The sequence below is a fragment of the Eumetopias jubatus genome, unplaced genomic scaffold (genome assembly GCF_037043125.1).
Source record: "Eumetopias jubatus isolate StellerSeaLion01/CBP00866 unplaced genomic scaffold, mEumJub1_p1.0 scaffold_6, whole genome shotgun sequence".
NCBI classification, from domain to species: Eukaryota; Metazoa; Chordata; class Mammalia; order Carnivora; family Otariidae; genus Eumetopias; species Eumetopias jubatus.
This window is the reverse complement of record NW_028274812.1, coordinates 119,596,338-119,740,516: the sequence shown is the minus strand read 5'-3', so window position 1 is coordinate 119,740,516 and position 144,179 is coordinate 119,596,338. Positions and strand designations below refer to the sequence as shown.

The window sequence follows — 144,179 nt, the reverse complement described above, 5'->3', positions numbered from 1 at the left end:
AAAAAAAACAAAAAAAAACCCTGAGGTACCAGTTTTGTGTAGAAGCTCTCCTATGGGAGATGCTGTCACTGTTGTGTGGCAGAGGGAGCGTGTAAACATGGTGCCCATTGGCTGGAGTGAGGCCAAATGAGGGTCAAAAAAAGAGAAAAAAGATAAAAGAAAAAGAAAAGGAAAGGAAATAAAGGGGGCGAAGAAGATGGTAACCTTTGACTCTAGTAAGATGGAAGGAGAAGAGGAAGATGGTGGTCACCAGTCTCCATCTCCAGAGAGTATCTAGCAGGCCCATGCACCTCAGATCAACACTTTAAACCTAGGAAATGAGTCTCTTTCACATAATTTCTGGGCACATTTCAAAGGGCTGCTTCTGTCTTGGGTCCTGGTGGAGGAGCAGTGAGTCTGGGTGCCCTTTAAAGGCCATCTTCAGTTGGCCACATCTTTCTGGTTTTTGTGGGCATGAGCCCCATTGGTCTTCAAAGCCAGATATTTGGGGGGCTCATCTCTCAAGTGGTGGTCTTAAAGGTTGGGTGCATGGGGCTGGTGTGGGGTATGAATCCTTTGCCCCTCAAGGAGAAGCTCCAGGTTGTGAGTCCTTCCCCAATTATGGATTGCTGCTCAATGCATGGGAAATATTGCAGGATTGTGTCTTAACCTTTCCTAAGCACTTCAATGTGGTTTCCCTCTTGTTTACCCCATGTGAGGGAGTTACTTCACCAGTCCTTCCCCCCCCCCCCCCCCGCTGAGGAAATCATTCCACACACATATATATCGCCATAAATTTAGTGTGTCTGTCAGAGAAGGTGAGTTCAGAATCTTCCTATGTTGCCATCTTGAATGGGAACTAGTCAGATAAAGACCATCCCACCCTATATTTCTACCTTCAATTTGTGAGCCTTTCCTGAATTTTGAATTGACATTCTTCTTACCTTTCTCTATGCTTGTACTCAGGTTTCTTCTATCTCTTTGGTCAGTAATCTGCTTTCAAAAATTTCTCAACACTTACAAATTGATCTCATTTCCTTTCCTCATGTTCCTTGTGTTTTGTGTACATGCTTTTTCCTTCTTTATTTCATTCCAGTGGGATTTTAGGCAGGGAATTGAGGTAAATGCCTTGTTAAACTAAAACTCACCCCTCTCTGCACCCTGAACTCATTTTGGGGCTTATATTTAAACATGATAGACATGAAACTGGTAATATCCATAGGAGTCTAAGATCTTCTAGACCATTAATACTAAATCACAAATAGGAAATACACAAACAAAAAAGAAACTTACTGCAGGGTTCTGTTGTCTTTTCTGAAATATAAACACAAATAAATATATAAGTATCATTTGCCTAAGGGAAGGAAACTCTAGCTTTCTTTAATACTATTTTTATATATGACTAGTAGGATTGAAAATTATAGTAAGTAGAGAGATTAAAAGCTTTTCAAAGAAGTTATAAAGTCCAGCAGAGTTAAGGAAGAGTTCAGGGAATTGCTGAGTGTTCTGAATCTTCCACAGAATACAAATGTAAATATATGAGTGTGGTTTTCTTCAGAGAAGAAGCCCAATGTGACATTTTCCCTTGATACTTCTTTTGGGGAGATTCATTTTAAAGTTAGACCATTTTAGAGCCCTTTGTCATCTTTATCTGCTCTTCTTGGTCTTTATAGTAGATATATCATAGGTTTGGAATGTGTGCATCCATTCTGTCCTCTTTTTCATCTCTTTTTATTTTAGGGGCTATCAAGGTTTCTGTAAATTTGCTGAGAAATAGGGAAGTAACTTCTATTTTTATTCAGAATGTTTTACTACAAATTATCAAATATTTTGATTTTTTTGTTTTTAATTAAGAAAAAGGATTCTATTTTTATTTTTTAGTGGGGAACATGAGAAAATGAACCTATAGTATTGCATCACAAAAGTCAGCTTCAGTGGAATTAATCATCTTGTGCATTTTTGTTGTAATTTAAGAACAGTGCCAATCTGATGATTTTCAGATTTCCTGAGTTTGGAAGATTCAAGGCAACAACATCCACGAATATTTTTCTGTGCCTTTGTTTGAAACTTTTCATTATAAGTATAAGGCATTAGAATTTACACATCTTGCTTTATACACATTTTCATTATATTCTTACCTTTTCCCTATTTGTTAGGCAGCCCACATCAGAACATCTTGACTACATATGGATAGTAGAAAAATAGATTTTATTGATCCCTTTTCTTAAATGCTCCTCCCATTGTTAGCAAGCTAGGAGCCGTGGCGTGCTACTAGGGAACGAAATATAGGAACATAGAGATTTTTGTAATATCCATGGTTATTAATACTGCCTTCTGTATATATCATGGACAAAGAAAAGTATAAATGTTAAGTAGATAAGGAATTGCAATAATTTCTACATTTTTCCCTCTTAAAATGCCTATCAAAGTAAATAAATGACCATGATTTGCTTTGGGTATAAAGTTATTATTATTATTTTTTGCCTACAATCTTTTCAAGCCCACAATTCTCTTTATTTTTGTTTAAGATTTTATTTATTTGAGAGAGAGACAGAAAGCATGAGCAGGGAGGAGGGGCAGAGGGAGAGGGAGCCTCAGTCTCCCTGAAGAGCAGGGAAACTGGTTGCTGGGCTGGATCCCAGGACGCTAAGATCATGACCCAAGCTGAAGACAGAAGCTTAACCAACCGAGCCACCCAGGCACCTGCACAATTCTCTTTAAAAAGAAATTGGTATTTGAATCCAGCCTCGAAGATGTTCAAATTCTACATATATTATATTTCCACTTCTACCTCTTCTGTCTTAGAACTTGTTTAATAATCAAGTGTAGTCTAATTGTTCTCCACAGGTTATTTGCTTTAATGAAGCGATGTGATGAAGTTATTAGCTGGTTACACTGAGTTTGTGGTTACATGTGTGGTTTTCTTCAAATGACTTCTGAGTTCCTTAAACACAGACTGATGTTAACAATTTGGCATAGTAGATATAAATTAATATTTGTTGAATATATACTGGAAAATTATACTTTAAAATATGACTTGTTTCCAAAACAGAATCCTTTCTTTGTAGAAAATACAAAACTAGAGAACGTCCCAATCATCAGAATTATCACAAATCCCTAATTAGGAAAGTCCAAAGAAATCCAGATTCACCATAACTTTTGCAGAAACTAAAGAGTGCTAGTTTATCAAGGGACTATTAATTTTCTGGGTGTCTGATTACTGGGTCATCACTATTTAGAAGAAATGGTTATCATATCCCAGTGAAGAGTCAAATCAAGAAATTGTAGTGCTTGATTATAAATTTTGCTTGGTCTCTTTAGTAATACTGAGGGATAATCTCTTTTGTTTACCCAGGTTGTTTGTGCTCTGGTGAGGCCAATGGCTCAATTGTTCATTTTCCTATTGTATTTTTGTTGTTGTTGTTACTATTGTTTAGTCACCCATGTCAGGCCTGCTTGACAATGTGGAAGATCTTCATGGAAAGGGGAAGGGTAGAGACACATTTATTTGCATGGGCTCTGCCCGTCTTCCTCCTCTGTCATCACTCTAGCTGGTAAGTTGGCTCCAGGTTGCCACAATCCTACACAGTGTGGTAGCAGTTTCATTCTTTTCTTGCTTATAAAATGGACCAAAACATTCTCCCCTTTTTTCCAACCACAGATAATGACATCTTCTATTTACAAAGAAAATTCTGTTTTTTTTTAACCTTAGTTTCTGACAAAAGTAATAAAAGTATGAACAGAAAGTTTTAGAGTTTTGGTATCAATCATCTATTTTCTAATACAAGATACTTTAGATTTTACAGACTAGGCAATTAAGGCCCAGAGAAGTTAACTGACATTCCCAAATAATGAACCTAAAAAGGATCCAGAGTCAGACAAGAAACAAGTCTGTTGATTTTAAATTCAGTTCTTCCCACATGATCATGTCAGGTCCCCTGCTTATAGATATTTTGAGTGAGTCCTCAGACTGTCACAGAGCCTTTTCTTTCTGTCTCATTCTCTGGAGTGACCATTATTTAAAGCACAATTTTGTCCAAAAGCAAGTCTATTTCCTTTTACTTCATGGGTCTATCTGAGGGGAAGAATTCAGAAAAGGAACTCTGGAAATTCAAGAATTCAAGGAATTGAATTCATAGAATTCAAGACTGTCAATTATTTGTTTAGTTAGAAAAAAGAAATGTAAAATGTGTAGGGCATTCACTTTCAATTGCTTTATAGTCTTAGTATGGGTCATTGTTCCCTATGCATGATACCTATTTCATTCTAAAGGACTTGATGTGCTGGATTATAATCAGTGGGCTCTTTTCTGTTGCTCTTCAACAATATTTAGTAAATATTTATCTTATATAATATGTAGAATTGTGACATGTAGTGATATGAGTACATCGTGACCCCCTAATCCTTTCAGTTTACTCTCTAAGAAACAATATGACAGCCATAGGAAGGCCAGCTGATAGAACCCAGAGGATCTATTTGAAGCTGCTGGTTCTATAGAGATCTTCAGGGAGAAAGAGTAGGAAAAACTTTTCCTTGAGGCTATGGTAGAGCTGAGGTGTTAGTACTAGAATTGGGGACTTTTCTTGTGGCCTGGGGAAAATATCAAGATTTTCTGGTTCATTGAGAGAGGATAGCATATGAAAACCTATGAAGCCCATTGGGAAAGGCTGTTCTTTTCCACTCATTCATGTTCCTGGGAGAGTATCCTTGATCCTGTCCATTGTGCTGGGCCAAATTGCTCCCAGTTCTTGTCTTTAAGGAAGAGTTAGCTAAGGAGGGCCATGGAAATAAGAAATCTTCCTTTCTGTGTCTCAATATAAGAACAGGGATTTACCATTTTGTACACAGACAACCAATATAAGCACGTCCAGCCACGACTTCTATGGCATAGTGATTGTCAGTGAGTGAGAAATCCTAAGAGTTGTTTAGTTAATCTGATGGCTAAGAGCAAAGTGTCCTGAACAAGCAAATATATGTCACTCAAAAGCTGGAGGAGGGAAACTAAGTTGGGTGTCTAAAACATGTCTTCTAGTGAAGTAGAACTAATGAAAGTTCAAAAAAAGAACATTAAGATAAAATTTTTAAAGGGAATCAAAATCAACCTAACAAAAAGGTTATTTGAACTTAGCTTGGGTTTGGTGATGAGGTTTTGGATATAACACATAACATCCATGAAAGAAATAATTGATAAGCAGTACTTTATTAAAATTAAAAATTTGTTTTGTGAAAGACACTGTCAAAAAAATGATAGGTCACAGATTGGGAGAAAGTATTTGCAAAAGATATTTCTGATATATGCCTGTTATCCAAAATAAAGAACTCTTGAAACTTAATAATAAAAAAAGAACACCTTGGTTAAAAAATGCACAAAAAATCTGAACAGACACCTCACCAAGAAGATACATAGATGGCAAATAAGCATATGAATAGGTGCTCCACGTCCTGTGTCATCAGGGAAATGTAAATTAAAAAACAATGAGAAACCACTGCATACCTATTAGAACGGGCAAAAACTTACATCATCAAATGCTGGCAAGGAGGTGGAGCAACAGGAACTCTAATCCCTTGTTGGTGGGAATGCAGACAGTACAGTTACTTTGGTATAGACAAACTATACTTTGGTATAGTTTGATGATTTCATGCAAACCTTACCATATGATCAGGCAGTCCTGCCCTTTGGTATTCCCCAAGGAGCTGGAAACTTATATCCACACAGAAATCTGCACATGAATATGTGTAGCAGCTCTATTCATAATTGACAAAACTTGAAGCAACTAAGATGTCCTTCAGTAAGTGAATGGATAAATGAACTGTGGTACACACAGACATTAGAATATTATTCAGTGCTAAAAAGATATGAGCTATGACCTCAATTCTCTCATGAATAAAAAAAACCAAACTGAGCCCAAAATTAGCAGAAGGAAGGAAACAATAAAGATTAGATCAGAAATAAATGAAATGGAGAACAGGAAACAATAGAAGGTATTAACAAACTAAGAGTTGGTTCTTTGAAAATATAAAACTGACAAACTTTAAGCTAGGCTAACCTAGGAAAAAAGAAGGAGGACCAAAATCAACAAGATTGTAAACGAAAGAGGAGTCATTATATCTGGTACCACAGAAATACAAAGGGTTATAAGAAGCTATTATGAACAACTATATGCCAACAAACTGGACAGCCTAGAAGAAATGGGAAAATACTTAGAAACATGCAACCTACCAAGATTAAATTAAGGAGAAATAGAAAATCTGAACAGACTTATTACTAGTAAGGTGATTAAATCAAATAAAAAATCTCCCAGCAAAGAAAATCCTAGAACCAGATGACTTCACTGGTGAATTTTACCAAACACTTAAAGAAGAATTAATGCCAATACTTCTCAAACTCTTCCAAAAAAATGAAGGAACACTATCAAAATCATTTTATGAGTCCAGCATTATTCTGATAACAAGGCCAGAAAATGACACTATGAGATAAGAAACTACAGGCCCATGTCACTGATGAATATGGATGCAAAAATTGTCAATAAAATACTAGCAAACAAAATTCAGCAACACATTAAAAACAGCATTCACCATGGTTGGGTGGAATTTATTCCTGGGATGCAAGGATGATTCAATGTATTCAAATCAATAAATATGATATATCAAATTAATAGAATGAAAGAAAAATCATATGATCATTTCTATAGGTGCAGAAAAAATATTTGACAAAACTCAACATCAATTCATGAAAAACCTCAAAGTTAGGCATAGAGGGAATGTAACTCAGCCTCATTAAGGCCATGTATGATAAGACCACAGCTAACATTATACTCAATGGTGAAAGGTTAAAAGCTTTTCCTCTAAAATTAGGAACAAGACAAGTGTACCCATTGTCACCATTCTTACTCAACATAGTGCTGGTTGTCTTTGTCAGAGCAATCAGGCAAGAAAAAGAAAAGGCATCAGAAATGGAAAGGAAGAAATAAAATTATCTATATTTTTGCAGGTGACATGATTTTATATATATAAAATCCTGAATACTCAGCCAAAAAACTGTTAGATTTAATCAAGAAATTTAGTAAAGTTGCAGGATACAAAATTCACATACAAAAATCAGTAGTGTTCCTTTACACTAATAAATTATCTGAAAAAGAAATAAAGGAAACAATCTCATTTACAAGAGCATCAAAAACAATAAATTACTTAGGAATAAATTTAACCAAGGATGTGAAAGATCTGTACGCTGAAAACTATAAGACGTTAATGAAAGACATTAAAGAAGATGCAAATAAAGTGGAAAGTTATCTTGTGTTCATAGATCGGAAGAGTATTGTTAAAATGTACACACTGCCAAAGGCCATCTATAGATTCAGTGCAATCCCTATGACGATTCAATGGCAGTTTTTACAGAAGTAGAGAAAACAATCCTAAAATTCATATAGAACCACAAAAGACCCTAAATTGCCAAATCAAACCTGGGAAAGAAGAAAAAAGTGGGAGGCCTCATACTTCCTGATTTCAAGCTATATTATAAAGTTACAGAAATCAAAACAGTTTTATACTGGTATAAAAACAGACACATAAACTAATGGAACAAAATAAAGAGCTCAGAAATAAACTTATGCATATATAGTCAACTATTATTTGACAAAGAAGCCAAGAATACTCAATGGAGAAAAGACAGTCTCTACAATAAATGGTGCTGGGAAAATTGGATATTCCCATGTAAAAAAATGAAACAAGACCCTTATCATATGCCAGTCATAAAAATTAACTTGAAATGGATTAAAGATTTAAATGGAAGGTCAGAAACCATAAAACTTCTAGAAGAAAACATAGGGAAAAAAGTTCCTTGACATGGGCCTTGGCAATAATTTTTTGGCTATAAAAAATAAATTAATGGTATACATCAAACTAAAAATCTTGTGCACAGCAAAAGAAACAGTCACCAAGAAGAAAAGATAACTTACTGAATTGGAGAAAATATTTGCAAACCATATATCTGATAAGAGGATAATATAAAAAATATAAAAAGAATTCATACAATGCAATTCCAAATAATCAAATAATCCAATTAACAGGCAAAGAACCTGAATAGAAGTTCCAAAGAAGATATATGAATGGCCAATGGGTACATGAAAAGGTGTTCAGCATCATCAATCACTAGGAAAATGCAAATCAAACCCACAGTGAGTTCTCATGCCTGTTAGAGTAGCTATCATCAAAAAGACAAGATGTAATAAATGTTGGTGAAGATGTGGAGAAAAGGGAGCTCTTATGTACTGTTGGTGGGATTATAAATTGGTACAGCCGCTATGGAAAACAGTATGGAAATTCCTCAAAAAAAAAAAAAAAACAGAATGACCATAATATCTAGCAATTCTATTTCTGGGAATATATCCAAAGGAAATGAAAACACTATGTTGATGATATATCTGCATCTTGTGTTTCATAGCAGCATTTTCTACAGTAACTAAGATATGGAAACAGTTTAAATGTCCATTAATGGATGAACAGATAAAGAAGTTGTGGTAGGTATGGACAAATACAGACACACACAGACACTGGAATATTATTTAGTCATAGAATGAAATGTTGCCATTTTCAGCAATGTGGATGGCTCTTGAGGGCATTATGCTTAGTGAAGGAAGTCAGAGAGAGAAAGACAAATACTGTATGATCTCACTTATATGTGGAATCTTAAACAAAACAAAACAAATTCATAGAGAAATGACTAGATTTGTTGTTACTAGAGGTGGGAGGGGAGATTGGGGAAGATTGGATTGAAGGTGGTCAAAAGGTCCAAACTTCTAATTATAGGAGAACAAAATACTGGATGTATATGTAATGTACAACATGATTACTATAATTAACACCATTGTATGGTTTATTTGAAAGTTGTTTAGAAAGCAGATCCTAAGAGTTCTCATCACAAAGAAAAACACTTTCGTTTTGGGAGGTATGTATATGTGATGATGGATATTAACTAAACTTATTGTGCTAATCTTTTCACAATATATATAAGTCAAATCATTATGCTGTACACCTTAAAGGCATACAGTGCTGTATATAAATTATGTGTTAATAAAATGGGAAAAAATGAGCTACCCAGTGATAAAAAGACAGGGAGAAAACTTAAGTGCGTATTACTAAATAAAGGAAGCTAATCTGAAAAACCTACATACTATGTGATTCTAAGTATTTGATGTTCTTGGAAAAGCAAACCTGTAGTCATGGTAAAAATATCAGTGTTTGTCAGGGGTTGGTTGGTGGGTGGTAAGGATAAATAGGCAGAGCACAGAGGATTTCCAGGGCAACCAACTATTTTGTGTGATACTGTATTAATGAATACATGTCATACATTTGTCAAAGATTGTAATGCATCAAGAGTGAACTGTAATGTAAACTATGGACTTTTGTAATAATGATAATGCAGTGTAGGTTCATTGATTGTGACAGATGTACCACTCTGATGCAGGATATTGATAGTGGGGGAGGCTATGCATGTATGGGAGCTGAGGATATAGGAGAACTTGACACTTTACACTCAGTTTTGCTGTGAACCTAAAACTGGTATAAAAAATAAAATCTATTTAAAAAAAATCAATGAGAAAATTGGAAAAGAGAATGTTTCTTTTTTTAAAAATTTTTTGTTATGTTAATCACCATACATTACATCATTAGTTTTTGATATAGTGTTCCATGATTCATTGTTTGTGCATAACACCCAGTGCTTCATGCAGAACATGCCCTCTTTAATACCCATCACCAGGCTAACCCATCCCTCCACCCCCCTCCCCTCTAGAACCCTCAGTTTGTTTTTCAGAGTCCATCATCTCTCATGGTTCGTCTCCCCCTCCAATTTGCCCCACTTCATTCTTGCCCTCCTGCTATGTTCTTCTTCTTCTTTTTTTTCTTAACATGTATTGCATTATTTGTTTCAGAGGTACAGATCTGTGATTCAACAGTCTTGCACAATTCACAGCGCTCACCATAGCACATACCCTCCCCAATGTCTATCACCCAGCCACCCCATCCCTCCCATCCCACTCCTACTCCAGCAACCCTCAGTTTGTTTCCTGAGATTAAGAATTCCTCATATCAGTGAGGTCATATGATACATGTCTTTGAAAAGAGAATGTTTCTTACTGAGAAGTGAATTAGTGCTTTGGAAGATTGAATGGAAGAAGTACCTCCCGACAGAGAGATAAAACACTAAGAAATAGAAACACAAGGGAAAATAAGGTCAGATCCAATTCATCTAACAAGAGAATATTAGCAGACCCAGAAGGATGTGCTAGAACATATGAAGTAATAAATTAGCGTTTCCTGAGTTGAGGACAGCCACAAGATTATAAATGCCGAGTGACAGGCATAGCTTGGTAAAATTCTTGAAGGATAAAAGTACAATCTTTAAAGGCTTCCAGTCAAAACTAATAGGCTATGTATGATGGAAAGAGTCAAAGAAGCATGTGATTTCTCATCAGCAGTACTAGATGTAAGAATGTAATAAAATAACATCTATATTGGTAATTGAGAAAATAGGTTTACAATCCAGTTTATCTATACCCAGCCATGGTAAAAATTCATTTGTCAGATCAAAGAAAAACATGTTCCAACAGGCACTATTTCAAGAGTATGATTTTTTTATGTGCTCTCTGAGGTAAACTGACTACTGTAATAAAGTTTTCAGGATGGGAAAGAGGAAATAGTTTAATCAAGGAATTGGATACTCTCTTCATCAACCTTCATTTAATCAAATTCTCAAATTTTCATTCCTCAATGTAATATATTGAGCAGTGCTCATGTGACTAGTAGGCTGCTCTGTACTGTATCCATTAACTGCAACTCTTGCCACTTAAGTTATATGCTCACCATGAGAGTTGTGTTTGTACTCAAAGCATGTATGCACGGTCTTTTTTTTGTTTTTTAAATTTTATTTTATTTTATTATGTTATGTTAGTCCCCATACATTATGCAGTTTAAGCAAACCAATGCATTGTAATGCAAAAAAGGAGTTATTTCTTTTTTTAGTAGCTCCAAAATATTTTATTTTATTTCTTTATTTTTATTTTTTATTTATTTTTTTATTCAGTTAGCCACCGTATAGTACATTGTTAGTTTTTGATGTAGTGTTCAATGATTCATTAGTTGCATATAACACCCAGTGCTAGGTGTTATTTCTATAAAAATGATTTTGGAAAATAATTATCCATCAAGAATTCTGTGCCCAGTAACAATATTCTACAAAAATGGAGGTGAAATAAAGATATTTTCAGAGTGAGAAAAAAGGAGAGGGGGAACTTGTCACATATAGTTCACTAGGCAAAAACTGAAAGGTATTTTTCAGGCAGAAAGAAAACTATTACTCTGTATATATGCTAGCAGATACAGGGAAGACTGAAGTGAAATGGAAAGGTAAATATGTGGGTCTATCTAAATAAATATTGACTTATGAAACAATAAAAATTTGTGAGAGTTAAAGTTTATACAGAATTAAAATTCATAACAAAATTAAGATTTAAGTTGGAATTAATGAAGTTAAAAGTTCTAATGTCCTTGCATTATGTAGAAGAGGTAAATATTCTAATTTGTATAAAATCGGATCAAGTAAGGGACACACCATGTATCTTTTAAGGTGTTCATTAGAAGAATGGTAAAGTAATGCATAACCAGCTAATAGAGAAGTCAAAAAGGATGTGTAAAGCAAAAATAGAAATAGTAGAATATATTTAAATCCAGGTATATCTATGATTACATTGAGTTTAAATAGATTAAATGTTTCATTTAAAAGATGATTATTAGATTAGATTAGAAACACATCTGTGTTACAAGGGACACATCCAAAACATTAAAATACAGAAAAGTTGTAAGTAAAAGAATCAAAAAGAAACAATGCGAACACTATTCAAAAGGAAGCTGGAATAAATATATTAATTTCCTACAAAGTAAACTTTAAGTCAAAAAACATTACTAGATATAAAGATGATCCTTTCATAATGATAAAATAATCAGTTCATGGAGATTATACAAGTCTAAATTTGTATGCATGAAATTGCATTGCCTTAAAATAAAGCATAAATTGACTGACCTACAATCTGCAACAGAATGGATGATTACATCCCAGTAAAAGATGAAGCATGAAAAAAAATAGTTTGATATAGATGATGTGAACAATATAATTAACTTGTTACTTTATATGTACAAGGTACTATACCCAGCAAGAGAAAAACACACTTTTTTATCAAGTACATTAAAAGTAAAATTAAAGGTTTTATTTTCCCACAGTGGAATTAAACTGAAATTTAATAAAAAAGAAAGATAATTAGAGAATTCTTATATATTCAGAAATTAAGAATTACATCTTAAAAATAACTGATAGATTAAACAGAAACTAGAATGGAAATAGATGTTTTTAATGAGGGATATTGAAAATACTATATTTCAAAACTTGTGGGATCCAGTTAAAGCCTTAAAGTAAATTTAGAACTTTAAATGCAAATATTAGAAAATTGTTAAAAATCGACATTCAACTCAAGTAACTAAAAAAAAAAAAGCAAATGGAACCAAAGCAAGTAGGAGTAAAGGAGTAGTAAAGAGCAGAAATTAATTAAATGGAAAATGAAGTAGGGAAGATGAAAAAGGTAAAAAGAAATGCAAAATCTGAATAATCCTACAAGATTTAAAGCAATTGGCTCTTAATTGAAAATCTTGAGAACAGGAAGGAAAAGGTCAAGAATGGCAATCGTGTTTTTAACTTGAGAAACCCTAGATGGTAGGGCCTGTGGTTGAGGTCAGAATATAGAAGGTGGAGATCTATTTCTGTCATGTTGTGTTTAAGGTTCCCACATACCAACCAGGTAGAGGCCTCTGTTAGAAATTAGTAATAAGAGTTTTGGAGTTTGAGAAATAATAAAAATAATAGGGGCGGAGCAAGATGGCGGAGGAGTAGGAGACCTAGATTTCGTCTGGTCTCAGGAATTCAGCTGAATAGGGATCAAACCATTCTGAACACCTACGAACTCAACAGGAGATCAAACAGGAGAGTAGCAACAACTCTCTGAACAGAGAAGCGACCACTTACTGGAAGGTAGGACGTGCGGAGAAGTGAATCCGAGGCGATATTCGGGAGGATAGACGGCGGGGGAGGGGCCTCCGCCGGCCGCTTCTGGCAAGTGTTAGAGCCGCGGAGCACAAAATCGGACCTTTTAGAAGTTGGCTCGGCGGAGGGACGTCGCTGCAGTGGCTAAGCGGGGGGTGGAATCCTCCCGGGACAGTGTGGTCTCAGGACCCTCGGGGTCACAGAGAGACCGGGTGTGCCTGAGTGCGCCAGAGCTCCCAGATATCAGAGCAGGGAAGCCGGCTGCAGAGACGGAGCCGAGGCGCGGGCTCTCAGCTCGGGGTTGCCATAAACTGTGATCTGCGGCCCAATCGGGGCACGGCTCCCCCAGCAGGGACCCAACAAGCAGCAGATCCGGGGAGACTCCCCTTCCTTCCCGGGGAGGAGCGGTGCGGGAACGCACTGCAGGGATCTGCTGGGTTTGGAGACTCCGTGCGGGGTCGGGTGCCAGAGATAGCAACGCTCGGTCACAGGCCGGGTGAGCACGGAGTGTGGCCGGAGACCGGGGACACGGAAGTGACTGCTTTTCTCTGGGAGCACACTGAGGAGCGGGGCCCCGAGTTCTCAGCTCCTCCGGGCAGAGATTGGGAGGCCACCATTTCTGCCCTGGTCCTCCAAAGCTGTACCGAGAGCTTGCAGGGAACAAAAGCTCCTGAGAACAAACCTGAGCAGCTTGCTTAGCCCAGACCGACAAGGGCGGGGCAATTCCGCCTCCGGCAAAGACATTTGGAAACCACAGCAACAGGCCCCTCCCCCAGAAGATCAGCACGAACAGCCAGCAAGCCAAGACCAAGTTTACCGATCAAGGAGAACGGGAGAACTCCAGCGCTAGGGGAATACTGCACATAGAATTCATGGCTTTTTTTTTTTTTTTTACCATGATTCATTATTTCATCAAAGTTAATTTTTGTTGACTGTTTTTTTTTATTTTTCTTTTTCCCTTTTTCAACCAACATCTTATCAATCCCTTTTTTTTTAAAGAAAAAAAAAACATTTTTTATTTTTCATTTTTAGAGTCATATTTTATCCCTTCATAGTAGTTACCCTTATTTTTGGCATATATATATATAAGTTGTTCTCTCTTTAAAACTTTGAGGTACAGTTTCTTCTAACAGATCAAAATATACCCTAAATCACTAGTGTATGGCTTTGTTCTAGTCTCCTGCCTGATCACATTCTCTCCCTTTCTCCTTTTTTTTTTCTTTTTTTTCTTAAATCTTCTTTCTTTTTTCAAACAACTTATCTTACCAAGTCCTTTTATAAAATCTTTTATAACTTTCATCTTTACAGTCATCTTCCATCCCTTCATTGTATCAACCCTTATTTTGTACATATATGTCTTTCTTCCTTTAAAATTTTAGGAGGCACTTTTTTCTAACAGACCAAAATACGCCCAAAATCTAGTGTGTGGCACTGATCTATGCACTAGCCTGATCATATTTGATCATATTCTGCTTTTTTTTGTATTGTTTTGTTTTTGTTTTTATCTTTTATTTTCTTTTTTTTTTCTTCTTCTTTTTCTCTTTCTTTTTTCTTTCTTTCCCTTTCTTTTCCCCTGGTTTCAGGTCTTTTCTGATTTGTATACAGTATATTTCCAGGGGACGTTGTAAACCTGTTAGCATTTTGTTCTCTCATTCATCTATTCTCCTCTGGACAAAATGACAAGACGAAAGAAATCACCTCAGCAAAAAGAACAAGAGGTAGTACCGTCAGCCAGGGACCTACTCAATACAGACATTAGTACGATGTCGGACCTAGAGTTCAGAATCATGACTTTAAAGATACTAGCTGGGCTTGAAAAAAGCGTGGAAGTTATTAGAGAAACCCTTTCTGGAGAAATAAAAGAACTAAAATCTAACCAAATTGAAATCAAAAAGGCTATCGATGAGGTGCAATAAAAAATGGGGGCACTAAATGCTAGGATAAATGAAGCAGAAGAGAGAATCAGCGATATAGAAGACCAAATGATGGAAAATAAAGAAGCTGAGAAAAAGAGAGAGAAACAACTACAGGATCACGAGGGCAGAATTCGAGAGATAAGTGATACGATAAGACGAAACAACATTAGAATAATTGGGATCCCAGAAGAAGAAGAGAGAGAGAGAGGGGCAGAAGGTATATTGGAGCAAATAATAGCAGAGAACTTCCCTAATGTGAGGAAGGAAACAGGCATCAAAATCCAGGAGGCACAGAGAACCCCTCTCAAAATCAATAAAAATAGGTCAACACCCCGACATCTAATAGTAAAACTTACGAGTCTCAGAGACAAAGAGAAAATCCTGAAAGCAGCTCGGGAGAAGAGATATGTAACCTACAATGGTAGAAACATTAGATTGGCAACAGACCTATCCACAGAGACCTGGCAGGCCAGAAAGGACTGGCAAGATATCTTCAGAGCACTAAACGAGAAAAATATGCAGCCAAGAATACTATATCCAGCTAGGCTATCACTGAAAATAGAAGGAGAGATAAAAAGCTTCCAGAACAAACAAAAACTAAAGGAATTTGCAAACACGAAACCAGCCCTCCAAGAAATATTGAGAGGGGTCCTCTAAGCAAAGAGAGAACCTAAAAGCAGCAAAGAGCAGAAACGAACACAGACAACAGACAGTTAACAGTCACCTTACAGGTAATACAATGGCACTAAATTCATACCTTTCAATAGTTACCCTGAATGTAAATGGGCTCAATGCCCCAATCAAAAGACACAGGCTATCAGATTAGATAAAAAAAACAAGACCCATCCATATGCTGTCTGCAAGAGACTCATTTTAGACCCAAAGACACCCCCAGATTGAAAGTGAGGGGGTGGAAAACCATTTACCATGCTAATGGACACCAAAAGAAAGCTGGGGTGGCAATCCTTATATCAGACAAACTAGATTTTAAAACAAAGACTGTAATAAGAGATGAGGAAGGACACTATATCCTACTTAAAGGGTCTATCCAACAAGAAGATCTAACAATTGTAAATATCTATGCCCCGAACATGGGAGCAGCCAATTATATAAGGCAATTAATAACAAAAGCAAAGAAACACATTGACAACAATACAATAATAGTGGGGGACTTTAACACCCCCCTGACTGAAATGGACAGATCATCTAAGCAAAAGATCAACAAGGAAATAAAGACTTTAAATGACACACTGGACCAAATGGACTTCACAGACATATTCAGAACATTCCATCCCAAAGCAACGGAATACACATTCTTCTCTAGTGCCCATGGAACATTCTCCAGAATTGATCACATCCTAGGTCACAAATCAGGTCTCAATCGGTACCAAAAGATTGGGATCATTCCCTGCATATTTTCAGACCACAATGCTTTGAAACTAGAACTCAACCACAAGAGGAAAGTCGGAAAGAACTCAAATACATGGAGGCTAAAGAGCATCCTACTAAAGAATGAATGGGTCAACCAAGAAATTAAAGAAGAATTAAAAAAATTCATGGAAACCAATGAAAATGAAAACACAACTGTTCAAAATCTTTGGGATACAGCAAAGGCAGTCCTGAGAGGAAAGTATATAGCAATACAAGCCTTTCTCAAGAAACAAGAAAGGTCTCAAATACACAACCTAACCCTACACCTAAAGGAGCTGGAGAAAGAACAGCAAATAAAGCCTAAACCCAGCAGGAGAAGAGAAATCATAAAGATCAGAGCAGAAATCAATGAAATAGAAACCAAAAGAACAGTAGAACAGATCAACGAAACTAGGAGCTGGTTCTTTGAAAGAATTAACAAGATTGATAAACCCCTGGCCAGACTGATCAAAAAGAAAAGAGAAATGACCCAAATCAACAAAATCATGAATGAAAGAGGAGAGATCACAACCAACACCAAAGAAATCCAAACAATTATAAGAACATATTATGAACAACTCTATGCCAGCAAATTAGATAACCTGGAAGAAATGGGTGCATTCCTAGAGATGTATCAACTACCAAAATTGAACCAGGAAGAAATAGAAAACCTGAACAGACCTATAACCACTAAGGAAATTGAAACAGTCATCAAAAATCTCCCAAGAAACAAAAGCCCAGGGCCAGATGGCTTCCCAGGGGAATTCTATCAGACATTTCAAGCAGAATTAATACCTATTCTCCTGAAACTGTTCCAAAAAATAGAAATGGAAGGGAAACTTCCAAACTCATTTTATGAGGCCAGCATTACCTTGATCCCAAAACCAGACAAAGACCCCATCAAAAAGGAGAATTACAGACCAATATCCCTGATGAACATGGATGCAAAAATTCTCACCAAAATACTAGCCAATAGGATCCAACAGTACATTAAAAGGATTATTCACCATGACCAAGTGGGATTTATTCCTGGGCTGCAAGGCTGGTTCAACATCCGCAAATCAATCAACGTGATACAATACATTAACAAAAGAAAGAGCAAGAATCATATGATCCTCTCAATAGATGCAGAAAAAGCATTTGACAAAGTACAACATCCTTTCTTGATCAAAACTCTTCAGAGTATAGGGATAGAGGATACATACCTCAATATCATAAAAGCCATCTATGAAAAACCTACAGCGAATATCATTCTCAATGGGGAAAGGCTGAGAGCTTTTCCCCTAAGGTCAGGAATGCGGCAGGGATGTCCACTCTCACCACTGCTATTCAACATAGTATTAGAAGTCCTAGCCACAGCAATCAGACAACAAAAAGAAATCAAAGGCATCCAAATCGGCAAAGAGGAAGTCAAACTCTCACTCTTTGCAGATGATATGATACTGTATGTGGAAAACCCAAAAGACTCCACCCCAAAACTGCTAGAACTCATACAGGAATTCAGTAAAGTAGCAGGATATAAAATCAATGCACAGAAATCAGTGGCATTCCTATACACCAACAACAAGACAGAAGAGAGACAAATCAAGGAGTCTATCCCATTTACAATTGCACCCAAAACCATTAGATACCTAGGAATAAATCTAACCAAAGAGGCAAAGGATCTGTACTCAGAAAACTATAAAATACTCATGAAAGAAATTGAAGAAGACACAAAGAAATGGAAAAACGTTCCATGCTCATGGATTGGGAGAATCAACATTGTGAAGATGTCAATGCTACCTAGAGCAATCTACACATTCAATGCAATCCCCATCAAAATACCATCCACTTTTTTCAAAGAAATGGAACAAATAATCCTAAAATTTGTATGGAACCAGAAGAGACCCAGAATAGCCAGAGGAATACTGAAAAAGAAAAGCAAAGCTGGCGGCATCACAATTCCGGACTTCCAGCTCTATTACAAAGCTGTCATCATCAAGACAGTATGGTACTGGCACAAAAACAGACACATAGATCAATGGAACAGAATTGAGAGCCCAGAAACGGACCCTCAACTCTATGGTCAACTTATTTTTGACAAAGCAGGAAAGAATGTCCAATGGCAAAAAGACAGTCTCTTCAACAAATGGTGTTGGAAAATTGGACAGCCACATGCAGAAGAATGAAACTGGACCATTTCCTTACACCACACACAAAAATAGACTCCACATGGTTGAAAGACCTAAACGTGAGACAGGAGTCCATCCAAATCCTAAAGGAGAACACAGGTAGCAACCTTTTCGACCTTAGCCGCAGCAACTTCTTCCTAGAAACATCGCCAAAGGCACGGGAAGCCAGGGCAAAAATGAACTATTGGGATTTCATCAAGATAAAAAGCTTTTGCACAGCAAAAGAAACAGTCCACAAAACCAAAAGACAACCGACAGAATGGGAGAAAATATTTGCAAACGACATATCAGATAAAGGGCTAGTATCCAAAATCTATAAAGAACTTATCAAACTCAACACCCAAAGAACAAATAATCCAATCAAGAAATGGGCAGAAGACATGAACAGACATTTCTCCAAAGAAGACATCCAAATGGCCAACAGACACATGAAAAAGTGCTCAACATCGCTCGGCATCAGGGAAATCCAAATCAAAACCTCAATGAGATACCACCTCACACCCGTCAGAATGGCTAAAATTAACAAGTCAGGGAACGACAGATGTTGGCGGGGATGTGGAGAAAGGGGAACCCTCCTACACTGTTGGTGGGAATGCAAGCTGGTGCAACCCCTCTGGAAAACAGTATGGAGGTTCCTCAAACAGTTGAAATTAGAGCTACCGTTCGATTCAGCAATTGCACTACTGGGTATTTACCACAAAGATACAAATGTAGGGACCCGAAGGGGTACGTGTACCCCAATGTTTATAGCAGCAATGTCCACAATAGCCAAACTGTGGAAAGAGCCAAGATGCCCATCGACAGATGACTGGATAAAGAAGAGGTGGTATATATACACAATGGAATATTATGCAGCCATCAAAAGGAATGACATCTTGCCATTTGCAACGACGTGGATGGAACTGGAGGGTGTTATGCTGAGTGAAATAAGTCAATCAGAGAAAGACATGTATCACATGACCTCACTGATATGAGGAATTCTTAATCTCAGGAAACAAACTGAGTGTTACTGGAGTGGTTGGGGGTGGGAGGGAGGGGGTGGCTGGGTGACAGACATTGGGGAGGGTATGTGCTACGGTGAGCGCTGTGAATTGTGCAAGACTGTTGAATCACAGATCTGTACTTCTGAAACAAATAACGCAACATATTTTAAGAAAAAAAAAAAGAAGATAACAGGAGAGGAAGAAAAGGGGAGTATGTCAGAGGGGGAGACGAACCATGAGAGATGATGGACTCTGAAAAACAAACTGAGGGTTCTAGAGGGGAGGGGGTAGGGGGATGGGTTAGCCTGGTGATGGGTATTGAGGAGGGCACGTTCTGCATGGAGCACTGGGTGTTATGAACAAACAATGAATCATGGAACACTGCACCAAAAAACTAATGATGTAATATATGGTGATTAACATAACAATAAAAAATTAAAAAAAAATAAAATAAAAAAATAAAAAAAAAAGAAAATCTCATAGAAATTACTCCAAACCCAGGTGATCGCATTAGTGAATCTACCACATGTTTAAGATAGAGCTCTTCCGTGTAATAGAAAAGACATAATTCCCTACCCATTTTATGAAGCCAGCATATCCTTGATACCAAAACCCAATAAGGACATTTTTCAAAAGGAAAGTTACAGGTGAATATTTCTCATGAAAATGCAAAAAATCCTAAACAAATTATTAATAAACTAAATCCAGCCCTCTTCTTCACATATATATATATATCATGATCAAATTTGGTTTATTTCAGATATGCAAGATTAGTTTAACACTCAAAAGGCTCAATTGCAGTAGCTCATCATAATAATGGAATAAAGAATAATCATGTGATCATCTCAGTAGAGGTAGAAAAAGGCATTTGATAGGCATCACATTTATTCATAATAAAAACTCTTAGAAAACAAGAAGTAGGGGCGCCTGGGTGGCTCAGTTGTTTAAGCGACTGCCTTCGGCTCAGGTCATGATCCTGGAGTCCCGGGATCGAGTCCCACATCAGGCTCCCTGCTCAGTGGGGAGTCTGCTTCTCCCCCCGCCCCCCCTCTCATGTGCTCTCTCTCTCTCTCATTCTCGCTCTCTCAAATGAATAAGTAAATAAATAAAAAATCTTAAAAAAAAAGAAAACAAGAAGTAGAAGAGAAGCAAGGCTAGAATACCTACAGCAAATACAATAGTTCTGAAAATGTTGACAGTTTTTCCTCTGAAGTGACAGGAAAATGAAGCTTGCCATTGCAACTTCTATTCAAAATAGAGTTCCTAGCTATTGCAGGAAGACAATAAAAAGAAAAAAAATGCTAAACACTGACATTACAAAAAAAGAAATGAAACTTGGCATTTGCATATGACCTGGTTGTGAATATAGAACATCCATAATAATATAGACTACAAGAATAATAGATTAAATCATCAAAATTGCTGAATATAAAGTCAATATAAAACTTCAATTTTATTTTATCCATTAAAAACAAAAAAATAAATGGAATTTTAAAAAGATATCATTTACAATGATTTCAAAATTTATTAAATTTTATGATAAAGATATTGAAATATATGCAAGACTTCAACAACATAAAATATGAAATACAATAAAATATACTCAGAAAAGTTAAAGAAGACTATTACATGGAAATAAAAATCTTAATGGATTGGAAAACTCACAATTATAAAGATGTAAATTATCCCCAAATAAATTATAGATTCAATGCAATTCCAAACAAAATGCATGCAGGTTTTCCTTTCCTTTTCTTTTTTGGGGTGTGTGTGTGTGTGTGTGTGTGTGTGTGTGTGACTTAAAAAGTTTTCTAAAAAGATTCTAAAAAGGCACACCAAGAAACACTCTTAACTATAGAGAACAAACTGATGGTTACCAGAGGGGAGGTGGGTGTATGAGTAGGCTGATGGGGATTAACAAATGCACTTGTGATGAGCACAAAGTGTTGTACAGAATTGTTGAATGACTAAACTGTACATCTGAAACTAATATTACAATGTATGAAAACTAACTGGAATTTAAAAAGAACTTCAAAAAACAAAATTAGATGGAGAACTGAAAAATATATATAGTTTACATGGGAGAATATATGTCTAAAAGAACCAAGAAAACAATAAAAAAAAGTAGATCAGGACATGCCTCATAGACATTCAAACTTTCCTGCAGCTTGTGTAATGAAAGCAGTATGACATTGACACATTTTTTTATTATAGCCTCATAAGGAGACTTCTTAAGACATTTTTATTTTAATCATCCCCCTCATAAGATTTCCATATTACAAATATACTATATATTTGCTTATATACCTCATGAATATACTATACATCTGCCCATGTACTTTATGAATATCTGTGATTTATACATTAACAGAATACAATTTTTTGTCCCTCAAGAACCAATTTTTGCTTCCTGGAGGACAATATTACTGCCATTGAAAATGCATGATTTAGTAGGAAAAAGTTTATTTTACAAATGCTGCTGACAAATTTGATCTCCATCTGGAAGAGAAGAAAACTAAACACCAATTTCACACCATAAGCAAATGGATTTAATAAGTATGAAAGGGGAAATTTTTAGAAAAAAAATGAGTAACATGGACCACAAGTAGTAGGGGAAACACATTTGAAAGTCTAGAAACTCTAAAGGTTAAGGTAGACACATTTGACTAAATGCAATAAATTTTTGTATAGTAAAAGATACCTTCATTTATTTTATTTCATTTCATTTAACAAACATTTTTTTAGCATCTACTATGTGTGAGATACTTTTTAAGCAGCAGAGATTCAGCAGTGAACAAAACATAGTTCCTGTCTTGAGAGTTTACATCTATGGGAACAGAAAGTCATAAATATGTAATGTGAGGTAAGGATAAATGGTATGAAGAAAAATAAATCAGGACAAAGGGATAGAGAGTGGAGAAGTAGTGTTTTAGTTAGGGTAGTTCTATTTTAGCAGACATCTTAAAGAATTGAGGAAGTGAGTTGTGCAAATGTTTCAGGGAGAGTGTTCCAGACAGACCCTGAAGTGGGAACATACTTGGTGGGCATGAGGGACAATGTGGCCGCAGTGTGGATGCAGCAATGACTGTGGGAAATGAGGCTGGAGGAGAAGCCAGAGCTGCACACTATGAGGTCTTGAAGGTCCTGAGAGCTTTGGACTTTTACATTGAAATGATTGGAAGACCTTTGGAGGGTCTTGAGCAGAGAAGTAACATGATCTAAAAGTATGATTCTGGGTCACCTGGGTGGTTCAGTTGGTTAAGCGTCTGACTCTTGGTTTCAGCTTAGGTCGTGATCTCAGGGTGGTGAGATCAAGCCTGTATCAGGCTCTGCACTGGGCGTGGGGCCTGTTTGATATTCTCTCTCTCTCCCCTCTGCCCCAACCGCTATGCTTGTGTGCTCTCTAAAAATAAAATTAAAAAATAATTAGAGAGAACAAAAGTATGATCCTGACTTAGTGGGCTGACAGTGGGGAATGAGATCAAGAAGCTCTCTTTGGAGGCTATCACAGCCATACAGGTGAGCTATGGTGAATGCTTGGATTACCTGATGAAGTGAGAAGTGGTCAGATTCAGGATATAATTTTAGGGGACAGGATGAATGAATTGGGTGTTAGCAAGAACAAGTAGATTGAGAAAACATTTTTTTTCAACACAAATGGCAGGTGAAAAACATTAATAGACAAAAAGCACCTACTTGAATTGAAATTGAGTAAGAAAAGGACAAACTACCAGGATGGAAAATGAGTAATTCACAGAAGAGTAAGTCCAAAAGACCAAGAAACCTATAAGAAATGCTCAGTCTCACTAGGTGTTGGGGAAATGAAATCAAAGCCAGACTTAGATACTACTTTTCCCATTACACAGACCAAAAAGAGTTAGCTACTACTTTTCTCATTACTGTTTTTCTCAGTAGCTACTGTTTGTAGCACCAGTGAGAGTGTGGGGAAAATAGAACTCAGACATCCCTGGTCAGAATGTGACTGATTACAAATTTTGGGGAAAGAGATCACAATTTTTCATTAACATTAAAAATACATATTTTCTTTTTCTCTTGACTTGCCAGTTTCACTTTTGGAAATTTATCCTAGAGAAATAAAATCCTCATCATGTACAAAGATGTTTATTATAACACCATTCAGCTAATGGCAAAAAGCTGGAAACAAACCAAATATCCATTTTTAAGGAATTGGTTGAATATGCAGTAATTCATCCACTCTTCTGTGATAATGCATTAGAATGATGTCCTTTGACCTGGAGTGATGCGCATGATGTTAGGTGAAGAAATCAAGTTGCAGAATAATGTGTGTAAGTTGACTCCATTTGCATATATGTTTATATGAACATGAATTAAGATATGGAGAGATTCATAGGAAGTTAACACTGATATGAGTTTTTAATTTTTGCAGAGAAATTTAATAAAGATTTAAATAAAATATTTTTGAAACCTGGGTTACAATGTATATAATCTGTAGTGTGGTATCTCTTAGATTTTACTTCCCCACCTTGGCAGATGCTCAAGATTCTGGATGATGATGGATGAGAGTATCTTTAGTTTTCAAACACCAAAAAAACAGGCTATTTCTTCAAAACCTAATTGGGACCTCCCAGGTACAGAGTAGTGACATTGATTGTTTTTCCTATTCTTAAGTGTTTTAAAAGGGGGGTAATGAAATTTCATTAAATGTAAAACTGAGTGTTCTGATCAATTTTTCAGTTTAACTTTTTATCCCTTTGGATTCTGTTTTAAATTCTATGCTTTTTCTCTTTCATCAGCTCTCTGTATTAATTTCTTAGATATGCCAGTTATAACCTAGGGTGGGAGATATTTGTGGGCAATGGTAAATTGCATTTTTAATGAAGTTCTAACCCAGGAAATCTTTAATTGGGGTAGGAGCCACACTGTATGATTTTACATAAATTGTTACTTCCCAATATTTTGCACTTCTTATTCAGCTTTGTTATCTCTAAACTCAATTTCCTGCTTTTCTTATACTCTTTTCCTACACATAATATGACTAATGGTAAGACTTCTACTCGTTCTTTTTTCTGTCTTTGTTGAGGTAAAACTGACAAAAATTATACATATTTAAGGTATAAGACTTGATTCCCCCCCACCCAGTTTTGTTGAGATATAATTGACATGCAACATTGTGTAAGTTTAAGGTGTACAGCCTAATGATATATGTATATGTTATAAAATGATTACCACAATAAGTTTAGTTAACATCTGTCACCTCACATAGTTACAACTTTTTTTTTTTCCTTGTGATAAGAACTTTTAAGATCTAAACTGGGCATTTTTTTTAAAGATTTTATTTATTTATTCATGAGAGAGAGAGAGAGAGAGGCAGAGGGAGAAGCAGGATCCCCTCTGAGCAGGGAGCCCAATGTGGGACCTGATCCCAGGACCCTGGGATCATGACCTGAGCTGAAGGCAGACGCTTAACCATCTGAGCCACCCAGGCGTCCTAAACTGGGCATTTTTAAAAAATTTTATTATGTTATGTTAATCACCATACATTACATCATTAGTTTTTGATGTAGTGTTCCATGATTCATTGTTTGCATATAACACCGAGTGCTCCGTTCAATACGTGCCCTCTTTAATACCCATCACCAGGCTAACCCATCCTCCCACCCCTCTCCCCTCTAGAACCCTCAGTTTGTTTCTCAGAGTCCATCGTCTCTCATGGTTCGTCTCCCCCTCCGATTTACCCCCCTTCATTTTACCCTTCCTACTATCTTCTTTTTTTTAACATATAATGTATGATTTGTTTCAGAGGTACAGGTCTGTGAGTCAACAGTCTTACACAATTCACAGCACTCACCATAGCACATACCCTCCCCAATGTCTATCACCCAGCCACCCCATCCCTCCCACCCCCCACCACCCCAGCAACACTGTTTGTTTCCTGAGATTAAGAATTCCTCATATCAGTGAGATCATATGATACATGTCTTTCTCTAATTGACTTATTTCGCTCAGCATAATACCCTCCTGTTCCAACCATGTCATTGCAAATGGCAAGAGTTCATTCCTTTTGGTGGCTTCATAATATTCCATTGTGTGTATATATATATATACCACATCTTCTTTACACATTCATCTGTTGATGGACATCTTGGCTCTTTCCATATAAACTGGGCATTGTGAACAGGGCATTTGACATATGCATTAGCTTATTTGTGAAACAAAATTTACCACTGTTGATTTTTAAAGTCCCACTTTACTATCTTTATATCTAAATTATCTTGAAATTTCATGTACTTATTCATTTTCCTAGTATTTGCATCATTTTGCTAAACATGGTGTTATTTTGATAGCTCACTCCTTCCCCCTTCTTTTTCTGGGGTCCTTTAAAACTTCCATGCCTGTACCTTTAAGGGAAGATTAGCAATTGTTTTTAACTTGCCTGCTTTTTGGTGGCCTTTAGAGAATGGCACACATGGTTTTCATAGTTGTAGTTTCCTACTGTATGACTTATTTGCCTGCAGGACCTAGTGGGAATGAAAATGTTTTGACTTACATTCTGTGGAATGTACTCCTTCAGCCATCCTTTCTTTAAATTCTCATCTTCCTTCATTACCAGAACATTTGTTGTACAGGTTTTCCTTACATCTTCCCATACCTTAATTTTTTTCTTTGACCGATTACATCTAACAGGCTCAGTTCTTAGGCCTGTGCCTTTGCTAGGTCTGTACTTTGTTCTTTGGGGAACTCATTTACTTTACATCTTCAATTATCTCTACTTCAGACCCCTCTCAAATGACAAGTGTTAGTTTGTTTCCTTGAACTCAGCAATTTGTTATTCCCTCCCTGTCCCACAAACTCCCAGTTTGTTATGATTTTCTGTCACCCAGTTTCAAAAGTTATGGAGTCATCAATTTTTTTCTTTTCCTTACTCATATGTAGTCATCATGAAGTAGTGATTTTTCTTTGAAAAAATACTTTATATCTATCCCTTCTATTTATTCTCTTTCCATCACTTATACTCCAACTCCAACACCTCTTCACTAGATTTACTACTTACGATGTTTCTCTTCAGTCTATTTTGTACAATTACAAGATTAACACTTTGGTACTGCAAACTTATGCACCTAACTCTCCTTCCCAAATACCCTAGAAGACTTCCCAGTTGCCTGAATAAAATATAAATTCCTGGTTTGTTTTTCATATTCCTTCAGAATCTTCTTCTAACCCTCCTTTTCAAAATTATACTCCAGAGTGCAGTCATGAGCCTACTGCAACAGTAAAATTGCTTACTTCTCCTAGAGCACAGTGTGGCAGTCTTGAATTCCTTTGCCTTTTTTGTACTCTTGCTACCTCACTCAGTGTATCAATCTTATCCATCTTTTAAGACACATATACCACCATTCCCTTCCCCAGGAAGATATCCCCTTTATATTCTCATCCCAAGAGGTTGCTAACTCATACCATCCATCTAAACTACATTTTGACAGATTTTTCTTTTAAAAAATTGTTCTGTGTACACATATCACTATATGTGTTAAAAGCTATTTTATTGCAGGGAGTCAGATATATTTTTCTGTACCCCTTATTGCTAGAACAGTGCCTTATGAACATTTAGCCTACCATGAGGAGCTTTGATTGATTGATTGGTTAGGCTGTCACTGAGTTAAAAGTTATAGAAGGAAATTATACATTTTTTTAGTCAAAATGTTTTATTTCAGAAAGTATCCAGTTTCTTCACTAAGGCATAAAAGTATCAACTTAGAAAACAAAGAATTGGAAGCTGAGATTTGTGGCCAAGAGGACTAAAAATGGTGAAACGTTTATAGTAGACATTCTGTAGATGTATAAATTAAAGGGATTCTATAATTATGATCCATTTAAGCAATAACTGGGTTGTGACTTGTATCTGGAGGATGGGAATCATAATAATCAGTTGACTTATGAACTTTCATTTTATTTGCCCTTACTCTTTCCATCTTTTTGTTGTACTTTCTTCCCTTACTTGTCTTTGCTCCTTACTGAACTTTTTTTTTACTCTTAAGTTCTGATTTTTTCTTTCCTTTAACTTCGCGCTTTCCTTCATCACTTTTCTTCATAGCATCATTTTCTTCTGTATCTGTCTTCTTCCTTGCATCTCCCTGCTTTCCTTGATCCTCAGAATTCTCTCTCTTTACTCGAGTCCCTTGAACTTGTGGTAATTCAGACTCACTATTGTCTACTGGGGACTTCTGTCCTTGGGGTATTCCAGCTTCACTATTCTCTACCTGGGACTCCTGGCCTTCTGGTATTCTGGTGTCACTCTTTACTTGAGATCCCTGTCCTTGTCTTATTGCAGACTCACTCTTCTTTACTTGAGATCCCTGTCCTTGTCTTATTCCAGACTCACTCTTCTTTACTTGGGATCCCTGTCCCTGTGGTATTCCAGACTCACTCTTCTTTACTTGGTCCTCCTGTTCTTGTGGTATTCCAGTATCATTCATCTCTACTTGGGCCTCCTGTTCTTGTGGTATTCCCATGTCACTCACCTTTACTTGGTCTTCCTCTTTTAGTATCCTGGTGTCACTCTCCGTTTCCCTGACCTCCATTCCTATCTTGCTTTTCTCCAACTCAGTGCCTTTTGCTTTGCTTTTTGACTCTGGTTTGTGCCTTGATGTCAAGGATTCATCAGAATCTGTGATTTCTTTCTTTAATGTTTTCTTGTTTTCTTCTTGGCTGCTCTCAGACTTTATAGTGGCTCCATTTTTTAGAAACTTGGCCTTGAAATCTGATTTTTTTGCAAGTTCTGCATCCATGTAACCTGGAAATATAACTGAGCACACAACAAAAGTGCACAATTTAGATATCGAGTACTTTCTCTTTATTCCTACTTTTTCCCCTGATATTGGTTTATTTTTTGTCTTAAAACTGAAAAACTGGAGATAACTTGAGATTTCCTGAAAATATAAAATGATGGAACTCTACATTTAAAATTATATGAGTATTGATAATATTCCAGACTCTCTTCAATAAATTGGAAGATTATTGAAAGAAGAGGTAAAATGTATTACAAATGAACTGGCTGGCATACATTCAGTACATTATGGCTGAAGATTAATGCTTAATAGCTAAAGGAGGATGTATTCTGAAAAGAAATGGAATTTATTTTTAGAAAAAAATTGTGCAAAAAAGCAATAATTGTTTCTTAAAATGGAAAAAACTCAAAATATGCTTTGGATGTTGAATATAAGAATGTCTCATTATTCAAAAGTATTAATAGTACTAGCTGGTAATCACTGGGTGCTTATCATATATCAGGCGCTCACTGTTCTGAGCATTTTATGTAAAGTATTAACTCATTTAATCCTCACAACAACCATATAGGGCAGGTGCTATTATTATCCCCATTTTACAGATGAAGAAACTGAGGTACAGAAAGTTTAAATGAATGTGAATATGCCTTGGAGTCAGTAAATGGTGGAGCTGGGATTTGAACCTGAAAAGTCAGACTTCAGAGTTCATTCTTAACCAATGGCTTAGACTGCTCCTTATGATACCTGCAAACTCACTTTGCAAAAATTTCTGGTCCCTTTTTCCATGTTTAGGTAAGTCAGCTTTACTATGTCTCAATTTCTGTGTGATCTAATAAAACCTGAATTTTTAATTTTAATTTTAATTTAATTTTTTTTAAGATTTTATTTATTTGACAGAGAGAGAGACAGCGAGAGAAGGAACACAAACAGGGGGAGTGGGAGAGGGAGAAGCAGGCTTCCCACTGAGCAGGGAGCCTGATGTGGGGCTTGATACCAGGACCCTGGGATCATGACCTGAGCCGAAGACAGACACTTAATGACTGAGCCACCCAGGTGCCCCCAAACTGAAATTTTTAGCTTCTGCTTTCTTTTTTCTTGTTTTAGTGATTTGGTTCCCTGATTAAGAAAAAAAATGTTACCAGGAAGAATTCTGTGGGTTCTTGCTATGAGCAGTAGCATACCTTCCTTTAAGAAAACCTATTTAAATATTTAATGTAGTAGAAAGAATACTGAATTTAAAAGCTGAATCAGAACACTTGGGTTTAGTATTCTTGCTAGCTGGGTTTATTTGGGTAAATCCCAAAGACTCACCTTCGTTATATTTGGTTTGCTCTGCCGACTTTGTAGAATTATTTAAGGATTCTAGACAAATGTTAAGGACCATCGCTTATACAGACAGACTGGTTCAAATCCTTGCTTCATACCTAACTAGCCAGGTGAGCTTACTTAGCAAACTGTACTTTGTTATCTGTAAAATGGGTGCAATAGTAGTAGCTACTTCACAGAGGTGTTATGAGAATTAAATAATATTATCTAAGTAAAGCACTTAATGCAGTGCATGGAGCATAGTAAGTAGTCCAATAAATATTGGCTATTACTACTACTAAATGAGATCATACAGGCAAAAATTTTCTGATCTGTCAAGAAAAGACATTCTTAGTTCCAATCCAATTCTTTAGAGGAATGGTTAATTGCTTTACAGGAAGATTTCTTGCTTAAAAATTAACATTTTTTTTCATAGAAATAGCCTTTTGGTATGTTTAGGGTTTGATGTCTGAAATATTGATGCCCACATAACCGAATTACAAGTTGCAGAAGGTGAGACACACCTGCATTAGGTAAGAAGGTAACTATGAATCAAAAGAGATGCTGTAGGTATCTTAAAAATAACATTAAGAACCTTACAATAATGCTTTCTGAACCTTTTGTGTATTTTTTCCTCCCTAATGATTATTTAATAAGACATTTTATTCTAGATAAACCCACTTCCAATTTACTAATGAAAATCAGTAGTAATATATCCTAAGCATTTTTGTACTTAAAAAGAGAGTTCAGAATATTTTGAAATCTGACAGTACTACCAGTGGACACTTGTTTTCTGGGAGGATGTGGTGTGGTGTGGAGAAGAGCATGTTTTTCCACTGAAGCTTCCAACCTTACAAATTTGGTGGAATGTGCTCCTAAACAAGCTGACTTTTCATAATATATGAATATTTTTAGTTTTACCATCTCTTGGGAATAATTTTTTTCATATTTACTACTGTGTATACTACTGCAGGACCCATTTTTAAGCTAACTTTACCTCCTAAATTATATAGATTTTGTTAATCAAAGGTAAGTATTCTAGGATTTAGAGAAACAATGTTTATTCTAGCTACACTTTTCCTCATTTTATAGGATTTTAAAGACTTTTATTCTTTTTCCCACCAAACTAAAAAATACGTCTAGTCACTTCTAATAGTATCTTCATATCCTTGGTTGTTTTAATATCTTTGCTGTATATTTTCCATCTTGAACTTAACTGCATTGTAGAAGTAAGCTACAAATTATTATTCCACCAAATCCTAAGTTCTTCCTTCCCTTCTCTCAAATTTCCAGATAGTGCACAAATCTTTTTTTCCCCTGGGATCTCATAATCTTTATAATATAAAGATTTGTAAGCCCTGGCTGAAAGTCCATTTATTGCACACAGTAGGCTATATGGCAAAATTCTAATTATAAGGGAAATATTTAATCAAGACCTTGGCAATCATTATAATGTATTCAGGCTACTTAAAGATTTTAAGCTAGATTAATTTTTGTTAAAGCTAAAAGATATCATGAGTTAGCTATCAGAGTAATAATTCTAATTATATGATACTTAAAATAACTAGACTATGGGCCTTATTAGAAAATGATTCCTATGAAGTTCTTAACCCAGTGGCTGTCAGGGAGAGCACACTCAGATCTAGACCATAAAGATCTGTTAAGCATTAGAGGGATGACTCATTGTAGATCTCAGTCCCTGATTTAACATTTTTAAAAAAATCATACGTGGAGATGAGAAATTAAGAGACTTAACTTGAAAGGGTTATGAAGTTTGATGAGCTGATCTGTCTTATATCTTTCTTTGAACAATGAATTAAACCTTAATCTCTTTTTGCTAAAAATATCAACTGGGAAGAATATGTTTGAAATATTGTCAACAAGAATATATCTTACAAGAAAAAGTTTTAAAAGGTTGAACTGACTTTTTTCCTGGCAATTTAAAAAAACCATAGTCATTGAAAATGAATTCACTTCCAGGGAGGGCCTTAGCCTATGATGCCTTCCCAAAGCCCTCTTTCTTTTTGTAAAGAAAACATACACACTCTTATCACTTTCCCCATGTGGGGAGGTCATTTGAGAGAGGCAGATACATCACGACTGCTCTGAATGTGTATTATTTTTTGTACTGTGAATGCAAAGAAAACAATTATCCCTTTCAACTTCCCCTCCTGCCACTCACAAACCCACTCTCTTAGTGTGAACTGAGAAAGAAGAACAATTAAATATAAAGATGCATTTTGTGTTTGTTAGTGTTTGGAAAGTTCAAGATGCTTGAAATATATCTTACTAAATTTAAGTTTTACTTGCTTCTTATGGTTGTATATTTATAGAGTTTTAAGAATTATTATTCTGTTTCATATGATTTTCTTGAAGAGCTGAGGCATTAAATAATCCTGATGGGAAATCTGAATTTAGATAACAGTTAAAAGCCAAACATTAATCTAAATAGGATGTCTTTTATTTTTAAAACTATTCTTTTGTGTACATTTAATTATATATCTTCTCTAGTGGATGTATATTTGTATTGACAAACATTTTATTTATAGATATGGTTTCAGGACTAATCACAAAAAAGGCCTCTGTGGTTCAGTATAGAAGGCAACGTGTTGGTGTGGAAAGAGTATGTACTTCCGAGACAGGAAGTCCTGGACTTAGATCCTGACAATGCTGTTTACCAACTCTTTAACCTTGGGCAAGTGTGAGCAAATTTACTGATCTGTAAAGTGGGTAATAACAATAGCTAGCAGACAGGCTAAGAATAAGAGATAATGTTTTTGAAAATGCCTAGCACAGTGCACAGTATATAGAAGGGCTCAATACCTACTATTCCTCAAAAGTAAAGTTACTTAGAAGGCAAGAGAAAATAAAGTTTTTTCTTAACTAGTTATTTTTTCTGGTAATATGATTCAGTGGACCTTCACTTATAACCACAAAAAGAGTTCTAAATTAGCAGCAAAAACTCACAAAACTTAGAAACCAATCTTTCTTTCATTATAGTTTGCTGGGAGTTAGAAAGGAGATTCTTTTTCAGAGCCTAGAAGATGGCCAGAGATTATGGCATCCTTTTGTATGAACTTCATCTCCTCTACAGCTGTCTCTCCAAAAGAGTTATTTAAAATATTAGAAGATTCTGGAGAATAGGAACATTGAAAATGTCCTTAGAAACACAAGTCTCTATTTTGGGAGTGGAAACAGCAAAACCAGAAAATATAAACAATGTAAAATATCACAGTTGAGAATAACTTACCCATAGGAGATAGTGCTAAAAATAAAACACAAAAGATCGATCAGTGGGAATTTTCTAACTCAAGGAAAATCCCACTCCCAATAATAATACCCTTTGTAGGTGAATGCAGAAGCAGCATCTCCAAGTACTATAAAACCCTCTGTTTCATCCTCAGGAGTGCTGCTGGCCAACGCTCCACATCCTACTTTACAGAGACAGGTTTCTTTAGGATACCATTTGTTAATGCATGATAGAATCCTTGCGTAGGTAATATCTATTCTACTAAATTTCAAACTATTGCATTTCCTACTTTCATTGTTCTCTCATAAGTCAGTTTTTTACCCACTCCCCTTTAGATCAGTTGGAAAAATATGTAATGTTGGCCAATTATCAAAATCACCATCTTGTCCTGACACTTACTCTTTTTGTCAATTTTAGGTGATTTTCTTTTTTTAGTGAAAATTATCCATTGTCAGATGATAGCACAAGGAAAACAGGCTCCCTTGTGATAAACTAGCTGGGAATTCTTGCTACCAATAATCTTTGGTAGAAAATCACCAGAATTATGAGACAAGACCATTATATTTTGTTCCAAAAGGGAAATAGTAAAGAAGAAATCAAAGTATGAGAAAATAACTTATTTAAGAAATATTGACTACTCTAAGGTAGAAGAACATGAAATACAAAAAAATTGGGTAACAAAAACTCAAAGGTCCTAGACACAGAAATAGGTAAGGCAAAGAAATGATCCAAACTTACTGATTTTTCCAGAGCTGTCCACTGAAAGAGATAAGAAAAAAACATCAGCAGGTGTTGGGCTTTCCCTTCTTACACAAAGCCACACTCCTCCGCACTGGATGGGCAGAATCTGTGTCATGAACAACTAAGTTCCTTTTATTTAGATGTAGGGAACCTTCCTTATCCCTCCCCTTCCTCTTGGTCTGTTATTGTTTAGAAAGATCTTGTGATTAGCTATTTTATGAAAATATTTTTATTAAATATATTTACATATTGTACAAATTCAAGGTGTTCAACATGTCAATTTGGTACATTAGTATATTATAATATGATTGCCATTGTAGCAATAATTAGAACCTCTATGACATTACATAATGATCCTTTCCTGTGGTTGTAACCATGAAGTTCTAGTCTCTTGGCAAGTTTGGTGACTGTCATACAATATTGTTGTCTATATTCACTATACTATGCATTAGATCTCTAGGACTTATTTACTACTTGTAAATATGTACCTTTGAATAGCACCTGCCCTATCCCCCCACCCACAATTCCCTAGTAACCCCCATTTTACTTTCTTTTTAAAATAAATTTGGCTTTCCAGATTCCACATATAAATGATACCATACAGTACTTGTCTTCCCCTGTCAGACTTACTCATTCAGCTTATGCTCGTGTTTTTGCAAATGGCACGATGTCCTCCTTTCTGTTGAAGAATATATCCTGTGTGTGTGTGTGTGTGTGTGTGTGTGACATCCTCTTTATCAATTCATCCATTGGTATGGGCAATTAGTTTGTTTCTGTACCTTGGCTGTTGTGAATAATGTTGCAATAAACATGAACGTATATGTATTTTTTGATATCCTGTTTTAATTTCCTTTGGATATATACCCAGAATGGAATTGCTGCATCATATGGTAGGTCTATTTTTAATATTTTGATGAACCTCAACGTTGTTTTCCATAGTGGTTGAGCCAATTTACATTCCCACTAACAGTGTACAGGGGTTCCCTTTTCTCCATATCCTTGCCAAAACTTACATTTTGTTTTTGATCATAGCCATTCTAGCAGGTATGAGGGGATATCTCATTGTGGTTTTGATTACATTTCTCTTGATGATTAGTGATGTTGACCACTTTTCATGTACCTGTTGAGCACTTGGATGTCTTCTTTGGAAAAATATCTATTCAGTTCCTCTGCCAAATTTGTAATCAGATTCTTTTTTGTTATGGAATTGTATGAGTTCTTTATATATTTTGGATATTAACTCATTGTCTAATATATGGTTTGCAAAAAGTTTTTCCCATTCCATGGGTTGTCTTTTCCCTTTGTTAATTGTTTCTGTTGATGTGCAGAAGCCTTTAAATTTGATGTAGTCCAACCTGTTGATTTTTGTTTTTGTTATTTGTGCTTTTGGTGTCATGTCCGGAAAATCAATGCCAAGACCAGCATTGAGGAGCTTCTTCTCTACGTTTTCTTCTAAGATTTTTATGGTATCAGGTTTTATGTTTAAATCTATGATCCATTTCAAGTTAATTTTTGTGAGCTGTGTGAGATAGAGGTATAATTTTATTGTTCTTCATGTTTTTTAAGGTTTCATTTTAATTCCAGTTGGTTAAAATACAGTGTTATATTAGTTCCTGGTGTACAATATACTGATTCAATACTTCCATACAACACCTTGTGCTCATGACAGCAAGGGCACTCCTTAATCCCCATCACCTATTTTACCCACCCTCCCACCCACCACCATCAGTTTGTTCTCTATAATTAAGTCTGTTTCTTGGTTTGTCTCTCTTTTCTCTCCTTTTCCCCCCTTTCCTCTTTTGTTTTGTTTTTTAAATTCCACATATGAGTGAAATAATATGGTATTTGTCTTTCTCTGACTGACTTATTTCACTTAGCATAATATAATCTAGCACCATCCATGTCCTTGCAAATGGCAATATCTCATTCTTTTTTATGGCTCAATAACATTCCATTGTTATTCCACTTCTTTATCCATTCATCAGTTGATGGACATGTGGGCTGCTTCCATAATTTGGCTATTGTAAATAATGTTGCTATAAACATAGGGGTGCACATATCCATTTGAATTAGTATTTTAGTATCCTTTGGGTAAATACCCAGTAATGTAATAGCTGGATCATAAGGTAGTTTCTATTTTTCACTTTTTGAGGAATCTCCATTCTGTTTTCCACAGTGATTGCACGAGTTTGCATTCCCAGCAACGGTGCACCAGTGCTCCTTTTTCTCCAGTCTCACCAATACCTGCTATTTCTTCTCTTTTTGATTTTAGCCATTCTGACAGGTATGAGGTGATATCTCACAGTAGTTTTGATTTGCATTTCCCTGATGATGATTAATGATGAAGAATTTTTCACGTGTCCGTTGACCATCTGTATGTCTTCTTTGGAAAAATGTCTTTTCATGTCTTCTGCCCATTTTTAATTGGATTATTTGTTTTTTGGTTGTTGAGTTTTATAAGTTTTTTTATATATTTTTGATACTAACCCTTTATCAGATATGTCATTTGCAAATATCTTCTGCCATTCCATAGGTTGCCTTTTAGTTTTGTTGATTGTTTCCTTTGCTGTGCAGAAGATTTTTATTTTGATGTAGTCCCAATAGTTTGTTTGCTTTTGTTTCCCTTGCCTCGGGAGACATATCTAGAAAAATGTTGCTATAGCTGATGTCAAAGAAGTTATTGCCTGTGTTCACTTCTACAATTTTTATGGTTTCAGGTCTCACATTTAGGACTTCAAACTATTTTGAATTTATTTTTGTGTGTGGTGTAAGAAAGTGGTCCAATTTCATTCTTTTGCATGTAAATGTCCAGTTTTCCCAACACCATTTGTTGAAGAGACTGTCTTTATTCTACTGGATATTCCTTTTGCTTTGTCAAAGTTGAATTGACAGTATTATTATATTATTATTTCTGGGTTTTCTACTCTGTTCCATTGATCTATGTGTCTATTTTTGGCCAGTACCATAGTGTTTTGATTACTGGAGCTTTGTAATATAACTTAAAATCCAGAATCGTGATGCCTCCAGATTTACTTTTCTTCTTCAAGATTGTTTTGGCTATTCAAGGTCTTTTATGGTTCCATACAAATTTTTGGATTGTGTGTTCTAGTTCTGTGAAAAATGCTGTTGTTATTTTGATAAGAATTGCATTAAATGTGTAGATTGCTTTGGGTAGTATAGACATTTTAACAATATTTTTTCTTATAATCCATAAGCATGGAATGTCTTTCCATTTCTGTCACCTTCAATTTCTTTCATCAGTGTTTTATAGTTTTCAGAGTACAGGTCTTTTACCTCTTTGGTTAGGTTTATTCCTAGGTATCTTATTATTTTGGGTACAATTGTAAATGAGATTGTTTTCTTAGTTTCTCCTGCTGCTTCATTATTGATCTATAGAAATAAAACAGATTTTGGCATATTGATTTTGTATACTGTGACCTTACTGAATTCTTTTATCAGTTCTAGCCATTTTTTCATGGAGTCCTTGGGTTTTCCATATATACTGTCATGTCATCTGCAAATAGTGAAAGTGTTACTTCTTTACCAGTTTGGATGTCTTTTATTCCTTTTTGTTTTCTGATTGCTGTGGCTAGGACTTCCAGTACTATGTTTGTTTGTTTTTTTTAAGATTTTATTTATTTTGACAGAGAGAGTACAGGAAGGGGGAATGGCAGGCAGAGGGAGAGGGAGAAGCAGACTCCCTGCTCATCAGGAAGCCCGATGCAGGGCTCGATCCCAGGACCCTGGGATCATGACCCAAGCCGAAGGCAGACGCTTAACCATCTGAGCCACCCAGGCGCCCCTTCCAGTGCTATGTTGAATAAAAGTGGTGAGTAGACATCGTTGCCTTGTTCCTGACCTTAAGGGAAAAGCTCCCAGGTTTTCCCCATTGAGGATGATGTTAGCTGTGAGTTTTTCACATATGGCCTTTATTATGTTGAGTTTATTATTTTGAGTTATTATGTTGAGGTATGTTCCCTCTAAACCTACTTTGCTGAGGGTTTTTAATCATGAATGGATGTTGCACTTCATCAGATGCTTTTTCTCCATCTATTGAAATGATCATTCTTATGCTTTATCTCACGATGTGATGTATCACTCTGATTTATTTGCAAATATTGAACCACCCTTGCAACCCAGGAATAAATCCCACTTGATCATGGTGAATAATTTTTTTAATGTATTGTTGGATTTGGTTTGCTAGTATTTTATTGAGGACTTTTGCATCTATGTTCATCAGAGATATTAGCCTGTAAGTTCTCTCTCTCTTTTTTTTTCATGGTGTCTTTTTTTTTTTTTAATTTGAGACAGAGTGAGAACGAGAGAGATCAGAGAGGGAGGGAGAAAGGGAAAGGGAGAAGCAGACTCCCTGCTGAGCAGAGAGCCTGACACGGAGCTCTGTCTCGGGACCCCGAGATCATGACCTGAGCCAAAGGCAGATACTTAACTGAATGAGCCACCCAGGTGCCCCTTTCATAGTGTCTTTATCTGGTTTTGATATCAGGGCAATGGTGGCCTCATGGAATGAACGTGGAAGTTTTTCTTCCTTTTCTATTTTTTGGAATAGCTTGAGAATTAAAGGTATTAACTCTTCTTTAAATGTTTGGTAAAATTTTCCAGCGAAGCCATCTGGTCTTTCATTTGTTGCTAGTTTTTTGATTACTGATTCATTTTCTTTACTGGTTATCAGTCTGTTCAAATATTCTATTTCTTCCTGTTTCTGTTTTGATAGGTTATGTTTGTAGGAATTTATTCATTTTTCTAGGTTGTCCAATTTGTTGGCATATAGTTTTTCATAATATTCTCTTATGATTGTATTTCTATGGTATTGGTTGTTATTTTTTCTCTCTTATTTGTAATTTTATTTATTTTGGTCTTTTCTTTTTTTGTTGATAAGTTTGGCTAGAAGTTTATCCATTTTAGTGATTTTTTTCAAAGAACCAGCTCCTGGTTTCATGGGTCTTTTTTTAGTTTCTATAGAATTTATTTATGCTGTAATCTTTATTATTTTCTTCCTTCTGCTGGTTTTGGGTTTTGTTTGTTGTTCTTTTTCTAGTTCCTTTAGGTGTAAGGTTAGGTTTTTTTAGTTGAGAATTTTCTTGCTTCTTGAGGTAGGCCTGTATTGCTATACACTTCCTTCTTAGAACCACTTTTCCTGCATCTCAAAGGTTTTGAACATTGTATTTTCACTTTCATTTGTTTCCATGTATTTTTAAATTTTTTTTCTTTTATTTTCTGGCTGACCCATTCATTGCTTAGTAGCTTATTATTTAACCTCTACATATTTGTGGTCTTTCCCTATTTTTTTCTTATGGTGGAGTTCTAGTTTCTTAGCCATGTGGTCAGAAAAGATTCATGGTATGATTTTGACCTTTTTGAATTGGTTGACAGTTGCTTTGTGGACTAATATGTGATCTATTCTGGAGAATATTCCATGTGCAGTTGAAAAGAATGTGTATTCTGCTGTTTTAGGATGGAACTTTCTGAATGTACCTGTTAAATATCTTAGTTCCAGTGTGTCATTCAAAGTTATTGTTTCCTTGTTGATTTGCTATAAGGGGGGTGTTAAAATCCCCTACTATTATTATTGTTCTGCACGTTTGTATCTTGTTTTCCCGGCACAATTTGTTAAAAAGATTATCCTTTCTCCATTGAATGTTTTTGGCTCCCTCCTTGAATATTAGTTGACTGTATATGCGGGTGTTTAATTCTGGCCTCGCGATTCAGTTCTATTGGTTCATGTGTCTATTTTCATGTCAATACCATACTGTTTTTAGTATTATAGCTTTATAGTATAGTTTAAAATCAGCAAGTGTGATACCTCTAGCTTTTTTTTCCCCACTCCTCTGGATTGCTTAACTTGACTGAGCCACACAGGCTTTCCAAGAATGCACATTTCTAAGGAGTTGGCAGGGATGCCGATACTGATGTTCCAGGGACCGCACTCTGACATCCATAGCTCTAACCTGGCCTGTTGACGGGACAGAAAACTGACTAAAGAGCACACCTGTGGCCTGGGTGGGACCTCTTTGCTCTCTGGGCCACACCAGGAACTTCCCTATGCATGTTCCTAAGTTTATTATTTTTGCTTATGTGTTTGTCCTCTGCTGAATTACATATGCCCTAAAAACTAGAGCCCACAGCTATTTCTGTTAAAACCTGGCCCCACTCCATCAATCACAGAACCCAAATCACTACTTGTTACAATGGAAGGTTTCCTTCACTCTCACCACTGTCCCCCGGCCCCGCCACAGACCTTGGTCTTCTGGGACATAGAAGACATGTCACAACACTACATTTTTGCAAAAAGAGCCCTGCAGGACCTCTGAAGAGGGACTTCTCACCTCTTGTGCTACTCAAGTTTGGCTAAATCACTATCTTTCTTACCTGGGGGATGACAGTGACTTCTCCCTGTGACTTGTATGTTGTGTTCCTTCTCAAGGTTTGGGAAGTTCTCAGCTAATATTTCTTTAAATAAACTCTCTGTATCCTTCTCCCTCTCTTCTCCTTTATCCTCTTGTGACTGGAAGTATTTCTGTATTCCTATTCTCCACGTCATTTATTCTTTCTCCATCTGGTCTGCCCTGTTACCTATGCTCTCAATTCCATTCTTCATCTGATTTATGACTTTTACAGTTCCAGCATTTATTTTTTTAAATAATTTCAATCTCTTAGGTAGAAGACTTATTCTCTTCATTAATTTTATTTCGAAATTTATTGAATTTTCTGAGTTTTCTTGTAGCTCATTGCATTTCTTCAGAACAGCTACATACAAGAAACAAGTGTTGCATGAAACAAAAGAACTTCAAAATACATGGGAGAAAAAACTGATAGAACTGAAAAGAGAAATAGAAAAATTTATAGTTAAATTCAACACTCCATTCTCAGCAATTGATAGAACTACTAGATAGAACATGAAAGAAGTGAGAGAATCAGCCATGCAGATGTCTGAGTGAATTCAGGCAGAGAGGACAATGAGTAAACCAGTCTGGGGTAGGAATGTTTCTAGACCATCTGAGGGACAGAAAGATGGCAAGTGTGGCTGGAACAAAATAAAAAAAAAAATAAGATGAAGGAAAGCTATTAAGAGAGTTGTAGGGGACAGATCTTCCAAGACCTTCTTCTGAGAGGTGCTGTAATGACTTTGACTTTGAATCAAGAAAGATGGAGAGTTATTAGTGGATCATAAGCAGAGGGGTGACCTGAATCTTAAAAGGATCCCTGTGGCTGCTGTATTGGTACTGGCTAGAAGGCAAGGGTGAAATCAGAGCAATCGGAGAGATGAAGGTAACTTGGATCACAGTGAGAGTCATAAAGGTAGTGAGAAATACCAGGTTCTTATATCATACTGATGGATCTGCTGTCCTACTATATAGCACTGTATCCTGCAAGGAATCTTGAATGGTACCTTAGAAGGAAGAATTATGGAAGTGGGAGCAGAGAAGAACTGTGTTTCTGATCCCTGATATCTGATTCTGATATAAAAATGAGAGGGGTATATATAATATATAATTTTTTCTTTATTATATATATATTATTATATATAATATAATGAGGGGGATATATTTATATATAATTATATATATATAAAATATAGAATTTTTCTTTTTCATTTCTCTATTGATGGTCACTTAGGTTGCTCCTATATCTTGACTATTGTAAATAATGCTGTGATAAACATAAGGGTGCATATATCTTTTCAAATTAATGTTTTTACTTTCTTTGGGTAAATTATTGGATCACATGGTATTTCTTTTTTTAATTTGAGAAACCTCCATCTCTTTTCCACTGTGCAAAACAATTTACATTCCCACCAACAGTGCACCAGGGTTCCTTTTTTTCCACATCTTCAACACTTGTTCCTTTAGCCATTCTGACAAGTGTGAGGTGATAGCTCATTGTGGTTTTGATTTGTGTTCCCCTGATAAATAGTTGCATTGAGCATCTTTTCATGTGTCTGTTGGTCATCTGTATGTCTTCTTTGGAAAAATAGCTAGTCAAATCTTCTGCCTATTTTAAAATCAGATTGTTTGTTTTCAGAAGTTCTTAATTTTAGTGACGTCCAGCTTATCAATTATTTCTTTCATGAATCATGTCCTATTATATCTAAAAAGTTGTTACCAGTGCTCACTTTGGCAGCACATATACTAAAAAGTCATTACCATACCCAAAGTCATTTAGCTTTTCTCTGATGTTATCTTCTAAGAGTGTTATAGTTTTGAGTTTTATATTTAGGTCTGTGATCCATTTTGAGTTAATTTTTGTGAAGAGTGTAAAATATGGGAGATTTATTTATTGGTAAGTGGATGTCCAGTTGTTCTAACGTTATTTGTTGAAAAGAATATCTTTGTTCCATTGTGTTGTCTTTGCTCCTTTGTCAAAGATCAGTTGACTGTATTTATGTGGGACTGTTTCTGAGCCGTCTATTCTGTTCCACTGATTTGTCTATTTGCTTACCAATACCACACTATCTGGATTACTGTAGCTTTATAGGTAAGTCATGAGGGTGAGTAGTGTCAGTCCTCCAACTTTGTTCTCCTTCAATATTGTATTGGCTATTCTGGGTCTTTGGCTTCTTCATATAAATTTTAGAATCAGTTTGTCAATATCAAAAAAACATCTTGCTGGGATTTTGATGGCATTGCACTCAATCTATAGATTAACTTGGGAAGAATTGACGTTTTGACAATATTGATTCTTCCTATTCATGAACATGGAACATCTTTCTATTTATTTTGTTCTTCTTTGGTTTTATTTATGAGTTTTGTTAATCTTTGTTTTCTAATTGGTGCATTCAAAACAACAGTTTTTTGTTTGCTTGTTTTTATGGAAACACAAATTTTTGTGGTTTGCCTGAATGGTATGAAAGGCAAGTCTCAATCAACTCTTTCAAGGAGGAGAAGTCAGAAAAGGCTTTCAAAGTATTGCTCTTAACCCTTTTTCACTGACCAGCAGTGGTGGTTCAGGTTTAGATATAATAAACTTTATGAAGGAGAGGACAAAGATCAGCCTTTCTTATTTGTCTTCAACTCTATTTTAAAGTTAGTGTTTTCTTTGTTTGCACGTACAGTTTGTCCCTCCTAATACTCTCATTTATACTCATATCTTCTCATTATATGCTTTCCACCTTTTATCTTTTGGAATTTTGCTTTGTGACCATAGAGCTTTGGATTGAAATATAAATTTCTTAGTGTGTTATTTCCATGGTTTTTCCTGTGGTCTGACCCCAACATATTTTATCAACATTGTTTGCCTTCGTTTCTCTTCTGTAACTCAATACTGTAACTAAATGAACAACTGTTTTTCTTTATCCTTGCCATTCTGTGGACGTTTGACATACCCCTCACCCCAAAACTATTTGTAAATTAAAGGATTACCAGAAAATGTGGAAAGGAAGAGATGGAAAATAATCTAACTCTCAGATTTCAGAGTGGCCAGGTGTCAAAAGTATCAGTGCAAATAAAAGAACTCAGATGTTAACAGAGGACCACAGGAAACTGAGGAAGCAATTAGAACTTACCAGCTGCTACTGGACCAATTACTAAAAAATAAAATAAAATATATTAAAATTATATACTTAGTTCCTATTGAAAATCTACTTGGAACATTGGAAAAGGGATTTGGGAAACATTAAATCTTATATGAATATGCTATACCTTATTAATTCAATATTAACTACACTTTAATAACCTAAATATCCAGGCCATTTTGGAAGGCCTGTTTGATGGGTTATATAAGTAAAGTTACTTTTTCTAATTAAATAATTTTTTTTTAACATTCTTAACCATGTCCAAGGGTCACAATCTTGCAGGAAACTGGCTACCAGTTAAAGCTTAGTAACTTAAGTTCCTTCTTCATTTTCTTCTCTGTATTTCAACATTCTATCTGCCTTTCAAAACCCTATCACCACATGTCAGCTCTCATCATATTCCTTTTTGCAATACAGTAAGTTTATTTATAACTATCAACTTAAAAAGTTTTGTCATGATAATTTTTTGTGTGTGTTTCTTTTTCTTTCTGGTAATCTCTGGGGTTTGATCAGGATTCTAAATCTGGCTTAAGAAGTAGCACAAATAAGACATGTAACCCATGTAAGATGATGGTTCTTGCACATCTTTTAAGGGTGGAGAATAGGTAGAGTGAAGATCAGTTATAATAACAAATGAGAAATCCCAAGAGCTTCAATCTCTTGATTCTCTTCAATAGTCCTAAATCTTTCATGGTAGTTATCTTTAGAGTAAGCAAAATGGAATTGTGTTTAGCCCCTCTTCCTTTTCTTATCAGTTTTTATGAGAATTTAAAATTCTTTGGGAGCTCGCAATGAATATTTAGATATCACTCATTTTGCTTTTCTTCCCATTTCAATCTCTTACCTCATAATGTCTTTGGTCTATTCTTTATTCTCTATAACATTATTATTTTAGGTTTTTTTTAAATCTGAGCTAAATTCTTTATAACTTCAGGAAATTCTATTTTTTAATGAAAAGTCCATATTATGCCTGTCCTCTTTATCCTTTGCATCAATAGATTTCTCACTTAAAATCTGTAATTTTAGGACATGCGAAAAATCTGACAGCAAAGAGATGGGAAAATATGCCACTTAAGTTTGCATTAACAGAAGTCATTACAGCCCATGAGAGCATGAAACCTGAACCCTGTGGGAGTTCAAAGGATGCTAGAATTGCCAAGCAACAGTGTTGATGGGTTTGGGGAAAAAAATGAAACAAAACAAAACTTTAATCAACCTAACACAAAATTTAAACTCACCAAAATTCTGTTACTAATCATACTCTTTATAGCAGAAATAGAAAACACTTCCTGAAACTATCCTCCCTTCTAAGAAGGAAGCTGCAAAGAAATAGGATAAATTAACTCCTCCATTGTTTTGTCCAGTAACCTTGGGCAAAGGTCAAAGGATGCTGGAGGCATCAGTATACCCCCAACTTTATATAAACTGCAGGCAACAGAGTGGTGGGGGATGGCATGCAAAACTATTATTGTTATGTTGTTAGGAGTTATTAATGTCTAGATTTTAGTTTCCAGTTAGTATCAAATATTAATTTCTCACAATCATTATTGATAAGCATTATTTATGAGTTTTGAGCTAATAGTTATAAAGACTGTTATAAAACTAATATTATGAGTTTTGAGCTAATAGCTATAAAGACTGTTATTACAATAAATTAAAGATTCATTCTTTGCTCATCAGTCATTTAGAAGAGTTGAAATACAGTCATTAGATGAAAATGGCTGCCCTTTGTATATGAGGTAGAGGGAATATGGAGAGCTGCTGAAAGACAGGCAACTGATGGGTTTATATAGAAAATCTCATCCAAGTCAAAGTCATACCTTCACCTAGGGTCTTGAACAAATTCATTTGTCTTTTTTTAAAAAATTTTTTATTGTTATGTTAATCACCATACATTACATCATTAGCTTTTGATGTAGTGTTCCATGATTCATTGTTTGTGCATAACACCCAGTGCTCCACGCAGAGTGTGCCCTCTTTAATACCCATCACCAGGCTAACCCATTCCCTCAACCCCATTCCCTCTAGAACCCTCAGTTTGTTTTTCAGAGTCCATCGTCTCTCATGGTTCGTCTCCCCCTCCGACTTACTCCCCTTCATTCTTTCCCTCCTGCTATTTTCTTCTTCTTTTTTTTTCTTAACATACATTGCATTATTTGTTTCAGAGGTACAGATCTGTGATTCAACAGTCTTGCACAATTCACAGCGCTCACCATAGCACATACCTTCCCCAATGTCTATCACCCAGCCACCCACTCCCTTCCCACCTCCCACCACTCCAGCAACCCTCAGTTTGTTTCCTGAGATTAAGAATTCCTCATATCAGTGAGGTCATATGATACATGTTTTTCTCTGATTGACTTATTTCACTCAGCATAACACCCTCCAGTTCCATCCACGTTGTTGCAAATGGCAAGATCTCATTCCTTTTGATGGCTGCATAATATTCCATTGTGTATATATACCACTTCTCTTTATCCATTCATCTGTCGATGGACATCTTGGCTCTTTCCACAGTTTGGCTATTGTGGTCATTGATGCTATAAACATTGGGATGCACGTACCACTTCGGATCCCTACATTTGTATCTTTGTGGTAAATACCCAGTAGTGCAATTGCTGGATCGTATGGTAGTTCTATTTTCAACTGTTTGAGGAACCTCCATACTGTTTTCCAGAGTGGCTGCACCAGCTTGCATTCCCACCAACAGTATAGGAGGGTTCCCCTTTCTCCACATCCCCGCCAACATCTGTCGTTTCCTGACTTGTTAATTTTAGCCATTCTGACTGGTGTGAGGTGGTATCTCATGGAGCTTTTGATTTGGATTTCCCTCATGCCGAGTGATGCTGAGCACTTTTTCATGTGTCTGTTGGCCATTTGGATGTCTTCTTTGGAAAAATGTCTGTTCATGTCTTCTGCCCATTTCTTGATTGGATTATTTGTTCTTTGGGTGTTGAGTTTGATAAGTTCTTTATAGATTTTGGATACTAGCCCTTTATCTGATATGTCATTTGCAAATATTTTCTCCCATTCTGTCTGTTGTCTTTTGGTTTTGTGGACTGTTTCTTTTGCTGTGCAAAAGCTTTTATCTTGAAATCCCAATAGTTCATTTTTGCCCTGGCTTCCTTGCCTTTGGCGATGTTTCTAGGAAGAAGTTGCTGCAGGTGAGGTGGAAGAGGTTGCTGCCTGTGTTCTCCTTTAGGATTTTGATGGACTCCTGTCCACGTTTAGGTCTTTCAACCATTTGGAGTCTATTTTTGTGTGTGGTGTAAGGAAATGGTCCAGTTTCATTCTTCTGCATGTGGCTGTCCAATTTTCCCAACACCATTTGTTGAAGAAACTGTCTTTTTGCCATTGGACATTCTTTCCTACTTTGTCAAAGATTAGTTGACCATAGAGTTGAGGGCCCATATCTGGGCTCTCTATTCTGTTCCATTGATCTATGTGTCTGTTTTTGTGCCAGTACCTTACTGTCTTGATGATGACAGCTTTGTAATAGAGCTGGAAGTCCGGAATTGTGATGCCACCAGCTTTGCTTTTCTTTTTCAATATTCCTCTGGCTATTCAGGGTCTCTTCTGGTTCCATACAAATTTTAGGATTCTTTGTTCCATTTCTTTGAAAAAGGTGGATGGTATTTTGATGGGGATTGCATTGAATGTGTAGATTGCTCTAGATGGCATTGACATCTTCACAATATTTGTTCTTCCAATCCATGAGCATGAAACGTTTTTCCATTTCTTTGTGTCTTCTTCAACTTCTTTCATGAGTATTTTATAGTTTTCTGAGTACAGATCCTTTGCCTCCTTGGTTAAATTTATTCCTAGGTATCTTATGGTTTTGGGTGCAATTGTAAATGGGATCGACTCCTTAATTTGTCTCTCTTCTGCCTTGTTGTTGGTGTATAGGAATGCCACTGATTTCTGTGCATTGATTTTATATCCTGCCACCTTACTGAATGCCTGTATGAGTTCTAGCAGTTTGGGGGTGGAGTCTTTTGGGTTCTCCACATAAAGTATCATATCATCTGCAAAGAGTGAGAGTTTGACTTCTTCTTTGCCACTTTGGATGCCATTGATTTCTTTTTGTTGTCTGATTGCTGTGGCTAGAACTTCTAGTACTATGTTGAACAGCAGTGGTGATAGTGGACATCCCTGCCGCCTTCCTGACCTTAGGGGAAAAGCTCTCAGCTTTTCCCCATTGAGTATGATATTCGCTGTAGGTTTTTCATAGATGGCTTATATGATATTGAGGTATGTATCCTCTATCCCTATACTCTGAAGAGTTTTGATCAAGAAAGGATGCTGTACTTTGTCAAATGCTTTTTCTGCATCTATTGAGAGGATCATATGATTCTTGTTCTTTCTTTTGTTAACGTAGTGTATCACGTTGATTGATTTGCGGATGTTGAACCAGCCTTGCAGCCCAGGGATAAATCCCACTTGGTCGTGGTGAATAATCCTTTTAATGTACTGTTGGATCCTATTGGCTAGTATTTTGGTGAGAATTTTTGCATCCATGTTCATCAAGGATATTGGTCTGTCATTCTCCTTTTTGATGGGGTCTATGTCTGGTTTTGGGAATCAAGGTAATGGTTGCCTCATAAAATGAGTTTGGAAGTTTTCCTTCCATTTCTATTTTTTGGAACAGTTTCAGGAGACTAGGTATTAATTCTTCTTGAAATGTTTGGTAGAATTCCCCTGGGAAGCCATCTGGCCCCGGGCTTTTGTTTCTTGGGAGATTTTTGATGACTGCTTCAATTTCCTTAGTGGTTATAGGTCTGTTCAGGTTTTCTATTTCTTCCTGGTTCAATTTTGGTAGTTGATACATTTCTAGGAATGCATCCATTTCTTCCAGGTCATCTAATTTGCTGGCATAGAGTTGTTCATAATATGTTCTTATACTTGTTTGTATTTCTTTGGTGTTGGTTGTGGTCTCTCCTCTTTCGTTCATGATTTTGTTGATTTGGGTCATTTCTCTTTTCTTTTTGATAAGTCTGCCCAGGGGTTTATCAATCTTGTTAATTCTTTCAAAGAACCAGCTCCTAGTTTCGTTGATCTGTTCTAGTGTTCTTTTGGTTTCTATTTCATTGATTTCTGCTCTGATCTTTATGATTTCTCTTCTCCTGCTGGGTTTAGGCTTTATTTGCTGTTTTTTCTCTAGCTCCTTTAGGTGTAGGGTTAGGTTGTGTTTTTGAGACCCTTCTTTTTTCTTGAGAAAGGCTTGTATTGTTATATACTTTCCTCTCAGGACTGCCTTTGCTGTATCCCAAAGATTTTGAACAGTTGTGTTTTCATTTTCATTGGTTTCCATGATTTTTTTTAATTCTTCTTTAATTTCCTGGTTGACCCATTCATTCTTCAGTAGGATGCTCTTTAGCCTCCATGTATTTGAGTTCTTTCCGACTTTCTCTTGTGATTGAATTCTAGTTTCAAAGCATTGTGGTCTGAAAATACGCAGGGAATAATCCCAATATTTTGGTACCAGTTGAGACCTGATTTTTGACCTAGGATGTGATCAATTCTGGAGAATGTTCCATGGGCACTAGAGAAGAAAGTGTATTCCGTTGCTTTGGGATGGAATGTTCTGAATATGTCTGTGAAGTCCATTTGGTCCATTGTTTCATTTAAAGTCTTTATTTCCTTGTTGATCTTTTGCTTTGATGATCTGTCCATTTCAGTCAGGGGGGTGTTAAAGTCCCCCACTATTATTGTATTGTTGTCAATGTGTTTCTTTGATTTTGTTATTAATTTCCTTATAAAATTGGCTGCTCCCATGTTAGCGGCATAGATATTTACAATTGTTAGATCTTCTTGTTGGATAGACCCTTTAAGTAGGATATAGTGTCCTTCTTCATCTCTTATTACAGTCTTTGTTTTAAAATCTAATTTGTCTGATATAAGGATTGCCAGTGTCCATTAGCATGGTAAATGGTTTTCCACCCCCTCACTTTCAATCTAGGGGTGTCTTTGGGTCTAAAATGAGTCTCTTGCAGACAGCATATTGATGGGTCTTGTTTTTTAATCCAATCTGATAGCCTGTGTCTTTTGATTGGGGCATTGAGCCCATTTACATTCAGCGTAACTATTGAAAGATATGAATTTAGTGCCATTGTATTGCCTGTAAGGTGACTGTGACTGTATATTGTCTGTGTTCCTTTCTGATCTATGCTGCTTTTAAGCTCTCTGCTTAGAGGACCCCTTTCAATATTTCTTGGAGGGCTGGTTTCGTGTTTGCAAATTCCTTTAGTTTTTGTTTGTCCTGGAAGCTTTTTATCTCTCCTTCAATTTTCAATGACAGCCTAGCTGGATATAGTATTCTTGGCTGCATATTTTTCTTGTTTAGTTCTCTGAAGATATCATGGCAGTCCTTTCTGGCCTGCCAAGTCTTTGTGGGTAGGTCTGTTGCCAATCTAATGTTTCTACCATTGTAGGTTACGTATCTCTTCTCCCGAGCTGCTTTCAGGATTTTCTCTTTGTCTCTGAGACTCGTAAGTTTTACTATTAGATGTCAGGGTGTTGACCTATTTTTATTGATTTTGAGAGGGGTTCTCTGTGCCTCCTGGATTTTGATGCCTGTTTCCTTCCCCACATTAGGGAAGTTCTCTGCTATTATTTGCTCCAATATACCTTCTGCCCCTCTCTCTCTTTCTTCTTCTTCTGGGATCCCAATTATTCTAATGTTGTTTCATCTTATCGTATCGCTTATCTCTCGAATTCTGCCCTGTGATCCTGTAGTTGTTTCTCTCTCTCTTTCTCAGCCTCTTTATTTTCCATCATTCGGTCTTCTATATCGCTGATTCTCTCTTCTGCCTCATTTATCCTAGCGGTTAGTGCCCCCATTTTTGATTGCACCTCATTAATAGCTTTTTTGATTTCGACTTGGTTAGATTTTAGTTCTTTTATTTCTCCAGAAGAGGTTTCTCTAAAAACTTCAACGCTTTTTTCAAGCGCAGCTAGTATCTTTAAAGTCACGATTCTGAACTCTAGGTCCGACATCGTACTAATATCCATATTGAGTAGGTCCCTGGCAGACGGTACTACCTCTTGTTTTTTTTGCTGAGGTGATTTTTTTCGTCTTGTCATTTTGTCCAGAAGAGAATAGATGAATGAGAGAACAAAATGCTAACAGGTTAAGAACGTCCCCAGCATATATACTCTATACAAATCAGAAAAGACCTGAATCCAGGGGAAAAGAAAGGGAAAGAAAGAAAAAAGAAAGAAGAGAAAAAAAAAAGAAAAAGAAAAAGATAAAAACAGAGAAAAACAGAACAAAACAAAAAAAAAAACAGAATATGATCAAATATGATCAGGCTAGTGCATAGATCAGTGCCACACACTGGATTTTGGGCTTATTTTGGTCTGTTAGAAGAAAGTGCCTCCTAAGATTTTAAAGGAAGAAAGACTTATATATGTACAAAATAAGGGTTGATACAATGAAGGGATGGAAGATGAGTGTAAAGATGAAAATTATAAAAGATTTTATAAAAGGCATTGATAAGATAAGAAGTTGTTTGAGAAAAGAAAGCAGATTAAAGAAAAAAAAAGGGAGAGAATGTGATCAGGCAGGAGACTAGAACAAAGCCATACACCAGTGATTTAGGGTATATTTTGATCTGTTAGAAGAAACTGTATCTCAAAATTTTAAAGTGAGAACAACTCATATATATATGCCAAAATAAGGGTAACTACTATGAAGGGATAAAATATGACTCTAAAAAAGAAAAATAAAAATTGTTTTTTTTTTAAAGGGATTGATAAGATGTTGGTTGAAAAAGGGAAAAAGAAAAATTCAAAAAAAACAGTTAAAAAAATTAACTTTGGAAAACTAATGAATCATGGTAAAAAAGCCATGAATTCTATGTGCAGTATTCCCCTAGCGCTAGAGTTCTCCCATTCTCCTTGATCGGTAAACTTCGTCTTGGCTTGCTGGCTGTTCCTGCTGATATGGGAGAGGGGCCTGTTGCCGTGGTTCCCAAATGTCTTTGCCGGAGGCGGAATTGCCCCGCCCTTGTTGGTCCGGGCTAAGCAATCTGCTCGGGTTTGCTCTCGGGAGCTTTTGTTCCCTGCAAGCTCTCCGTATAGCTTTGGAGGACCAGAGTGAAAATAGTGGCTTCCCAATCTCCGCCCGGAGGAGCCGAGAACTCAGGGCCCCGCTCCTCAGTGCACCCTCAGAGAAAAGCAGTCACTCCCGTGTCCCCAGTGTCCAGCTGCACTCCGTGCTCACCGGGCCTGTGACCGAGAATTTCTATCTCTGGCTCCAGACCCCGTGTAGAGTCTCCAAACGCAGCAGATCCCTGTGGTGCATTCCCATGCTGCTCCTCCCAGGGGAGGAAGGGGACTCTCCCTGGATCTGCTGCTTGTTGGGTCTCTGCTGGAGGAGCAGTGGCCCGACTGTGCCGCAGGTCACAGTTTATGGCAACCCCGAGCTGAGAGCCCGAGCCTCAGCTCCGTCTCTGCAGCTGGCTTCCCCAATCCGATACCTGGGAGCTCTGCTGCACTCAGGCACCCCTGGTCTTTCTTGACCCCGAGGGTTCTGAGACCCTCTGTCCCGCGAGGGTTACACCCCCAGCTTAGCCACTGGAGCAACGTCCCTCAGCGGAGCGGACTTCTAAAAGTTCCAATTTTGTGCTCCGTGGCTCTCTCACTTGCCAGAAGCGGCCGACGGAGGCCCCCCCCCACAGTCTATCCTCCCAAATATCACCTCGGATTCACTTCTTCGCATGTCCTACCTTCCAGTAAGTGGTCGCTTCTCTGTTCAGAGAGTTGTTGCTACTCTCTTCTTCGGTCTCCTGTTGAGTTTGTAGGTATTGAGAATGGTTTGATCCCTATTCAGCTGAATTCCTGAGACCAGACGAAATCCGGGTCTCCTACTCTTCCGCCATCTTGCTCTGCCCCCTCATTTGTCTTAATTCTAGTGCTCTTAATTATAGTAAGAATGGACAAATGTTATATAACCTGGTAAAAATACCCAGCTCTCTCACAGCACTTAAAGTAATTGCATTAGCTTATGTCAACTTCGAAGCTCTTTATGACTGCCAAAGAAAGGACTAAACTACTAAAGATACTTCAGAATCCTGTATCAAAAAAAAATATACAGCATAGGGAATATATTCAATGGTATTGTATGGTGACAAATGGTAGCTACACTTGTGGTGAGCATATCATAATGTACAGAGTTGTCCAGTCACTTTGTTGTATACCAGAAATACCTATAGAAACCATTGTGTGTCAACTATACTTTAATACTACAACTACAACAACAACAAAAAACAGACAAATAGATCCTCTCTGGAAAGATTACTTTGGAAGAGTAACTACTATGGTCTTTCTGAGTAATTAAGTTGGTGAAGTCATCATCCCTAACTAACTAGGATATGAAAAATTTAAGTCTTGATTTCAGGTGGTATAGATAAAGATAGGGAAATATATAGAATTCTTAGGAAATTTGGGGAAAAATGTCCACATTCATTGGTAATTTTTGAAAAAGTGTTTCTCTTGGAAATCATCCACTGAAACGTACCCTAAAGTAGACCCTTTGAAGCCCTAATAGGAGGAAGGAATCAGGTGTTGCCAGATTTGAACTTAGCTTTCACAATTTTCATGTCCTTTCTCTTTTGGCTGAGTCCTGATTTCTCTGCTCTTTGTTGCTCTTTCTCTTTAGATTTCCTTTGAGGCTTGATTTGTTGGTAAAATATTTAAACTGCCACCAGTACTTGTTTTCTCTAATTATCATTTTTTTTTTTAACAGTAGAGGTTTAGTTAGGCTTTCTGCTGATTTATACATAAATAAATCAGTTGTTCCAGTAATATGGAATAAGGACAATGAAAAATATCAGATTTAGAGAAGACACTAGAGATAACACAAATTAAAGTTTTAGAGAAATTAAATACTTTACCCAAAACCGCATATCTGGTTAAGTGTTCTGGTTGAGATCTGAACCTAGGTCCATCTGATTCCTTTATTAACCACTGCAATATATTGCCTTCACATTTTTTTTTACAAATTAATGTCATGCACATGGTTTTATTACATATTTAGAATTATTCCTTAGAGCATATCTCTTGAAATGGAATTATGAGTTTAAGAGATACTGTATTTCATTGTATTTTGCAAAATACTGCAAGTTTGCTTTCTAAAAGGGTTATGTAAATTTGAATGGGATCAGTGATGTATAAATATATAATTTTTACCAAAACATTGCTGACATTGCTTATCATATTTAAATTTTTCTTTTTATTATGTGGAAAATACTACCTCAGGGCCTTAATTTTCTATCATTTATTTATCGATTTACCTAGGCATTGAGCATATTATAGTTTCTAAATTCATCTGTACTTAAAGAGGTACTAGGTAATAGGGAGGTAAAGGGGGTTGAAAACGTGAATGTGAAACCCTTTACTTCAGGGAAAATTTTCTAAAAGACACTGGAATTAAGAAATAGATGAATAAAGAAAAGATAAATAGATGAATAATAACTTACCAAGAGGTACTGGAGTAACTGGCAGAATAACATGAAATAAAAATATATTAACAGAGTTTCTGGATCAAAAATATAGTTTCCTTCTTTTATTTTTCCAACGTATTAGCAAAGAGATCTTTGGAAGACACCAAACTTCCCCCAGTAAAAACATCCACAGTGAAATAAGAGGGATTAGCATTTCTTTTGTGGTACAAGAATAGTTTCAATCTGACTTAATTGGCTTCCTTATATTTTAATTTAGTAGAAAGGCAGAGTAGGCTAGAGCATATGTGCTTATGCCATTCTTTTTCTTTCTCATCTAGTATGGAGGATTTAAATCCTGCAGAGAACTTTTAAACAATAGCAAATTTGAATGCTAATTGCAGTTATTCTCTTTCCTCTCCTTACACCTAAGATATCTTCCTGATTTTTCCTCTATCCTTTGTTGGTATCTTAAATTTGTGGTATCCCACTGCATATATCTTTTCTTTAAGCTGTATGGCAAATTTTATTTGTTATTAAAAGCTATTTGAAATTGTTTTTAGAAAATAAAATATTTCTTTTATACTTAGTCTCTTAGTCAAATGTTTATTCTTTCTATTAACTAATTACCCAGCAAGCTGCCAAGAGGGAGAGGAAATATTTATAAAGACAAGCATTGAAAGGGATTGGTCAGAGTTAGAAAACATTTTCTCCTTATTTTGGGATCCCAACTTGTACCAGATTTATGAAAAGAAAAGGAACTTACTGATAGATACTGCTACATGTGCTAAAATCCAAACACAAATTATTAGTATAGGTTGACACTGATAACAAAATTGACATTGATAATAATCTTACTGATACTATTTCCAGATAGGAATTTCTAGAATGAAAAGGGAAAGCAAACTCCAGAACTTTGACATGAGTTACTTTAGTCTCTCTTTTCCAGTAGTAACATAGTCATTTTGAAAAAGGGGCAAAGAAGTGTTATTTTCCTTTTATCATCCAGTTTCTTTCAGAAATTGAAATACCACGGAGCTGGAAAAACCTCATTTCCTATAAATTTTGCTTCCATTTTCATTCTATTCTCCTCTCTCATTGCTTACTCTTTCATGAGTTTTCCCACTTTGTTCTCTGTCATTTCTACCTTATATTTAGTTGAAAATGTATTTTGTTGAAAAGTCAGTAGGGGCAATCTGAAGAGATATTCATCTCACTCAATTATTTCTCTTTCTCAGTTTCATTTTCCAGATATTATTTAGTAATCCAAGAGGGAAGAAGTTGGTTGGTATGCTGTAAGCAAAGATCAGTGCACATGAGTGGCTCCAGCCCAGTTAGAAACGAAGATAGATCTTATTTTTCCTGCTTCCCTCCTCAGGCAATAGTATATGATCTCTATTATGTCCTTAAGTCTTGTTTTAAGTGGGACATTTTAACTTACTAGGAAAAAAAATCAATCATGTTTATTTTTTCCACCAATCTTTTATGGTCTATGTTTTGTATGAAATCATAGATATTCTAGTAGGATTCTGAAGAGAGGGTATGAGAAATATAATGTCTATTTTTCTTTTGAAATGGAAACAGCTACATTTAGAAAAAAAACCCCACAGACAGTGCATAACAGAAATCTCAGACAGAAAGGGAGTTTCTTAGAATTGCAGGTGTCTTAAAGTGGATACAGAGAACATGACTGTCATTGATACTGTTCAATGACTGAAGACGAATATACTCTCAATTACTACTAAAACATATATGTCAGATGCAAGAGCTCCATTTTTAGAAGTGAAAGAAATGAACTACTTTTTCTTTGCATTCTCCCTAATTTCTCTGAATAAGAAACGTGTCAGGAATGTTTAAATTCATATGTAAACTCCTAGAAGGCAGTTATTTTCTTCACTTTTGGTCCCTGCTGTATTCCCAGTGTTTGGCACAGGGTAGCCCCTCAATAAATAAATAAATACATTTTGAATAAGTAACATCTCAGTTAATTTAACTTTGCCAATTGAATTTTATTTCTGACATCTTCTACTTTTTAAATTTTCTACCAAAAGCATTTATAAACTCTAGTAAAGTAGTTACAGCTAGCATAGTTTCCCATAGGTGACAATTTACAACAAATGTTCAGAAGCATTATTTCTAATTCCAGGTTAACTTTAGCCAGCTCAGTATTTGATTTGCCATTTGTGGGTTTTTTACTTTCTAAAATAATTCCTCAGCTACTTTAGAGGAAGTTATTTAATATAAAAACGAGAGAGACAAAGTTGAAAAATTTGAATGTTAAGGTCTTTCATGTTCAGAAAAGGATATAACTAGTGTAGGAACCAACCCCAGAATTGATGAATAGATATAGAACTTACTTGGTTCTTCTTGTCTTGCTGCAAAAAAGAAATCAAATAAGTAAGTGAGTGAAAGATTTCTGGATGAACAGCAGAGTTACTTCTCAAACTTTATGCTGGAAGTTTCAGAAATAAGACTTGGAGAGACCACCAAATGTTGTATTTAGAATCAATTCAATATGATTTGAGAATGAATATCTTCAGATTGTTCTGCAAATGTCCTCTTAATTTGGATTCCTTTTTGGAAGAAAAGGTTAAGAATGGAATCATTGGAGATGCTATTTCTTCCTCCTGTTTTCTCTCTGCTGATTCAAACATTGACTGGTAAGATTTTTATGTCACTTACACTTTGTTTTCTTCTTATTATTCCTCTCTTCCCATCACTTCTTTGGAATGATTTATTGGTTTATCATGATCATTACTATGATTCTTGTTTTGCTAATTACTGTTCATTATGTTAATTTTAGAAAGTTTTCTCTTTTCCCTATAAACATAGATACCTTAGGGCTGGGTGACCATATTTCTCACCATTTGATTGGGATGGAGGCACTGCTGGACCTTTAGAGCCTGGATTTGATTCCCAATCTCTGCTGCTCATAATTGTGGGATCATGGGCAAGTTACCTAGTCTCACTCTTTTATTCTCTTTGTAATAGGAATAATATCTGATATAATGTATATGCATGTATAAAGTTCTGAGTACAGCACCTGGTACATTGTAATTACTGAATAAATACTATTTATTATTATAATACCACATTAAGTACCAATTAGTTTCAGTTATAACCTCCAAATGGACCCTGATAGTTGAAAATGGAACAAACTACTGGAGCTAGGAATAGAGAAACAAGAAGTTAAAAGGCAAGAAATGCTGAAAATATTAATAAACTACAGAGTCAGAAATACAAATCTTAAGTCTTGGTATATTCACACTACAACAGAGCACAAAAGGGCCACTAATACCATAAAAAAAACCAATGATAACAATATAATTGAGAGAAACATGGAACTTACTCTTAGATTTCTCAGGTCTTGCTTTAATAAAAAAGACAAACAAATTAGTGTGATTGATGAAACAGAAACACATTTTCACTGATGCCATTCCTGGATGAGCATCACACACTGAACAATAGTGAAAAGGATGATTAAGCAGGGATCTCTTTGCCTTGGGAATGTTCTGGAAGGAAGGATCCGGAGCTAGTGATGAGGCTCACTTTACCTTTTCCTCTAGATCCCTGATTATGTGAAGTAAGGAAATGTATTATATTCCAACCTATTTTAGTTGAGCTACTTTCTTGGTCCTCCTTTGTCATTTTACTTTTCCAGTCTGCACCCACAAACTCCATCTCTGCAGTCCTCACCAAGATTCCTTACTTGATTTGCCCACTCTGTCACTCCCTTCAGTGAGAGCTTCATCGAACCCCACACTTAGCATGGCCTCTGCAAGAGCAGGCACTTAACAAATGTTTACTGGAAAAAATTCTCCCTACTCTCACCAGCATCAGAGTGCTCCTCCTTTCCCTCTGTTCTCTTCAAGCACCCATTAGGGAGATTTTGTGTGTTATATAAAGGTGAAACAGGTATGGGGTATATGAAGGCATGCAATGATCTCTGCTACAAGAGCATGAGGGTGAGCAAAAGAGATTGCTCGGAGAGGGGTGATCATATGACATTTTTTTTTAAAGCAGGTTTTAGTCTATATATTTTTATATTTAAAGCAGGTTTTTGATAGTGCATTGTAGCATCTTGCTTTTTTAAAAAATTTTTTATTGTTATGTTAATCACAATAGATTACATCATTAGTTTTTGATGTAGTGTTCCATGATTTATTGTTTGTGCATAACACCCAGTGCTCCATGCAGAATGTGCCCTCTTTAATACCCATCACCAGGCTAACCCATCCCCCCACCCCCTCCCCTCTAGAACCCTCAATTAATTTGGAACAGTCTTCTAATGTATACTGACAAACTACTATAATTATTATTAGAAAAATGTTATGCTACCTATTATAAATTTGAGCAATATATATGAGTTGATGTATATACAGGAAACTTACTAATAGGTCCTGCAGTTTGCACTAAAAAGAAATCAAAACTGACATATTAGTATGAGTGTTTGGATGGAGAATACATTTTTCATTAATTTTATTCTAGGGATGGGGCTTTGGGAGGTAGAGTTAGGGAGAAGAAGTGATAACAGTAATAAGAATATTAGGGAGAACTAATCCAGGTATGATAACTATATAGCAAAAGAGATATTGAGCATATATTGCAATTCAGCCTAGATGAGGATCTCTCTAGAATCATTGTCAACCTAGGAGAGGTTAGAGACATTAAAGGTTTAAACTTTATATTTTTCTTTCCTGTCAGAAGATACTGCTTTTTTAAAGGACCACCCTTGTACTGAAATATTTCTGACCAACTAATATGCTCTAGGGTAGGCTTGAAAGTAGGAGGTAAGGATACAGTCTTCTCACAGTTTCCAGCTTACTGACTACTGCTTTCATTAGCTTGAGTGCCTCCGGGAAAGAGTAAAAAAAAAACAAAACCAGTTTTTAATGAGAATTTGGCCTTCAGGTGATTTTCTAGTTCTGATTAAACCTGCTATCTTACTTGACAACATTCCTTTTACTTAAGAATGATCCTTGGGGCACCTGGGTAGTTCAGTCAGTTAAGTGTCTGACTCTTGATTTTCGCTCTGGTCATGATGTCAGGGTCATGAAATCGAGCCCCGCGTTGGGCTCCATGCTCAGAACAGAGTCTGCTTAAGACTCTCTTCCTCTCCCCCTCCCCCACGGACTCCCTCTATTTCTAAAATAATTAATTAACTAATTAATTAATTAAAAAATAAGAAAATGAAAAGAAGAATGATTCTTGGTTGGTAAACTGCATGTGAACTGGGAGAACTATAAATACCTGTTAGAAAGCCTTATCTTTGGGCTTCCCTGAATGTAGTGACCATGTATTTGGGCATGTTCCTTATAGGATCCCTGCAGGTTATGTGTGTGGAGTTCTTATAGGATATTTTGGCTCCTGGGGATTCTAACTCCAAGCAGCTTCTGTATGTAGCCTATGGGAGGCCAAAGAGAATACTTCCTGGGTGGCACCTTAGACACCTGCATAGACCACTTCGAGGATTACTGTCACAGAAGAGGGATGGTTGATGCTGCCCTAGTGGCAAGCTGTGCTTCCTGCCTTATATCCCGCTGAGTAGCCTGGTGAAGGCTGGGATCATCATCTGAGTCTGCACAGTTAATTGAATCTTAAAGGACCACCCCTCCTTTCAGTGGGGATTGCATTGTCTCTCTTCTCCATAGCTCCGTACTTCATGGCACTCATGATGGGAAATATCCCAGTTCTAACCCATAAGCCCCCAAAACTTTAACTGTGAATTTTTTTTTTTTCTGTGTAAAAAAGCTAGAAAATGGATTACCAGTTGTAGCTATCCTGGACCATGAGTTGTAGACAAGCTAGAAATTTACGTATTTTGCAAAAGTAATTTAATGTTTGCTTTGACTGTATCTATTAAAAAAAATGCCCTTGATCCTGGAGTGGAATTCCTAGGATACCTGCCCTGCGGTATAAGCCACTGAATCTTTAGACAGAATATCATTTCAAGTATTATTATTATTTTTTTAATCTTTAAATTTTTTTATTATGTTAATCACCATACATTACATCATTAGTTTTTGATGTAGTGTTCCATGATTCATTGTTTGTGCATAACACCCAGTGCTCCATGCAGAACGTGCCCTCTTTAATACTCATCACCAGGCTAACCCATCCTCCCACCGCCCTCACCTCTAGAACCATCAGTTTGTTTTTCAGACTCCATCGTCTCTCATGATTTGTCTCCCCCTCCGATTTACTCCCCTACATTCTTCCCCTCCTGCTATCTTCTTCTTTTTTTTTTTAACATACATTGCATTATTTGTTTCAGAGGTACAGATCTGTGATTCAACAGTCTTGCACAATTCACAGCACTCACCATAGCACATACCCTCCCCAATGTCTATCACCCAGCCACCGCATCCCTCCCACCCCCCGACCACTCCAACAACCCTCAGTTTGTTTCCTGAGATTAAGAATTCCTCATATCAGTGAGGTCACAGGATACATGTCTTTCTCTGATTGACTTATTTCACTCAGCATAACACCCTCCAGTTCCATCCACATCGTTGCAAATGGAAGATCTCATTCCTTTTGATGGCTTCATAATATTCCATCGTGTATATATACCACCTCTTCTTTATCCATTCATCTGTCGATGGACATCTTGGCTCTTTCCACAGTTTGGCTATTGTGGACATTGATGCTATAAACATCGGGGTGCATATACCCCTTCGGATCCCTACATTTGTATCTTTGGGGTAAATACCCAGTAGTGCAATTGCTGGATCATATGGTAGCTCCATTTTCAACTTTTTGAGGAACCTCCATACTGTTTTCCAGAGTGGCTGCACCAGCTTGCATTCACACCAAAAGTGTAGGACGGTTCCCCTTTCTCCGCATCCCCGCCAACATCTGTCATTTCCTGACTTGTTAATTTTAGCCATTCTGACTGGTGTGAGGTGGTATCTCATTGAGGTTTTGATTTGGATCTCCCTGATGCCAAACGATGTTGAGCACTTTTTCATGTGTCTGTTGGCCGTTTGGATGTCTTCTTTGGAAAAATGTCTGTTCATGTCTTCTGCCCATTTCTTGATTGGATTATTTGTTCTTTGGGTGTTGAGTTTGATAAGTTCTTTATAGATTTTGGATACTAGCCCTTTATCTGATATGTCATTTGCAAATATTTTCTCCCATTCTGTCGGTTGCATTTTGGTTTTGTGGACTGTTCCTTTTGCTGTGCAAAAGCTTTTTATCTTGATGAAATCCCAATAGTTCATTTTGCCTTTGCTTCCCTTGCCTTTGGCAATGTTTCTAGGAAGAAGTTCCTGCGGCTGAGGTGGAAGAGGTTCCTGCCTGTGTTCTCCTTTAGGATTTTGATGGACTCCTGTCTCACATTTAGGTCTTTCAACCATTTTGAGTCTATTTTTGTGTGTGGTGTAAGGAAATGGTCCAGTTTCATTCTTCTGCATGTGGTTGTCCAATTTTCCAACACCATTTGTTGAAGAGACTGTCTTTTTTCCATTGGACATTCCTTCCTGCTTTGTTGAAGATTAGTTGACCATAGAGTTGAGGGTCCATTTCTGGGCTCTCTATTCTGTTCCATTGATCTATGTGCCTGTTTTTGTGCCAGTACCATACTGTCTTGAGGATGACAGCTTTGTAATAGAGCTTGAAGTCCAGAATTGTGATGCCACCAGCTTTGCTTTTCTTTTTCTGCATTCCTCTGGCTATTCGGGGTCTTTTCTGGTTCCATACAAATTTTAGGATGATTTGTTCCATTTCTTTGAAAAAAGTGGATGGTATTTTGATGGGGATTGCATTGAATGTGTAGATTGCTCTAGGTAGCATTGACATCTTCACAGTGTTTGTTCTTCCAATCCATTGGCATGGAACGTTTTTCCATTTCTTTGTGTCTTCCTCACTTTCTTTCATGAGTATTTTATAGTTTTCTGAGTACAGATCCTTTGCCTCTTTGGTTAGATTTATTCCTAGGTATCTTATGGTTTTGGGTGCAGTTGTAAATGGGATCGACTCCTTAATTTCTCTTTCTTCTGTCTTGTTGTTGGTGTATGGGAATGCCACTGATTTCTGTGCATTGATTTTATATCCTGCTACTTTACTGAATTCCTGTATGAGTTCTAGCAGTTTTGGGGTGGAGTCTTTTGGGTTTTCCACATAAAGTATCATATGTGCAAAGAGTGAGTTTGACTTCCTCTTTGCCGATTTGGATGCCTTTGATTTCTTTTTGTTGTCTGATTGCTGTGGCTAGGACTTCTAATACTATGTTGAATAGCAGTGGTGATAGTGGACATCCCTGCCGTGTTCCTGACCTTAGGGGAAAAGCCCTCAGCTTTTCCCCATTGAGAATGATATTCGCTGTAGGCTTTTCATAGATGGCTTTTATGATGTTGAGGTATGTACCTGCTATCCCTATACTCTGAAGAGTTTTGATGAAGAAAGGATGCTGTACTTTGTCAAATGCTTTTTCTGCATCTATTGAGAGGATCATATGATTCTTGTTCTTTCTCTTGTTAATGTATTGTATCACGTTGGTTGATTTGCGGATGTTGAACCAACCTTGCAGCCCAGGGATAAATCCCGCTTGGTCATGGTGAATAATCCTTCCTATGTACTGTTGGATCTATTGGCTAGTATTTTGGTGAGAATTTTTGCATCCATGTTCATCAAGGATATTGGTTTGTAATTCTCCCTTTTGATGGCGTCTTTGTCTGGTTTTGGGATCAAGGTAATGGTAGCCTCATAAAACGAGTTTGGAAGTTTTCCTTCCATTTCTATATTTTGGAACAGTTTCAGGAGAATAGGTATTAATTCTTGAAATGTTTGGTAGGATTCCCCTGGGAAGCCATCTAGCCCTGGGGTTTTGTTTTTTTTGGGAGATTTTTGATGACTGCTTCAATTTCCTTAGTTGTTATAGGTCTGTTCAGGTTTTCTATTTCTTCCTCGTTCAAATGTGGTAGTTGATACATCTCTAGGAATGCATCCATTTCTTCCAGGTTATCTAATTTGCTGGCATAGGGTTGCTCATAATATGTTCTTATAATTGTTTGTATTCTTTGGTGTTGGTGTGATCTCTCCTCTTTCATTCATGATTTTGTTGATTTGGGTCATTTTCTTTTCTTTTTGATAAGTCTGGCCACGGGTTTATCAATCTTTTTAATTCTTTCAAAGAACCAGCTCCTAGTTTCTTTGATCAGTTCTACGGTTCTTTTGGTTTCTATTTCATTGATTTCTGCTCTGATCTTTATGATTTCTCTTCTCCTGCTGGGTTTAGGCTTTATTTGCTGTTTTTTCTCCTGCTCCTTTAGGTGTAGGGTTAGGTTGTGTATAATTGCCTTATATAATTGGCTGCTCCCATGTTAGCGGCATAGATATTTACAATTGTTAGATCTTCTTGGTGGATAGATCCTTTAAGTAGGATATAGTGTCCTTCCTCATCTCTTATTACAATCTTTGTTTTGAAATCTAATTTGTCTGATATAAGGATTGCCACCCCAGCTTTCTTTTGGTGTCCATTAGCATGGTATATGGTTTTCCACCCCCTCACTTTCAATCTGGGGATGTCTTTGGGTCTAAAATGAATCTCTTGCAGACAGCATATTGATGGGCCTTGTTTTTTAATCCAATCTGATAGCCTGTGTCTTTTGATTGGGGCATTTAGCCCATTTACATTCAGGGTAACTATTGAAAGATATGAGTTCAGTGCCATTGTTTTGCCTGTAAGGTGACTGTTTCTGTATATTGTCTGTATTCCTTTCTGGTCTATGTTGCTTTTAGGCTCTCTCTTGGCTTAGAGGACCCCTTTCAATATTTCTTGGAGGGCTGGTTTTGTGTTTGCAAATTCCTTTAGTTTTTGTTTGTCCTGGAAGCTTTTTATCTCTCCTTCTATTTTCAATGACATCCTAGGTGGATATAGTATTATTGGCTGCACATTTTTCTTATTTGGTGCTCTGAAGATATCATGCCAGTCCTTTCTGGTCTGTCAGGTCTCTGTCTGTGCATAGGTCTGTTGGCAATCTAATGTTTCTACCATTATAGGTTACATATCTCGTCTCCCGAGCTGCTTTCAGGATTTTCTCTTTGTCTCTGAGACTCGTAAGTTTTACTATTAGATGTCGGGGTGTTGACCTATTATTATTGATTTCGAGAGGGGTTCTCTGTGCATCCTGGATTTTGATGTCTGTTTCCTTCCCCACGTTATGTAAGTTTTCTGCTATAATTCCCTGCAATATACCTTCTGACCTATTATTATTGATTTCGAGAGGGGTTCTCTGTGCATCCTGGATTTTGATGTCTGTTTCCTTCCCCACGTTATGTAAGTTTTCTGCTATAATTCCCTGCAATATACCTTCTGCCCCTCTGCAATATACCTTCTTCTGGGATCCCAATTATTCAAATGTTGTTTTGTCTTATCATATCGCTTATCTCTCGAATTCTGCCCTCGTGATCCAGTAGTTGTTTATCTCTCTTTTTCTCAGCTTCTTTATTCCATCATTTGTTCTTCTATATCGCTAATTCTCTCTTCTCCCTCATTTATCCTAGCAGTTAGTGCCCCCATTTTTGATTGCACCTAATTAATAGCCTTTTTGATTTCAACTTGGTTAGATTTTAGTTCTTTTATTTCTCCAGGAAACGTTTCTCTAATAACGTCCATGCTTTTTTCAAGCCCAGCTAGTATCTTTAAAATCATGATTCTGAACTCTATGTCTGACATCGTACTAATGTCTGTATTGACTAGGTCCCTGGCAGACGGTACTACCTCTTGTTCTTTTTGCTGAGGTGATTTTTTTCATCTTGTCATTTTGTCCAGAGGAGAATAGATGAATGAGAGAACAAAATACTAACAGGTTAACAACGTCCCCAGAAAATATATTCTAAACAAATCAGGAAAGACCTGAAACCAGGGGAAAAGAAAGGGAAAGAAAGAAAAAAGAGAAAAAAAAAAGAAAAAGTAAAAGATAAAAACAAACAAAAACAGAACAAAACAAAACAAAAACACAATATGATCAAATATGATCAGGTTAGTGCATAGATCAGTGCCACACACTAGAATTTGGGTGTATTTTGGTCTGTTAGAAGAGAGTGCCTCCTAAAATTTTAAAGAAAGACTTATATATGTACAAAATAAGGGTTGATACAATGAAGGGATGGAATATGATTGTAAAGATGAAAATTATAAAAGATTTTATAAAAGGATTTGGTAAGATAAGAAGTTGTTTGGGAAAAGAAAGAAGATTTTAAAAAAAGAAAAAAGGGAGAGAATGTGATCAGGCAGGAGACTAGAACAGAGCCATACAGTAGTGATTTAGGGTATATTTTGATCTGTTAGAAGAAACTGTATCTCAAAATTTTAAAGAGAGAACAACATATATATATGCCACAAATAAGGGTAACGACTACGAAGGGATAGAATATGACTCTAAAAATGAAAAATAAAAATGTTTTTTAAAAAAGGGATTGACAAGATGTTGGTTGAAAAAGGGAAAAAGAAAAATTCAAAAAAAGAAACAATTAAAAAAATTAATTTTGAAAGAGTAAGGAATCATGGTAAAAAGACCATGTATTCTGTGTGCAGTAGCCCCCTAGCGCTGGAGTTCTCCCGTTCTGATTGATCAGTAAACTTGGTCTTGACTGGCTATTCGCGCTGATCTTCTCTGGGAGGGGCCTGTTGCTGTGGTTCCCAAATGTCTTTGCCGGAGGCGGAATTGCCCCGCCCTTGCCGGTCAGGCTAAGTAATCTGCTCGGGTTTGCTCTCGGGAGCTTTTGTTCCCTGCAAGCTCTCCGTACAGCTTTAGAGGATGAGAGTGAAAATGGCGGTCCCCCAATCTCTGCCCCAGAGGAGCCAAGAACTTGGGACCCCACTCCTCAGTGCACCCCCAGAGAAAAGCAGTCACTCCCATCTCCCCGATCTCCGGCTGCACTCCGTGCTCACCTGGCCTGTGACCGAGTGTTTCTATCTCTGGCTCCCAACCTCGTTGGAGTCTCCAAACCCAGCAGATCCCTGTGGTGCGCTCCTGCGCCGCTCCTCCTGGGGGAGGAAGGGGAGTCTCCCTGGCTCTGCAACTTTTTGGGTCCCTGCTGGAGGAGCAGTGGCCCGAATGTGTCGCCGATCACAGTTTATGGCAACCCTGAGCTGAGAGCCCGCACCTCGGCTCTGTCTCTGCAGCCGGCTTCCCAGCTCCGATTCCTGGGAGCTCTGCCGCACTCAGGCACCCCTGGTCTTTCTGTGACCCCGAGGGTCCCGATACCACAACCCTAAGCGAGGGTTCCACCCGCCACTTAGCCACTGGAGCGACGTCCCTCAGCGGTGCTGGCTTCTAAAAGTTCTGATTTTGTGCTCCGCTGCTCTATCACTTGCCAGAAGTGGCTGCTGGAGGCCCCCTCCCCCACCATCTATCCCCCAAATATTGCCTCTGATTCACTTCTCTGCATGTCCTACCTTTCAGAAAGTGGTCACTTTTCTGTTCAGAGAGTTGTTGGTGTTCTTCTCTTCGATCTCCTGTTGAGTTCATAGTTGTTCAGAATGGTTTGATCCCTATTCAGCTGAATTCCTGAGACCAGACGAAATCCAGTTCTCCTACTCCTCTGCCATCTTGCTCCGCCTTCCTCTAGTATTATTTTGTTTTCTTAGTTTTCCTATATTTTCTTACTCTTTTTCAATTTGTGGCTCTTTTGTAGACTTCTTTTACTTCTGTTTCTCAGCTTTATTTATATTCATTTACTTTTTTTTCTTCTCCTGCCTTGAACTCAATCTCCTGCTTTTAACTTTCTTCCTACTTTTGTTCTTTTTAAATTTCTCTCAATTTTTCTCTTTTAACATGTCTCTTTATTTCTGTCTGTTACTCTTTGTATTGCATTTTCTCTCACTTCCTCTCCCCATAGGACTTTTTGTCCACTATTTTTAATATTATAAGTTCATTGTATTCCTAACTAATAACCTTTTAGAACACTCAAAATAGTAGTGGAAGAACTCACATTAAAAAAGAGTCAGCACAACTTCAGTTCTAACTTCATTGACTATCTTCCTTCCCTTATTTTTTTGAGAAATGGTTTCTGAACCTCAATTTTTTCATCTCTCAGGATGGGTATAATATCTACTTTACCCACCACCATTGAAATGTTGTGTAGGCCCAACAAAATAATGCATTGGAGAGTTAGAAAAACTGTAAGCCATTATAGGAATCATACAAGGAATGTTCACTTCAGCAGCACATATACTAAAATTGGAACAATACAGAGAAAGTTAGCATGACCTGTGTGCAAGGATGACATGCAAATTCATGAAGGAATCACACAAAGAATGACTAGGTACAGATATAGAACTTACATTCATTCTGTTAGGCAAATATGGGAAACCTCAAACATCTTTTTTTTAGGTTTCTAATTTCAAAAATTTCTAATTTTTGTTAGGAATCCTATAAACCAGTGTGTGAAGGTATAATTATTTGCTCTTAGTTTGTAAATATGTAATTATGGACAACTGTATCTTGAACCTAACCATTATTTATAATGTTTCTATGGAAAAATGCAATAGGGTAAGTTGCTAAAAGTTGGTGAAAATAAAACCTAACTGTCTTGGAGAGAACTTTTCAGAGAAACTAAATCGGAAGAAAAAACAGGATTTGCATTATTTTGAACATAATCCCAATAACAAAAATTTATTTTCAGGGAAAGCAAGAAGTTTAGGTGCTGTGTTCTAAAATTTTATTACATGGTGGTTCTAAAAAGCTATATTATAGAACTTAGAAAAGACCACTCCTAGGGGGTTATTTTTTCACTTTGTATTTCAGCTTCATAGTTAATATCTTTTTATTGTGGAACCTGGGTGAATCCAACCTCTAGGAATTCTGAATGGGATAATGAGACAGTGGAAAAACTTGATCCTGGAGTCTATGGGCATGAATCATTTGAAATAAAAATCAACTGACATTCTAAGCATTGTCCGGGACCAAAAGACATTGTAATTGAGAGGTGAATTACCAATGGTTTTTTGAGAGAGCTCTAGAAAAATAAACAAAAGAAAAGAGGAAAGAAATCAATAGTTGCTCTCAGGGTCTGGAGCCCGTATTTCTCATTTGCATGCTTTTCCTGGTAATCTATGCCACTAAACTTGGGCTCAGCTACAGTGGGGTAGCAAGGATGTTGACTTTCTTCATGGATGCTAAGACAATCTAATCCATATAAGGGCCTCCTTATCTAATGGATCCACTGAAAGGCTAAGTAGCAAAAGTACTAAGTAGAGGTCACCCTTTTGGCCCATTTAAACCCCTGTAGAGGATTGGAAAAATCCTTCTCCATTTAAACTTAATTTTCTTCATTTCCCCTATAATTTCACTTCTGTCCATCTCATTCTGTTTTTAAAAGTCCTTTGTGTGATGTGATTGAAAACCTTATGGTTTGTGTTTGGCACTGGAATGTACGTCATTAATGACTTACTGAAATGGTAGGTACAAGACAACAAAAAGGCCAAAAAAATGTGGACCCCCCCAAACCCCTGAAATCCTAACATAGAATCCAAAGAAGAGTCCCTAAGATACTGCAGGAAATTAAAATTCTCTACAGTGGGGAATCAGGCAGTAAACTTACTGATAGGTCCCGTAGCTCCTGTTAAGAAACAGAGAGGGAAAAAGAGAGGAAGAGAGAGAGGGGTGAGGGAGAAAGGGAGATAATCAGTATGCTTCGTCACTGTGAGGAAAAAAACCATTCTTCAACCCTCACTCTAGAGGGAGTGTCATAAGTAGGAACCCTAGGAACATCAAGGGTTGCTTGCATGGCAGTCCTCAGATGGGCTTCGTGTTGTACAATATAGGGGACTTCCAGGAACAGGGGTCTCCCCCTTTTTTTCAGTGATATTTGTAACCTTTAGAGGACTGGGATAGACTCATTCCATACTAATTCATAATGTCTCCTTTAAAAATTTTTTTCTCTCATTCCATTACAGACTTATTGTTATTTGAAAAGTGAACTTCCCTTGCTGAGAGGCCTTATGACTGCTATTAAGAGGGTCCTTTTCTATTTTCTTATGTTAGCCCATGGGCTTTGCAGTCTCTCTACTTTATGCACAGCTTCTTTGGAAACTGTGTAATAGGAATGCTAGAGAGGTTGAGAAACATGGCATCAAGAAAACAGGGCAGATCAGTACTTAAGACCTTGTGGGTGAGAAATTAAAGGAACCAGAGTGGAGAAACAAATTTGATACTTACGAATTGGTGCTGTGAATTGCACTGAAATACGGAGAAGAGGAAAATCAGCAGGTTTGATATTAATAGAATGCTCATGCATCCAATATTCTTTTTAAAGAAACTGAAGCAACTCAACCAGAGGGAGAATTACGAAGGTATATGAATAGATAATTTTAGCAAAGAAGCCCCATAACCCTCCCTCCAGATTAAGTCATTTGGCATTCATCATAAATGAGAAATCTATGGCAGAGGGGGACGTATAAAACTGGGGCTGAAGGTTATCAATCTTTCCTTCACTTTCATCCGTCCTCTCTTTCCCTCTGTGCCTGACCCAACACTCAGTTCTCTCAAAGGATTGACACTCCTAGGGGTAGGTGGGATGTCAGTTATGTTGGCTTTTTTTCATCACCACCTCCTCCTTGTCTTTATCATGCTTATTCTTTTGCCTTCTCCTAGAACCAACTGTTCTTGTAGTGTTTCCCTCTGTTTAGGAAAAGTCACAGTAGTTATTTTAATTATTTTTATTATAAGAGAACTTTTTTCTGGTTTTAAATATTTATTTATATTTCATATTATTTTAAATATGAATGATTTTGCTTTCCCTTGTCTTAAACTCAGTCACAGTTCAGGGTTTTTTTTTCTGATGTCTTGAGCATCAAGAGGTGTCAGTAATTTAAATGGAATCATGCAATCAAGAAGCGTGGGTGAGAAAGCCTGGAAACAGAAAGAGCTTGGGTAACGAGAGGTCCCATAGCTCACAGAAGACCAAAGAGTATCAGAATTAGGAAACAGAAAAGGAACTCACTTATGGGTCCAATGGTTCCAGCTAAAATATGGGAAAAGCAAAACAGACTAATTAGAATGGTTCTTTGGCACAGAAAATACACAGTTTGCACTGAAATTATTTTTGGGAGAACATCATAAATGCAGACACAGGGAACAAAATTTCTACCTCATCAGAAGAGTAAATAAATTTTTTTCTTCATTCCCCACCCTGGAGGACCCCTGTAACTACTGGGATCTGACAGCTGGAGCTGCAGGGATGAAGTGGTCAGGGTTACTTCCCTGATGGGTCACTGTAACTCAGTAGATTCCATAGGCCATTGCCTTTCTTCCACCTGGGCTAATTTGAACTTGTTTAGCCAGAATCTATGGCCTCATCTTCTGAAGGAGGCAGTGGGAATTTCTGTCTCCTGTGGGTAACCTCAGCTCCCTTATTCATTGGAGTAACTTGGCCTGCAATATCTTAGCATGAAAGGGAATAGGAACTCTCAGAAGGCTCAAGACTTTCACAAGTGCAGTTGGCTGGTAAAGGGATTGAGGCACTAGACCCACATGCTTAACAATAACAGCCTCTCCTTTATAAACACCATACACACGGACACCTCTTTCTACCTCTAGGGCTACACGTGCTTTAGTGACACTTCCCCAGTGTTTACTCTTGATTGACTTTGATTATTTTAATTATGTTTCATGTGTATAAATGCTCCAGGAGGAGTAGACACAGCATGTGATTTGTCATGAGCTCTAACCCGCAAATCATTCTTCCTCTTTAGTGTTGGCCCTGCCCCAGGAGCTCAAGCTCTGAGCATCCTCAGCAGTGATGGATAGAAATATATTAAGAAATTAATGAAACCTTGGTGAGTTTCATTTTTCTTGTCATTGACTTTAAGGCTACTCTTGCTGTGGAGAATCTGAAGGGATGGAGGAGCTGGTTAAACTTAGACCAAGTGCACTCAACTTTTTATTTATTTTCTAGCTATAGAGGATTGAAACCCTGTAAGTAATGGTTCTAAGCCACCTGGGGATTTTCTTAAAAATGCAGATTCTGTTTTAGTGGGTTTTAGGTGGAGATTCTTCATTGCTAAGAAATTCCAAGGTGATGCTAATGCAGATCCCTGGACCCACTTTAAGCAGCAGGCCTTTAAGAGACTGGTAAAATCTCAGAGCTTGTATAGGTCACTGTTCCCATTTACCACTTTTTTTTTTCTTTTCTGTATCAACTGTCTCTCACCCATCCCTCATTCCCAGTGCTTCTGCCAGAGATGTTTGTTGTAATGTCATTTAAGATGATATCTGGACACTTCTTCCAGATTTACTCTTTGTTAATAGCAGGGGATCCTCTATCAGTGAGCTGTGACTGGGATTTCTAGCAAGGGAACTTCCTATCTTTTAACACTTTTATTCTTAACACTTTTTCCTTGGCCATTGAATCTCAGGACTTTGAGAAATTTAAAAGTGATAGTACTTCCTCAGAGAGGCTCCCAGCTTATTAAAATAAGAATAGGGAATAAAGAAGGAGAAAATAATTGACAATTTGTGCAGGGGGAAATAAAAACATCCACGAATAGGAGACTCTTACATATTCTAACAGTGTAGTAAATCAAAGCACATGGGAATTAAAGCACAAGAAAGAAACTTACTTATGGGTCCTGCAGTGCCAGCTAAAATACAAACACAAACAAGTAAGTCTGGAGAGAGCATGACTGAAGGATATACATTTCAGGGAGCTTCAGTTCAAGCATTTACTACATTATTACATTTACATGGAAAGCAGTAAGAAGGTAAGTCTTCATTCCCCCCCTTTATTCCTTAGGAGACTCTTAAGATCGTATTTCCTGCAATTATTTTTCTTGTTCTCAATTTTTACTATCTTCCTACAGTCAAATCCTTCTAAAAATTTCTGTTTATTTTAGGTAAACAACACCCAACCACAGGATTTTTCCTTTCACCTATGAATTAATATCATTAGAAGAGTTTCCACTTTGCTAAATAAGAAAATTGTCACGTAGAGGGATCCTGAAATCAGCCTCAATTCCTCACACTGGTAAAGGAAAAGGAGAATAGTAAAATAGTGAGTTGTCTCCTTTCTTCCTCCTTTATGTGCCTACTTAACCCCCACTCCAGCCCCCCCCATAGTAGGCACTTTGTAGAAGATTAAAAAAAAAAACTGAGTTGAAAAGTAGGAGAAACTTACATAAACGTTCTGGAGTTGCTTTGAGGGCTTTTGCATCACCTATGATGAAAAATGACAAGAACTATGAGAGATAAATGTTGTTTAAGCAAAAAAAAAAAGACAAATATAATCTCATCTAGATTTAGACTTTCAGAGAGCAAGAAGTGTAGGCAATCCCATTCCCTCCTCCCCATGTGTGCGGTACAAATAGTCAAATTTTGAGGGTAAAGATCCAAGGCTAGGGGCACCTGGGTGGCTCAGATGGTTAAGTATCCAACTCTTAATTTTGGCTCAGGTCACGTTCTCTGGATCCTGAGATCAAGCCCCATGTTGGGCTGAGTTTGGAGCCTGCTTAAGATTCTCTCTCCTTAAACAGTATGGAGGTTCCTCAAAAAGTTGAAAATAGAGCTACCCTACAACCCAGCAATTGCACTACTGGGTATTTACCCCAAAGATACAAATGTAGTGATCCAAAGGGGTACATGCACCCCAATGTTTATAGCAGCAATGTCCACAATGGCCAAACTATGGAAAGTTTGGAAAGAGCCAAGATGTCCGTTGACATACATACAATGGAATATTATGCAGCCATCAAAAGGAATGAAATCTTGCCATTTGCAATGACGTGGATGGAACTGGAGGGTATTTTGCTAAGGGAAATAAGTCAATCAGAGAAAGACATGTATGATATGATCTCACTGATATGAGGAATTCTTAATCTCAGGAAACAAACTGAGGGTTGCTGGAGTGGTGGGGGGTGGGAGGGATGGGGTGGCTGGGTGATAGACATTGAGGAGGGTATGTGCTATGGTGAGCACTGTGAATTGTGTAAGACTGTTGAATCACAGATCTGTACCTCTGAAACAAATAATACATTATAAGTTAAAAAAAAAAAAAAGAAGAAGATAACAGGAAGGGAAAAATGAAGGGGGGCGGATCGGAGGGAGAGATGAACCATGAGAGACTATGGACCCTGAGAAACAAACTGAGAGTTCTAGAGGGGAGGGGGTGGGGGTTGGGTTAGCCTGGTGATGGGTATTAAAGAGGGCACATACTGAATGGAACACTGGGTGTTATACGCAAACAATGAATCATAGAACACTACATCAAAAACTAATGCTGTAATGTATGGTGATTAACATAACATAATAAAAGTTGATTTCATGGAAAAAAAAAGATTCTCTCTCCTTCTCCCTCTGCCCCTCCCCACTCTCTCCTGCACGTGCTCTCTCTCAAATAAATAAGTAAATAAATATCCAAGACTAGAGAGTCCCAGCTTCACTACTCCCTAGTTATATGACTACATAGGTTACTAAACCTTTGAAACATTACTTTTCTCATCTTTAAAGTGGAAATTATACCTCCTTTCTTAGAGGCATGGCTACAGTGAAAAATCAAGAATAATAACGGTTAGGAAAGCTGATAAGTTCTATCAGAATTGTTTGGAAAGAAATATTCAGTGACTACACAGGAATGAAACTCTTATGCAAAGTAAGAAGTTTTCACTGTGTTTAAGGTCTTCGGCTTTAGTTTACTTTTTTTTCTACTTTCTCTATTTTTTCCTCTTTTTTTAAATTTTATTTTATTATGTTATATTAGTCACCATACTTTTTAAAAATTTTATTTTATTATGACTACTTTTCCCTCTTATATCTTATTGTCATTTGGAAAGTTCTGAATGCTGGTAACAGGGCATTTTCATGAGCACTTCATTGTGTTGTTTTGGTTTGCTGATCTGTGTGATTTCACTCTTTAAGAAAAAAATCTTTTTGTATTCCTTAGTTACCACAGTACCTTAGTTATACCTGTTGATGTTGCAGTGAGATTGGCAGGAGTGTGAGAACCATTGCTTCTTCCTTGAGAGTAACCAATCTTATTTTAAGATGTCAAGACCTCTCTACTGAAACAAGTGTATTTATGAGATGAATTCATTTTCCCATGGAATTTCAAAGGTTTTGTGTGTGTGTGTGAAATTATGGTTTGAAGTTTTAGAACCTACTTTGGACTTCCGTTTTCCTATTCTGGAGATTTTCACTGAAATCCTTCCTCCCTATTGCTTTCCTCCCCACTCTTTCTTCTTTTACCTGTTCAAATCTTTTTACCTTACATAGTTTTATTTCTCTGTTGAACATTCTTTAAGTGCTGAAGTATTATTTTAAAAAATTATATTTAGTAAAAAAGCTTTTAGTGAGTTGAAAAATTTACAACTTATTTCTCTTAAAATAATTATAGTTTTTACTTATATATTTATGACTTGATTTTTGTTTGCTAGTTTGTTGTGTTTGGGGGGAAATAGTAGATTTTCACAGAAATGATAAGATCTCAGCACTTGGGAAGAGATACTGCCTTTTCTATGTGCTATAGACTAAGGTAACATACTGCCATTCCCACTACCAAATAAAGATAATTTATAAAAGACAGCTCCCATATATTTAAGATTTCATAATATTGACTCATATCAGGAATGATGAATATATTTGAGTTAATGGGCTAATTCTGATCAATTAGTAGCAACTCCCTGGACAAGAGAAAAATTTTAGATTGTATGTGGGCTGAGCAGGAAAGAACTATAATCACCTACTGGTATCTGCCACAGGCAAAGGTATAAGCAGAGGTGGAACATATATATTTTTGGAAATTTTTGAACTGAGAGTTTTGTGGCCTTGCCCAGTTGAAGACAAATAAGCATGATAGCAAAAGGTTTCCACTTTCAAAGTGAAGCAGTTAAAAAGCTTAATTATAAGACTTGAGTATCCTGCCAAAATACTAAGTATTATGTATGTTTCGGTTAAGGACACAGCCTCTGCGGATAGTCTGCCTAATGAAAATACTAGAATTATTTCTCTTAGAGAGTGCCAAATTTTCCACGCTAAACAGAGATACTGGTTGACTTTGTGGGGGTCAAAAGCTCAACTGCTTCAGTAAGTCTCATGAATTGTGAATCTGTCAGTTTTAGGGGATAGTGGAGAATTTGGGCATTTGAAAAGTGCATACTCTATCTAGAAGCATTCACATTCAAAATTTAAAATAATGCGATGCTGGTCAACCAGAACACATGTACAGGTGGCACTGGGCTACTGGTTTGCCAATTTGGGAGCTCTACTTTGGAAAGGGAAAGTGTTTAAGTGAGTACCTTGCACATTTCAACAACAGTACGGTGTGAGATCCACATCACCACAGGCTGTGGCCTGAGTTGAGATAAACCAAATGAATTCCCTTTTTTCGTTAATTTAATCATAGGTATTGGTTGGGTCACATTTAATTAAAACCCGTAATTCACAAACTTGTTCAGGTTGTGAAGCACCTGGAAGTTGTGATACTTTTTAGAGAAAATCAGGCAATCATGATCTTTGAGCAAGAAGTAATTTTACTCGTTGTGTGCCCAAAAATATAATATTCAATATGAAAAATTTTATCAGAAGCACATAGCTCAGAAGAAAAAAATTTGTCAACCAGAATTATCTCTTTCTAAATTTTAAAATTTTTTTGTGTCATTTTCCCTAATTTGTTACTTTTCTGCCCCTCATTCCTCTCCCATTCTTCCCTTTTAGAAAATGCATTCATTCTGCTTTGGAAATAAATGGAAATCAGTTCCAGGAGACTGATTTAAGCCTTATCACCTCATTTTTTCTTCTTTCTCCATTCATGTCTTCTATATTCCCTCACTTTTCTGTTCTTTTCTGTTAATTTTTCAACTGGTAGTTGAAATTATAAAAGCTTAATGAGAAATTAAATAACTTGCCTATGTTCAAAGAACCAGTAAATAGGGAGTTGGCATACAACTCCAGGCAGCCTGGCTCCAGAGCCTGCATCTGTAACAGACTCCCTGTACATTTATAATACATTAATTAATAAAAAAAACTTATTTTTAAAGTGGTTTTTAATAGTTCTTATTATACCACTCTCAGTTCATGGAGAAATAATGCATATTTTCTATAATGGGGTAAACAATAGCTTATTCCCAAGTCCACGGCCAAAGTAAACAGCATTTTGTGGGGGTTGGGGAGTCATGTAGTTAGAAAGGGACACAGAGTCCAGGGAGGACCTGTTGGGATGGAAGAAAATCAAATCTGCTCTATAAGGAGAGGGAGTTAATGGAAGAGAAAAATACAAAGATATAAAAGAGAGAAGCTATGACAGCTGAAGAGAAGGTGGGGCTGGGAGATGAGGTCCCATGACAAGACATGACAAGAGTGCAGGAATTTGCTTAAAAGCAAGAAGGGGAGTGTCATTGTCTTAGGGGAAAGTTGAGGCAGGTGAACATGGTGTAGGTACAACAACTAATGAAGGAGAAGGTGGAGAATGATGAGCCTCCAGCACTCTCACTCTGACATAGCATATCTCCCCAGATAAGACAGGGAGACGTCCTCTGCCTAGTGTGGGAGCCTTACAACACCAGATTTTGAAAGGAGAAGAAAAACTTACTCATGGATCCTTGCAGTAATGCTAAAGAACAATAACAAATATTCAAATCGGTTTAGAGTTAATGGTTTAAATAATCCACCCATTTCCCAGGGGGTCTTTCCAGAAACTGTACCCTCCATTCCCCAGTAGGCAGATGGGTTACCACACTTGCATCTCGAATCATCCCCCCATTTGGACACTATCCAGGAGTGAAATTCTCAGGACAGTCTCCAGGTTTACTGTATTTTCAATATTCTGATTTCATTCAACATCTTTCCTTTCCCCTATTTTCTACTCCTCCTTCTTTCTTTTCCTTTTCTCAGTTTGGAGAATCTCCTCTTCATAAAGTAATAGCTTCAAGAACCAAAGAAAGGCAATCTTAGAAAGGTTCCAATTTTATAAAAAAAAAAGACTGAGATGGAGAGAGGGGAAGGTCTGTGCCTGAGTATGCTAAAAAATATATGCAGTTTTCGCCTCCAATTTTTCTGACTCAAAGTTCAGTGCATTTTCCTCTGTACTGCATACAGTTTTCTCTTTCTGTTCTTTCTGGAATAGTCCTTTAAAAAGTAAATTAACTTCTTTCCTATATATTGACTTTCTCTTTTTTTGTTGTCCTTTTTATTAATCTCTGGAGTGTTCCTCTTATAAAATTACCTAAATAATAGGGAAGGTTTGTGGAAATTTTAATATTAAATCATGACAGTATTAGTAATATGTAAACTACTATAGAATGAACCCCACTATATTCAGTGGAAGAAGGCTGAGCATTTGTCTTATTTGCCTTATGTTGAGGTTAAATTCCTGTGTGAAATTTGATCTTAGATCATTTCCTTCAGCTATTTGGAACCTTATTTAACCAGTCTCTAAAAAGACAGGATTTAACAATGCTCTGTTCAGCTTAACTTTTAATGATTCATTTAGTCTAAATCCACAAACTGAAGTCCTGTATTCCTGGGCCTTTTAGCCTTAGCTAATAAAATCTAGGATAATGGGAAGCAAAAAGACTGACATTCTAAATTTAGGGCCTGCCCAGGAAAGGGCAGACAGGCAGAACAAGGCGCCTAGATACAAAGGATTCATGGCAGAGAAACAACCAGAACATGCTCAATTCCCTTGTAAACTGTGCTAAATGGACACACAGATAAATTCATGAGGTCAACTGTTTAAAGGCACCAGAGTTAATCCCATTTGAAGAGATGCTTCAGGAAGAAGCTCTCCACTCCCTTCCCCTGTGATTTAGTCACAGATGGTGGAAAGATATTGTGCTTTGGTGCTGTGACAGAGGCCCAGAAAGACATGGAGGACTGGTGATGAACAGGGAGGCCATTTACGTCTTCTTTGTAAAGGTTGAATCTCTTAAGGGAACGTGGAAGACGTAAGTCTTTGTTAAACTTTCTTTAGTTGTCCTATGTACTCCTTTTTACCTCTTGCTTACTCACATGTCTCTTTCCTGAATTGAGAAATAGAAAAGAGACTTAAATACTCTTTCTGGAGTTGACACTGAGGAATAATAGCAAAAATCCACAGGAGTCTGGATTAATGGCCTAAAAAGCATATGATTCTCATGGAACTCTTTTTAGAAAGGGGGTCCTCATTAGTCTTCATGAAGTACAGTGGGTGATCAGATACTAGAATGCTTGGATTTGAATCCTAGTTCCTCTACTTACTAGCTGTGTGGCCTTGCATAAGTTATTTAATTTTTTGTGCCTAAAAATTACTCATTTTAAACACAAGATTTATAATAATATCTACTTCATAGGATTGCTATGAAGATATAACACATATACTCCATACATATTATTATAATATTGTTTCAAATTGCAGTCCTTATCTATGTATACCTATATATACCTGTGTGGGACAGATGGACCATATCTTCCACTGCCTCAGGCACTGTGCTGGTTTAAGATTTTCAAAGAAATAATAGAATCAAGCCCTTTGTTCTCCTGGTTTGAGAGCCCTTCCCCAAGTTACCATAGTCCACTGAGATGTCTCTGAGAATGACCTCTCAAGAGGGCCTCATTCATCCTCTAGGACCACACAGTATATTGAACTTTGGGGTGAATGGCTTCATGAATCTTTCAGCTAAATACTATATATAATAACTAATTACTCACCTTCCTCTGAGATCAAGCCCAATATGTGTCACATATCCATTTACCTTATTCACCATCAGAAGATAATTCTCATCTTAAGGAGCATATTATCATAATGATTAGTATAACTCCTAATCTGATTTTCTTTCTTACTCTCTAAAATCCCAGCACACCATGCTGTCCGGAACTCATATCAGCAGATTCCCCTCTATTTTTAACTCTCCAAATGTTTTCGTTATTTTGTATTGACAAGCCCAATTGTCCTTTAAAGTACTATGTCTCTTGCAGCCCTCTGAGCAATGACTATCTTTTGATTCCATGCTCATGTACCACAGAGCCTGGAAATATTGCAGGAGAAATTAAAGATCTGTGTTGCTTACTGAGCATATGTCAGCCTGAAGATATTTTACTTTGTTCCTGTAGTAAATTATCCTTTCTGTGACTTAATTGGATGAAAACAAAACTAAACTAAATAAAATCTGTTTTGATTATAACAGTAATAAAATATGGAGCTTGATAGTTTTCTAAGGTCATTATATGTAAGATATATATGTAATATGTCATTATGTAAGATATATAGATCTTACATATATATCTTACATATACATATTATGTATCTATGTAATAAAACAGCCTTATTCATCAGATGCAGTTATGTCAGTATCGGACTAGCAAAATAATTTTGAGATTTAGATTAATTCACATTTTTTGCATTGTTAAATTACATATTAAAATGGATGTAATATTTTTTACATATGCATAATGTCCTACATTTCCTGAAACTTTTTATTTCAGGAAGACACTTTAAATTGAAAAATTAAATATAAATATTTTTAATGGTGTCCTGGGGATAGCTGGACAAACACAAGATTTAGTCAAAAGCTCAGTGTGTAGAAACTCAGTTTTACCTTCTATGAACTATGTGCCTTTGGGTAAGTTATATAATATCCTTAAGTTCACTTTTCTTATCTACAATACCTGTAAATATGGACTCAACAAACATGGTTTGTTTAAACTACAACTCTCCCCTTTACTCTCATTCCCTGCCCTTTTCACAACCTTCTTCCTGCTTCTGAGTGAAAGAAGATATTTTGTTTTGCTGAAACCATCATAGCCAACTAAAACCACTTGAATCGTCTCTTTCTTCATAATCAGTGGACTTTTCATTTTTCAAAGCTCTCATTAACTTCAGATAAATGCTCTATTATAGAGAAGGAAGAAAAGATGAGGGATGAGGCTAGGCAGAGTTAGGGCATGAGCTCCAGGTCTGTGATACAGAGGGAATTAGAATTGAGAAAGAGAAAAGGAACTTACCCTTTTGTTCTCCTAAAAAGAAACACAAAAAAGTTTATGTGGTTGTCTGGCATCTTTTTATTGCTGTTTTTCATTTTGGGGAGTATCAGAACAGGGAACCCCTGCGAGCACCAACCCCTGAGTGTCAGTCGTGGCTCAGGGAGATAAGGGATTAGACATCTCCTCCATTGTTGCCATTCAAACCTGGGGACACCTTGAATTGAATTGGAGAAAAGTAAAGGAACTTACCAATACTTGATCGAGACAGTGCTAAAAGAAAAGAAACAAGAATGAGATCTGTGTGTTTCAGGGAGAATCTAAGACTACATAGATTACATATGAGGAAAAGGTTGTGGGAAAGAGGGCAACAATGGGTCACATCCCATTTTCTGTTATCAGGTGCAATGCAGTGTCGTGGGCAGATGGATATCCATTTACGGATTGTTTTGGGGGCTTTTGTATATTTCCTTAGCAATACTCTTATGGTAGGGTAGGACTACAACACCTATGTAGCCTATCTTTTAAGTTCTCTTAGTAAGAGAATAACAATGCTTGTGAGGATTGCTAGTTTCTTAGTCCACGGAAACTTTTCTGCCTCTGTGACTTTCTTCTTTTTGATCCTGCTGCTTTTGTTTTTTCTGTTTTCCTTCTCTACCTATCTTCCTCCTCCTCCTCTTCTCTCTCATTTTTCTTTCTCTTTTTTCCTTTTTGTTTAAAGATCTTTTGCACCAAACTATTACTACATAACAGCTTCAATAGGGGGTTTATACTTCTCAAAAATCATTTGTGTCCTATGGGGAAGTTCAATAACAAGAAAACAAAATCAGGATGTCCCTAGATATTAAAAGATAAAGAGTCAAGGCAGGAAAAAGGGACTTGTTGTCAAGATGGATATTTCATCCTCTCCTCTAATCACTTGGAAAAGTTGGGCATGATAATTTTTAAAGTTTTAAACCATAAAGTTGAACTTGAAAACTAGAAAGAGAAGTCTCCAAGGGCCATATATCAAGAGGGAGCCCATAATTTTGATAGCAAGTGAGAAGATTCATCACCCATATATCTTAATGGGAGGTTGGCTTTTCAGCACATGATCAGGAGTAAAAATTAAGGCCACAGACCTCATGCTGTGGAAGAACTTGGGACTAGTCATTGTGTATATCTAAGGCTCACAAAACCACTATCTGTGAAAAGGGCACCATTAATTCATATCTGTTTGTCAGGGTTTGCCAAGAAGTGATCTATTTGCAGCAGGCTATAGCTGGAGATTGAGCCTCCAGCAATGGTAGAACTCTCAGTATAAGCCAAGTTCAGGTATAGGACCCACATTTGAACCACTCATATAAGGGAGAAACTATGAGTGCAGAAATGGTTATAAAAACTGCCTTAGGAAATCTATGTACTAAAGGATTATTGCACAATAGGGAGTTTATGAGGAACTCAAACAAATGATAACTAATAAACTCACAGACTAACATTAAAATACATTTGAGGAAATCTACTGCTGTGACAGACGCCACAACAAATGGGACTACCTATATAAGAAGAGTAATTCAAAAGGAATTTTCAAACAAGTGTGTTTCATATATTCAAAGATATGAAAGATGGAATAGAATCTACAAAGCAAAAGCAGAATTAATCAGGAGCAACTATATCTGACAAAGAACAAAATGAAATAGCAGATATAGAAAACAGCATCATTAAATTATAAAAATTATTGGGGGGTAAACAAAGAGAATAGATGCAACTGAAGAAAGAATTAATGAATGGTAAATCTGAAGGAAATTATCCAGGACCCAGTATCAAGAAATAAGGATCTAGTGTGACCGAGATTGCCTTGCTATTCACCAAAGTAATTTCCTTTTTCTCCAAGGCACATATGTGATAGAAGAATGTCGCCCTGAGATGTCCATGTCCATTAGGTCCTGGAACCTGAATATGTTAGGCTACGTGAGGGAAGGGATTTAAGGTTTAGGTGGAATTAAGGTTGTTAACCAGCTGACCTTAAATAGAAATATTATCCTGGATTAGGTGCGTGGGCTCAATGGAATCATAAGTGTCCTTAAAGATGGAAGCAGGAGATTGAAAGGAGTCACAGAAAAAGGTGTGACAATGGAAGAAGGCCAAAGTGATGTGTGGCGGGGCTTAGTCAAGTTTTGCTAGTTTTGAAGATGGAAGATGGGAGAACATGAGCCAAGGAATATCTAGAAACTGAAAAAGCAAAGAAACAGGTTTGCTCCCAGAACTTCCAGAAGGAATGCTGCCCTGCTGCCACCCTGATTTTAGCCCAGTGAGACATGTGTCAGATTTCTGACTTATAGAACTAAGATAATAAATTTGTAATGTTTTAAGCCATTAAGTTTGTAGTGGTTTGTTACAGTGGCAATAGAAAACTAATACAATATGGTTTGATTATTTCCCCCAGATTCCCTTTCAGTTAGATGGGGCTATATAATTGAGTTCTAGCCAGCCTAATGTTGTTGAAAGAGATATGTGAAATAATACCCAGGTTTCCCCATAATAGCCCCATTCATGGTCTCCAAGCTTCTCCTGCACTCACTTAAGGCAGATGTGATGAACTCAGAAGCCATTAGTTGAAGATGGTGGAAACATAGGATAAGACAAACTTGCTTGCTGAAGTCATTGCTGAGAGGAGAGCCAATTACCAATCAGGCATCCCTATTTTACATAATAGAATTTTATGAATAGAACCACTGAGATTTTAAGATTTATCTATTACAGGATCACAGACTAACATAATTAATAAAGATGAGATAGACAAAAGAGAAATTATGAGACCTGAAAGAGGAGAGGGGAATCTTTACATATATTTGATAGCAATCTTAAGAGAGACTATAGTTTGTTAGATAGATGATAGATAGATGATAGATGATAGATAGATAGATAGATAGATAGATAGATAGACACATAAGTATAAACATGGGATATATTCATAGCAGTTAATGTCAAGAATTTTCTATAAATAAAGAGAGATAGGAGTCCACAGAATGGAAAATCTTGAGTCTTGAGCAAGATAAATGAAGTTAATCTCACACCCAGAGACATCATAATTAAAATGAAGAATACAAGGATAAAGAGAAAATCTTAAAACCATATTTGCTTAGGAACCATCAAACTAGTAGTAAATCACAATAAGAAACGTCAGAAGAAAATGAAATCAATCTGCAAAGTCTTGAGAGGAAAAAAATGTTAATTATATACTCAGCTAAACTCTCATTTAAGGCTGAGGGTGAAGTAAAGCTATTTTCAGTCATAAAGGCTTAGAGAAATGTTCACATATATATGGATATTGGGCCTTAAAAGCAACTAAAGGATTGTACTTGGGTAAGAATTAAAAGAGAAGAAGACACGGGATATGTCAAATAATTATAAACAGAGAAAATGGTCACATATTTTTACAAATCAATTGGATATAAAGAAGTAAACAATTATTTTGTTTTTAAAAATCATATTATAAAACAACACGGAAGATGTTGAAAGAGTAGATAGTCAAAAGAGGTTATTGTCTAGTCTGAGAGTAAGAAAAAAATACTAATTAGTTTTTTTTTTTAGAAAAGTCAAGCAGTATGGATGTTATAAATCTAAGAATGAATAAAATAAAAGCTACCAAAACAGGTAAAGCAAAACAAAAGGAACAAGAAAATCTAACAATCCAATAGAAAGTAAGAAAGAAGATTTAATAAATAAAAGAATAAAACATGGTAAATAGAAAACACAATAAAATTGGCAGAACTTAGGTAAAATATATCAGCAATATATAATAAATGTAAAATGGACTAAATTTATCTGAGACAAATTTTTAATTGTTAATGTGAACAGAGTCAAGCAATATGCTATTTTAAAAAGATAAAAATGAGAGAAAACAAGCTGTAAGTTTGATAATAAAAGGATAAATAAATAATAGAGAAATACATATTATAACAAAGGTTTTGGAGCAATACTAGTATCAGATAATGTAAAATTTATCCAAAATCCATGAGTCTATGGATGGACATGGTATCATTGTAAAAAAACAAAATTTAAAAAAGGAACAATTACAACTTGTATGTATCTAACAAAAATCAAAATATGCAAAAGAAAAATTGGAAGTATTAAAAAGAAAAATGACATCAAAAGGAGACAATTATATTTGGAGACTTAAACATATCTGTGTGAAGCTAGTATGTCATGCAAAAGAATAACAATAGAGAATATTTGAATAATAAAGTTAATAAGCTTGGGCTGGTAGTACATCTGTGGGTAAAATCTTGAACTCAACCGATAAAAAATATTCTTTGTAAGTTTACTTACAAAGCATCAAAAGTCTCAACACATTTCAAAGAATCTAAATCACACACATTGGACTTGTAAATCATAAGACAATTTATGATCAACAATAAAAATAACAAATGAACTTAGAATGAACTTAAATATTTACATTAGAAAATAAGAAAGTCTGGAGAAGCCATTTTGGCGGGAGCAAGATGGTGGAGGAGTAGGAGACCTGGAAGGAATTCGTCTGGTCTCAGGAATTCAGCTGGTTAGGGATCAAACCATTCTGAACACCTACAAACTCAACAGGAGATCGAAGAAAAGAACAGCAACAACTCTCTGAACAGAAAGCGACCACTTTCTGGAAGGTAGGACATGCAGAGAAGTGAATCCAAGGCGATATTCGGAGGATAGACGGCGGGGGAGGGGTCCTCTGTCGGCTGCTTCTGGCAAGTGATAGAGCCCCGGAGCACAAAATCGGAACTTTTAGAAGTCTGCTCTGCTGAGGGATGTCGCTCTAGTGGCTAAGCAGGGGGTGGAACCCTTGTGGGACAGTGTGGTCTCAGGACCCTCCAGGTCACAGAAAGACTGGGGGTGCCTGAGTGCGGCAGAGCTCCTGGGTATCGGAGCGGGGAAGCTGGCTGCAGAGATGGAGCCGAGGGGTGGGCTCTCAGCTTGGGGTTGCCATAAACTGTGATCCACAGCACAGTTGGGCCACTTCTCCTCCAGCAGCGACCCAACAAGCGGCAGATCCGGGGAGACTCCCCTTACTCTCCTGGGAGGAGCAGCATGGGAGCACACCATAGGGATCTGCTGGGTTTGGAGACTCCACACCAAGTTGGGCGCCAGAGATAGAAATGCTTGGTCATGGGCCCGGTGAGCACGGAGTGGGGCCGGAGACCAGGGAGATGGGAGTGACTGACTGCTTTTCTCTGGGGGCTTACTGTGGAGCAGGGCCCTGAGTTCTCGGCTCCTCCGGGGTGGAGATTGGGAGGCCACCATTTTCACTCTTGTCCTCCAAAGCTGTACCAAAAGCTTACAGGGAACAAAGGCTCCTGAGAGCAAACCCAAGCAGATTACTTAACCTGGACCCAGCAAGGGTGGGCAATTCAGCCTCCGGCAAAGACATTTGGGAACCACAGCAACAGGCCCCTCCCCCAGAAGATCAGCAAGAACAGCCTGCCAAGAGCAAGTTTACCGATCAATGAGAATGGCAGAACTCCAGCGCTAGGGGAATGCTGCACATAGAATCCATGGTTTTTTTTACCATGATTCATTAGTCTTTCAAAGTTAATTTTTTTAACTGTCTTTTTTTTTGAATTTTTCTTTTTCCCTTTTTCAACCAACATCTTATCAATCCCTTTTTTAAAAAACATTTTTATTTTTCATTTTTAGAGTCATATTCTATCCCTTCACAGTAGTTACCCACATTTCTGGCATATATATATAAGTTGTTCTCTCTTTAAAATTTCGAGATACAGTTTCTTCTAACAGATCAAAATATACCCTAAATCTCTAGTGTATGGCTTTGTTCTAGCCTCCTACCTGATCACATTCTCTCCCTTTTTATTTCTTTTTTTTTTTATAAATCCTCTTCTTTCTTTTTTCAACCAACTTCTTAACTTATCAATTCCTTTTGTAAAATTTTCTATAATTTCATCTTTACAGTCATAGTCCATCCCCTCATCAAATCAACCCTTATTTTTATACATATATAAGTTTTTCTTTCTTTAAAATTTTGGGAGGCACTTTCTTCTAATGGACCAAAATACACCCAAAATCTAGTGTGTGGCACTGATCTATACACCAGCCTGATCATATTTGATCATATTCTTTTTCTTTTTGTTTTTATCTTTTTTTTCTTTCTTTTTCTTTTTCTGTTTTCTTTCTTTCCCTTTCTTTTACCCCGGTTTCAGGTCTTGTCTGATTTGTTTAGATTATATTTTCTGGGGACGCTGTTACCCTGTTAGCATTTTTTTCTCTCATTCATCTATTCTCCTCTGGACAAAATGACAAGACGGAAAAAAACACCTCAACAAAAAGAACAAGAGGAAGTACCAACTGCCAGGGACCTACTCAATACAGACATTAGTATGATGTCAGACCTAGAGTTCAGAATGACGATTTTAAAGATACTAGCTGGGCATGAAAAAAGAATGGAGTTGTTAGAGAAACCTTTCTGGAGAAATAAAAACTAAAATCTAACCAAGTCAAAATCAAAAAGGCTATAAATGAGGTGCAATCAAAAATGGGGGCACTAACTGCTAGGATAAATGAGGCAGAAGAGAGAATCAGTGATATAGAAGACCAAATGATGGAATATAAAGAAGCTGAGAAAAAGAGAGATAAATAACTACTGGATCACTAGGGAAGAATTTGAGAGATAAGCGATATGATAAGACGAAACAACATTTGAATAATTGGGATCCCAGAAGACAAGGAAAGAGAGAGAAGGGCAGAGGGTATACTGGAGCAAATTATAGCAGAGAACTTCCCTAGTTTGGTAAAGGAAACAGGCATCAAAATCCAGGAGGCACAGAGAACCCCTCGCAAAATCAATAAAAATAGTTCATCACGTCAACATCTAATAGTAAAACTTACGAGTCTGAGAGACAAAGAGAAAATCCTGAAAGCAGCTTGGGAGAGAGATATGTAACCTACAATGGTAGAAACATTAGATTGGCAACAGACCTATCCACAGAAGGAGACCTGGCAGGCCAGAAAGGACTGGCATGATATCTTCAGAACACTAAACGAGAAAAATATGCAGCCAAGAATACTATATCGAGCTAGGCTCTCATTGAAAATAGAAGGAGAGATAAAAAGCTTCCAGGACAAACAAAAACTAAACGAATTTGCAAACACGAAACCAGCCCTCCAAGAAATATTGAAAGGGGTCCTCTAAGCAAAGAGAGAGCCTAAAAGTAACATAGACCAGAAAGGAACACAGAGAATACACAGTAACAGTCACCTTACAGACAATAAAATGGCACTAAATTCATGTCTTTCAATAGTTACCCTGAATATAAATGGGCTAAATGCCCCAATCAAAAGACACAGGCTATCAAATTGGATTAAAAAACAAGACCCATCAATATGCTGTCTGCAAGAGACTCATTTTAGAACCAAAGACACCCCCACATTGAAAGTGAGGGGGTGGAAAACGATATACCATGCTAATGGACACCAAAAGAAAGCTGGGGTAGCAATCCTTCAATCAGACAAATCAGATTTTAAACAAAGAGTGTAATAAGAGATGAGGAAGGACACTATATCCTACTTAAAGGATCTATCCAACAAGAAGATCTAACAATTGTAAATATCTATGCCCCGAACATGGGAGCAGCCAATTATATGAGGCAATTAATAACAAAAGCAAAGAAACATATTGACAACAATACAATAATAGTGGGGGACTTTAACACCCCGCACACTGAAATGGACAGATCATCTAAGCAAAAGATCAACAAGGAAATAAAGACTTTAAATGAAACACTGGACCAAATGGACTTCACAGACATATTCAGAACATTCCAATCCAAAACAATGGAATACACATCTTCTCTATTGTCCATGGAACATTCTCCAGAATAGATCACATCCTAGGTCACAAATCACATCTCAACCAGTACGAAATGATTAGGATTATTCCCTGCATACTTTCTTACCACAATGCTTTGAAAGTACAACTCAATCACAAGAGAAAAATCAGAAAGAACTCAAATACATAGAAGCTAAAGAGCATCCTATTAAAGAATGAATGGGTCAACCAGGAAATTAAAGAAGAATTTTAAAAATTCATGGAAACCAATGAAAATGAAAACACAACTGTTCAAAATCTTTGGGATACAGCAAAGGCAGACCTGAGAGGAATGTATTTGGCAATACAAGCCTTTCTCAAGAAACAAGAAAGGTATAAAATACACAACCTAACCCTACACCTAAAGGAGCTAGAGAAAAAACAGCAAATAAAGCCTAAACCCAGCAGGAGAAGAGAAATCATAAAGATCAGAGCAGAAATCAATGAAATAGACACCAAAAGAACAGTAGAACAGATCAACGAAACTAGGAGCTGGTTCTTTGAAAGAATTAACAAGATTGATAAACCCCTGGCCAGACTTATCCAAAAGAAAAGAGAAATGACCCAGATCAACAAAATCATGAATGAAAGAGGAGAGATCATAACCAACACCAAAGAAATACAAACAATTATAAGAACCTATTATAAGCAACTCTATGCCAGCAAATTTGATAACCTGGAAGAAATGGATGCATTCCTAGAGATGTATCAATTACCAAAACTGAACCAGGAAGAAATAGAAAACCTGAACACACCTACAACCATTGAGGAAATTGAAGCAGTCATCAAAAATCTCCCAAGAAACAAGAGCCCAGGGCCAGATGGCTTACCAAGGGAATTCTACCAAACTTTAAAGAAGAATTAATACCTATTCTCCTGAAACTGTTCCAAAAAATAAAAATGGAAGGAAAACTTCCAAACTCATTTTATGAGGCCACCATTACCTTGATCCCCAAACCAGACAAAGGCCCCATAGAAGAGGAGGATTACAGACCAATCTTCTTGAAGAACATGGATGCAAAAACTCTCACAAAAATACTAGCCAATAGGATCCACCAGTGCATTAAAAGGATTTTTCACACGACCAAGTGTGAAAACCCTGGGCTGCAAGGTTGGTTCAACATCTGCATCCATCAATGTGATACAATACATTAACAAAAGAAAGAACAAGAATCATATGATCCTCTCAATAGATGCAGAAAAAGCATTTGACAAAGTACAGCATCCTTTCTTGATCAAAACTCTTCAGAATATAGGAATAGAGGGTACATACCTCAATATCAGAAAAGCCATTGATGAAAAACCTACAGCGAATATCATTCTCAATGGGGAAAAGCAGAGAGCTTTCCCCCGAAGGTCAGGAACGCGGCAGGGATGTCCACTATCACCACTGCTATTCAACATAGTATTAGAAGTCCTAGCCATAGCAATCAGACAACAACAACAACAAAAGGCATCCAAATTTAAAGAAGAAGTCAAACTCTTACTGTTTGCAGATGATATGATACTTTATGTGGAACACCCAAAAGTCTCCACCCCAAAACTGCCAGAACTCATACAGGAATTCAGTAAAGTGGCAGGATATAAAATCAGTGCAAAGAAATCAGTGGTATTCCTATACACCAACAACAAGACAGAAGAAAGAGAAATTAAGGAGTCGATCCCATTTACAATTGCACCCAAACCATAAGATACCTAGGAATAAATCTAACCAAAGAGGCAAAGGATCTGTACTCAGGAAACTATAAAATACTCATGAAAGAAAGTGAGGAAGACACAAAGAAATGCAAAAACTTTTCATGCTCATGGATTGGAAGAACAAATATTGTGAAATATCAATGCTACCTAGAGCAATCTACACATTCAATGCAATCCCCATCAAAATACCATCTACCTTTTACAAAGAAATGGAACAAAGAATCCTAAAATTTGTATGGAACCAGAAGAGACCCTGAATAGCCAGAGGAATCTTGAAAAAGAAAACAAAGCTGGCGGCATCACAATTCCGGACTTCCAGCTCTATTACAAAGCTGTCATCATCAAGACAGTATGGTACTGGCACAAAAACAGACACATAGATCAATGGAACAGAATCGAGAGCCCAGAAATGGACCCTCAACTCTATGGTCAACTTATCTTTGACAAAACAGGAAAGAATGTCCAATGGCAAAAAGAGAGTCTCTTCAACAAATGGTGCTGGGAAATTTGGACAGCCACATGCAGAAGAATGAAACCGGATCATTTCCTTACACCACACACAAAAGTAGACTCCAAATGGTTGAAAGACCTAAACGTGAGACAGGAGTCCATCCAAATACTAAAGGAGAACACAGGCAGCAACCTCTTCCACCTCAGCCGCAGGAACTTCTTCCTAGAAACATCGCCAAAGGCAAGGGAAGCAAGGGCAAAAATGAACTATTGGGATTTCATCAAGATAAAAAGCTTTTGCATAGCAAAAGAAACAGTCCACAAAACCAAAAGACAACCAACAGAATGGGAGAAAATATTTGCAAATGACATATCAGATAAAGGGCTAGTATCCAAAATCTATAAAGAACTTATCAAACTCAACACCCAAAGAATAAATGATCCAATCAAGAAATGGGCAGAAGACATGAACAGACATTTTTCCAAAGAAGACATCCAAATGGCCAACAGGCACATAAAAAAGTGCTCAACATCGCTCGGCATCAGGGAAATCCAAATGAAAACCTCAATGAGATACCACCTCACACCAGTCAGAATGGCTAAAATTAACAAGTCAGGAAATGACAGATGTTGGCGGGGATGTAGAGAAAGGGGAACCCTCCTACACTGTTGGTGAGAATGCAAGCTGGTGCAACCACTCTGGAAAACAGTATGGAGGTTCCTCAAAAAGTTGAAAATAGAGCTACCATACGATCCAGCAATTGCACTACTGGGTATTTACCACAAAGGTACAAATGTAGGGATCCGAAGGGGTACGTGCACCCCAATGTTTATAGCATCAATGTCCACAATAGCCAAACTGTGGAAAGAGCCAAGATGTCCATCAACAGATGACTGGATAAAGAAGAGGTGGTATATATACACAATGGAATATTATGCAGCCATCAAAAGGAATGAGATCTTGCCATTTGCAACGACGTGGATGGAACTGGAGGGTGTTATGCTGAGGGAAATAAGGCAATCAGAGAAAGACATGTATCCTATGACCTCACTGATATGAGGAATTCTTAATCTCAGGAAACAAAGTGAGGGTTGCTGGAGAGGTGGGGGATGGGAGGGAGTGGGTGTCTGGGTGATAGACATTGGGGAGGGTATGTGCTATGGTGAGTGCTGTGAATTGTACAAGACTGATGAATCACGGATCTGTACTTCTGAAACAAATAATGCAATATATGTTAAGAAAAAAAAAGAAGAAGAAGATAGCAGGAGGGGAAGAATGAAGGGGAGTAAGTCGGAGGGGGAGACGATTCATTAGAGACGATGGACTCTGAAAAACAAACTGAGGGTTCTAGAGGGGAGGGGGGTGGGGGGATGGGTTAGCCTGGTGATGGGTATTAAAGAGGGCACATTCTGCATGGAGCACTGGGTGTTATGCATAAACAATGAATCATGGAACACTACATCAAAAACTAATGATGTAATGTATGGTGATTAACATAACAAGAAAAAATTATAAAAAAAAGATAGGACTCATCCATATGCTGCCTACAAGGGACTCATTTTGAACCTAAAGATACATCCAGACTGAAAGTGAAGGAATGGAGATTCATCTTCCATGCCAGCGGAACTCAAAGGAAAGCTGGGGTAACAATTCTTATATCAGATAAATTAGATTTTAAACTAAGGTCTGTAATTAGAGACACAGAAGGACACTATGTCATTCTTAAAGTGTCTATCCAACAAGAAGATCTAACAATTGTAAATATGTATGCCCCCAACATGGGAGCAGCCATCTATATAAGCCAACTGTTAACCAAAAGAAAGAGTCATATTGATAACAATACGTTAATTGTAGGAGACCTCAATACTCCACTCTCAGCAATGGACAGATCATCTAAGCAGAAAATCAAGAAGGAAACAAGAGCTTTGAATGATACACTGGACCAGATGGACCTCATAGATATATACAGAACATTCCACCCTAAAACGGGAATACTCATTCTTCTCGAGCGCACATGGAACTTTCTCCAGAATAGATCACATACTGGGTCACAAATCAGGTCTCAACTGATACCAAAAGATTGAGATTATTCCCTGTATGTTCTCAGACCAGAATGCTTTAAAACTGGAACTCAATCACAAGAAAAAATTTGGCAGAATTTCAAACACCTGGAAGCTAAAGACCACTCTGCTCAAGAATGTTTGGGTCAATGAGGAAATCAAAGAAGAACTTAAACAATTCATGGAAACCAATGAGAATGAAAACACATCAGTCCAAAACCTATGGGATACTGCAAAGGCGGTCCTTAGGGGGAAATACATAGCCATCCCAGCCTCACTTAAAAAAATAAAAAAATCCTGAATTCACCAACTAACTCTACACCTTAAAGAACTAGAGATAAAGCAACAAACGATGCCTAAGCCATGCATTAGAAGAGAAATAATTAAAATTAGAACAGAGATCAATGAATTAGAAACCAGAAACACAGTAGATCAGATCAACAAAACTAGAAGTTGGTTCTTTGAAAGAATTAATAAGATCGATAAACCACTGGCCAGACTTATCCAAAAGAAAAGAGAAAGGACCCAAATTAATAAAATTATGAATGAAAGGGGAGAGATCACGACTAACACCAAGGAAATAGAAACAATTATTAGAAATTATTATAACAACTATATGTCAATAAACTGAGCAATCTGGATGAAATGGAGGCCTTCCTGGAAACCTATAAGCTGCCAAGACTGAAACAGGAAGAAATTGACAGCCTGAATAGGCCAATAATCAGTAATGAGTTTGAAGCAGTGATCAAAAACCTCCCAAAAAACAAGAGTCCCAGGCCTGATGGAGTCCCTGGGGAATTCTACCAAACATTCAAAGAAGAAATTATACCTATTCTAATGAAGCTGTTTCAAAAAATAGAAACAGAAGGTAAACTTCCAAACTCATCCTATGAGGCCAGCATTACCTTAGTCCCCAAACCAGGCAAAGACCCCATCTAAAAGGAGAATTTTTGACTGATATCCCTGATGAATATGGATTCCAAAATCCTCAACAAAATCCTACTTAATAGGATCCAACCATACATTAAAAGGATCATCCACCATGACCAAGTGGGATTTATCTCCGGGATGCAAGGGTGGTTCAACATTCGCAAATCAATCAGTGTGATAGAACACATTAATAAGAGGAGTGAGAAGAACCATATGGTCTTCTCAAATGATGCAGAAAAAGTTTTGACAAAATACAACATCCTTTCCTGATTAAAACTCCTCAGAGTATAGGGATAGAGGGAACATTCCTCAAGTTCCTAAAATCCATCTATGAAAAACCCACAGTGAATGTCATCCTCAATGGGGAAAAGCTGACAGCCTTTCCCTTAAGATCAGGAAAACATCGAGGATGCCCACTCTCACCACTATTGTTCAACATAGTACTAGAAGTCCTAGCAACAGCAATCAGACAACAAAAAGAAATAAAAGGTATTCAAATTGGCAAAGAAGAAGTAAAACTCTCTCTTTTCACAGACGACATGATACTTTATGTGGAAAACCTAAAAGACTCCACCCACAAATTACTAGAACTCATACAGCAATTCAGTAATGTGGCAGGATACAAAATCAATGCACAGAAATCAGTTGCTCTCTTACACACTAACAACGCAACTGTAGAAAGAGAAATTAAAGAAACGATTCCATTTACAATAGCACCAAAAACCATAAGATACCTCGGAATAAACCTAACCAAAGAGGTAAAGGATCTATACTCTAGGAACTACAGAACACTCATGAAAGAAATTGAAGAAAACACAAAAAGATGGAGAAATATTCCATGCTCATGGATCGGAAGAATAAACATTGTTAAAATCTCTATGCTACCCAGAGCAATCTATACCTTCCTTCAGTGCCATCCTGATCAAAATTCCAATGACATTTTTCAAAGTGCTGGAACAAACAATCTTAAAATTTGTATGGAATCAGAAAAGACACTGAATCGCCAAGGAAATTTTGAAAAAGAAAACAGAGCTGGGGGCATCGCGTTGCCTGATTTCAAGCTATATTACAAAGCTGTGATCACCAAGACAGCATGGTACTGGCACAAAAGCAGACATATAGTCCAATGGAACAGAATAGAGAACACAGATATGGACCCTCAACTCTATGGTCAAATAGTCTTTGACAAAACAGACAGTTTCTTCAATAAATGGTGATGGGAAATTGGACAGCCACATGCAGAAGAATGAAACTCAACCATTCTCTTACGCCATACACAAAGATAAACTCAAAATGGATGAAAGACCTCAATGTGAGACAGGAATCCATCAAAATCCTAGAGGAGAACATAGGCAGTAACCTCTTCAACATTGGCCACATAAACTTTTTTCAAGATACATCTCCAAAAGCTAGTGAAACAAAAGCAAAAATGAACTTTTGTGACTTCATCAAGATAAAAAGCTTCTGCACAGCAAAGGAAACATTCAACAAAACAAAGAGGCAACCCACAGAATGGGAGAAGATATTTGTAAATGACACTACAGATAGAGGGCTGGTATCCAAGATCTATAAAGAACTTTTCAAACTCAACACCCAAAAAACAAATATTCAAGTCAAAAAATGGGCAGAAGACATGAACAGATACTTCCCCAAAGAAGACATACAAATGGCTAACAGACACATGAAAAAATGTTCATCATCACTAGCCATCAGGGAAATTCAAATCAAAACCACATTGAGATACCACCTTACACCAGTTAGAATGGCAAAAATGGACAGGGCAAGAAACAACAAATGTTGGAGAGGTTGTGGAGAAAGGGGAACCCTCTTACACTGTTGGTGGGAATGCAAATTGGTACAGCCACTTTGGAAAACCATGTGGTGGTTACTCAAATATTTAAAAATAGAGTTACCCTATGACTCAGCAATTGCACTACTGGGTATTTACCCCAAAGACACAGATGTAGTGAAAAGAAGGACCATATGCACCCCAATGTTCATAGCAGCAATGTCCACAATAGCCAAACTGTGGAAAGAGCCGAGATGCCCTTCAACAGATGAATGGATAAAGAAGATGTGGTCCATATATACAATGGAATATTACTCAGCCATCAGAAAGGATGAATAACCAGCTTTTACATCAACATGGATGGGACTGGAGGAGATTATGTTAAGTGAAATAAGTCAAGGAGAGAAAGTCGATTATCATATGGTTTCACTTATTTGTGGAACATAAGGAATAGCATGGAGGACATTAGGAGAAGGAAGGGGAAAATGAAGGGGGGGGAATCAGAGGGAGAGACAAACCATGAGAGACTATGGACTCTGAGAAACAAACTGAGGGTTTTAGAGAGGAGGGGCCTGGGGGGATGGGTTAGCCCAGTGATGGGTATTAAGGAGGGCACGTATTGCATGGAGCACTGGATGTTATACGAAAACAATGGATGGTGGATCACTACATCAAAAACTAATGTTGTATTGTATGGTGACTAACATAACATAATAAAATTTAAAAAAAAGTAAGAGATAGTATTGGAGAAGATATTTGCAAATATTTAACAAAATATAAAAGATTAGCTTTCATAGTTATAAAGAATTTCTACAAATCAATAACCTAATGGGTAAATGGGTAAACTAAATGAACAATTTGTATAAGGTGAATCCTAAGTAGGTAGTAAACATATAAGATACTCAGTTTCAGGAGTTAGCAGGAAAATGCAAATTAACAATTTTACACTTATCCAAGTGGCAATAAGGTGAAAATGTGACAAAACTGGGGTTTTTACTGATGCAGAGAAATGGGAAACTTTTACAGATTTTGGAGTGCTTCCTATGTGGAATTCAATTAAACAACAACTAGTAAAGAAAAATGTACTTAAGTTACATAAATGTTCATGCACACTGAGATTCATTGATCCCATTTCACCGTGTGTGCCCAGGATAAACTATTTTTCAAATTATTTAAGGACATTTTGCAGCATTATTTATGATAGCTGAAATTGAACACATTGAGAGCACATCAATAGGAGAAAGAATAGGAAAAATATGTTCGTAAGTTGGGATATTTATTTAACAATTAAAATATATAACCTGGATTTCTGTATGTTTTCAATATTACAATATTTTTGGGGAAAAAAGCAAGTTGTAATGATACTTTCAGAATGATGTCATTTTAGTAAAGTTTTTAAACAAATATATACAAAACAATATTATTGTTCAGTGATACATAAAGATTATATAAATAGACAAAAATAAACATAAGATTTATGGTATATTTGTAAGAGTTTGGGAAATGGGGAGAGTGGAATAAAAGGGATTTCTATATTATCCGTCACTTGAGAAATATGACAAAATATCAGTTGTCAAATCTAGGGTATGGATTTACAAGTGTCAATTACTTTTGTACTTTAGTTTAAAAACTTCTTTTAAGATATAGAAAAAGAAAAAAACATACAGAAACTACAGGACGTACAAACCAGATGATAGTAGAAAAGCCACAAGGAACTTACCTAGGGAGTTGACTGATGGTGCTAAAACACACACACAGAAACATGAGGTGAATCATCAGAATTGGGATCATTGACCTTGCATATCAATCACCGTGACCTCCTCTCAGGAGTTGCAGCCCAGTCCCAGGGAGACCTACTGACCTGGTGGTGGGACCGGAGGCCACTCCCACCAACTCCATCCCTTCCATCTCTATAAAGGATTTCAGCTTTTAGTAGACAGATGCTATACCTATGAAAATTTGTGGCTTACATTTCTCTGTCCTCATCCCTTCCCCACTGCTTTCCTTTCCTCTCCTTTCCTCTTCTCCTCCTTTATTTCTATCACTGCCCTTTTCTGTCACTCATCATTTCCTCTTTTTTTTTTTTCCTTTCCTCTCAGTCAGTTTGGAAACCAGCAGACCAAGTTTAGAAACTGACAGTTATTGACGGACTATCCTAAATCAGCACTAGGAGACTTTATCTATTACTTAGTATTCATATGAACTGATGGCATTTCTCTTTTCTCAAAGCATTTACAATCTAGGGAAATGTTACTGATGGGAAGTAAATTTTTGTTGAAAAACAAGAGAATACTTACTGTAATCTCCTTTGGATCCCTCTAAAAACACAAATGAAACCAAGAAAAATCAGTTTGGATTTTCTATTTCTGTAGTTTCAATATCATTACAGAGAATTACCCAATCAATGCCCTCAAATACCCAAGTAGGCAAGAACCTAGAGGCAAAGTCTTCTCATGACTTAATTTATGAGTCAAATGACATGAAAAAGCAGGTGAAGGTTAATAAAGGCAAATATGTAGTGAGAAGAGATAATAAACTATACATGGAAAGAAACGCTGAAACAGAAGAACATTTTAGTTATAAAATAAGTTGAGGTCAAGTAAGAAAAAAATGGCAAAATATTTACTCAACTTATTGAGAGTTCAAGTTTAATGAAGAGATGGCAAATTATAATGAATACACACACACGCATATATATTGTGAGTGGATGTGCATCCTATAACCTAAAACTTTTCACTTAGTAATGTCGTGGAAACATTGTCTAAAAGATCTGGAGACAGACAAAGCAAATTACATGAAAACTCCTCATGCTATCACTATTATTTTCATGAAAGTGTAAAAATAAATAATATTAACAGTCTGGAAATGACAAATTATGTTGCATAATTGTTTAATTTGATATTTTACTAAAGTATAAGTAAAGATCTACCTGGAAATGTAATGACAATGTGGTTTTTTTTCTCTGAAAATAAATGTTTTCCTGCCATACTTGGGTGTTATTGTGATGGCATTAAGTCCAAGACACACAAAACCTTCTGGTTTACACTATAATTACTTGTTTCTCCTGGTTCTGTGGATATTTGAAAACAGAAAAATACCAAGGTGCTGAACATTTTCATGTGCCTCATTGACATTTGCTATAAAACTTAGTAACATTAAAAATAAATTCAGTGCATTTCAAAATTTTGAATGATCATGACAACTTTAAAATATAACTTGTGATATATTTAAATATCAAAATTCAAGTACTAAATTTCATGCACCTAAACTGATATAATGACTTTGCCCAATATTTTCCTGTCAGAAGATTTTTGTAGTCTCTAGCTGACCAGCAAATTTATATTTCCATGTCCAGAAGTGATGGAGGGCAGACTGGTAGAGCTTGGGAACTTAGAAACAAGTTGGTTGAGCGTCATAGGGCCACCTTAGAGTGATTGGGCAATCAAAGAAATAAGTTGTCATTTGGCATTATGAATTTTAAATTATGGTTTATTTAGGCCACAATAAAATGCTTACTGATCCAAGTTTTCCCTAAGAATGCAAAGGTAGCCTGGAATAGAAAGAAGCTAAGATTATAGACTCTACACTAAAGATCCATAGCAGGAAATTAGTAAGATATTACTAAATTGTGTAAAAATAAGGTACATGAAATCTAAAGTCAGACAACTCTATATTTCTATCAGGTTGAGTCACTTGCAAGCCCTGTGGCTTTGGGCAAGTCATTAACATTTTTCTTATTAGGGATAACAATGTATAGTAAGTTAATTGATTTAAGAACTGCTTGTTAAGGAGTACCCTTACTGATGAGGAAAATAGACTATAAGAGGGCAAGAGTAGAAAGAAACCAGTTAGGGGTCAGCTGAAGTAGTTGAGGCAAGAGATGTTGATGCTTGGGCTAAGATTGTCATCATGGTGAGAAGTGATCTAATTTGAAATATAATGAGAAAGTAATGGGGATGGGATTTGCTGGTGGATTGTCTGAGGTGAGTGAGAGAAAGAAGTTAAAGAGGTAGATGGCCTGAGCAATTGAGGGAATGCTGGTGCCAGTACCTGTATGTGACAGGATCAGGACTTGGGTTTTGGACATGTTAAGAGTGAGATACCCCTCCTATATCTTCAGGACCACTATATTATGGTTGCATAGGTTGTTCACTGCACAGAGGGATTTGGAGACTGAAATCCCAGCAGTGTCCTTGAGTGAGGCTGCATCTGACTAGAGAAAGGAACATTCTCTCTAATTTGCACTAAAGCAACCTGTAGAGACCTTGAGCAGCCACAGGGGCTTCATTCTTTGTGGTTCACAGGGTCATTTGTAGATATTAAAATAAAATAAAAAATGTCCACAAGAGTGGCCAGCACATAGGAGGTACTGAATGCATGTTAATTCTCTCCCTTTGTTTATAGTTGTATTTTACTTATCTGTGTACCCTTATATTTCTCACATTTGGGTAGCTTCTTGCACTGATTTAATGTAGTGTTGTGATGATTAACTATTCTGAGGAGGTTTGTTTCCCAAGAAACATGAGATGTAAATGACAACAGTAGACAAGAGACATGTTTCCTTGGGCTCTTGGAATTTCAGTGCACAAGTCAAACCTTAATGTGATGAATTTTTGGGGATTTATTCCTCCATTTCTTAACATTTATATTAAAAAGGCACACTGAGTAGCTAATATTCCTGAGTTCTGGGATATTAAATTTTTCTTAAGTATTCAGATTACTTTTAGTCAATTAGGAGGTGGATAAAAGAGGAATTGGGTAGTACTGGGGGGAAAGATACCTCATGGTGTGAAGGTGAACATTTCTGAATACTTCTCAGAATCCTCTATACATTACTTTGGTTTCCTGTCTTTTTACCTAGGTTTTACAGCCCCTCATGTTATAACAGGAAAAAAACATTGATTTTCCTTTAATTTTACCATAATCTCTAAATATACTTACCTTGTTCATCATATGAAGTGTCTAAAGGATTGAGGGAAAAACATAAGATTCTTAATTTCTCATAAATAGATGTCTGTATTAATTTCTTAACAAGTCAATATCTAATTTATTTACTGCTTTCTGTTGAATACAAATGCCAGAATCCTAAAAGACAAGATGAAAACATAATGAGATTCTACCTTGACAACTATGTCTACATTATTTTCTTACTAGGTGAAAATCTGTTTACCTCTTCCTCTTTTAGATCTCTGAGAGGGAACATCTTTTGGGGGAAAAAAAAACAGATTAAGTTTACTAACAGCTCATCAAGAAATATTTCATCATATGTCTAAATCCAAATAGTAGGAATTTTCTCCTTTCCTAGATGTTCCCATTTCCTCTGGATTCCATTTCAGGAAAGGAAGAGAGGATGCCATGGTTCCTCACTCTGTTGTTCATGACAAATGAATCACAGAAGTAAGAGGAGGAGGCATGGACCAAAAGGCCAAGTGTGGGGCATGACAGCAAGCAGACTGATCAAGCTGTCTCCTCTCTCCTTTTGGAAATATGAACCTTTATGCTTGTAGAGTGTGTGTGTGTGTGTCCTTATAAAAAAGTAGGGTGTCTTGGAATCTACTTAGAACCATTAGATTTCTGGATGTTTTATTTCAAATAATCTTTATTATTATTTTTGCATCGTCAGATTACATGTCCTGATTTGATTAATATTAATCAATTAATTAGACTAATATTAATAATACTAATAATAAATACTGAAATTCAGTTTAAAATGAGCCTTTTTTGTCTTAACCAAGTGGGGATAGTGTCATGTGAGAATATGAGTATTGAACTTGGGGCCACGAACCTGGATTTACTATCCAACTCCTTTTTTTGCTAGGTGAATTTTGGTCTCTTAAACTTTTGAATATCAATTTCATCTTCTAAAATGAAGATAATAATATAAGTTGTGTTCATCTATTGTGCTTTATAGCTTACTGTGTCTTTTCATGTATATTATGCAGTCTTCATGACAACCCATGAATTATGTTCTTTATCCCTGTTTCACACATCTAGGAAATTGTTCAGAGAGGTTTCTTAGCCTTTCCAAGACTGGTATAAACAGGAGTTGGAAATAATTTTTTTGATGTCTTAGGAAGGGGACATACTTGCCTTTTCTGAGAAAAATGCAAAATCATGTGTATACACACACACACACACACACACACACACACACACACACACATATATATATAAAGATGGATTGGCAGTTGGATATTATAACAGTAAAAGGTGTGCTGACCTAACAAATTGTGCTCAAAGGGAGATGAGTTTATTTTGTTCTCTAAAGAACACATTCCTCCATTAATTCTGTAGTAGTTCCTAATCTATTTACCTCTACCATCCTCATAGTCCAGAAGACCAGCACCTGAAGTAAAAAGGAGAGAGTGCTTCATGGTTTTTCTTCTTGAAAAGGAGTGGGACTTTAAGACTCTGAGAGCTAAAGTAGAGATAACCCCCCCCCCCAAAATGAATGATGATGGGAATTAATTTACATTGCAGGAACTAGGGACTGCATAGCTGGAGCAGATGATGAGTGACTATGCCAGTCACCAGTTTCACTAGACTAAATAGTAATCAGGAGGGGCCTCAAATTGCTTTTCCTTCTTGGTGCTCCAGCACTTAGCTCCTGTTTTCCTTCTCTTACTAATCCTGGGCTATCTTTCAGCAATTCTGGCATCTCACTAGACATTGCCATGGAAAATCTGCTTCACATCTTCACATCTTGAACTTGGTGCTCTTCTCAATCATAATCATCTTAGTTGTGTTTACTCTTTTATTATTCCTGGTACATTCAATTCTTCTACCCAGGCACCTTGCTGAGGCTCTCTTCACTACCAGAGATAGACCTTCTATTCCACTGCCCAAGGAGTCTGCTGTTTTCATGACTTGGTATTACTGTTGCTGCTCCACAGGAGGCATCTGAAGAGAACCTCAGAATCATGCAGACCTACCCCCTATTAATTTATTCTGCCCAATTTCAGTTTGGCACTCCGTGTTGCATAGAAATCTCCAGTGGATTTCTCCCAGTAAATTAGAAGTTCTGTTCATGGAATGATGCATTATGCATACAATGGTAAACAAGACAGACTTGGTCCCTGATGTATGGAAATTCCATTATGCTTTCTATTTTTCCTTTCCTCCTGGGTCTAAGTACTTACTTTGTTCTGAACTGTATCTTGATACATCAATTTCTGTGGAAGAATCAAGCAAAAATATTACTATTAGTTACTTGTGAGAGATATTCTTCCTCCTGACCCACCTCTCCTCACTCTAAACTGTGTTTCTGTGCTCCCAAAGTGGCCTTCTTGATATGATGTATTAATGGTTCCTACCTTTTTCTAGCACCTGCAGCCAGCTCAGTTCTACCTGTTCCTCCACACTTATTCTCTGAGGGCTCATAGGTGCTGAGATGAGAAAGACGGTCATTGGGGGGGGGGGGCAGGGAATGCAGCTGACTAGAAGGGAGTGGGGAAGATACTGAAGAAAATCCTGGAAAGAGAGACCTTATGGCATGGAAATAAGTCATTGCCTACAAGAGCCCCATCTCTGTTTCACTGATAAATACTATTCTATATTTGTTTCTTCTTATCATCTCTGTAGTATTAAGTCACTAAAATTCTTGAATTCTTTTGATATAATACTAACTAGTGGTGTCTACTAGCACAGTATCTTTTCTTTTCCATTTTATTCCTTAGATAATTTCCCTTAGAACTCAGATAATTTTAGAGTATTCTCATTATTACTATTTTTAAACTCAATCTGCTTTTTTGGGGCATTGACATTATTGGTAATGTGAGTTTTGGGAGTTTAAAAATGCAAGGGAAATCACTAATAGGTCAAAGACTCTTTTATTCATGTTTTGAAATGGATTCTCAGAATACTGGCAAAGTCTCCAGTTATCTAATAAGTAGAAACAAACTGTAACTGAATCTTGGCATCACTTCCACTATGACTTTCCCAGGGAATTTCCATTTTGACTTGTTACTCACCATTTTGCTTGTGCCGTGTCCATCTTGTTAATAAAATAGCCAGAATGGCAAGTCCCAGTAGAGTCAGGATGACAACCAAAGTTATTTCTGCAACAAAACCTCACCTGTAGGCCTGGTTATTTAGACCTGGCCATTATCAGAGACAACTTCTGGTCACCTCTTTTCTGTTTTCACCAAATAGACGTATCTCCTCTGCCCCTGTTTTCTGCTACCTGAACTCATTTCTTCCTTTATTTTCCCCATTTATTTTCTCCACATTCCTTCCCCTGCCTATTTTTTATGTTGGTCCTTTTGGTCAGATACTAAGAACTTCAATTGCCGTGCACTCTTGATTTAGAGTGGAAAATGTGACAAATTTCCTCCTCAATTGAATCCCTTAATCTCTGCAGGCAAAAGGCTAGAGGGATTCAGTGATATGCAAAGCAGTCCACTGGTGTGTGAGAAAAAAAATATATTAGTTCTATTTTTATGTAATTTTGTATTACAACTTTAAAATTCTAGATTTTCTGTTTTGAAATATATATTATTACAGTAGTATGTTTATTATATATATTTGGAATGTGTGTGTGATATACACACATACATAATGTGTGTGCAAAAATTTTTACATGGGTGAACAATCAAAACTTTTAGAGACCCCTGACTGAAGGTGGTCATATTAATGAAAACCACAGCAGATGGCATAAATTGCTTATCATTGGGAAAGACCTTGTAGTCATCATCCACGAAGCCCCTCATGATAAGACAGTGGTGATGACTGTTACTTTGATTGATAGGAGAAAGAATGCTGAAACTGCCTAACCTATATCTGTTTATGTATAATTCAAGAGACATATCTTAATTAGATATTTTGCTGTGGTTATGAAGAACTGAGACTAAGGAGCCTTTGGGAGAAAAAAGGCAGGCAGGCAGGCAAGCAGAAGGAAGGAAGGAAGGAAGGAAGGGGTGGAGTGGAGGAAGGAAGGGAGAAAGAAAGAAAAAGAAAAGAGGTAGGAAGGGAAGGAGGAGGAAGGGAGGAATGAATGAATGAAAAAAGGAATCATAAATCTGCCTGTGACAGTAAAAAATGTTGAAGACAATTGACTCTGAAGGGCTAAGCAAATTAATTACACTAAGATTAAGGCTGCTGCAGGAAAGCAATAGATGAATTCATCTCAACATGTAATGACACACCTCCAATTGGGGAAAATTGGGCAAATGTCAACCAAATCTTTCAGGTGTTAGATCATATGAGAAAATTTTCCCAAAAAAACAACCTTCAGAGATTTGCTCCTAATAGACCACTAAAATGAATAGTAAATAGTTTGGAATCTTTTATGCAAGTCAGAATTTCATAACTGGTATGAAGTAATCCTTAGGGGAGGAAGGAATAACAAGGTGGAGTACTTGGAGTGAGCCTCTGGTACTCCCTTTGGGTAGTGTAGTGTCTGAAATGCTCTGGCTATTGGACAGAAGAAGATCCACTCCATTTATGAGGAAAATAAGAGGAAGTTTTGATGCAGATTATAAAGTGAGTAGTATTACCAGAAGTGAGATAACAGGCTAAGGAATTTTCCTATTATTCCAGAGGATGGTTATTTTCTTTTAGTAGTTCAAACTCCTGAAACCAAAGGAGAAATCAGTATTCTTACTCTGGAGTTTAGTTGATTGTGGATTGTTTTCCCCAGGCTTTCAGGGGAATCAATGAGAGTGAAAGAAAGGATATTGAATTTGAAAGAAAGCAGGCAAGTAAGATAAAGCAGTGTGTTAAAGTCTCTGAAAAGAAGACTTCTGAGTCAGTAGGGTCAGGGAGGCCTTAGAGAGGGAGTCAGTCCATACCCAAGACTGCCATTTTCCAGGTATTGTCTTCAGTGGATTCTGTGTCATCTGGATTTCTTTTGTAAGAGGGAGATCAAGATAAAAGGAACACTCCAAGATCACTGTTTCTGAGCAGTATGAACTTGAATGTGGGGGATGCCCTTGTAGACAAGCATGCAGAGGGTTGCAGAGGAACTGTGTGACTTAGGTTGATCAGACCTAAGCAGACTACAGGAGTGTGGCCTATGAAGATTCCAGAATCTATGTCATAACAAAGAACTGGAACTTTAGAGAGGCAAGAAGAAAGGAAGAGGGGACCAAGAGACTGGGAAGATTTCAGAATATGTTAGAGGACTTTAAACTTATGAATTTGGAAGGGAATTTACTCTATCTGGACTCTGGAATAAGTTCTAATTTTCCAGAGATTTTGAGGCCAGAGACTGTATTTTCTTCATCCTTGTAACTCTTGAGGCAGAGAACATCCTATGGAATAGGCACTTAATAAATGTTTAATAATTAGAAATGAGAAAAATTCCTAGATCTATTTAAAAGGAGTTCCTTGAAACACATGGAGGATCAACCAGTGAAGCCCAGATGTTGGGGTTAGATAGTAAGGAAAAGTCAAGAGGTCTGTGGTGCTAGGATGAAAGAGCCAGTGAATGGGATTTCAAGCCACTGTGGAGAACCAGGGGAGTAATAAAACCTTATAGTTTTTTTTTTTAATAACTATAAGGCTTTGTAGTAGATACACACTTTACATGTACAAACTTATTTAATCCTTAGTAATATTTACAATGAAACCCTTCAAGACTGAGACATCTGAAGTCACCCAGCCAACAACCAGCAGAGTTTCTGACTCCAGAGCCCACACTCTATTCATAAAGTCACATTTCCTTTCAATCTTGGGGGCCTACTACTTATGGTAGTATGTTACAGGCTAAGCTGTCAGCCACTGGAGGAGCAGAGTGATGGCCAGTTTTAGGATGCTCCACCCTCCAGGTTTGGGGCAGCTCTGGACTACTTTGATTTATTTTTCACCCATATCCCCACCTGCCTCCCCTCTGACAACCATCAATTTATTCTTTATAATTAAGAGGCTGTTTCTTGGTTTGTCTCTCTCTCTCTCTCTTTTCTCCTTTGTTCATTTGTTTTGCTGCTTAAATTCCACATATGAGTGAAATCATATGGTACTTGTTTCTCTGTCTGATTTATTTCACTTAGCATCATAGTCTCCAGGTCGATCCATGTTGTTGCAAATGGCAAGATTTCATTCTTTTTTATGGCTGAATAATGTTGCATTATATATGATTATATATATATATAAAATCTCAAATCTTCTTTATCCATCCATCCATGGGTGAACATTTGGCTGCTTCCATAGTTTGGCTCTTGTAAATAATGCTAATGCTGCAATAAACATAGAGGTGCATGAATCCCTTTGAATTAGTGTTTTTGTATTTTTGGGGGGTAATAACCAGTGGTAAAATTGTTAGATCATAAGGTAGCTCTATTTTTAATTTTTTGAGGAACCTCCATACTGTTTTTCATAGTGGCTCCACCAGTTTGCATTTCCACCAACAGTGCACAAGTGTTTTTCTCCACATCCTCATGAACACTCATCATCTCTTGTGTTTTTTATTTTAAGCATTCTGACAGGTGTGAGGTGATAATTCATTATAGTTTTGATTTGCATTTCCCTGATGCTGAGTGCAGTTGAGCATCTTTTCATGTGTCTGTTGCCTGTCTCTATGTTTTCTTTGGAGAAGTGTCTGTTCATGTCTTCTGCCCACTTTTTAATGGGATTATGTTTTGAGTGGAATTGTATCAGTTCTTTATATATTTTGGATACTACCCTTCATTGGCTATGCCATTTGCAGATGTCTTCTCTGATTCCATGGATTGCCTTTTAGTTTTGTTGATTGTTTCCTTTGCTGTGCAGAAACTTTTTATTTTGATGTAGTCCCAAAAGTTTATGTTTTATATTTCCCCCGTGTCTCAGGAGATATATCTAGAAAGATAAGTTGCTATGGCCAATGTCAGAGAAATTACTGCCTGTGCCCTCTTCAAGGATTTTTATGGTTTCAGTTCTCACATTTAGGTTTAACCCATTTTGAGTTTATTTTTGTGTATAGTGAAAGAGAATGGTCCAGTTTCATTCTTTTGCATGTGACTGTCCAATTTTCCCAGCACTAGTTTTTGAAAAGACTATCTTTTGGCCAATGTATCTTCATTCCTCCTATGTTGAAGATTAATTGACCATATAATTGTGGATTTATTTGTGGGTTTTCTGTTCTATTCCATTGATCTATGTGTCTATTTTTATGCCAGTACCATGCTGTTTTAATTACTACTGCTTTGCAATATAACTTGAAGTCTGGAATTGTGATACCTCCAGATTTTTCTTTTTCAAGGTTGTTTTGACTAATCAGGATCCTTTGAGGTTCCATACAGATTTTAGGATTGTGTGTTCTAGTTCTGTGAAAAATACTGTTGGCATTTTTTTTTAAAGATTTTGTTTATTTATTTGACAGAGAGAGAAACAGCGAGAGAGGGAACACAAGCAGGGAGAGTGGGAGAGGGAGAAGCTGGCTTCCCGCTGAGCAGGGAGCCCGATGCAGGGCTCGATCCCAGGACCCTGAGATCATGACCTGAGCCGAAGGCAGTCGCTTAACCAACTGAGCCACCCAGGCGCCCCCTGTTGGCATTTTGATAGAGATTTAATTTTATCCATAGATTGCTTTGGGTAGTATACACATTTTAACAATATTTGTCCTTCCATTTCATAAGCACGGAATATCTTTCCATTTCTTTGTGTTGTCTTGAATTTCTTTCATCAGTGTTTTATAGTTTTCAGAGTACAGGTCTTTCACCTCTTTGGTTAAGTTTATTCCTAGATATTTAATTGTGTTTGGTTCAATTGCAAATGGGATGGTTTTCTTAATTTCACTTTTAGTTGCTTCATTTTAGTGTTTAGAAATGAAGCATATTTGTGCATATTGATTTTGCATTCTGCAACTTTACTAAACTCACATATCAGTTTTGGTAGTTTTTTGGTGGTCTTTAAGATTTTTTTTTTATTATGTTACATTAATCACCATAAATTACATCATTAGTTTTTGATGTAGTGTTCCATGAATTCTTGTTTGCATATAACACCCAGTGCTCCATGCAGAACGTGCCCTCTTTAATACCCATCACTAGGCTAACCCATCCTCCCACCCCCTCCCCTCTAGAACCCTCAGTTTGTTTTTCAGAGTCCATCGTCTCTCATGGTTCATCTCCCTCTCTGATTTCCCCCACTTCATTCTTCCCCTCCTGCTATCATCATCATCATCATCTTCTTCTTTAACATATAATGTATTATTTGCTTCAGAGGTACAAATCTGTGATTCAACAGTCTTGCATCCTTCACAGCGCTCACCATAGCACATACCCTCCCACATGTCTGTCACCCAGCCACCCCATCCCTCCCACTCCCCACCAACTCCAGCAACACTCAGTTTGTTTCCTGAGATTAAGAATTCCTCATATCAGTGAGGTCATATGATACATATCTTTCTCTGATTGACTTATTTCGCCCAGCATAATACTTTTTAGGATTTTCTATATGTAGTGTCATGTGAACCATAAATAGTGAGAGTTTTACTTTTTTTTTTTAATTTGGATGCCTATTATTTCTTTTTGTTGTCTATTTGCTGTTGCTAGAACTTCCAGTACTCTGTTGAATAAAAGTGGTGAGAGTGGACATCCTTCTTTTGTCCGAGATCTTAGAGGAAAAGCTCTCAATTTATCACCATTGAGTATGATGTTGGCTGTAGATTTTTCATAAATGACCTTTATTATGTTGAGGTATATTCCCTTTAAACTCACTTTGCAGAGGATTTTTTTATTATGTTATGTTAATCACCATACATTACATCATTAGTTTTGATGTAGTGTTCCATGATTCCTTGTTTGCATATAACACCCAGTGCTCCATGCAGAACATGCCCTCTTTAATACCCATCACCAGCCTAACCCATCCTTCCAACCCCCTCCCCTCTAAAACCCTCAGTTTGTTTCTCAGAGTCCATAGTTTCTCATGGTTCATCTCCCCGTCCAGTTCCCCCCCTTCATTTTTCCCTTCCTACTAACTTTTTTTTAAACATATAATGTATTATTTGTTTCAGAGGTAAGGGCTATGATTCAACAGTCTTACACAATTCACAGTGCTCACCATAGCACATACCCTCCCCAATGTCTATCCCCCAGCCACCCAATCCCTCCCATCCCCACCACTCCAGCAACCCTCAGTTTGTTTCCTGAGATTAAGAATTCCTCATATCAATGAGATCATATGATACATGTATTTCTCTGATTGACTTATTTCACTCAGCATAACACCCTCCAGTTCCATCCACGTCATTGCAAATGGCAAGATCTCATTCCTTTTGATGGCTGCATAATATTCCATTGTATATATATATACCACTTCTTCTTTATCCATTCATCTGTGGACATCTTGGCTCTTTCCACAGTTTGGCTATTGTGACATTGCTGCTATAACATCGGGGTGCACGTACCCCTTCGGATCCCTACATTTGTATCTTAGGGGTAAATACCCAGTAGTGCAATTGCTGGATCATATGGTAGCTCTATTTTCAACTGTTTGAGGAACTTCCATACTGTTTTACAGAGGGGTTGCACCAGCTTGCATTCCCACCAACAGTGTAGGAGGGTTCCCCTTTCTCTACATCCCTGCCAACAACTGTCATTTCCTGACTTGTTAATTTTAGCCATTCTGACTGGTGTGAGGTGGTATCTCATTGAGGTTTTGATTTGAATTTCCCTGATGTCGAGCGATGTTGAGCACTTTTTTATGTGCCTGTTGGCCATTTGGATGTCTTCTTTGGAAAAATGTCTATTCATGTCTTCTGCCCATTTCTTGATTGGATCATTTGCTCTTTTGGTGTTGAGTTTAATAAGTTCTTTATAGACTTTGGATACTAGCCCTTTATCTGATATGTCATTTGCAAATATTTTCTCCCATACTGTCAGTTGTCTTTTGGTTTTGTGGACTGTTTCTTTTGCTGTGCAAAAGCTTTTTATCTTGATGAAATCCCAATAGTTCATTTTTGCCCTTGCTTCCCTTGCCTTTGGCGATGTTTCTAGGAAGAAGTTGCTGTGGCTGAGGTCGAAGAGGTGGCTGCCTGTGTTCTCCTTTAGGATTTTGATGGACTCCTGTCTCACGTTTAGGTCTTTCAACCATTTTGAGTCTATTTTTGTGTGTGGTGTAAGGAAATGGTCCGGTTTCATTCTTCTGTATGTGGCTGTCCAATTTTCCCAGCAACATTTGTTGAAGAGACTGTCTTTTGTCCATTGGACATTCTTTCCTGCTTTGTCAAAATTAGTTGACCATAGAGTTGAGGGTCCATTTCTGGGCTCTCGATTCTGTTCCATTGATCTATGTGTCTGTTTTTGTGCCAGTACCATACTGTCTCGATGATGACAGCTTTGTAATAGAGCTGGAAGCCCGGAATTGTGATGCCGCCAGCTTTGCTTTTCTTTTTCAGAATTGCTCTGACTATTTGGGGTCTTTTGTGGTTCCATACAAATTTTAGGATGATTTGTTCCATGTCTTTGAAAAAAGTGGATGGTATTTTGATGGGGATTGCATTGAATGTGTAGATTGCTCTAGGTAGCAATGATATCTTCACAATATTTGTTCTTCCAATCCATGAGCATGGAATGTTTTTCCATTTCTTTGTGTCTTCCTCAGTTTCATTCATTAGTGTTTTATAGTTTTCTGAGTACAGATCCTTTGCCTCTTTGGTTAGATTTATTCCTAGGTATCTTATGGTTTCAGGTGCAATTGTAATGGGATCAACTCCTTAATTTATCTCTCTTCTGTCTTGTTGTTGGTGTATAAGAAAGCCACTGATTTCTTTGCACTGATTTTATATCTTGCCACTTTACTGAATTCCTGTATGAGTTCTAGCAATTTTGGGGTGGAGTCTTTTTGGTTTTCCACACAAGGTATCATATCATCTGCAAAGAATGAGAGTTTGGCTTCTCTGAAATTTGGATGCCTTTGATTTCTTTTTGTTGTCTGATTGCTGTGGCTAAGACTTCTAGTACTATGTTGAATAGCAGTGGTGATAGTGGACATCCCTGCTGTGTTCCGGACTTAGGGGAAAAGCTCTCAGTTTTTCCCCATTGAGAATGATATTCGCTGTAGGTTTTTCATAGATGGCTTTTATGATATTGAGGTATGTACCCTCTATCCCTATACACTGAAGAGTTTTGATCAAGAAAGGATGCTGTACTTTGTCAAATGCTTTTTCTGCATCTCTTGAGAGGATCATATGATTCTTGCTCTTTCTTTTGTTAATATATTGTATCACGTTGATTGATTTGCGGATGTTGAACCAACCTTGCAATCCACGGATAAATCCCACTTGGTCGTGGTGGATAATCCTTTTAATGTACTGTTGGATCCTATTGGCTAGTATTTTGGTGAGAATTTTTGCATCCATGTTCATCAGAGATATTGGTCTGTCATTCTCCTTTTTGATGGAGTCTTTGGTTTGGGGATCAAGGTAATGGTGGTCTCATAAAATGAATTGGAAGTTTTCCTTCCATTTCTATTTTTTGGAACAGTTTCAGAAGAATAGGTATTAATTCTTCTTTAAATGTTTGGTAGAATTCCCCTGGGAAGCCATCTGGCCCTGGGCTTTTGTTTGTTGGGAGATTTTTGATGACTGCTTCAATTTCTTTAGTGGTTATAGGTGTGTTCAGGTTTTCTATTTCTTCCTGGTTCAGTTTTGGTAGTTGATACATCTCTAGGAATGCAACCATTTCTTCCAGGTTATCTAATTTGCTGGCATAGAGTTGCTCATAATATGTTCTCATAATTGTTTGTATTTCTTTGGTGTTGTTTGTGATCTCTCCTCTTTCATTCATGATTTTGTTGATTTGGGTCATTTCTCTTTTCTTTTTGATCAGTCTGGCCAGGGGTTTATCAATCTTGTTAATCCTTTCAAAGAACCAGCTCCTAGTTTCATTGATCTGTTGTATTGTTCTTTTGGTTTCTATTTCATTGATTTCTGCTGTGATCTTTACTATTTCTCTTCTCCTGCTTGGTTTAGGCTTTATTTATTGTTCTTCTCTAGCTCCTTTAGGTGTAGGGTTAGGTTGTGTATTTGAGACCTATCTTATATCTTGAGAAAGGCTTGTATTGCCATATACTTTCCTCTCAGGACTACTTTTACTGTTGTGTTTTCATTTTCGTTGGTTTCCATGAATTTTTTTAATTCTTCTTTAACTTCCTGGTTGACCCATTCATTCTTTAGTAGGATGCTCTTTAGCCTCCATGTATTTGAGTTCTTTCCGACTTTCCTCTTGTGATTGAGGTCTAGTTTCAAAGCATTGTGGTCTGAAAATATGCAGGGAATAATCCCAATCTTTTGGTACCGGTTGAGACCTGATTTGTGACCTAGGATGTGATCTATTCTGGAGAATGTTCCATGGGCACTAGAGAAGAATGTGCATTCTGTTGCTTTGGGACTGAATGTTCTGAATATGTCTATGAAGTCCATTTGGTCCAGTGTGTCATTTAAAGTCTTTATTTCCTTGTTGATCTTTTGCTTAGATGATCTGTCCATTTCAGTGCGGGGGGTGTTAAAGTCCCCCACTATTATTGTGTTGTTGTCAATGTGTTTCTTTGCTTTTGTTATTAGTTGGCTTATATAATTGGCTGCTCCCATGTTAGGGGCATAGATATTTACAATTGTTAGATCTTCTTGTTAGATAGACCGTTCAGGGACACTATATCCTTCCTCATCTCTTATTCCAGTCTTTGGTTTAAAATCTAATTTGTCTGATTGAAGGATTGCCACCCCAGCCTTCTTTTGTTGTCCATTAGCATGGTAAATGGTTTTCCACCCCCTCACTTTCAATCTTGGGGTGTCTTTGGTTCTAAAATGAGTATCTTGCAGAAAGCATATCGATGGGTCTTATTTTTTAATCCAGTCTGATAACCTATGTCTTTTGATTGGGGCATTTAGCCCATTTACATTCAGGGTAACTATTGAAAGAGATGAATTTAGTGCCATTGCATTGCCTGTAAGGTGACTGTTACTGTATATTGTCTGTGTTCCTTTTTGGTCTATGCTGCTTTTAGGCTCTCTCTTTGCTTAGAGGACCCTTTCAATATTTCTTGTAGGGCTGGTTTCCTGTTTTCAAATTCCTTTAGCTTTTGTTTGTCCTTGAAGCTTTTTATCTCTCCTTCTATTTTCAATGACAGCCTAGTTGGAGATAGTATTCTTGGCTGCATATTTTTCTCGTTTAGTGCTCTGAAGATATCATGCCAATCCTTTCTGGCCTGCCAGGTCTCTGTGGATAGTTCTGTTGCCAATCTAATGTTTCTACCATTATAGGTTACATATCTCTTCTCCTGAGCTGATTTCAGGATTTCTTTTTGTCTCTGAGACTCGTAAGTTTTACTATTTGATGTCGGGGTGTTGACCTATTTTTATTGATTTTGAGAGGGGTTCTCTGTGCCTCCTGGATTTTGATGCCTGTTTCCTTCCCCACATTAGGAATATTCTCTGTTATAATTTGCTCCAATATACCTTTTGCCCCACTCTGTCTTTCTTCTTTTTCTGGGATCCCGATTATTCTAATGTTGTTTTGTCTTATGGTATCACTTATCTCTCGAATTCTGCCCTTGTGATCCTGTAGTTGTTTCTCTCTCTTTCTCAGCCTCTTTATTTTCCATCATTTGGTCTTCTATATCGCTTATTCTCTCTTCTGCCTCATTTATCCTAGCAGTTAGTGCCCCCATTTTTGTTTGCACCTCATCAATAGCCTTTTTCATTTTGACTTGGTTAGATTTTAGTTCTTTTCTTTCTCCAAAAAAGGGTTTCTCTAATAACTTCCATGCTTTTTTCAAGCCCAGCTAGTATCTTTAACATCATGATTCTTAACTCTAGGTTCGACATCGTACTAATGTCTGTATTGAGTAGGTCCCTGGCTGACAGTACTACCTCTTGTTCTTTTTGCTGAGGTGATTTTTTTCGTCTTGTCATTTTGTCCAGAGGAGAATAGATGAATGAGAGAGCAAAATGCTAACAGGTTATCAACGTCCCAGCAAATATACTGTATACAAATCAGAAAAGACCTGAAACCAGGGGGAAAGAAAGGGAAAGAAAGAGAAAGAAAGAGGAAAAAAAAAAAAGAAAAAAAAGATAAAAACAAAAACAGAACAATACAAAAAAAGGAGAATATGATCAAATATGATCAGGCTAGTGCATAGATCAGTGCCACACACTAGCTTTTGGGCGTATTTTGGTCTTAGAAAAAAGTGCCTCCTAAAATTTTAAAGGAAGAAAGACATATATGTACAAAATAAGGGTTGATACAATGAAGGGATGGAAGATGACTGTAAAGATGAAAATTATAAAAGATTTTATAAAAGGAATTGATAAGATAAGTTGTTTGAAAAAAGAAAGAAGAAGATTAAAAAAAAAAAAGAAAAAAGGGAGAGAATGTGATCAGGCAGGAGAGTAGAATAAAGCCATACACTAGTGATTAAGGGTATATTTTGATCTGTTAGAAGAAACTGTATCTCAAAATTTTAAAGAGAGAACAACTTATATATATATGCCAAAAATGAGGGTAACTACTATGAAGGGATAAAATATGACTCTAAAAATGAAAAATAAAAAATGTTTTTTTTTAAAAAAGGGATTGATAAGATGTTGGTTGAAAAAGGGAAAAAGAAAAATAAAAAAAAAACAGTTAAAAAAATTAACTTTGATGAACTAATGAATCATGGTAAAAAAAAGCCATGAATTCTATGTGCAGTATCCCCATAGCGCTGGAGTTCTCCCAGCGCTCTCCTTGATCGGTAAACTTGGTCTTGGCTTGCTGGCTGTTTGTGCTGATCTTCTGGGTGAGGGGCCTGTTGCCATGGTTTCCAAATGTCTTTGCCAGAGGCTGAATTGACCCGCCCTTGTTGGTCTGGGCTAAGCAAGCTGCTCGGGTTTGCTCTCAGGAGCTTTTGTTCCCTGCAAGCTCTCAGTACAGCTTTGGAGGACCAGGGCGAAAATGGTGGCCTCCCAATCTCCACCCGGAGGAGCTGAGAACTTGGGGCCCCGCTCCTCAGTGCACCCCCAGAGAAAAGCAGTCACTCCCGTCTCCCTGGTCTCCGGCTGCACTCCGTGCTCACCCGGCCTGTGACCGAGCGTTTCTATCTCTGGCACCGGACCCCGTGTGGAGTCTCCAAACCCAGCAGATCCCTGCGGTGCGCTCCCACGCCGCTCCTCCCAGGGGAGAAAGGGGAGTCTCCCCGGCTCTGCTGCTTGTTGGGTCCCCACTGGAGGAGCAGTGGCCTGACTGGGCCGCGGATCACAGTTTATGGTAACCCCGAGCTGAGAGCCCGTGCCTCGGCTCTGTCTCTGCAGCCGGCTTCCCCGCTCCAATACCTGGGAGCTCTGCCGCACTCAGGCACCCCCGGTCTTTCTGTGACCCCGAGGGTCCTGAGACCACACTGTCCCGTGAGGGTTCCACCTCCTGCTTAGCCACTGGAGTGACGTCCCTCAGCGGAGCCAACTTCTAAAAGTTCCGATTTTATGCTCCACGGCTCTATCACTTGCCAGAAGCGGCCAATGGAGGCCCCCTCCCCCACCATCTGTCCTCCAGAATATCACCTCGGATTCACTTCTCCGCAAGTCCTACCTTCTAGTAAGTGGTCGCTTCTCTGTTCAGAGAGTTGTTGCTACTCTCCTCTTCAATCTCCTGTTGAGTTTGTAGGTGTTCAGAATGGTTTGATCCCTATTCAGCTGAATTCCTGAGACCAGAGGAAATCTAGGTCTCCTACTCCTTCGTCATCTTGCTCCGCCCCCCTGGTGTTGTGTTTTGATTGCTCTCTCCCTCAGGTCAATCCTCTGAGGAATTTCTTATTGCCTTTTTTGGACCTTGTCCAGTAGGTGGAAAGTTTGAACTATATGTATTTGGTATACTTGTTAAAAGAAGCTAGATCCTATTTTCCCTATAGGTGAAGCTTTGCAGCAGTCTATGATCAGTTGACTTGGTGCATGTGAGGAGTTTGTCCTGGTCTTCCCGTGTGGGGGGAGGGGCTGCTGTGCTGGTTCTCAGGCAGACACTTGCCCTAGTAAAGATGTACCTGTAGGGCACAGGGGGGCAGGGCTTAGTATAAGTAGCTCCAGTCTTTACTGGGGGGGCACTGTGTTGCTCACTGAAGTCTGTCAGTGCTGATGAGTCGAGCCAAAGTGGTGTTGCCCTTACTCTCTCTCCTCCCTGAAACAGAAAGTTCTTGTCTGCTACTGTTCAAGAAGTACTCACAAAAGAACAAACAATCTCCCTTCTTGTGTCCCTGGCTTCTGTCAGATCCCTGCTTTCACCTTGTCTGTGTCTGAGCTGTCTGCCTGCCAGGTGGCAGCATACTCCTGTGTTTTATCTCAGTTATGTAGCTAATTTTTAAAACTTCAGAGCTGCATTTCTACTTTTGTAAACATTTGTAAGATAAGGAAAGTTGCTTTCAATTTTTTCAAAGAATGGGTTGTAACTTAAATGGCATCATAGGCTAATCTACTTAGTCAACCACAGTATCCTCAACTTGCTTCTTTTCCTCTGGGTACATAGTTTTAATTTTAAATATTTCTGGCAGCACTGAATAACCCCCATTGGGTGTAAGAGGAGTCTTCAAAGAGGGTGTGAAGGAAATTGGTTACCTTCCCAAAATGCAGAGTCATTTCCAATGACAGCCAAAAGAACCAATAACCTGCATGTTCCAGGCAGGAAAAACGTAAGCTCAGTTGCACAAAAGACAAATGAGAAGGCAACAACTATCTCTGAGAGAGAAAAGGTAAATAACCAATGGAACAATATGAAATTTCATTTTCCTCTCTTGACTGGGCATTACAGATAGAGATTCAGAAGGAGCTGATTCTGGTAAGAAGTTTCACTTTTCTGACTGCCAGTTTTTTTTCAAGCTATCTTCTGCAGGCCCTGGTATTTACCAGTCTCCCCTTGGCTGTTTAAGGGAATAAAATTGTAGTTTTCCAGAAAATCCATTTTCTTCAAGTCTGGGAGGGGCACAGATAGGGGCCATCTTTTGAAGGTAGATATGAGGGTGTTTGAAAGGCCATTAACTTGGTGGGCTTTTGTTTATAGTTCTGTTGTCTTTTCAGAGTGGAAAAACAATTTAGATAGAATTGGTGGAGTGAATACTCAAAGGAGAAAAGAGGAGAGTAGGAGGAGTTCCATCAGTCTTACACAAAAGTTTCTTGTGGTTGGCAAGTGATCTAATGTCAATTTAACCCATTCTGTGACCAACTTATCCTAATACAGAGTCTTCTTGAGGTAACAAGCATTCTAACAGCCTTTAAATGCTCAACCTATGTCGACAATTTTTGTGGTTTTTTGGTTTCCAAGATCCCCACTAACAATAGCCTTTATCCACACAAAATAAGACAAACATGTGCACCTTAATTATTGGCAGTTACTCAGAAATGTTACTGTGTCCTGGCCACAAAAATGTCCTGTGTATACCATTGACAATTCCTGCTTGCTGAGGTTTTCCACCTGGGAAATTGTGGTCTGAAAGGCTAGGGGCTTGGTTCTGTGCAAACCCTTCTGCAGCACAGTTGGGGTCCAGGCAAAACTGCCAACTCAACTGGCTACAGGCAGAATGGCCAGCTCAGTTGTGCTTCAAGCATAATCATCTTCCAGCTCAAGCTTACCTGCCGTGTAAAGGAAAGCCAATTAGATTGGGAACTGGAATGCAGAAGAGCAGAGCTCAGAACTGAGGGGAGCTTACCCACAGCCCTCAGAAACAGAAAAACTGAACTCAGCGGGTTTGTGAGTACCAAGCCTGTGCTTCTCTTTGCTGCTGGAAGTTCATTTAGATTGCCCCCAAATCTATCAAATAACAAAAAACCAATCAAGTAAATATTAAATCATGCAGCATCCCATCTAGCAAGTAGAGGGGAGCTTCAAAAGGCTACAGAAAAGGGAAAGTTTTTAAAGACAGAGAGGAAGTGGAAAAAAGGAAATTACTAGCAAAAAATCCATTGTTTTAGACAAGGTCACCCCCTGAGGGGAACAGTAGGAATCTAACAGTAAATATGATAGTGTTGACCAAAAAATTCCATGTCAACTGGTTAAAGGTTACATTTCTGGGGTGTTAAAACTACTTAAATTAGGTATTAAGTCTTAGTTTACTGATTTGGGCCCTTAACCTAAGTGACACCATTTTGGCCTGTGTCTTTATTTTGAATAGTAGGATAAACTAGAAACTAACAAAATTGACTGCCTATGGAGGTGGGGTGGGATCAGAGTGGAAACAAGAGTGCTGTGTGTAGATAGAATTATTGGGAAGGTGTGAACCTCCTCCTAATATAACTTTTGTACAGTTTTGACTGCTTGAAAATATGTTACTCCCAAAAAAAAAGAAAAAAAAGAAAATATGTTACTCCCTCGTATATTTAAAAACAAATCCAACAAAGATGAGAAAATAATCCTAAAATACAGACACTAACAAAATACAATTAACCATATTTCTCATGAATGATATAAGCACACTGAAAGGAAATACAATTAATCTAATTAGCTCCTAAATACAGTAATTTTGAGTATAAACTTTCAGGCTAAAAATGAGGAGAGGTATAAAGATTTATTAAACTTTAGTTAATAGGTTTGTTTTTCTTGGTTGCATGGGTGAGCAATTCTGAATGTATTTTTTTTTTGTTGTTTTTGTATTATAGCATTGAACAAGTAAACATATTCTGGATAATCAAACCAAGTCATTTCATGAACATGTTTTCATATTTTTAGATAAATACCTGGTGGAGATGTTGGTGGATCATAGGATAGGTATATATTCATTCATAGGATAGGCATATATTCAATAGAGGGATATTGTCCAAAGTGGTTGTATCATTTCTACACTCCATTCATCAATGTATGGAAGTTCTCATTGCCTCAGTCTCTCAACATTTGGTGCTGTCACTTTTTTTAATTCCATCCACTGGTGGGTGTATAGTGGTATCTCATTCTGGTAGTGTGTAGTGGTATCTCACTGTGGTTTTAATTTGCATGGTACTAAACCCTTTTTTTAAAGTGAACCCTTATGTTTATAGCAGCATTATTTATAATTGTCAAGGTATGGAAGCAGCCCAAGTGTCCATTGATTGATGAATGGATAAAAAAGATTCCACAATGGAATATTAGCCATAAAAAAGAATGAAATCTTGCCATTTGCAATCACATGAATGGAGCTAGAGAGTATAATGTTAATTGAAATGTTGGTCAAAGAAAGTCCAATACCGTGTGATTTCACTCATATGTGGAATTTAGGAAACAAAACAAATGAGCAAAGGGAAAAAAGAGAGAGAGACAAACCAAGAAACAGAGTCTTGATTATAGAGAACAGACTGATGATTACCAGAAGGGAGTGGGGTGGAGGGATGGGTGAAATAGGTGATGGTAATTAAGGAGAGCACTTGGCATGATGAACACCAGGTGTTGTATGGAACTGTTGAATCACCGTATTGTACAATTGAAACTAATGTAATACTGTATGCTAACTACTTGGAATTAAAATAAAAATTAAAAAAACACTTTTTAATGTGTTTATTGGCCATTTGTATTCTTTTTTTAATTATGTTATGTTAGTCACCATACAATACATTATTAGTTTTTGATGTAGTGTTCCATGATTCATTGTTTGCATCTAACACCCAGTGCTCCATGCAATATGTGCCCTCCTTAATACCTAACATCTTTGTCATATGTATTATTTGGCAGTGCTTGTTTTTCATGTCCTGTTAAATTATATTGCAGTTAATTTCATTTTTAAATTACTTGTTGGTAAGATATAAAAATGTCATTTGTTTTGTATAATGCTAATGCATCTAATGTTCTTTCCAAAGGTCTCTGAAGACTCTACTTTCAAATAAGTTCACATTCACAGGTACCAGGGATTAGGATTTTAACATACGCTTTTTGGGAACATAATTTAATCCATAACTGATATCCATATGCAAAAAATTAAACTTGACTCAAACTCTATACCTTACAAAAATCTAATTCAAAATAGATTATAGATCTGAATATAAAATGTTAAATAGTTAAACTTTATTTAAAAATATAGCAGAAAATCTGATTTTTTAAAGCCAAATAGTTTTTGAAACACCACAAAAATCATGATCCATAAAAGAAAGAATAAATTGAACTTAAAAACTTTACCTAGCCTCAGCAATCAGATAACAAAAAGAAATAAATGACATCCGAGTCAGCAAAGAAGTAGGCAAACTCTCACTGTTTGCAGATGATATGATACTTTATGTGGAAAGCCCAAAAGACTCCACCCCAAAACTGCTAGAACCCATACAGGAATTCAGTAAAGTGGCAGGATATAAAATCAATGCACAAAAATCATTTGCATTTCTATACGCCTACGAAGAGACAGAAGGAGAAAATCAAGGAATTGATCTCTTTTACAATTTACATTTTAAATTGTACCCAAAACCATAAGATACATAGGAATAAATCTAACCAAAGAGTCAAAGGATCTGTACTCAGAAAACTATAGAATACTCCTGAAAGAAATTGAGGGAGACAGGGGCGCCTGGGTGGCTCAGTTGGTTAGGCGACTGCCTTCAGCTCGGGTCATGATCCCAAGGTCCTGGGATCGAGCTCTGCATCCCTGCTCAGTGGAAGGCCTGCTTCTCCCTTTCCAACTCCCACTGCTTGGTTCCCTCTCTCGCTGTCTCTCTCTCTGTCAAATAAATAAGTAAAATCTTTAAAAAAAAAAAGAAATCAAAAACATTCCATACTCATGGATTGGCAGAATAAATATTGTTAAAATGTCTATGCTACTAGAACAATCTACACATTTAATGCACTCCACATCAAAATACCATCAGCTTTTTTCACAGAACTGGAACAAATAATCCTAAAATTTGTATAAAACCAGAAAAGACCATGAATAGCAAGAAGAATGTTAAAAAAGAAAACCAAAGCTGGTGGCATCACAATTCCAGACTTCAAACTCAATTTCAAAGCTGTAATCATCAAGACAGTATGGTATTGGCACAAAAACAGACACATAGGTCAGTGGAACAGAGTAGAGAACTCAGAAATGGACCCTCAACTCATCTTTGACAAATCTGGAAAGAATATACAATGGAAAAAAGATAGTCTCTTCAACAAATGGTGTTGGGAAAATTGGACAGCCACATGCAGAAGAATGAAACTGGACCATTTCCTTATACCATACACAAAAATAGACTCAAAATGGATGGAAGACCTAAATGTGAGCTGGAAATCCATCATAATCCTAGAGGAGAACACAGGCAGCAATCTCTTTAACCTTGGCAAGGGAAACAAAAACAAAATGAGCTATTGGGACTTCATCAAGATAAAAACCCTCTGTGCAGCAAAGGAAACAATCAAAAAAATCAAAAGACAACCAATGGAATGGGAGAAGATATTTGCAAATGACATATCAGATAAAGGACTAGTATCCAAAATCTATAAAGAACTTATCAAACTCAAAACACAAAGAACAAATAATCCAATCAAGAAATGGGCAGAAGACATGAACAGACATTTCTGCAAAGACATCCAAATGGCCAACAGACACATGAAAAAGTGCTCAACATCACTCAGCACCAGGGAAATACAAATCAAAACTGCAATGAGATACCACCTCACACCAGTCAGAATGGCTAAAATTAACAAGTCAGGAAACAACAGGTGTTGGCAAGGAAGTGGGGAAAGGGGAACCCTCCTACTCTGTTGGTGGGAATGCAAGCTGATACAGCCACTCTGGAAAACAGTGTGGAGGTTCCTCAAAAAGTTGAAAATAGAGCTACCCTGTGACCCAGCAATTGCACTACTGGGCATTTTACCCAAAGATACAAATGTAGTAATCTGAAGGGGCACCTTCACCCCAGTGTTGATAGCAGCAATGTACACAATATCCAAACTATGGGAAGAGCCCAGATGCCCATTGACAGATGAATGGACAAAGAAGATGTGGTATATATATATAATGGAATATTATGCAGCCATCAAAAAATGAAATCTTGCCATTTGCAATGACGTGGATGGAATTAGAGGGTATTATGCTAAGCAAAATAAGTCAATCAGAGAAAGACAATTATCATATGATCTCACTGGTATGAGGAATTTAAGAAACAAGGCAGAGGATCATAGGGGAAGAGAGGAAAAAATGAAATAAGACAAAACCAGAGAGGGAGACAAACCAGAAGAGACTCAATCTCAGGAAACAAACTGAGGGTAGCTGGAGGGGAGGGGTTTGGGGGATGGGGTAGCTGGGTGATGGACATTGGGGAGGGTATGTGTTGTGGTGAGCGCTGTGTGTTGTGTAAGACTTATGAATCATAGACCTGTACCCCTGAAACGAATAATACATTATATATTAATAATAAAAAACTAAAATAATAAATAGTAGAAGATAACAAATAAAAAGAACTAGTCAAATCAGTCAAATAGCCATGAGAAGATCTGCTCCTTGAGGGCAGAGCTCCTGTCTAGTTGCATGTGATACATCCCCAGTGCCTAGAATGTGGTAGGCACATGGTAGATTCTCACTACTTGACAGTAAAAAAAAAAAAAAGGAATATATATAAATAAATATGTATTAAAAAACAAATAAATAATAAAAGCTTTTATCTGCAAAATATACTGTTAAGAGAATGAAAAGACAAGCTTCAGGCTGGTAAAAAAAATATTTGCAAATTACATATCCAACAAAGGACTTGTATCTAGAATATATAAAGAATTCTTAAAACTCAACAATGAGAAACAAACATGCCTCTCAAATGGACTACTTCCAGAAATAGACCCACACATACATAGTCAACTGATCTTTCACAAAGGTTCAAAGGCAATTCAATAAAGAAAGGAGAGTCTTTTCAACAAATGGTGCTGGAACAACTGGACATATACATGCAAAAAAAAGTGAATCTACACATAGACCTTACATCTTAAATAATGATTAGGATATAAGCATATGAAAAGATTTCCTACATCATATGTCATTACAGAATTTGTAATTTAAACAACAATGAGATACCATGACACACCTATTAAAATGGCTAAAATCTAAAACTAAATACTGTCTCAGATGGTTAAGCGTCTGCCTTCGGTTCAGGTCACGATCTCAGGGTCCTGGGATTGAGTCCTGCATTGGGCTTCCTGCTCAGTGGGAAGCCTGCTTCTCCCTCTGCCTCTCTCTCTCTCTGTCTCTTATGAGTAAATAAGTAAAATCTTAAAAAAATAAAATAAAACTAAATATTGTCAAGGATATGAAACAATAGGAACTCTAATTCTTTATGATAATCATACACTAGGATCCAGCAATCATGCTCCTAAGTATTTACCCAAATGAGTTGAAAATGTATGTCCACAAATGACTTACATTTGAGTATTTATATCAGCTTTATTCATAATTGCTCCAAACTGGAAGAACCCAAAATGTCCTTCACCAGGAGGATGGATGCACACACAAAGTTTGGTATATTCTTATGATGAAATGTTATTCAGCAATAAGAAGAAATGTGCTATCAGACCACAAAAAGACATGGTAAAACCTTAAATGCATTTTTCTAAGTGAAGGAAACCATTCTAAAAAAGCTACAGATCTGTATGTTTTCAACTATCTGACGTTCAGGAAAAGGTGAAACTGTAAGAATGGTAAAAAGATCAGGGGTTGCCAGAAGTTGGAAGGAGGAGAGGAAGAATAAATGGGTGGAGCACAGAATATATTTAGGAGTGCAAAACTATTCTGTATGGTACTGTAATGTCATGACATTACTTATTTGTCAAAATCCCCATAGAAAGTACAACAAAGAGTGGGTCTAATGTACATGATGTAATTTAGTTAACAATAATCTATCAAACTGGCTCATCAATTGTAACAAAAGCACTACTTCAAGACATTACTAGGTGAAACTGTATAGGGAAGAGTGGATATATATATATATATATATAAATTTTTTGTACTTTCTGTACAATTTTTTGGTAAACCTAAAACTGCTCTTCAAATAAAGTCTATTGAAATGTTTAGAAAATAGGCTATAGATTTGAACAGACACTTCACCCACAAGGCACACAAATGGTATACAAGCACAGGAAATGATGCTCCACATCATTGCCCATTAGACAAATTCAAGCAAAAATTTAGTGAAATACCACTACAAAATTATTATAAATAGGATTAAATAATAAAAGAGAAATGAAACAATAAGGAAAACTGACAGTAGCAGGTGCTGGTAAGGATGTGAAGCAGCTAGAGCTCTCAAACATTTCTAGTGGGACTTCACAATGGTAAAGCTGCTCTGGAAAGAGTCTCACAGTTTCTTACAAGGTTGAAACTTCTCTTACCAGATGACCCAGTAATTCCATTTTTAGATATTTATCACAAAAAAGTGAAAAATAATGTTCACACCAAAAAGTACACATGAGTGCCTATAGAAGCTTTATTTATAAAAATCCCAACCTGGAAACAACATAAATGGTATTCAGTGGGTGAATAGACAAACTGTGGTATATTCATTCAAAAGGATACTGCTCAGCAAATATTAGGAATGAAGTACTAATGCCTACATTAACATGGATGAATATAAAAGCCCCATTCTGAATGAAAAGCAGTTTCAATAGATAACATACTATATGATTTTATTTTTGTGACATCCTGAAAAATATAAAAGTATAGGGAAAGAAATCTGATTAATTTTTGCCAGGTAGGATATTTATGAAAAGTTTGACTACAAGGGAACAACATAAAAGTGTTTCTGGGGACAAAGGGACTTGTGTCCTTGTCTTGTACCTTGAATGCAGCAGTGGCCAGGTAAGTCTATAAAAATGTTAAAACTCATAGGCTTCTACTATAAAAAGTCAATTTTACTACATGTAAATTAAGAAAATGTCCTCTAAAAATATAAATGGTGGTAGGAAAAGAGAGGGTTGAATCAATATCTCATAAGGGAATGAAGAGAGTAAAAAGTGTAAGGATGAATTTCATGCAAAGGAAAGGATAAATTGAGGGATAAATTAGAAAACATTTGGTTCCCTGTGAATGTCTTACTGATTAAACAACTGAAAACACTTCAATTATTCATGTATTTGAAACTAAGTTTATTTTTCTGCATATCACTTTATAAACATAGTACAAAACCCAAAGGTATAAAAGAGTATAAAATAAAATGTTATTCTCTTTATTCCTACCTTTGTCAGATATTAAAGTTTCAACATTGTATGAACAATCACACACACTAGTTCCCTGTATACATTTATAGAAATAAAATGATTCTATTATATCAGTGTGTATGTTTTATATGTATATATATTTTCATTAAACGTAGCATAAGCAACATACACTTTTCCACACTTCACCATGCCTTTGGGGAGTCATTTATGAAGGACATAAAATGTTAGGGAGAACCAAAGAAAAGGACAAGGAAAAATAATTTGCTTCTGGTATAGGAGAATTCATGTCATTTCCTCATGCTTCAATCCACACTGCAGGTCTTAGGTGCTCCTAATACAGGGGAGGGACCACAGTAAGGGTTATGCTTCAGGCACTGGACAGATGGTCACATGTTTTGAATCACCGAGCCAAAGCCTGAAAAAAGGCCTTAGAGACCCATTAAAGGAACCTTGAAAGAAGGTGTGAATGTGGGATTTATCTGTCATATTATAGAATGAGATACGTCCATCCTCATACTCTAAGAAAATACACACTCTGGTAGGGGTCTCTTTTAGAGTAAGCTGCATTTCTGGAGAGGTGAGTGCCCAGTACTCACTTTTATAAAACCTGATGGCCCAGAAACCATCCTCAGGTTTTACACAAATCCTCCCCTGCCTCATTACATTATCGCTGCATATTCCCAGGTCCCAGGCTCCACTGTCTCTGATGTCTACTTCCCAGTAAATCCTCCCCGAGGTGATGACTGGGTGACCCAGAACACAGGGAAGGAAATTAAATCTCCTTGGGTCCTTAGGCAGATCTTGAGACTTCGTTCCACATGTTACACATTTGTTCCCTTGAGACAAGATGAGGGCAGGATGGGCTGTGGCTGGATCTAGAATAACATTTGCTGCAAAGACAATAATATTCTCTGAAAGACAGAATAATATTCTCTGAAAAGGTTAGAGTGATCCTGGAAGCAGAGATAGCTGTGTTAGCCTGAAATATCTCGGGGTTGTGGGAGGATATATATTCTCACTGGAGTTTTTCATCTGCTCTCCAGCAACTTCTCCTGAGACTGAGCTGGAGCATAAGGAGTAGAGGCCCTCTTAGACCATCAAGGAATGACTCACCAGCCTGGAAAAATTCTTTCCTCCAGTCTGAAAAGAACATAAATATGCATTATCAGACCTAATATTTGAATTTATTGGCACAAGAGGTAATTTCTTCCTTCTAATACTTTTTTTGTTAATGTCCCAAATTTATTAAGTAATGTTTGCTTGACCTAAAGTTTTCACTGCTTTTCTTGTTAAATATTCCCATAAAGATTAATTCCTCTAATTTGTATTTTCTTCAGTATAGACTAGAGATGTTCCCAAGATAGTTATCTTCTTTTTAAGTAGGCAGTGAAATTACATGTCTCCATTCCCCACCCCATTGCATTTAGGTGAGTTTATGTGACTGAGTTATGGTCAATAAAATGTGCACAGCAGGAATCATAACATTTATACTTTTGACAATAAAATAGTTCATATGATATTTTTTCATTCTTATTCCCATTATAACACTTTCCCACTCCTCCCCTAGGTACAAGCCTAAGACCAAAGACCCTAAAAATGGAGACATGACAGAACAGATAAAACTGACTACAAATACAGACATCCATAATAAGTAGAGAAAACATTTGCTAAAACTGTTGCCTATGATCATTTGAAAAGCATATCATGTGTCCTAAACAGACTGCAGATATGAAGGAATGTGTTTGAAAAGAGAACATTCATTGAATCTGTTTTTAACAACCTATTGAAAAAAAACTATTCATTTTCAAAATAATTATTTACCTTTTTTAGGACATAAATCAAAATAAATGGAAAAACTCAAAAAAATGGGCACTTATCAGAGTTTAAAAAGATGACCTTTTCTAGATCAAGAATTAGCCCACCAACTGTTTTTATAAATACAGTTTTGTTGGAAGACAGCCAAACTAATTCATTTTGTATTGCCCATGGCTCCTTAGTGTACAAGGCACCATTGAGTAATTGTGAAGAGACCATATAGCCCACAAACCCTAAACTATTTACAATATGGATCCTTACAGAACAAGTATGGTAATCACTTTTCTAGACTACCCCAGAGAAGAGATGAAGTTAAATAGTGTATTTTTAGCACAAAGGAATAGGGCAATTTCTTTATTGAACAAAGTGACTTAAGGAAAAGAACAAGTTAAGATGATGGATTTTTCATAGTTGCTTCAGGTAGCTTCAAGAAACCAACCATAAAAGGAGATGTATAAGAAAATAAATCAGATTGGCAAATATGTCTACAGTTACTTTGGATATAGTTCTTGCTACATGAAACTAACTGGGAGGAAATATATGAGAAGCCTATAAAATTCAGAGGAAAATGTCAAAAATAAAATGAAGCATAGGGCTTCTGTAATGGCTGAATGAATGGCTTGGTAAATTCTCTCTCCCAAAGCAACAATAAAACTAGAAAAGTTCTCAAATTGGAAATGTTGAATTCTAGAAATTCACAAAGGGCACACCACAAATTGAGAAACACTTAGGAAAAACTAAAATGATTAATAAAAAAAGTCCATAAAAGGATCTTCTCTCATTAAAATGGAATTAAGTTGAAAATAAAAAACAGGAGCAAATTTTAGAAACAAAGAAAAATTTGGTATTAAACAATATATTTATGAATAATCTGTCGAACAAAAAGGAAATCAAAAGAGAATTTAGAAGATATTTTGAGTTGAATGAAAGTGAAAACATTACATACCAAAATTTATTGGATGCAGCTAAAAGCAGTGCCTAAAGGGAAATTTAGTTTTAAATGTCTGATATAGAAAAGGAGAATTAAACCAATTACTAATTAAACCAATAAACTAAGCTTCTCCTAAAGAGACTAAAAAGTGAATAATAAACTGAGCTTGAAGCAATCAAAAGTAAGCAAATAATGAAATTAGAAATCAGTGAAGAAGGGTCGCCTGGGTGGCTAAGTTAGTTAAGCATCTGCCTTCGGCTCAGGTCAAGATCTCAGGGTCCTGGGATGGAACCATGCTGTGGACTTTCTGCTCAGTGGTAAGTCTGCTTCTCCCTCTCCTCTGTGCCTCCCCTCCTTCATGCTCTTTCTCTCTAATAAGTAAATAAAATCTTTTTAAAAACATTAAAGAAATCAATGAAGAAAACCCTAAATTCAATATTTGACTGTCTCAGTCAGTTAAATAAATGTTCCTTCTTAGAAAAGTCAGCAAAGTTCAATAATAAGAAGCACAGGCACTTTGTTATGTTGAGCACCAGGTGTTGTAAGGAAGTGTTGAATCACTAAACTGTACACCTGAAACTAATATTACACTGTATGTGAACTAACTGGAATTTAAATAAAAACTTAAAAAAATTTTTTTAAAAGCCACAATAATCAACACACACACACACAAAAGGGGATTTTGCAAGACAGGACATCAGTATTAAACTCTCAGAAATTAGAAGGCTAAAATGGGAATTCTATGAAAAGCCCTATGCCACTGAATTAGACTTAGATGAAATGCATAAATTCTTTAAAATACAAATTACTGAAAATGACTCAAGAAATAGAAGATCTAGATAGATCTCTAACAAGTAAGATATTAATTATTAATTATACAATTACAAGAATTATTAATTATAAAATTTCTACAAAGAAATTCCCAGGCCCAGTTGGCTTTACTAGTGTACTTTACCAAAAATTTAAAAAATAAATAATGGCAATAGTCAACAAAATCCTCTAGAAAATAAAGGAGGGAGGGATATTTCTCAACTAATTCCAGGAGGTTAGTATCACACTGATACCAAAGCCAGAAAAGACATCACAAATATTCTTCATGAATACAAATGCAAAATCTCTCAATAAAAATTAACAAACAGAATATAACACATACAAAAAAGATTATAGACCACCATCAAGTGGGGTTTGTGCCCAGAGTGTAAGATCACCTTAATGTGTGAAAATCAATTAATGTAACAAGCCATACTAATAAAATAATCAATAAAATGACATAATCATAATCACAATAGGCACAGAAAAAGGCATTTGATAAAATCCAATACCCACCATGATAAAAAAAAATCAATAAACTGAAACAGAAAGGCAGTTTTCAACCTGATAAACTGTATCTATGAAAAATATACAACAGATGAAATACTTAATAATAAAATAATGATTTTTTTCACTTCATGGTAGGGATCAAGGCAAGGATGTCTGCTTTTGCTATTTCTTTTCAACATTGTAATGGAGATTCTATGCAGTTAGTTAAAAAAAAAAGAATTCAGATTTGAAAAAAGAGGTAAATCTCCTTTTATTAACAGTTGACTCATCATTCCTGAAGAAAATCATACAAATGTCCACTAAAGTCTACTAGAACTAAATCAATAAATTCAACAAGGTTACAGGATAAAAAAGTTGATACACAAAATTTAATCATGTCTAAAATGAAATTAAACTATTCCATTCACAATTTCAAAAAATGTCAAATAGGAAGAAATTTAATGAAAAAGTGTAAGATTTGTACACTAAAACTACAAAACATTGCAGAGACAATACAGATGATATAAGTAAAAAGAGAAACAGTCTATGCTCATGAATAGAAAGTCTAATATTAAAATGGCAATTCAGGGGGGCTGGGTGGCTTAGACGGTTAAGCGTCTGCCTGCCTTCGGCCCACATCATCCCAGGGTCCTGGGATCGAATCCCACACCCAGCTCCCTGCTCTGAGGGGTCTGACTCTCTGTTTCTCCCTCTGCCTTCCACTCCCCTTGCTTGTGAGTGCTCTCTTTCTCTCCGACAAATAAATAAATAAGTCTTTAAAATGGCAATTCACCCCAGGTTTATTGATTCAACGCAATTCCTAACAGAATTATTCCAGATTTTTTTTGTTTTTGTTTTTTTGAGAAATTTTCAAGTAGATTTTAGAATTCATATGGAAATGCAAAGGAACCAGAATAGCCAAAACAATTTTTTAAAGAAGATCAAAATGAGAAGACTTACATTTTCAAATTTTAAAACATACTATAAGACAATAGTAATGAAGAGAATATGAAGAGAATGGCATGAAGACAGACAAATCAGTGGAACACAATTTTAAATCCAGAAATCAACTCATGATCAATTGATATTTTCAAAAGATGCCAAGGCAATTCAATGGGGAAAGATACAGTCTTTTCAAGAGTTGGTGCTGGTACATCAGATATCGACATGCAAAAAGATGTATTGGGATCTTTCCCTCACCCCACACAAAATATGAACTCAAATGTGTCATAGACCTAAAGGCAAGAACTAAAACTATAAGATTTTCAATAGAAAAAATTGGAGAAAAATATTTGAAACCTTGAATTATGCAAGGTCTTCTGAAATATGAAGCCAAAAGCTTGTTATAAACAAACTGATAAATTGGACCTCATCAAAATAAAAACTTCTGCATTTCAAAATATACGAATAAGAAAATGAAAGGACAATACACATATAGAAGAAAATATGTTCAAACAATTTATCTGATAAGATATTTGTATCCAAATATATAAGATTTCTTAAAAGTCAAAAATGGGATGACAAACATTCCAATGGAAAAATGGCAAAATAGGGTGCCTGGGTGGCGTAGTTGTTTAAGCATCTGCTCAGGTCATGATCCCAGGGTCCTGGGATGGAGCCCCATGTTGGAATCCCTGTTCAGTGGGGAATCTGCTTCTCCCCCTCCCACTTCCTCTTCCCCTCCCCCACTCATGCTCTTTCTCTCTCTCTTGCTCTCTCTCTCAAATAAATAAATAAAATCTTTTAAAAATAAATAAAAATTAAATTAAAAATGGCAAAATAATAAATAGATATTTCATCAAGGAAGGAATACAAATGGCTATAAACTACATAAAATAATATTCAACATCATTTTACATTAGAGAAATTCAAATTAATACCACAAACAGATTACTTCACATCCACTAGGAAGACCATAATAAGAATTATAGATAATAACAAATGCTGTCATGTACTGCTGCCCAAAATGTAAAATGGTACAGACACTTGGTTAACAATTTTATAATTTCATTAAATTTTAAACATAAATTTATCATATGATTTAGAATTCCCACTCCTAAGTCTATAATCAAGAAAAAATAAAACACATTTTCATTCAAAGATATGTATGTGAATGTTCCTAGCAGAATTTTTCATAAGGCTTCAAAAGTGGAAATTGGTGCAGCCACTCTGGAAAGCAGTATGGAGTTTCCTCAAAAAGTTAAAAAGAGAACTACCCTCTGATCCAGCAATTGTGTTACTAAATATTTACCCAAAAGATACAAAAATACTGGTTCGTGGGGGCACATTCATCCCAATGTTTATAGCAGCATTATTTACAATAGCCAAATTATGGAAAGAGCCCATATGTTCATTGACTGTTGAATGGATAAAGAAATTGTGTGTGTGTGTGTGTGTAGAATATTACTCAGCCATAAGAAAGAATGAAATCTTGCCATTTTGCAACAATGTGGATGGAGCTAGAGTGTATTATGCTAAGTGAAATAAGTCAGTCAGAGAAAGAGAAATATCATATGATCTCATTCATACGTGGAATTTAAGAAATGGGGGAGAAAAAAGAGAGAACCATAAAACAGCCTCTTAACTATACAGAACAAACTGAGGGTTGCTGGAGGGGAGGTGGGTTTGGCAAATGGGCTAAATGGGTGATGGGTATTAAGGAGGGCAAGTACTGTGGTGAGCACAAGGCGTTATATGTGGATGAATCACTAAATTCTATTCCTGAAACTAATATTACACTATATGTTAACTAACTAGAATTTAAATTAAAACTATAAAAAAATGGGAGTATTCTAAATACCTATTATCTGGGGAATGAATAAGCATAATGTGGCATATCCTTACAATGGAATACTATCTGGCAATATAAAGGAACAAGGTACTAAAACATGCTAAAAGGAGAGTCTCAAAAACATGTTAAATTAAAAAAAAAACAGACAAGAAAGGCCATGTATTACATGATTCCAATTATACATATCCAAAAGGCAAAGCTATAAGAGAAAGTAGACTAGGGATTGCCTGAGCCTGGGAAAGGACTGGCAGAAAATGGAAACAAAAGATCTTTTGGGGTGATAGAAATCTCCAAAAAAACTGGATTTGATGGTTGTTGCCCAACTGTGTAAATGTATTAACAAATCATTGAATTGATTTTCAAAAAATGTGTGAACACTTAGTTAAATGTATGGTATGTAAATTATATCCAATAACACTTTTTTCCAAAAAAAAATGAGCTGAGTAAAAAAATTCTGTAAGCATGAAAGCTGCAAAGCATATTTTGTAATAGTAAATTTGCACAAGCCAGAAGAGTGCTATGCCACTATGTGTTTGAAGTGGGGCAGAGCTAAGGGCTACTGAGGAAAACAAGAAGCAAGTTACATGTTAAGAGCAAAATAAGGGTCTACATAATCAGGAAAATTCCTCCACCCTCAGAATAGGGGGCCTTCACAACATGGCCTGGTGGAAATTCTTACTGCTGTTGGTAAATGATGCCTGTGGTGCTTTCTCCTTCCTTATTCTAAACAAAAATTTTTATTCCATGTTTTATTGCATTGTCTAAGTATGGAATGGAGGGTACAGACAACTCTTTTCTTTGAGTACACAGATTTCACAATCCAGAAGAGTTACATCCACTGACAGAAGACGAGTGGGCATCTCCTAAAGATCTTGGCCTTAGGGTTTGTTGCAGTGACTCCATGGACCCTTGGCTTCTCTTTTTGAAAAAGGACCAAGTTAGATAGATACAGGAAAAGAAACATTAAATTGATCCTTGTTACCTGAAAGACAGCTTGTTGTAGAGATGGCAAAACTCTAACAATACTCATTGCTTTTCTGTTTTTCTGGGAAAACAGCTAAACCACCTTTCCCAGCTCCATTGTGTCTAGGTGAAACCACATGACAGACTGGCCTATGTAGACATAAGTGGTCAATGCCTTTTCTTTCTTTTTTTTTTTAAGATTTTATTTATTTATTTGAGAGAGAGAGAATGAGAGATAGAGAGCACGAGAGGGAAGAGGGTCAGAGGAAGAAGCAGACTCTCCGCCGAGCAGGGAGCCCGATGTGGGACTCCATCCCGGGACTCCAGGATCATGACCCGAGCCGAAGGCAGTTGCTTAACCAACTGAGCCACCCAGGCGTCCGGTCAATGCCTTTTCAACCCCTGCCACAAAACACTATATATTTTGGTGATCTTCACATTTCTTTTTCTCAAAAAATTTTGACTGGAGTTAAGCGTCTGGCTTCGGCTCAGGTCATGATCCCACGGTCCTGGGATCGAGCCCTGCATCGGGCTCCCTGCTCTGCAGAAAGCCTTCTTCTCCTTCTCCCACTCCCCCTGCTTGTGTTCCCTCTCTCACTGTGTCTCTCTCTGTCAATTAAATAAATAAAATCTTAAAAAAAATTTTTTGACTGGCATTGAAGGACATCGAGAATATTGGGAAGTTACACAATGAAAGAGTCCAGATCAAAGTCATTGCTTAGAGGACATCTCCCAAGTAGGTCTTCTTAACCAGGAATATTTGTATACACATTAGAAATACAATCTAGCTTGCTAAACTATTTCACATTTTGATGTTTATTTGAAAGAGTAGCTAGAATTAATTCACATAAATATAAAACCTCCTTGGAATTGTGAAAAGGGAAAAAGTAAATTTATTAAACTGACAAGATACTCTTTTTATTTCTTAATATCTTCTTTAATTAACTTGTAAATGTCCTGTGAGACACAGGTTAGAAAAAGATGGAAAGAAAAGTAATTTATATATCTTGGTAAGTTTTCTATAGAACAGAAGTTATCTACAATACATTTTTCTCTGTCATGTAGTAGTTAGTAGCATGATATCTTGCAGAATTTAGGAGCTTAATTATATATCTTAGAATCAGGGAAGATTATCATGGTCAAGGCAATGTACTCACCAGGGTACAATGATGTGTTCTGCCAGCCTGCAAGGGAACAAGATGATGAAATATTATTACCCTTTCCTGGTCCTTCTCATATCTTTTTCTCTCTTCTCATCACTGGCATTCTCTAAGTATTCAGTTACATATTTATCTCTCTGTCACTTTCCTTCCTCACAAGCATGTGACCATTCCTTACCTGAACTAGAAAATGGTTGAGTTGTGTATGTGTGTGGAAAAATATAAACTCAGGAAAAAAAGGCAAACTAAAAATAATAAAAAGAAGAAAGGAAATAAGGGAGATAGAAAATGAAGGAGTGATGATAGAAAGGTGGATAGTTTGAGATAAAGATAGAAAAGAAGGATGGAAAATGGAAGCAAATAAGAAAAGAAAGGAATTAGGAAGAACAGAGTGAAGAGATAAAGAATTAAGAAAGTGACACGAAGTGAAAAGGATATTCCAAATTAGGGAAAAATGAGTTAACTAACTTTACAGATTCTCTTCCATTTATGCTCCTACACAGTGAACACAGGCAATGGTATAGTATGCCCGACTCGTGGGAACAGGGTTTAGAGTAGAGTTAGGAGTCTTACTATTTGTGGAATTTAAAAACTGCCATGAAAGAACTTCTGAGCTACTTACCATTCCTAAATTGGGTTCTTCTCTGATCTGAAAGGAAATGTACATAGAAGACTGGGACTTTATCGAAGACATGCATTTTTTGATACTCTATCACTATCATATTAGTCAAGCCATTGCTCCCTTATAAATTATTTCTTATGGATATAATAAAGCTGACTTACATGATTTTTAGGACTTAATCAAAATAAGCAGGTAAATCATTCTTAGCATGATAACTGCAATATAAAGAGGCAATAGGAAAATGTAAAAGACACCCAAAATAAAGAGGTAAAGGAACAGGATAAAGTGAAGCATGGGATTTCCACAATATAATATCTTGCAAATATTTTAACTATTGGAATACAATTACCAATTTCCTTTTGCAATTCTCCTGATATACAAAAGTGAAAACCCCATTTTAATGTCACAGAGAAAAGAAAAATTAAAGTTCCTTAAAAGAATTACATGTGAAATAAGTTACTCTATTAAAATTTTAAAAAAGCCCTCACTTTTCTAGAACACTTATTGAAAACAAAACAAAGCAAAAATATAGCACATGCTTACATGGATAAATTATTTTACAGTTGAAATTCAAGAGAAAATTGCCAAAATCCCCAGTGATATATTGTTTTTTAACTATTTTCAAATGCTGATATTAATGAATGTAATGTAGTCATACTATCCATCATCTGTGTAGTAATAGCTACAATTTATTCAATGCTTCCACTGAGATAGGTATTATTTAATGGCTTTATATAATTACTCAGTTGAATGCTAGCAACATAATGGTGAAGTAGTACTCCTCTGTTTACAGAATAAAGATCTGAGAATCAAAGGGGTCAATAACATGATGAAGTTTCTGTTGGTAAATGGGCAGATCAATGACTTAAACCCAGGTATGTTAAACTGCAGATTAAAGACTCACTCACTATGCCATAATCCTTCACTTTGGGTTCAGCCAGCTGAGACTTCAGTTAAAAGGTAGAGAGAGTAGTAGTGTTTGTTCTCTATAAGGAACAATCTATTGCACATTTTTTGAAAAAAATAGTGCCTTGCTTATAAGAGTTTCAGTTTTACTTAGAATCAGATTGTTGGCACAGCAAGAACCATGAGAGCTCTTTCAAATACATTGTCAGATTAGATTTCACTTATCTCAGAGCTACTAGAAGAAGTTATTGCTAACATCAAGGAAACAGCTGAAAAATAATACATTAGATTAAGATAGGGATGAATGACAGAAGTGAGTTAACTAATGGGAGAAGAACAAAGCAAGAAACAGGTAAGGGAAATAGTAATAAAATAAACACAAATGAAAATCATAAAAGTAAATTATGTAGAGAAAGTAGGAGGAATGGAAAAGGAAAAAGCAAGCAAAAATCCATATGGGAAGATCATATCTTGTAAATAAATTATTAAATTTTACCATTTTCTTTCCGAAGTTCACCTGAAAATAAAACAGAGTAATGTGAAAATCACTATGACACGGACAATAGGAATATCATATTTTGTAAATAGTCACTAAATTTTACCATTTTCTTTCCGAAGTTCACCTGAAAATAAAACAGAGTAATGTGAAAATCACTATGACACGGACAATAGGAATATCATATTTTGTAAATAGTCATTAAATTTTACCATTTTCTTTCCGAAGTTCATCTGAAAAATTAAAAAAAAGTAATATAAAAATCATTATGAAACAAACAGAACAAACAAAAAATCTTGCAAAAATCTTTTCTCCTATTGTGTGTATAATAGGTTAGCCACTTCAGAGAAAAAAAGATTATATTTATTTTCTAGGTGTTTTACTGAAGAACTTATGGGATTCCACATTGCTTTATGTCAAATGGTAAAGCAGAAAAATAATTTTAAATTTCTTGTGACTGAACTTAACATCCCCCAAAATAATTTCGTAGAGTCTTCTTTAAGCATGGTATCATTGTCGTCATAATCATCCTCATCACCCCCACCATCATCACCAGCATCCCCACTGACATTCATTAAGTGCTTTCTCTGCACTAAGCTCTGTGATACATGCTTCACAAGCAGCATCACATTTGATCACCAAAAGTGCTTCAGAAATCATGATGCTTATGCAAAAGAGTAAACTGAGGTTAAAGCAATAGAAGTGATCTGCAAATGAAATAACAGAAGGTCAAATCAGTTCGTTTACTACCAAAGTCCTTGGTTCAACACAATGCCAAGATGCCCAGTGTTGCTCTCATACAGTCAAGAGCTGACATTGCTTAGATTATGTGATTTGTACTTATGTGAAGATAAAATGCCTACCTTGCTCTTCCTTCCTTCTCTCTGAAAAAGAAATGAGACAAATATTTGGACAGTTTAGAAAAAACAATCAGGAAAATCTTATTGCATACTAAGTTGAAACAAATTTTAAGTTTAGCAATAGAGTTGTGAGTAGATTGGTGTATTGGGAGAAAGTTTAATTTGGTATAATGTGAAAATACTGAATGCCTTATCTTTTTATTGTCTGAAACTGAGTTTGCTGCAATGATATCCTTCCTAAGTGATTTAAGATTTGGAAACTCATCATCTTTTATTTTCTCTGCAAATCAAACAAGAAATATTGATTAAAATAATTGAAGTGATTCATAAATGAAGATGTAGAGGATCAAATATTAGTTCTTTTAGGGGCAAACCCTATTTTTACAAAATGCCAAAGTACCAAGAGCATTGCTTTTATATAATCCAGGATAGGGTTTCCTTCAATAATATATTTTTGATTTTGGATGAGATAAATTTCTCTTTGACTTCCTCCCTTTTCTCTGAATACATTCATTAAACTAATTTATTTCAAATAATTGATACAACATAAAAATGAATTAAAAGAGGGTAAAATTTACTAGGTCATTTGATGAAGAGAAAACACATTTTTTTTCACATTTTCAAAACAAAATAGAACAAATTTTTGATTTTCAGAATTTATAATCTCTTATTTCTATCCACGTTTTTCCCTTCTCATTTGCTCCTTCTGTTACTTCCCTTATGCCTGCAGAAGTTTCTTTAGCATTTCTTATGAGATAAATTTGGTAGCTAATTTCTTTCTTTTCCTGACTTTTCTTTCTTCCATGCATTAAAGTTTTTCTTTTGTCTTTTTGCTGAAATCTATTTTCACTGAATATATAGACTAGTGGGTTGACAGTCTTTTCTTCCAATATTTTAATGATTTTGCTTTATTGTATTCTTGCTTCTATGATTTCTGGTGTGAAATCACCTGCTTTTGAATCATTTCTCCTTTGTTGTTTTACTTTAGATACCTTCAAGAGTTATTTCTTTATCTTTGGCTTTCAAAAATTATGATCATAATATTTCTAAGCATGTAGGTATTTTTTGAGTTTATTCTGCTTATACTTTGCAAAGCATTTTGTATCCTTAAATTTAAATCTTTTACCAAGGTTGAGAAAATTTTGACTTCTTCAAATAGAATTTTTTTTTAGATTTTATTTATTTATATGACAGAGAGATAGAGAGCACAAGCAAGCAGAGTAGCAGGCAGAGGGAGAAGGAGAAGCAGGCTCTCCACTGAGCAGGGAGCCCGATGTGGGACTTGATCCCAGGATCCTGGGATTATGATGTGAGCCGAAGGCAGCCGCTTAACGACTGAGCCACCCAGGCGCCCCTTCAAATAGATTTTATGCTCCGATCTTTCTCCTCTCTTTCTGGGAATCTTTTTATTTATGTGCTAAAACTTGTTTTTAATTACCAATTATCTTTATTCAGAAAACTTATACACACTAAAATATTTCAACTTTTCTTTTTTCAATTAAGTTTTCTACTTTAATTCTAATATAGTTAACACACAGTGTTATATTAGTTTCAGGTGTATAATATAGTGATTCAACAGTTCTACACACTACTCAGTGCTCATCATGATAAGTGTGCTTTTAAGCCCCATCACCTATTCCCCCACTCAGCTCCTCTCTGGTAACCCTTTATTTGTTCTCTATAGTTAAAGTCCATTTTTTGGGTTGTCTCTTATTTTTCCCTTGTTCATTTATTTTGTTTCTTAAATTCCACATATGACTGAAATAATATGCCCTTGAATATGCCCCTGAAGTATTAAAAACAGGTATTCAAACAAATACTTGTGCAGAAATATTCATAGCAGCATTGTTTACAGTAGGCAAAAGATGTAGGAAGAACCCAAGAATCTAGCAACAGAGGAATAGATAAACCAAATACTGTATACCCATACGATGGAGTATTATTCAGTCATGAAACTGAATGAAGACACGTTTTTTATTTTTATTCAAATGAAAATGTTTTATTTTCCTTATAATGTCTTCTTTTACCCATTGGTTATTTTAAAAACCTATGTGCCTAATATATGTACCCAAATCCTTCCGTCACTAATTTGTAAAATAGCTTCACTGTGATCAGAGAACATATTTGATATGATTTCATCTTTTATTTTTTTAAATGTTTTATTTATTTATTCATGAGAGTCAGAGAGAGAGAGAGAGACAGAGGCAGAGGGAGAGGGAGAAGCAGGCTCCCCGCAGAGCAGGGATCCTGATGCGGGACTCGATCCCAGGACTCTGGGATCATGACCTGAGCCGAAGGCAGACGCTTAACCATCTGAGCCACCCAGGCGCCCCTGATTTCATCTTTTAAAATGTATTAGCACTTGTTTTATGGACTAGCATAAAGTCTATTTTTCAGAATATTCATGTGCATTTGAAAAATGAGTATTCTTTTTGTACTTTGCAACAAAAAGTTTCTATAAGGTTATCTTCAGTAATCTCTCTTTCCTATCTCTTTATTTTCTGTTTGATGGACATCACTATCGTATTTGCCTTCAATTCTTTAATTCAAAGAATTGGTTTCCTTGCATGCTTTGACATATTTATAACTTATTTAAAAATCTTTGTCTAAGAAGTCCAACATTTGACTCCCCAACCCCCCAGGGACAGTGTCTGCCCTTTTTTCTGTGTATGGGCCATACTTCCCTGTTTATTTGTGTGTCACCAAAGTTTTGGATAAAAACTAGACGTTTTAGAAAATATACTGCGTCAACTCTGGAAATCCAATTCCTCTCCCTCCCCCAAGGCATGTTACTGCCGTTGCTGCTCTTGATTCGGCTACTGGTTCTCCTAACTCTGTGAAGTCTGACTCCCCTGCAGTATTTAGCCACTGTAGTCTCTGATTACTTAGCTTGTTGGTCCGTTAATGACTGCTCAGAGGTTTTGTTCCTGCCTTGAGCCAAAACATTTCCCACCTTTTGCTAAGGGGTTCTGTGTGTGTTAGGATAAACCTGTGTATTCAGAAAGTTTACAACTTTGCTTTAGCCTTCACTTACTGCTTCTAGTTTCAGTCAGCCGGAAGGGAGAGATTGGAGCCCTTTCAGGCTCTCCCAAGCATGCACATAGCCCAGCACTTGCATGCAGTTTTCTAGATTGCCAGGTCAGAATCTCTCAAAGTCCCCTTTGGACATCTCATTGCCCAGATCTTCCTTTAAAAGTTTTGTTCTGACTCTTATTTGCCTAACTGGTATCATATTTTTAGGTAGATGTAAAAACGTGCAATTAATTGTTTTTGACAAATTCCCTGAGGATAGGGGTTTTTTCCATTAAGGAAGTTCTAAACCAGATCAAATAATGGCAATGTCCTGTGAAAGGTGCTTTTCCAGGGAGCTGTGAGACAGGTCAATGTGGCAATACTCTGGTTGCTGCAAGGCTTCTGTTTCACAACTGCCATGGTTGCAAGGCTGCTGTGGAAAGAGAAGGTTCCCCAGGAGCAGGCCAACTTCCAACGCACAAACTCGTACTGTTCTTATGAAGTCCAGCAGTTCTTCTCGAATAAGTATTCCCTGAATTGTTGCACAACACTGTTTAATTTCCAGAGTTCTGATTTTGACAATCTGGTCAGTATTTTCATTGCTTTTTTCAAGAACTGTATTCATAGAGATTCTCACCCTGCCATTCAGGAAGCTTTTCCCTTAAGGGTAAATTTGTACAATGGTATTTTGATGTTTCTCTGACATTTCCAGTAACTTGCATATGCTGTCCAAGAAACTGAAAGTGGCTTCATTATTTGTTTATAACTCAAAATATCTTTTTATGTACTGTAATGCTGGATCTTGGATTACAAGGTAAATTAACTTAAAAATAGTCTTCTTCATTAATAACTGGTTCACCCAAAGCTTTGTATAAACATAGTGTTGTTTTATAAATTGAATGTGATGATCTTTAACTTTAATTAATATTTGCAAGCCTGTGAATTTGTTGTGCATTGGTTTAGTAGTTTTTCAAAAACCAAACCCTAGACCATTTGAAGAATTCTAACTTTCACATATGAATCATTGCAATGTCCATTTCTACACTTTTATTTTGAAATTATTTACTGACAAAGGGTACTGACTAATCTCTAGCAGTTTCTCTCCCAACACTCAGAACAGAGAGTTAATATCTGTGTAGATGCCTTAGGATTAGGCTTTGGGGACAGATGGGCAAAGTGGCCTCCCATGGCAGGCCCTCTTCCCCCACACATGAAAATCTTCTCCTCTTTCCCACAGCTATAGCCACTAATGCCACTTCTGCTGCTGCTGCCAATGCCACTGGCACATATCTGGGCCCAGGTCAAAGCCCAGTCTCTTCCTTGGCCCCATGGTGTTCTGTCCTGCCACAGGCATTTGGGTATGCTTTGGGCCAATCACGGTGTCTGTGCACTGCCAGTGTGACCCGGGGGCCTGAGCCCACTGCGTGTGGACTGCGGCTGGAACACAACCTGCTTGCATGCACTGGACTTCACTTGTAAAACACATATTCAAAGATAAACTTACTAAAAATTCAACATAATGAAAGGAGAGCATTATACCAAGAAGAGGATGTTCTCAGCACTGGGCCCTGAGCAGATGCATAAACTGCATACTTATGAAGCCAGCCCTGCACACATCCATTTCATGAATAATGTCATTGCAGGATTTTAGTGGTTCCATATCGAGTACATGTGTAGCATTGTGAGGACTAACATAAGAACACATGGATATAACTAGCTGAGTGTCACATCTGGGGCTGACCATGCAGAACCCTCACAATTCTGTAGGTCTGAATATTCCCCATTAGAGTTATAATGATTTATAGATGTGAGAGTCACACAAAGAAAAACCAGTCCATCTCTTTTATCACCTACAAGATTAGAACAGCAGTTTTCTGGTTGCCTGTTCTATAAATAGTCTCCAGTGAAATATTTGCAATTACTCCTTACACAGATTTTTGTATCTGAATTTCTTAAATTGAATTGCATGACTATATACTTTGTACCAGATTCTAATAGTATATATATTGCTTCAATGAATGGTTAGGAACTTTAAAAAATATTTGTTCAAATTTTTCTTCTTTTTTTAATTTAATTTAATTTTATTATGTTATGTTAGTCACCATACAGGACATAATTAGTTTTTGATGTAGTGATCCATGATTCATTGTTTTCGTATAACACCCAGTGTTCCATGCAGTACATGCCCTCCTTAATACCCATCACCGGGCTAACCCATCCCCCCACCCACTCCCCTCTAAAACCCTCAATTTGTTTCTTGGAGTCTACAGTCTCTCATGGTTCCTTTCCCCCTCCGATTTCCCCCCCTTCATTTTTCCCTTCCTTGTCCTAATGTCCTCCATGCTATTCTTTATGTTCCACAAATAAGTGAAACCCTATGTTAACTGACTTTCTCTGCTTGACTTATTTCACTTAGCATAATCTCCTCCAGTCCCATCCATGTTGATGTAAAAGTTGGGTATTCATCCTTTCTGATGGCTGAGTAATATTCTGTTATATATATGGACCACATCTTCTTTATCCATTCATCTGTTGAAGGGCATCTTGGCTCTTTCCACAGTTTGGTTATTGTGGACATTGCTGCTATGAACACTGGGGTGTATATGGCCCTTCTTTTCACTACATCTCTGTCTTTGGGGTAAATACCCAGTAGTGCAATTCCTGGGTCATAGGGTAACTCTACTTTTAATTTTTTGAGGAACCTCCGCACTGTTTTCCAAAGCGGCTGTACCAACTTTGGATTCCCACCAACAGTGTAAGAAGGTTCCCCTTTCTCCACAACCTCTCCAACATTTGTTGTTTCTTGCCTTGTCAATTTTTGCCATTCTAACTGGTGTAAGGTGGTATCTCAAATGTGGTTTTGATTTGAATTTCCCTGATGGCTAATGATGATGAACATTTTTTCATGTGTCTATTAACCATTTGTATGTCTTCTTTGGGGAAGTATCTGTTCATGTCTTCTGCCCATTTTTTTGACTTGATTATTTGTTTTTTGGGTGTTGAGTTTGAGAAGTTCTTTATAGATCTTGGATACCAGCCCTTTATCTGTAGTGTCACTTGCAAATATTTTCTCTCATTCTGTGGGTTGCCTCCTTGTTTTGTTGACTGTTTCCTCTGCTGTGCAGAGGCTTTTTATCTTGATGAAATCCCAAAAGTTCATTTTTGCTTTTGTTTCACTAGCCTTTGGAGATGTATCTTGAAAGAAGTTGCTGTGGCCGATATCAAAGTGGTTACTGCCTATGTACTCCTCTAGGATTTTGATGGATTCCTGTCTCACATTGAGATCTTTCATCCATTTTGAGTTTATCTTTGTGTATGGTGTTAGAGAATGATTGAGTTTCATTCTTCTGTATATAGCTGTCCAATTTTCTCAGCACCATTTATTGAAGTAACTGTCTTTTTTCCATTGCATATTTTTTCCTGCTTTGTTGAAGATTATTTGATGATAGAGTTGAGGGTCCATATCTGGGCTTTCTATCCCGTTCCATTGATCTATATGTTTTTATGCCAGTGCCATGCTCTCTTGGTGATCACTGCTTTGTAATATAGTTTGAAATCGGGCAACGTGATGTGCCCAGCTTTGTTTTTCTTTTTCAACATTTCCTTGGTGATTTGGGGTCTTTTCTGATTCCATACAAATTTTAGGATTATTTGTTCCAGCACTTTGAAAAATGTCATTGGAATTTTGATCAGGATGGCATTGAAGGTTTAGATTGCTCTGGGTAGCATAGACATTTTAACAATGTTCATTCTTCTGATCCATGAGCATAGAATGTTTTTTCCAACTTTTTGTGTCTTCTTTAATTTCCTTCATGAGTGTTCTGTAGTTCCTAGAGTATAGATCCGTTACCTCTTTGGCTAGGTTTATTCTGAGGTATCTTATGGGTTTTGGTGCTATTATAAATGGAATCGTTTCTCTCATTTCTCTTTCTACAGTTGCATTGTTAATGTATAAGAAAGCAACTGATTTCTGTGCATTAATTTTGTATCTTGCCCCATTTCTGAATTGCTGTATGAGTTCTAGTAATTTGGGGGTGGAGTATTTTGGGTTTTCCATATAAAGTATCATGTCATCTGTGAAGAGAGAGAGTTTGACTTCTTCTTTGCCAGTTTGAAAACATTTTACTTCTTTTTGTTGTCTGATTGCTGTTGCTAGGACATCTAGTACTATGTTGAACAATAGTGGGGAGAGTGAGGATCCTTGTCATGTTCCTGATCTTAAGGGAAATGCTCTCAGCTTTTCCCCATTGAGGATGATATTCCTTGTGGGTTTTTCATAGATGGATTTTACGAAATTGAGAAATGTTCCCTCTATCCCTATACTCTGAAGAGTTTTAATCAGGAAAAGATGTTGTATTTTGTCAAATGCTTTTTTCTACATCAATTGAGAGGACCGTATGGTTCTTCTCACTCCTTTTATTAATATGTTCTATCACATTGGTTGATTTACGAATGTTGAACCACCCTTGCATCCTGGGCATAAATCCCTCTTGGTAATGGTGGATTATCCTTTTAATCTATTGTAGGAATCCTATTAGCTAGGATTTTGTTGAGGATTTTGGAAACTATATTCATCAGAGATATTGGCCTGAAATTCTCCTTTTTGATGCAGTCTTTGCCTGGTTTGGGGATCAAGGTAATGTTGGCCTCATAGAATGGGTCTGGAAGCTTCCCTTCTGCTTCCATTTTTTGAAACAGCTTCAGGAGAATAGGTATTATTTCTTCTTTGAATGTTTGGTCGAATTCCCTAGGGAATCCATCAGGCCCTGGACTCTTGTTTTTTGGGATGTTTTTGATCACTGCTTTAATCTCGTTACTGGTTATTGGCCTATTCAGGTTGTCAATTTCTTCCTGTTTCAGTCTTGGCAGCTTATAGGTTTCCAGGAGCACATCCATTTCTTCCAGGTTCATTAATTTGTTGGCATAATTGTTGATAATAATTTCTAATAATTGTTTCTATTTCCTTGGTGTTAGTCGTGATCTCTCTCCTTTCATTCATAATTTTATTAATTTGGGTCCTTTCTCTTTTCTTTTGGATAAGTCTGGCCAGTGGTTTACCAATCTTA

The 144,179-nt window shown here is 36.8% G+C and overlaps 2 protein-coding genes and 1 non-coding gene across 3 annotated transcripts; 1 reads left to right on the top strand and 2 right to left on the bottom strand.

Annotated features, from left to right (window-relative positions):
- Positions 1-27,396: 27,396 nt before the first annotated feature.
- On the bottom strand, positions 27,397-101,654 carry TSBP1 (testis expressed basic protein 1). Its single transcript, XM_088023768.1, is given in 7 exon segments — positions 27,397-28,328; positions 32,864-32,878; positions 33,602-33,622; positions 99,189-99,209; positions 100,561-100,593; positions 101,387-101,419; positions 101,561-101,654. Coding segments are annotated over 7 exon segments (1,149 nt in total).
- LOC114222295 (U6 spliceosomal RNA) lies at positions 66,733-66,839 on the top strand. Its single transcript, XR_003611907.2, has one exon. It is a non-coding gene; the product is annotated as a U6 spliceosomal RNA (small nuclear RNA).
- Positions 101,655-124,618: 22,964 nt separating the features above from the next.
- Positions 124,619-135,901, bottom strand: LOC148164139 (butyrophilin subfamily 1 member A1-like). Its single transcript, XM_088023767.1, has 9 exons — positions 135,811-135,901; positions 135,454-135,474; positions 135,348-135,368; positions 135,242-135,262; positions 134,189-134,269; positions 133,840-133,866; positions 133,215-133,241; positions 125,372-125,398; positions 124,619-125,148 (listed from the first exon to the last, which is right to left on the bottom strand). The coding sequence occupies exons 1-9, from the start codon at positions 135,899-135,901 to the stop codon at positions 124,619-124,621; spliced, it is 846 nt and encodes a 281-aa protein (XP_087879893.1).
- Positions 135,902-144,179: the final 8,278 nt, after the last annotated feature.

Excerpts from the sequence above, each read along its gene's own strand:
- LOC148164139 (XM_088023767.1), bottom strand. The coding sequence starts at position 135,901 with ATGATTTCTGAAGCACTTTTGGTGATCAAATGTGATGCTGCTTGTGAA. Across the intron at positions 135,369-135,453 it reads TGAACTTCGGAAAGAAAATG|GTGAACTTCGGAAAGAAAAT; the intron begins GTAAAATTTAAT and ends TTTTATTTTCAG. Across the intron at positions 125,399-133,214 it reads GAACACATCATTGTACCCTG|ACTGGAGGAAAGAATTTTTC; the intron begins GTGAGTACATTG and ends TGTTCTTTTCAG.